Source organism: Amborella trichopoda, chromosome 2, assembly GCF_054954075.1.
Source record: "Amborella trichopoda isolate Santa Cruz 75 chromosome 2, AtrichopodaSantaCruz75HAP2 v2.0, whole genome shotgun sequence".
In the NCBI taxonomy this organism is placed as follows: domain Eukaryota; kingdom Viridiplantae; phylum Streptophyta; class Magnoliopsida; order Amborellales; family Amborellaceae; genus Amborella; species Amborella trichopoda.
In genome coordinates, this window is record NC_142337.1 from 16,712,648 (window position 1) to 16,856,826 (window position 144,179).

Below are 144,179 nucleotides of genomic sequence, written 5' to 3' on the forward strand. Positions count from 1 at the left end.
TCATGACATGGCAAAAAACATGAGAAGACGTGCGACTTTAGATTTAAGGTTCGGCCCGTTTCTCTGTGTTTTCATCAATTTATTCGTTGTAGAATGACGAACATGTTGCCACGATAGTTTTGCATAAAGAATGGCTCAATTTTATGCCCAGACGACCGTTTTTCAAATTGAGAAACTTTGGCCAGAGTTTCGATTCCAATAACCAAAATTTACCACTGTTCATCCCTGATTTTTGACTAATCGGGTCATCCATCACGCGCAAGGTTCGAACTAAAGGAAGATCTCGACCTTGTGGTCGTAACGAATCTAATCTTACATCGATCTGACATGCGACCACCATGATGCAGCCGTTTGTTCGAGGGGACGTGCTGTTGAAAATTTGCTGCTACTTTTGAAACTTTTTGGCAAACTTCTCTCTTCGATTTCTCTCGACTCGGGTCGACGAGACGAACATGCTCCTAAAATTTTGTCTCGATCCGACCCAGGATGAGGAAGATACGACCTTGAAAAGTTTGCTCCCGAGATGGTGTAGCACAGTTTCCATTAATGAAAATTGGTTCACTGATGGTGCACCGTAACAGTGTACTACCTACCCATATTATGTAATTTGGCCATAACTTGCTCCAAAAGAGTATGAATGCGTCGAAAATTGGTACCCGGGGGTTTGTTATGGTCTGGAGATCATTTGACGCTCCGGTTATGGAGTTGTAGTTCGGGGTCTATTTTTAGCATGATAGAGGCAAAATTTTACAAAACTGTTTTGTCATCTGCATTGTCTTAAACTTGTCGGATTTCGACGAATCTTAGCAGGTGTTCTTAGGAGACCCTTATCCATATTTTGACACGTTCTTGGGCTATTCTAAGACTGTCGAAAATTTCACTTCTGGATTAGGGCTTATTGTCCTACGGCTCCCGTAGTCCACCAGTGTTCTTGTACATGTGGTCTCAGGTCACGAACCGCTCTCTCCTTATTCACATCGGGGATACTAGTGTTGAAAAATACCCTCAAACAGCTTGCCTCATTGAATGTTGTGCTTCGAGAGAAGCGAGAAGGACAACATGAAGAACAAAAAATTGTCCTTCGACTTTAGTTTTCTTCCTGGCCATCGAAGATGAACGTCGAAGGGATACTCATGCAAAGTTGCTTCTCAGAGGGGTAACCAAGGTGATCAGATGACTGGGGGCCTTGTTTAAGGGCTTGTAGACCTAGACGTGGAGACTTTAGGGGGGAGAAGAGACTTGAGCTATTGATGGGGGACATCTCATTGAATGCCCATGGTCCATGTCAGGAACTCTTTGAGGGATGATTTTAAAGTCTACACCCTGGTTGGATGTATTGCTACTGATGGGGAACATCTCATGGAATGCCCATCATCCAAGTCAGGAGCTCTTCTTGGGTTCCAACAGTGGGGGGCTTTTCCTAAGGGCTTGTAGCCCCAGTTGGTCAGAATCCAGGCTTGTCTGGCAGTCGAGTGCCTTGCTTAAGGGCTTTCTTCCCAATCAGTCAGGGTTTCTGTGTCTTCTGGTGGGGGACATCTCATGGAATGCCCGTCCTCCATGTCAGGGGCCTTTGTTTTACTGCCGGTGGGGGACATCTCGTGGAATGCCCATCCACCATGTCGGGAGCTTGCTTGGCTGCTGGTGGGGGACATCTCATTTAATGCCCATCATCAACATCAAGAGCTTTTCTTTGGATAGAGAGCCAAAGAGCCCTTGGTGGGCGTTGTTTGCTGCTACACCAGGTTTGATTTTGAGAAGCAGGGTACATTTGTGGGGCCCATCCTGACCAGTCCATTTGGGGGCTTTTTATTAGCCTGTCTAGAATGTCTGGCCCGGTCAGAGAGGGATTTTGGTGAGGCAGCCTTGAAAGGGCTCTACCCTGGTTGTTGTAGGCAGTTGTTGGCCTAGTTTGACAGTTTCTTACCTTTGAAAGCATCTTTGACGTGTCGTCGTGACTTTCTTGTTTTTGTTTGACTTCTTGAGAATGGGGTCTTTTAGCATGGAACCCTGACCTGTCGTCTCGGTGATTCTTTTGACTTCTGGATCCTTTCATGAATGGACTTAGACCGTCGAGTTTTTCTTGTAGCTCTTGGCTTTTTGTCCCAATAATAGGGCATTCTGCTACAGAGGATTGTCGTTGAAATATTGGCCAAAGCCACTATGGAGGCGAGTGTTGCATCAACTTGCTTATTTGTCTGAGTGCCCTTTTGGGTTTAAAATCGGACTGGGGTGGAGACGGTTTTCACCAACCTCCTTTTTTATTGGGCTCTTTTGCCCATGACCTGACAGCCATGTCTGCCCTTTTTCCATTTTTTCTCACGATGCCCTTTCAGGTTTTCACCGTGCCCGGTTTTTATTTTACGGAACACTCTGACTCATGGTTTTGTGACCATGCCCGTTTGTCATTTTTACCCATGGCGTTCCCCTTTCGGGTTTACACCATGCCCATTTTTTTTTGGGGGCAACTTTAAGGTCATGCCTCCGGGATCTGCGCTATGATTTAAGGTCATATAGTCTTGACCATTTTGCAAAGCAGTTTAACGTCATACGGTCATGACATACGCTACAATTTAAGGTCATATAACTTGGACCATGATGGCGATGGATGATGGACTGTGGAGGCCATAGGGTGAGTATGGTGGTGGCTTGACACACTTGGAGGAGATGGCACGAGACCGTCTATGTATGATGGTTGGTGTTTTGTGTGAACGATGGATAAGGGGTGTGTTTGTGTCGACGATGGATAAGGGGTGGCTCACTAACTGTTGGTGAGTATGGATGATGAAATGGCTCACCAGGGCCTCACTCAGGAGGGGGAGATTGACTCATTGGGAAAACAATGAAGGTAGAGCATGCGCAAGCTGATTAGGTGCCTCGATCTCGCCCTCCGGGTTAGGATGACTTGGTGGTATGGCTCTTGATTCGAGATAGAATTAGATCTTGAGATCGCTTTCTCGGAAGCTGTGTCAAGGAAACGCAGACAGGAATACCAACCGGTGAGAGAGGAATTTGGATCGTGAGGCAGGACTCACCTTGCGTGGGTCCGTGACACACTCGGGCTGCTCGCGTGGGTGCCCTCTTAGATCACATGGAATGCCCCTTAGCATGTGTCCAGTTCAGAATCGCCTCCCTTGTCTTGTTTCTTCTTTCCTTTAATCACACACACACACACTTTAGAATACAGACAAGTGGGTCAGGAGACCCCACCTTGTCTTTTGAATGAATGCACACAAGTGTGTACATTCGAGGGGAATATGAGGGAACGATGCCATTACGTCCATATCAATTGAACAGCCTTCCGATGTCTTCTTAACAAGGGACCTATAACATTATTTCCTTGGTGGAAGGACTGGGAAAGGGTTAAGATGAAGAAGGGACTTTAGAGAGAAGGGATTTTTAGAGAGAAGAGAAAGAAAAAGGAAGGGACAGAGAGAGAAAAAGAGAGGAAGGCTCGTTTGGCTTTCACCCAGCTCTTCAAATAGAGAAAAAAAAAAGTAGAGAGAGAAAAGAGCGATGAAGGCTGGTTTGTTTTTCCCTCAGATCCTTCAAAAAGATGAAGAAGAAAAGGGATGAGAGAATATAAAGGTTAGCTTAGCTCTCGTTAAACCTTCCAAGAGGGAGAAGAGATGAAACGAATAAGTTAAGAGAACAGAGAAGAAGAAAGAAGAGGAAGAGAATAGAAAGAGAGAGAAGTTTGGCACGGAAGCACAAGGCTGGCACGGCGGCTGGTCTAACGTAGCAGCTAGACAGACATGGTGACTAGACCAGCACGACGGCTAAACTGCTTAGCGGTAAGGCTGGCACAATGACAAGACTTGGCACATCGGTAAGACTGGCATGGCAGAACAAGGCAGGCACGACGACTGGTCTAGCATGACAACTAGACGGGTACAGTGACTAGACCTGCACGACGGCTAAACTGCTCGATGACAAGACTGGCACAATGGAACAAGGCTCAGCTTGCGCTTCGATCAAGTAAGCAAAAGGGAGAAAGAGGAGAGGAGAGAGAAAGAAGAAGAGGGGAGAGAAATGTCGTGCACGACGGTGTATCGCACTGTTCCCAACAGAGAGAGGGAAGAGAGAAGAGACGTTATGCACTATGGTGTACCCTGCCATGCCAAACACAGAGAGAGTGCCAGATGGCGAGAGAAAAGAGAGAGAAAGATTACGCATGGCGGTGTACCCTGTCGTGCCAAACAGAGAGAGAAAAGAGAGAAAGAGTGTGCACAACGGTCTACCTCGTCGTGCCATATAGAGAGAGAAAGAGTGCGCATAGTGGTGCACCCCGCCATGTCAGATAGAGAGCGAAAAGAGAGAGAAAGAGTGTGCATGGCAGTGTACCCCATTGTGCCAGACAAAAAGAGAAGAGATAGAAAGAGTTGTTCGCGCTAGTGTACCCAGACGGTGCCAAACAGAGAGAGAAAGAGTGTGCATGGTGGTGTACCCGTCGTGCTAGACAGAGAGAGAAAAGAGATAGAAAGAGTGTGCACAGTGGTGTACCCGTCGGGCCAAACAAAGAAAGAAGAGAGAGAAAGAGTTGTGCACGATGGTGTACCTCACTATGTCAGACAGAGAGAGAAAGAGTGCGCACGACGGTGTACCCTGTCGTGCCAGACATAGAGAGAAAAGAGAGAGAAAGAGTGTGCACGGTGGTGTTCCCCCTGCCATTCTTAGGAAGAAAAGAGAGAGAAATAGCACGTACTGCAGTATACCCCACCGTGCCAGACAGAGTGAGAAGAGAGAGAAAGAGGGAAGAAAAATAAAGAGGACGAAAAAGAGAAAAAGGAAAGAAGAAGAGAGAGAAATGAAAGAAGAAGAGAGAGAAAGGAAAGAAGCAGAGAGAGAAATGAAAAAAAAAAAGAGAGAAAGGAAAGAAGCAGAGAGAGATAGGAAAGAAGAAATGAAGGAAAGGAAAGAACTAGAGAGAGAAAGGAAAGAAGAAAAAGACAAGGAAAAGAAGAAGAGAGAGAAAGAAAAGAAGGAGAGTGAGAAAGGAAAGAAGCAGAGAGAAAAAGAAAAGAAAAAAAGAGAGAAAGGAAAGAAGCAGAGAGAGACAAGAAAGAAGAAAAGAGAGAAAGGAAAGAAGCAGAGAGAAAGGAAAGAAGGAAAAGAAGAAGAGAAAAAGGAAAGAAGAAGAGAGAGAAAGGAAAGAAGCAGAGAGAGAGAGGAAAGAAGTAGAGAGAAAGAAAAGAGAGAAAGAAGAGAGAGAAGGAAGAGAGAAAAGAGAAAGAAAGAAAAGAGAGAAAGAATAGAAAGAAGGAAGAGAGAGAAGAAAGAAGAGATAATAATAAGAGAAGATGAAAGAAGAGAGAGAAAGAGAAGAGGAGCGGAGAGAGAATTACCTTTAACGCCCAAGGGTACTCACCTAGATCTTCTCTCTCCCCCTATCTCTCTAAACCGAGACCTAAAAACTTAAACAAAAGGCCCAAATTTTATTGATCGAGGAAGCCCCCTTTACATGAGCACATTACGTGCTTATATAGATTTTAAGTCCAAACATGGGTGGATGATCAAATTCTAAACTAATTGTGAAAAAATAGAAATTAAAAGAATTAAAAAAATTAAGAAATTAGGGACAAAATGATGATTTTACCACTTACCCACAAATCCTAAAATTCCAATTAAGTCTTTGTCATGGCCATGCAACCTTTGTGATTTTCCAGAATCCATTCGGGGTCCTTTCGATCTTCATCCGGCCAAAAGATTATTCTTTTCTTGATCGACTTGGGAAGATAGTCATTTTGATACCCATTTCGAGCCATGGAACGGATTGTACAGCCACAATCATGACATGGCAAAACACGATAAAATGTGCCACTTTATATTTAAGGTTCGACTGGTTTCTCAATGTGTTTTGCAAATTTCTTCATTATAGTGTGACGAGCATGTTGCCACGATCATTTTGTAAAAAGAACGGCTTGATTTGGTGTCTGAATGACTGTTTTCTACATTGGGAAGTTTTTACCGGAATTTGGATCCAGTGGCCGAAATTTACCTCTTGTTCATCCCTGATTTTGGAAGTATCCGACCGTCCATCACCCGCGAGGTTCGACCTAGAGGAAGCTCTCGACCTTCTGGACATAACGGGACTGATTTTGAGTTGATCCAACATGCGAGCGCCGTGATTTGGGCATTCGATCGAGGGGACGTGCTGCTGAAAATTTTTTGCTACTTTGGGAACTTTATTGCAAACTTCTCTCTTCAATTTATCTTGGCTCGAGCTGTGACATCGCTCGTGGCACATATCAAATCGACAGGGTCAACAAGACGAACACGCTCTCAAATTTTGGGATCCTTCCGACACGGGATGAGAAAGATATAACCATGAAAAATTTGCCCCCGAAATAGTAAAGTACGGTTTCCATTAATAGAAACTGGTTATCTGAGGGTGCATCGTAACATTGTACGACCTACCCATTTTAGGTAATTTGGCCATAACTTGCTCCATAAGCGTCCGAATGTGCTAAAAATTGGTACTTTGAGATTTTCAAACGTTTTAAATCCAACGGTGATGATCCGAAGTTCTTTTGATGCTCTGATTGTGGTTTTGTAATTCAGGGTCTATTTTCAACATGATAAAGGTGAAATTTCCCAAAACTGTTTTGTCGTCCGCACTACCTTAAACTCGTCGGATTGGAACGAAACTTGGCAGGCCTTCTTAGGAGACCCTTAGTCACATTTCTGTGTGTTTTCGAGCTATTAAGAGACTGTCAAAAATTTCACTGTTGGATCAGGGCTTATTGTCATACGGCTCCCGTAGTCCACAAGTGTTCTGGTACCTACGGACCTAGGTTGTGAACTGCTCCCTCCTTATTCGCATCAGGGATACAAGTGTTGAAAAATACGCTCAAACAGCTTGCCCTGCCAAATGTTGTGCTTCGAGAGAAGCGAGAGGACAACATTCATAATCAAAATTGTCCTTCGACTTTAGTTTTCTTCCTGACCACTGAATCGCACGAATACCGAAGGGATACTCATGTGAAGATGCTTTCCAAAGGGGTAACCAAGGTGCTCAGACTGCTGAGGACCTTGATTAAACGTTTGTAGACCCAATATGGAGACTTTTGGGGGGAGAATAGACGTTGAGGGACCCCTGTTGGACATATAGGATACTTTTAAAGTCCTCACCTTTGTTGGACATACAGAATGCTTTTAAAGTCCTCACATTTGTTAGACGTACGGGATGCTTTTAAAGTCCGCACCTTTGCAGGACATATAGGATGCTTTTAAAGTCCTCATCTTTGTTGGACGTACAGGATGCTTTTAAAGTCCTCACCTTTGTTGGACGTACATGATGCTTTTAAAGTCCTCACCTTTGTTGGACGTACATGATACTTTTAAAGTCCTCACCTTTGTTGGACTTATATGATGCTTTTAAAGTCTTCACCTTTGTTGGATGTACAAGATGCTTTTAAAGTCCTCACCTTTGTTGGATGTACAAGATGCTTTTAAATTCCTCACCTTCGTTGAACATACATGATGCTTTTAAAGTCCTCACCTTCGTTTGATGTATAGGATGCTTTTAAAGTCCTCACCTTTGTTGGACGTACATGATGCTTTTAAAGTCCTCACATTTGTTGGACGTACAGGATGCTTTTAAAGTATTCACCTTTGTTGAACGTGATGCTTTTAAAATCTTCACCTTTGTTGGATGTACATGATGCTTTTAAAGTTTTCACCTTTGTTGGACATACAGAATGCTTTTAAAGTCCTCACCTTTGTTGGACGTATTTAAGGAACGCTTGATAAGAATAAAAAAAGAGAGACAAATGCTAGTTTTTCTTTCACCTAGCTCTTTAGAAAGTACAGAGAGAAAAAAAAAAAAAAAAGAGAGGAAGGCTAGTTTGTTTTTCACCTACCTCTTCAGAGAGAAAGAAGAAGGTAGAGAGAGAAAAAAGGAACGAAGGCTAGTTTGGCTTTCACCTAGGTCTTCAGAGAAGAAGGTAGAGAGATAAAAAAAGGAACGAAGGCTAGTTTGGCTTTCACCTAGCTCTTCAGAGAGAAAGAAGAATGTAGAGAGAGAAAAAAGAGACGAAGGCTAGTTTGGCTTTCACTTAACGCTTCAGAGATAAAGGAGGATTATTGAGAGATGATTTTAAAGCCCTCACCCCGTTGGACATATGGCAGAATGATTTTAATGTCTACACCCTATTGAACATATGGGTGGTGTTGTTTGCTACTACATCAAGTTTGCTTGAACTGGTTTGACAGTTTCTTGCCTATGAAGGATCTTGGTTTTGGGTCCAGATAAAAGAGTATCCTGCTACCGAGAACTTTTCCTCTGAAGCCGCCTGCGGAGGCCAACGCTGCATCAACCTGCTTATTGGTCCGAGCGCCCTTTTGGGTTTTCACTCAGACTGGGGAAAGAGGTGTCATAAAGACAGTTTTCACCAACTTCTTTTTATTAGGATCTTTTACCAATGACCTGACTGTCATGTTTGCCCTTTTTCCAATTTTTCTCATGATGCCTTTTCCGGCTTTCACCATGCCCGGTTTTATTTTACGGAACACTCTTACTCATGGTTTCATGACCATGCTCGTCCATCATTTTTACTCATGTCGTTCCCCTTTCGGTTTTACACCATGCCCGTTTTTTGTGGGGCGAGTGTCATGACGCCACTCCCTGACCGCTACCACTCTCGTCAAAGGGTGGCAAGGTATGGGCTACTCAAGACAGAGTGGCTTGTTGCTTTGATAAAGCAGTAACTCCAGTAAACCAAGAAAGTAAAGATACTCTATACAAAAAAGCACAAGATCTAGGTAAAATAAAATTGAAACTTATATTATTACATAAATAACTTGGAGTAATATAATTTTTCAAGACACCAAAGGCCTGGGTACACAACATCTAACTTCAACATAAACAGAAACATGGCCCACAACCACTAGACACATACAAGTAAAAGATCTCCTCGGTAGGTACGAGCCTTCGTCAACCAGATTGATCACCCTACCGACTGTGCTTGACCTGCAGCTTCTACTCTACAGGGATGGAAAAAGAGGAATGAGCTATAAATCCCAATAAGAATATCTAGTTGTTATGCATCAGTGATATATCCATTCAGGCATCATGAGTAATTTTTTGACTATAAGCAATTATAGTGGAAAAAGCATTCAATTTAGCAATCTTATCAATATAATCATCACAGATGGCATATTGAACATCATGACTATCATATAATCAATATAATTATCATCATTCACATTCACACATCCAATCATTAACCACTCAATCCTTAGATTCACCTATTCCCTAAATAGAAGCCCTATTAATCAGGCCAATCCAAATCCCATTGTTTAGGACTTCTACCATCACTCGAGAAAGAGGATAATGACAATGAGTATCCTACTCGATAATGCCCTCACACTTACACACAGTGTCCCCAGTGTGCTTTGGGGCTTTGATATACATTTGCCTTGCAAGGCATGATTTATTATTTACTTCTTATAATACACTAAATTTCGAGGGGCATGACCCATCCATTACACTTTCCACCTAATTCCCCTCCTATCCTATAGGGAGTTAACAAACATTGTCGACCTTACTCTCTTAGCAAGTTACATCATACCACCATGGGTAACCCGTGCATGGTGTCACTGAATCACTTCATTATTATCAATCACAAAAGAGGGTCATGCTTGTAGCATGCCTTCATATCACTCTTCACTTAGCATTCATTCTTTGGCACTCAGGCCTTTCACATTGCCAACACATAGAATTTCATTGCATAGCATTCATTATATGGCACTTCAACATATGAATATTACATGGTACTCACTAATTGACATTCACACTCATGTCATGATACTCGCTACATAGTATGCACATTCACTATTTAGAAATCACATAACATTCACTAAATAGCATTCACATCCCTTGTATTTACTGTATAGCATTCACATTCACCAATTAAATATCACATAACATTTACTAAATAGAATTTCATTCACTGCATAGCATTCATATTCACTAATTGAATATCATATAACATTCACTAAATAGCATTCATACTTGAGCATGCACAATTTCTGGAAAGTTTTGTCAATAGCGACCTAATCCCCTTAAAATGGGCGTAGCTTTCAATCTAGGGGTTTTCACGAAAGTCTTTACATGTAATTTTGAGTTTTCCCATAAACCTTTCAAATGGTGGTGATTTGGAAGAAAAATGATCTCTTTTGGTCAGTCAAAATTGATGGCAACAGTGACATCAGTTCCGCGTTTCCATAATAGCCACCCACAGTGACATGTCTTCACATTTAATCATGTAACTGTCAAATTAAGAAGAATTTCAAAAAGTGCTCAACATGTGATTTTTAGCTTACTCATAACTCTTTAAAATGACTATAGTTTGGAAGTAAATGAGCATCATTTGGTTGTTTAAAATGCATGACTACATGAACATCAATTCTGCAATTTATTAAAACTGTCCACAATGACTTATTTACCTAATTGAGAGTATAACTTCTCATTCATGAAGAATTTTAATATGGTTTTAACATGAATATATATGGTTCAAATGGCAGTAATTTGGAGGTATTTTGACACTTATTGGTTGGCCAAAAGTTCGGTGAAAAGTAGGTGATAGTGGCTGGAATTTCTATTCTTTGTCAATAATAACATATTCACACATTATGGATTGTAAATCCTAAAATATGAATAATTTCAAGATAGTACAAGAAGTAAAATTATATTAGACAAGTATATCTTTCATTCAAGACTGATTTGGGTCCATTTGGCCACCATTTGGCCACTGAACAATTCGATACAAAAACACCCACAATTCTTGAAAATTTCATTTCCCAATTCATTCCCCAATTTTACTACCTACTAAAGCATAAATAATGTCTTTCAAGCCAAATTATGATATTCAGTCAAAACCTTCTTCAACTTAACTAAATTCATAGAAGGATTTTACAAACAATTTCACAATTAACATAGGCTAACCAAGCATGGATTCTAACACTTAATTTCCAAGATTTCAGGCTTACTCTTGCACATCCATACACATGTTCCTACATTCTACTCTTCTACACCTCATGTTTGAATAAAATTAGTAATACATAGCTTCTTAATCCACCTACTTGATGAGAAACGGTGCTCCCAACTCCTTCTTACACCGTCTCCTCAAGCTTCCACAGTGAGCTCTAATGGAGTAGTGGGTAGAGAACTTAAGAGTTTACCCTAGAGAGAGAGAGAGAGTACACCTAACACCTCATAAAGGAGGTGTCAAATTTTAATGACATGGGCTTGCTTAGATGCCACGCCACTTAATGAGAGGTAAAAGTAAGAGAAAAAGATGGTGGACTGAATGTTCATTTTATAAAGATAAACCCTCAATTATTATGCAATGATATATTAACAAGGGTGCGACCATTTTTTAGGACTAACTTATTGAACAATAATATCATATTATTTATTGTTAATTAATATTTATATTAATAATATAAAATTATTAATATAAAAATTTGGGTCGTTACAGCGAGTTTAAGGTCATGCCTCGAGGACTTGGGCTATGATTTAAGGTCATATAGCCTTGACCATTGTGTGAAGCAGTTTAACGTCATGCAGTCAAGACGTGCGCTACAGTTCAAGGTCATATAACTTGAACCATGATGGTGATGGATGACGGTCTGTGAAGGCCATAGAGTGAGTATGGTGGTGGCTTGACTTATTTGGGGGAGATGGCACGAGGACGTCTATGTGGTGTTTTGTGTGGAAGATGGATAATGGGTGGCCCACTAACTGTCGATGAGTATGGATGATGGAATGGCTCACCAAGGATTCATAAGCATGGGCCCGACTCACTGGGGAATGTTATGAGTTTATGAAGGGCAATGGAGATGGACTCACTAAGGTTGCAGTGAAGGTGGTATGCATGTGCAGACAGGCTGGCTAAGGGAGGCATGTGTGGAAGGGCATGCAGAGGGCGTGCGCGTAGTGGAGGGTGCGCACGTGTATGGAGGCATATTTAAGGTCATGCCATTAGGACTTGGGCTACGATTTAGGGTCATATAGCCTTGACCATTGTGTAAAGCAGTTTAATGTCATGCGACCAGGACATGCATTACAATTTAGGGTCGTGCAACTGGACCGTCGTGCAAAGCAGTTTAACGTCATGCGACTTCACCATTGTGCTACAGTTTAAGGTCATGCAACTAGGACGTGCGCTACAGTTTAAGGTCATGCAACTTGACCATTGAGCAAAGCAGTTTAACGTCATGCGATCAGGATGTGCACTATAGTTTAAGGTCATGCAATTGGACCGTGGTGCAAAGCAGTTTAACATCATATGGCTAGGATGTACGCTACAGTTTAAGGTCATACAATTGGACCATGGTACAAAGCAATTTAATGTCATACGGCTAGGACGTGCGCTACAGTTTAAGATCATGCAAATGGACCGTTGTTCAAGTCGCCATATATGTGGGTAGTTTTGTAAGGAGTGGACTCACTGGGGATGTGCAGTGGATGAGACTGGATGGTGAATGAGCCCGTGGATGGTGGTCTAGCTCACTAGGAATGCAAATGGATGGGACCATCTATAGGTAGTGGGTTCAAACGAGGAACGTGGCCCAGTGAGGGATGGTAAGCGAGAGCAAACTCACTGGGGATTAGGGAGTGAATGTGACTCCCTAGTGATTACAATGGGTCGACTCATGTGATGAGAAGCATGAATATGACTCTAGTAGGGATGGGAAGGTGATGAGGGTCAGTCCTTGCCATTACACACATGAACGAGCCGGTTAGGGAAGGCATGCGTGGAGGTGTATGCAAAAGGTGTGGGCTCAGAGGTAGGAGGGTTGCGCTTGATAGTACAGGGGTTGCGTTCGACAGGAGCATGCTCGAGGCCGCATCGCAGTCTTCGCACTAGGCGGTGCAAACACCCCTTGGCAGCAGCATGTGGTGAGGGGCGTGCGCTGTGGCAGAGTGGGCATGACAGTCTTCATGATCGACAGTACGCACACAGCATATTAGCAAGGGACACAATCGGTGATAGCATATGGCAAGGGACATGTTTGAGGTCGTGCCTCCGAGACTGTAAGTCATGGGTAGTACCTTTTTAGGTGTCATCCGTTGATAGGAGGCATTGCCTTCTCCCCATCAGGATGGGCCAATATGTGACCTCCATTTACAGATACCTTCTTGATTATGAAAGGGCCTTCCCACTTTGGTTCGAACTTCCCCTTGTGTCGCCCATGCATCACAATAGGTCGTTTTACTGCTAGGACCAAGTCACCACGAGTGAATGAACGAACTTTGACTGACTTGTCAAAAGCTCTTTTCATCCTCCCCTGATGGAGTTCAAGGTTCTGCTTGGCTTGAAGCCTCTTCTCATCAAGTGCGTCTAACTCTTGGTAGCGCAATTTAACATGTTCATCCTTTGTCATACCATGGTGTACAGCGATGCGAAGCGAAGGAAGTCAGATTTCAAGGGGTAATACCGCTTCGCTCCCATAAACTAAAGAATAGGGAGTAGAATTGGTGGCACTTCGGGTGGTGGTGCAATAACCCCATAAATCCTCAAGAAGCTTCTCATGTCAATTTTATCCTCGTTTCTTACGTCGATTTTCTCATAACACTGTCAAACTATTGGCCCAAGGGTGGTCCATAGTAGAGTACTTCCCCTCGAAGCCAAATTGGTTAACCAAGTGGTCGATGTGTTGGTTTTCTGAACTAGGACCGTTATCTAATGTGATCAGGTCTGACACACCGAATTGGTAAATGATGTGATGTCGTACGAAGCTGGTTACCGATTCCCCGAGGACATGTTTGAGAGGGATAGCTTCAGCCCATTTGGAGAAATAATCCATAGTAGCTAAGATAAAGGTATGGCCCAACGCTGAGGGAGGGTCAATGGGTCCGACAATGTCCATACCACATTGTGAGAAGGGCCATGACATTACCGGAGGATGCAGAGGCTCTGGTGGTTGATGAAAGAGTTTTGAATGTATTTGACATACTTAGCACCTTTTGGAATAAGTCAACGAATCTACGACCATCAATGGCCAGTAATATCCCAACCTACGTATCAGTTCGTAGAGCTTAGGACCGGACTGATGAAGGCCACAGATCCCGGCATGCACTTCCTCCAGTACTTGCTTCGCCCCTTTTGTGTCGATGCATCGAAGGAGGATACCATCAAAGGATTGTCGAAAGAGAGCATCTCCACCAAGAAGAGTGTATTTGGTAGACATTCTTCGTATATTGTTGCGCTCGATGCGATCATAGGGTAGTTGATTGTGTTTAACAAAGTTGATTATGGGTTCCCTCTAGTTTTCAACCTGCGCAATCTCGACGCATATTGGGTCAAAGATCTCCCCCTCTTGTTTTTTGGACTTAGCGCCATGAACATGTTTTTCCTCTCATTCAGCTTCGAGTGCATTCTTGGTAGCAAGGATTGCCTCGAATGGGTAAGGAGGAAATTCTGAGAAAAGACTCCTTTCATCATCTTCATCCAACTATTTAACTAGCTCGATGTGTCTGCACTCTGTTACCGAAATAGGCATGGGTTCCTTCGAAGAGACTTAGATTGTAGCACCGAGCTTGGCAAGGGCATCAGCCTGGGAATTCAGCCTTCCGGGGATGTTCCCTAAGGAAAGATCCTCAATATTCACCATCAAGGTCTTAACAATGTCATGATAAGGCTCGAGGTTGTCTTTTCTCACATCATAAATTCCTTTAAGTTGTCGTATCACCAACTCGAAATTATCGAAAATAGCTAGTCTTTCCAATTCCAGGTTCAAGGCAATTTCAAGTCTTATTATGAGCGCTTGATATTCAGCCTCATTGTGTGAGCCAGTCATTGCGAGAGAGAAAGACAAGGGTATGACGCCATCTTAAGGGGTCAAAACACCACACCAGCTCCACGTCATTCAAACTGAAAGGCCCCATCAAAATACATCTTCCAATCATATGTTGACTCAGTGCAAAACACTTCTTCATCGGGGAGGTCGCTCGACAGGGGAGATTCTACCGATAAGGTGTGTGTTTCCAAGAAATCTGCCAGGTCTTGGCCCTTAACAGCCTTTTACGGCACATACGTGATGTTGAACTCCATTAGTAATAGAGACTATTTAGCTAAGCACCCTGATAGACAAGGGCATGTCATGAAGAACTTGATGGGGTCAGCTCTTGAAATAAGCTGCACCTCTTGACCGAGCAAGTAATGATGAAGCTTCTGGACTGCGAAGATCAATGCCAATCACATCTTCTCGATTGGCAGGTAATTCTTTTCAGCCCCTTACATCCTGCAGTTGAGGTAGTACAACACGATTTCTTTCCCTTCCTCATTGTTCTTTGCCAGGAGCACACCAAGCGACTAGTCAAGGACAGTTACGTACAGAATGAGTGGCCTTCTTAACACTGGCATGTAGAGTACCAGGGGGTTTAGTAAATACTCTTTAATATCATCTAAAGCTGCCTGATATGCCTCATCCCATATGAAAAGAGTGTCCTTCTTCAATAGATGTGAAAAAGGCTTGCCACGACCTAAGAGATTGGAAATGAATCTTCGATTATAAGCAAGATGGCCCTGAAGAGACCAGAGTTCTCGGAGTGTCGTTGGTGATGGAATTTCTCTAATTGCCTTGATCTTGATAAGCTCGATTTCTAATCCTCGATATCTGACAATGAACCCTAAGAATTTCCCTGAACGTACACCAAAGGCGCATTTCAAGGGGTTCATCTTGAGCTGATGAAGGCGAAGCCCCTCAAACACTTGCTCAAGGTCATGCATGTGAACATCCTACTTTTTGGATTTCACCACCAAATCATCTACGTAACACTCCACCTCTTTGTGCAACATGTCTTTGAAAATGGTGGTCACTGCTCTCTGATACATCGCTCATGCATTCTTCAATCTGAATGGCATCATCATGTAACAAAAGACCCATTTAAGAGTCAAGAAGGCAGTGGCCTCTTCATCTTCTGATGCCATCCGTATCTGATTGTACCCTAAATATCCATCCATAAGGGAGATGATTTAGCAAAGGGCAGTGGAATCGATAAGCATTTCGATAAATGGCAATGGGAAGATGTCCTTTGGACAAGGAGCATTTAAGTTACCAAAATCAATGTCGACTCTGATTTATCCGTTCTTCTTTTTAACTAACACAACATCGGTGAGCCATTTCATCTCTTCTTATTGTTGGGTCAAGTTTTGAGAGAGACAGGAAGGAGAGAGAAAATTTTAGGTCGGTATCTTTAAGCTAAGGTAAATCTTTTTCTCTCTCTTCTCTTCTTCCCTCTCTTCTTCTCTCTCCTCTTCTCTTTTTTCTTCTTCATCTGAGTTTTTCTCAAAGGCTACGCACGGCAGTGGCAGTGTCGTGCATGTCCATTTCTTTTTTACCCCCCCTCCTATGGTTTCACAGGTCGTGCATGACGATGGCAGCGTCATGCGTGAGCTTCTTTCTCCCTCTCTTCATTCGTCTTTATCCCTCAGCGAGGTTCGCAGACGGCACTGCTTATTGCCGTCTGCAGGCATATCCTTAGCGTCTCGAGTAAGCACAAGATGGCGATGCCTATTGCCACTCGCAAGGGTGTCACCCTGTTGCGTGCCTATCACAGATGGTGATGTCTATCGCCGCCCGTGAAGGGTCACGGCAATGCCTACCGCCGTCCGCAGGCTTCTTCCAAGCACTCGGTGCCTATCGCCGTCCTCAACCTTCTCTTGCACCTCAAGACTATCGTCGTGTGCTTCACGAGAAGCTATCATCGTGTGCTTCACGAGAAGTTATCGCAATGCACCTTACCAGAAGCTATAGTCGCCTGCAAGGGATGTGTTGCCTTCTCGTGTATCCAACGGCGATGCCTATCCCCATTCGCAGGCTTCTCTTGTGTCCCACGCCTAACATCATGCACTTCATGAGAAGTTTTCGCCATGCACCTCACCAGAAGCTATCGCTGCCCGCAAGGGATGTGCTGCCATCTCGTGTTACCAACGGCGATGCCTATAGCCGCCCGCAAAGGGATGTGCTGCATTCTCGTGTTACCAACAGTGAGGCCTAATCCTGTATGAATTTCGCTGCCTACCCCTTTTGCCGTGAGCAATAGTGTCCAGCACCATTCAGGGGCCACGACACTGTTATTTTGTGGCTGTGGGTGGTGATGCTTAATGCCGTCAGGACCCTCCCTCTTCACCATCTCACCCCTTCTCTTCTTCTCTTTTCTCATCATTCTCACTTGACTGAAGGGTAGACTCAGTCTAGCACCGTCATAACGATCTGGTTGTCGAGCAGTATTACCGTCGTGCTGGTCCTAAGTACCATGCCCGTCTTGCTGCCACACTAGATTAGGATAGTCTTGTCGGCCTTGGTTTCGAGTAGTACTACCATCGTGTTGGTCTAAGTTACCGTACCCATCTTGCTACCACTCCCAGCAGGTCATTGTACTGATCCAGCTATCATGTTAGTCTTGTCCCCTTTTCAAGCCATCTTCTATTTTCTCTCTTTATTCAAACTCTCTTCTTCATCACCCTAACTTCTCATGAATGTGCATTGCCCAAAGACAAGGGTGGGTCCTTCGGCCCACTTGTCTTGCAAGTTAACCATGATAGTGTTGTACAGAAAACCAGGAGATTGCAGGTTAAGGGAGGAGATTCTGAACCAGCTGAAGCAGTTGGGGGGCTTTCTAATTTGATCTAAGAAAGCGCCTATGCTAGTCAGCCCGAGTAAGTCACAGACACAGGTGAGGTTGATCCCCACCTCACGTTCAAAATTCCTCTCTCACCAATTGGGCACCTGCCCTTGTTCTGTGAACAAGGTTCCCAACAGAGCCGTCTCAAGTCTCGGGTCTTCCAAACCTGAGACACGTGTCACCCGATCACCTAGATCCAAGGAGGCGAGATTGAGGCACCTAACCAGTGAGATGCTTTAGCTGCCCTAAATGCCTTCTTGAGGCTATCGAGTTGTATTTGCCCCTACTGGATTAAAGCCTTGATGTGATCTTTAAGAGTGAAGCAATCGTGAACAGGGTGCCCCAACATTCTATGATAAGCGCAGTAATACTTGTGGGTGGCAAAATCAGCATCTTCTAACATTTTATCTCAGGCAAGGTGATCATTTGTTGCTCTATTAACATTCAGAGTAAGGTTGGAACACACTCCTTATCGAAGCTATAGACTTTCTTTTTCTACTCTGCCTTGTAGTCTTTTCCGTAGAGGTTCTTGATGTGGAGGCACCTTATTGTAGGGCTGAGGTTTTTGTTAGCTTGCCTGAGGTGTTCCCTGATCATTTGTAGGGTTCACTCCCTTGGAGTAATCTAGAGTCTGAGGTGAGGCCTTCTTGGGATCTAATACAGTGACAACAACACTGATCATTCCATTCTATTGATTGCCTCGAGAATTGGGATGAACATTATCAAAGCTTCGATTGTTTCCCCCATTTTATGATGCCATGATGCTTAAGGAGGCTCTCTATCCAAACTGCTTTGGAGATCAGGTCCGATATAGAAGTCGGGTTTGAAACCTCGACATGCAGGGAAATCTCCAGTCACATGTTGCGCACACATGTTTGGACTGCTTCAATTTTAAGCATGGGAGTAGTTTGGTACACAGCCATACCTCTCCATCTTGCAATGAATTGATCAATCGGCTCATCCCTGGGTCAATGTGAGAAGCTCAATAGTCTGGACTTCTCTTTCAACTTCATAGAAGCGCTTGTAGAACAATTGCTCCATTTCTTCCCAGGTTTGCACTGAGTTCGGGGGGAGTCGAGCATACCACTTGAATGCTGGCCCATCAAGAGTTTCGACAAACTGATGGAGAAGAAGCCTCCCATCAGCTCTTTTGTGAAGTCCAAAGGTAGGGCCGGTCTGAAGAGGGTACTGTAAGAGAGTACTCTTAGGGAAGGCCTTTGAGTACCAGGTCTTGAGGGGTTCGATCGGAGGAGAAGGGACGAACGGGGGAGGAGACAGCTTGCCAATGACCTTTCGGTAGGGAGCTTGGACTCTTTTGTGGGGGTGGCACGTGTGTACCACTTGCAAAATGGTTTTGGGTGACCTGGTGGTTGACTCGGGCTCGAGCAGTAGGTTCTGGCCTTAGGAGACTGAATACCACGAGCACGTGTTTATGAGGGATTGGCCTTATGACCACCCCTCACAAAGTGAACAGGTATCTATTGGGAGGGATGATGAGGGGGCCGTCTCTCGTGTACTCGGGTAAACACTGCAACAGGGCTGCCTCGAGAAGTGCGATGCATATGCAAGAGGTATATAGGGTCAGGTCCAAGAAGATCCAAACCCGGACAGTGGTTTGAGGTAGCCTGAGGGTTGCCCCGAGGTATAGCTTGAGTGGATGGACCACGAGCTCTGGTGCGTGTGTGGGAGGTGGGGGCCTTAGTACCTCCTCCTCTATTTGTCGAGCCTCTTGTCATAGGGGCCTGACATGATAGAGAGTGGGGGTGGCCTTACGGCGACCGGCGGGAGCACTGACAGCTGGACTGCTATGTGTAAGAAAGGAAGGGAAGGCCTTTTGGCTGGCCAGAGCAATGGGACCGGCAATTGATTTACCAGTAGCAGGGTGCATGTGGTGTGAAGTGGCTAGTGCACCACCCATGCAAGGTGCATTGGTTGGGGGTCCACCAAGGCTAGGAGATGGGGAGTGAGGAACCTTAAGATCCCTCCTCACACCAATCCAGATTAGGACCTAAGAGCGTGACACGGGGTCAACAATTAGAAGGAAGGTCGGGAACGAGGTTCGTTGAACCTGTTCCCGAAGCAGATTCATGAGTGCAAGGTTCAGAAAATCCCCGACTCGAATGAAGGAGTTGACTAATGCCGAAGTCATGTGTGTGTTATGATAAAGTAGAAGCGAGAAGAAAGGAAGCCAAGAGAGAACGAACGACGATGGGGTAGCGCATCCTCAGTGGAGTCCCCAAGCTGGTTAGGTACCTCGATCTCGCCCTCCGGGCTGGGATGACCTGGTGGCATGGCTCCATGTTCGAGATAGACTCGAAACTTGAAATCGCTCTCTCGGGAACCACGTAAAGGAGATGCGGGCAAAAATACCAACGGGTGAGTGAGGAATATGGATAGCATGATGGGATTCACCTCGCATGGATCTATGACACACTCGGGCTGCTCTCGATTGGGCGCCCTCTTAGATCATGTGGAATGCCCCCTAGCCTATGGCCAGTTTGGAATCGCCTCTTTTGACCTGTTTCTTCTTTCCTTTAATTACACACACACATTAGAATACAAACAAGTGGGTCAGGAGACCCCATCTTGTCTTTTGAATGAATGCACACAAGCGTGTACATTCTAGGGGAAAATGAGGGAACGATGTTATTAGGTCAATGTCAATTGAACAGACTTTCGGCATCTTCTTTTAAGGGACCTATAACATCATTCCTTAGCGGAAGGACGAAAGAAAAGGGGATAAGACTTTAGAGAGAAGGTATTTTTAAAGAGAAGAAAAAGAAAAAGGAGGGTACAGAGAGAGAAAAAGAGATGGTTTGCTTTCACCCAGCTCTTCAAAGAGAGAGAAAAAAAGTAGAGAGAGAAAAAGGCTGGTTTGTTTTTCACCCAGATCCTTCAAAAAGAAGAAGAAGAAGGCTGACACAGCGGCAGGTTTGGCGCTGTAGCTAGACAAGTACAGTGACCATACCGACACGAGGGCTAAACTGCTCGGTGGAAAAATTGACACAATGGAACAAGGCTCAGCATGCCCTCCTGTCAAGCAAGCAAAGGGGTGAAAGAGGAGAGGAGAGAGAAATAAGAAGAGCGAAGAGAGAAATGTCATGCATGGCGGGGACCTGTCGTGCCAGACAAAGAGAGGGAAGAGAGAAGAGAAGTTGCCCGTGATGGTGTACCCCGCCATGCCAGACAGATAGAGAGAAGAGAGAGTGCGCATGGCGATGTACCCCATCGTGCTAGACAGAGAGACGCATGGTGGTTTAACCCGCCGTGCTAGACAGAGAGACAAAGAGTGTGCACAGCAATGTACCCCGTCGTGCCAGATAAAGAGAGAAAAGAGAGAGAAAGACTGTGAACAATGGTGTAACCCACCATGTCAAACTGAGATAGAAAGGGTGTGCACGATAGTGTATCTTACCGTGCCAAACAGAGAGAGAAAGAGTGCACATGGTGGTGTACCCTGCCATGCCAGATAAAGAGAGAAATAGTTACGCACAGTGATGTACCCCGTCGTGCCAGACAGAGAGAGAAAGAGTGTGCATGATAGTGTACCCCGTCGTGCCAGACAGAGAGAGAAAAGATAGAGAAAGAGTGCTCACATCAGTGTACCCCATCATACTAGACAGAGAGAGAAAGAGTTGTGCACAGTGATGTACCTTACCTTGCCAAACAGAGAGAGAAGGAGTGTGCATGGCGGTGTACCCCATCTTGTCAAACAGAGAGAGAAAGAGTCCAGATGGTGATGTACCCCGTCATGCCAGATAGAGGGAGAAAGGAGAGAGAAATAACGTGCACGACAGTATACCCCACTGTGCCAGACAGAGAGTGAGAAGAGAGAGAAAGAGGGAAGAAGAAGAGAGAGAGAAGAAAAAGAGAGAAAGGAAAGAAGAAGAGAGAGAAAGGAAAGAAGCAAAGAGAAAATTGAAAGAAGAAAAGAGAGAAAGGAAAGAAGCAGAGAGAGAATGGAAAGAAGTAGAGAGAGAAAGGAAATAAGAAAAGAGAAAAGGAAAAGGCAAAGACAGAGAAAGGAAAGAAGAAGAGAGAGAAAGGAAATATGCAAAGAGAGAAAGGAGAGAAGCAGAGAGAGAGGAAAGAAGCAAAGAGAAAGAAGAGAGAGAAGGAAGGGAGAGAAGAGAGAAAGAAAAGAGAGAAAGAATATAAAGAAGGAAGAGAGAGAAGAGAGAAGAAAGAAGGGAAGAAGAAAGATGAGAGAGAAAGAAGAGATGGAAAGAAGAGAAGAAGAAAGTAGAGAAAGTTACCTTTAAGGCTCAAGGGTACTCACCTAGATCTTCTCTCTCCTCTCTCTCTCTAAACCATGACCCAAAAACTTAAACAAAAAGCCCAAATTTTATTGATCGAGGAAGCCCCCATTACATAAGCACATTACGTGCTTATATCCCTTTTGGTAGTTCGATGGGAAGGGAAGCAAGTCGATTAATGCGGGGTAACATTTTTGGTAAAGAGTTGTCTCTCGTGTCCCAAGGATCTGTTTGTTTCGCAGGCTGTAGTTGACCATAGCATCAATATCAACCTGTGTAACCGGATGACGGAGAGCTTGGGATGATGTTAGAGGATAACCATACGTCGATGGTGGAGGGGGTTGCCTAAGGAGTCTATCTTTGGAGTGGGGTAGCTGTGGCGAATTGACCCCATGGTGGGAAGAGTTTGTTGGAGGCCTGACGATTTCTACCTGGTCAAGCCTCTCCCCCATTCGATTGACGGCTTCCTCAAGTTGAGCGAGGCGATCTTGAGGCTCATCATTGGTTTCATTAACAACCATGACTTCAACCCTTTCCTCAGGAAATGATGCATCAAGCATGACATGGACTTTATGTTGCCAAGCGACTCGGTCAGGGAGGCCAGTCAAAAGGCGTTGGGGGTGTCCCAACTGAGCTTAGGCTCTTATGATGGACCAGGTCATCATCAGTTCGCGACGATCTTGGAACCATGGATTCTTATGGCTAGGGTCATCTCCCACGACTTGAATCACCATGCATTGTTCTCCTTTTCTTGTTTTAGACTCCATTACGATTTGCAAGGGTAGAAGGGGTTTTTGTTTATGGAGGTCTCTCAGGTTTCTCCCTTTGGATAAACTGCACACCTTTCTTGTGATTGATTCTCATATTTCAGTATAACGTCTCCCAGAACTGAAATTAGGAATGGGATCGCAGATGGCTGGCTCTTCTTAGGGAAGCCAAAGCTACCTCTATCAGTAGAGGCAGGGAATAGGGACTTGAGAGGGCCGGTTCTACGACTTCTTTGGGTGGCAATGATTCAACCAAGAAGGATGGGGTAGACTAAACCTTTTTTACCATTGGAGTTCTGCCTCGAGCTCATTTCTAAGGGCCAATAGTCATGTGGGGTTGTTGAGGGAACTGAAAGAGGGTACTCGATGGAAACGTCTTCGAGTACTAGGTGGCTAATGGTTTTGGTTGGACAAGCAAGGCACACGAAGGGTTGAACACGTGCCAATGGCCTTTAACCTTCGAGGCGGCCTGAGGGTCACGTGCATGTGCATGGTTTACAGAAGGTTTTCGGGTGACTTGGGGGTTAACGGTTCAACTTCAAGAATGTTGTCCCTACGAGCTGTTGTGCATGATGAGGTAGCCTTGTGGCCACCCCCATGGGATATATAGATATGTGCGAGTGGGGCCGACATGGGAGTCGTTGCCCATGTGCTCGTGGAGGCATGGCTTTGGTGCCACCCAGAGCAGGGGGAGACAGATGCAGCATGCTTACGAGGCAACCTTTGGGTTGCCTGCGTGTGCGAGGTTGGGTCCCAAAAGACCTCGCCTATGATGATGTACCCGGGGAACCTTGGGGCTGCCCCGGGATGTGGACTTGATGGCTGAGCCGCTAGCCATTGAAGGTGGGTGAGAGGGAGCGGCTTTAAAGCCTACCTTTAATGTCAAACCACCAAAAGTGACGGCTCATAGTAACTGAGAGTGGGGGGTGGACTTATGGCAACTCGCAGAGCCAATGGCAAGCTTCCTGCAAATTGTGGAAGATAGAGGGGTGGCCTTTCAGCTGCCCCTAGCAGAAGTACTGGCAAGTGACTTGCCAGTAGCTGGGTGAATGCTGTGAGAGGTAGATGTAGTACCACCGATGGAAGTAGCATTAACGAGATGCTCGTTGATGCGGGTAAATAGAGAAGAATGGATTTGGAGGTCCCTCCTTACCCTAAGTCGGGTGAACTCGGGAGCGCGAATTCTGATCGACGCTCAAGAGGAAGGTGGGGAACGAGGTTTGCAGAACTTCGCCCCCAGAGGACAGGCTCACGAGTGTGGGGATAATGAAATTGCCAACTCGGATGTAGGGATTGAACAATCCCGAAGTCATGTGTATGTGTGCTAGTGCGGAATGCTTGGCAAGCACACTAAACCGACGATGGGGTAGCATATCCCCAGTGGAGTCACCAAGATGGTTGAGCATCGATCTCGTTGGGTAACACGGGGACCCGGATTTGGGTCCGGCTCGAGATCGCACTCTTAGGACCGTGGTGCGTGGGATCCACGTGAGGATAGATTCCAACAAGTGAGAGAGGATTGTATGGTGTGAGGCGCGACTTACCTCATAGTGGGTCTGTGACACGCTCAGGCGTTTCGCTTAGGCACCCTCTTAGATCAAGATGGAAATCCCCTAGCTTGAGGCTGGTTCGACTTTAGCCTCCTTGCTTACACTCTGCGACTCTTAAACACACGCATAAGGTTGCCAGACAAGTGGGTCAAAAGACCCTTACTTGTCGTTAAAGGGATATGTAAAACAAAAAAAGGGGGCGAAGCGAGACAGTTTATGAATAAACAAATAAATAGGGGGTATAGCATGGGGGTTTTATGAGAGAAGGAGAGGACGAGAGAGAGGGGAGGAAGGTAAGAACGAGAGCGAGTAGAATAGAGAGAAAGGTGAGGAGAGAAGAGAAGAAGAGAAAGAGAAGGGGGGAGAGAGAGAGAGAGAGAGGAGAGAGAAGGGGAGAAGAGAAAGAAGAGAGGGGGAGAGAAGGAGAGAAGATAAAGAAGAGAAGGGGAGAAAAAGAGAGACAAGAGAGAGAAAGAGAGAGAAGGAGAGAAGAGAGAGCGGGCTGGCGGCTTAGCTGCCGATCCAGTTGACCGTGAGAGAACGAGAGGAAAAGAGAAGAGGGGAGAGAAGGAAGGAGAGAGGAGAAGGAGAGAGAAGAGAAGAGAGAATAGAAAGAAGAGGAGAGGAGAATAAGAGAGAGAGAGGAGGAGAGAAGAGAAAGAAGAAGAGAGGAGAAGGAGGGTGAGAGAGAAGGAGAGAAGAGAGAAGAGGGAGAAAGAAAAGGAGACATGGAAATAGAGAGAAAAAGAGAGAAAGAGAGAAGAATGGGTCGGCAGCCTAGCCATCGATCTGATTGAGGAGAGAGAAGAGAGGAGAAGGAGAGAGAAAAAAGAGTAAAAGAGAAAGAAATGGGGAAGAGAAGAAGAGATAAAAGAAGGAGAGAAGAGAAGAGAAGAGAGAGAAGAAAGAGAGAAGGAGAGAACAGAAAAGAGAAAGAATAGAGAGAGAGAGAAAGAGAGGGAAAGAGAAAGAAGGAGAAAGAGAGAGAAAGAGATAGAAAGAAAGAAAAATATGAGAGAGAAAGAGAGAAGGAAAGAAGAGAGAGCGGGCCGACGGCTTAGCCGTCGGTTTGATTGACCGTGAGAGAGTGAGGGGGAGAAATAGAGAAAGGGGAGGAGAGAAGAGAAGGGGAGAGAGAGGAGAGATAAAAGATGAGAGAGAAGATGAGAGGAGAATAAGAGAGAGGAGAAGAGAGAAAAGAAAGAATATGAGAGGAGTAAAAGAGAGAGAAGAGATCAAAGAGCGAGGAAGAAAAGGAGAGAGAAGAGAGAGAAAGCAAAGACGGGTCGATGTCTTAGCCGTCGATCCGATTGGTCGAGAGAAGAGAGAGAAAGCAAAGACGGGTCGACATCTTAGCCGCCGATCCTGTTGGTCGTGAGGGAAAGGGAGAGACAGAGAGAAAGAAGATGAGAGAAGTGGGAGAGACAAAGAGAAAGAAGAGGAGAGAAGTGGGAGAGACAGAGAGAAAGAAGAGGAGAGAAGTGGGAGAGAGAAAGAGAAAGAGAAGGGAGGAAAAAGAGAGAGAGAAAGAGAAAGGGAGAAGGAGAAGGCGTGTCGGAGGCTTAGCCGTCGGCCTAGTGGATCGTGAAGAAGCCGCTTGGTCGTGAGGGAAAGGGAGAGACAGAGAGAAAGAAGTGAAGAGAAGTGGAAGAGAGAAAGAGAAAGTGAAGAGAGGAGAAAGAGAGAGAGAAAGAAAAAGGGAGAAGGAGAAGGCGTGCCGGAGGCTTAGCCGTCGGCCCGGTGGATCGTGAAGAAAGAGTGAGAGAGAGAGAGACGGAAAGAGAAGGGAGGAGAAAGGGAGATAGAGAGAAATAGAAAGAAGAAAAAGAGAGAAACAAAGTAGAGGAGAGAGAAAGAGAGAGAAGGAGAGAAGAGAGAGCGGGTCGACGGCTTAGCCGTCGGTCCAATAAAATTTGAGAGAGTGAGGGGGAGAGAGAGGAGAGAAGAGAGGGAGAGAAAAAAAAGAAGAGAGAGAAAGAGAGGAAAAGAGAAGGGAGGAAAAAGAGAAAAAAGAAAGAAAGAGAATGAGAGAAGAGAGAGCGGGCCGGTGGTTTAGCCGTTGGTCTAGTTGACCGTGAGAGAGAAAGGGGGAGAGAGAGGAGAGAAGATAGGAGAGAAGAAAAGAGAGAAAAAAAGGAAAGAGAAAAGAAGGAAGAAGAGAAAGAAGAGGAGGGGAGAAGAGAGAGAGGAGAAGAGAGAGAGGAGAAGAGAGAGAAAGAGAGAGGGAGAGAGAAGAGAGGAGAGAGAAAGAAAAGGAGAGAGAAGAGAGGAGAAAGGGACAAAGCAAAGACAGGCCGACGGCTTAGCCGCTGGTCCGGTTGGTCGTAAGGGAGAAGAGAGACAAAGAGAAAGAAGAGGAGAGAAGAGGGAGAGAGAAGGAGAAAGAAGAAAGAGAGAAAGAGAAATGGAGAAGGTGGGCATGCGACTTAGCCGTCGGTCTGGTTGACCATGAGAAAGCGAGAGGGACAGAGAGGAGAGAAAGGAGGAGAGAGAAGGAGAAAAAGAGAAGAGAGAGATAGAGAGAGGAGATGAAAGAGAGAGGTGGAGAGAGAAAGGAAGATGAAGAGAGAGAAAATAAGAGAGAGAAGAAGAAAGAGAAGAGAGTAGGAAGGGAGAGAAGGAAAGAGAAGGGAGAGAGAGAGTGAAGGTGGGCTGGCCCGGTTGATCGTGAAGAAAGTGTGAGAGAGAAGGAGAGAATGGAGAGAAGAGAGGAGAAAGAAGAGTGAGAAAAAGAGAAGAAGAGAGGAGAAAGGAAAAGAGGGAGAAGAGAGAGAAAGAGAGAAGAAGAGAGAGGAGAGAGAGAAAAAGGGAAAGAGAGAGGGAGAAGAGGGAAAGAGAGAGGAAGAGAGAGAAAGAGAGGAAGAGAAGGCAGACCAGTGGCTTAGCCGCCTACCCGGTTGGTCGTGAGGAGACGAAGCCCTTGACCTTGCGGTCACAACAGACTCACTTTCAAGTCGATCTGTTCTCGGGGCTTCATGATGTGGCCATTTGATTGAAGGGGTCTTCTTCTTCCAAAAATCTGTAGCACATGAGTTTTCTTAAGTGACTTCTCTCTAAGATTTCTCGTCTTGGGTCGTGTCATAAGTCGTGCCATATATCAAAACGTGTACGCCGATGAGACAAAAATCCTCATGAAATTTGAGTTTGATTCAACTTAAGATAAAGAAGTTATGACCCTTCAAAAGTGATCTCGAAATCACATTACACTGGTTCCATTTATAGAAACTGGTTCACCGATGGTGTACCAGAATAGTGCGTAACCCACTCTTTTTGGGTAAGTTGGCCACATAATGGTCCAAAAGTGTCTGAATGAGATGAAATTTGATATTTGGGGGTTTTCGGATCGTCTAAATCCAATGAGAGTAGTCTGGTGCTCATATGAAGCTCCGGTGATAGGGATGTAATTATAGGGTTCATTTTCAGCATGTTAGAGGTCGAATCTAAAAACTGATTTTATCTCTGATCTGCATTAACGTCGTCAAATTGTGACGAAACTAGTGGGTATTCTTAGGGAGTCATGGGCTACCTCCATATGTGCTTTGGGACCAATCTATTGTCTTTAGAAAATGTGCTCCAGATCAAGGTTTATTTCAACAGTGCTTTCGTGATCCACGTGCATTTTGGTACCTGTGGGCCGAGGTCACGATTAGCTTCCTCCTTATTCGCCCCAAGGATACAAGTGTTGAAAACTTCCTTAAAACAACCACCAATAACTTCTGAAGACCCCTTCATTTGAGACTGAATTAGCGGTTTATTCAACCTGTCCCCTGGATTTTGATATTGAAAACACTTGCTAGGACCTTTCACCTTAGCAGTTCCATCCTAAATAGGTTTTCTACGCTTTAAATCATCTAAGGATATTGATTCATCATTCTTCTGATTGGAACCTTCATCAACCCTGTAAGTACACTTGCCCTCCAAAGAGAAAACATTTGAGCCCTCAATAGCCCCATCTACCTCTTCATGCACACAACTACACACACCCGAGGGTGAGGCATTCGAAGGTGCAGGATCACCCACGACATTACCACTTTTTTCATTAGTAGTTGGCTCAATGGCTTCTAAAACCTCAATCTGCAGGTCACACAAACTGGAAGCCATAACAACTGCATAACCATTTATTTGCTCTTTAGGCAAGCCTATGAGAGCATCGTCAACACACATTAAATTTGATTCCACACCATTCATTCGTCCATCACACACGCTCGAATGATCCCCTGAAGCCGGATCCCCCAGCTCTAAAGCATTCACAACATTTGCATATTTGTCATCAGCTAAGACCTGAAAGGTATTAGGAACAATAACCGCTTCCTTTTTTTATAAATCATTTGTGTTCTACCCTTTACAACTTTCTACCCTTCCTCTCCCGTGGATAACACAATAACTGCTCCACTGTCATTTCTTGCCTTTCTCTCAACATTTTTTACCTTTGAGTCTTTCACAGCAAAAGATGTTCGGCATGAATCTGACTTATGACCAGTTCACTTGGTATAAAGTCGTATATAATCTTTTGACAATACTCCTTAAGCATGATATCAAACCACACCTCCGTTAAACATGTTCTGTCCACATCCATTGCCACACAAATCCTTGGCTCCACCCACGATCGCAATTTTGTAGTTTTGTCCATAAATGTAGGGTTCCCTACACTTGATGCAATATGAAAGAGAATTCCTGACTCTCAAAAAATAAGAAGAAGATTTGGCAGTTTGATCCAATCTAGGACAGTCTATCGTGTGCGTCTAAAAGGTTGAACAGATGGGTCCCATTCTTGAATAACCAAGCACTTTTGTTTTACAAGCCAAGCACTTTTCTCCCACTTTTCAAAGCAAGATTTTACTAACTCCTGTTCAATTCTCATGTAAGATTTGCCATCGATGGTTTTTGTAGGAGTAATATCCATATTTTCAAACTAACAAACACTATTTTCAATCCCTTTTTCTCTAAAAAGAAGATCCATGGGTTTACCTGAATCCCAGCATTTAGGGGTTATAACAGATCCCTTCTATTCTTATGATAAGAAATCAGAGGGGGAAACTCCTCATTATCTCTATTATTAGTGCCTTGAACATTATCAAATATTATATTAAAATTCCTAGAGTCAGTACCCTTACCTTTGTCTTTCGCACTCAATAATAAAGGAGCATAAAAAACATGACCCTCCCTCACATCCTTGCTGACAGAAGAACTAGAAGATTCACCCAAGGACATAAGCCCCTTGCCTCTGCCACTAGCTCCATTGATACCATCATTAGGCCCGAATATAAAATTGATTGCAACTCCTTCAGAAAGCTCATGGAGAGACACAAGAGCACTCTTTGATTGACCATCTTTACCATGCTCCTCATCACGGTATTCAGCCACAATTTTCTCGAGGAGTTGCTCTCTAAGAGCTGCACCTAATTCCTTACCAAGAGTTTTAACAGTGGAAAATTTGTCTATGCGATCTCCACCTTTGTGAATGAGATTTGTATAACTTTCCCTAAGAAATTCATTGACGTCCTTATGAATAGAATGCTGATACCCAAAGAAAGATCCTGATGAGCCAATACACGCTTATCTTGATCACCCAACGAAAGATCCGAGCCAACACACCCTCATCGTGATCACCCAATTCCCAGCCCAAATTTGACTCATGCGCACCTTTAGCACCAGAGGTGCTGCTATTAGAGGAGCCATCAAGCATCATATATCGTGCGAGGTAGCCTTCAATCAATGAAGCTAGCAACTTGGATGATGTGGCAGCAGCAGTGTCTTTAGAACTAATGTAGTCCACCATACCAACCACACCATGACCACCGTCCATAGCTTGATTGCCCTTGTTTCCATCATGTGCAACTTGGTAACCATCTCCATACTCACCACCAGCTTCACAAGGGACTCCCAAACCACCAACTGGAACCATCTTCACGCTCCCATCCTTGAGGCCAAGTCCACCAGTAGGAAAAAAAACCTTCACAACCAAAATTGGTTATGACAAAAAAACCAGGCCCATAAACGAGCCTTTCCTTATCACTGCCTGATCCCAGTGAAGAAGGAACTCCACTGAGATTTGCGCACCTAGAACCATGGCCACAGCTGTCAGCAGATCCACGAAGAGCCTGGTTACCCTTGTTACCATCATAAACAACTTGATAGCCATAACCATGTCCACCTCCGTTAGATCCTAGAGAAGAGGAAGCCAGCACATTAGTCTTAGGATCTGGTGGTTTCCCATCCATGAGAAGTACCTCCTCATAGCTAAGGCTGTCATTATCATCCATACGGAGATCGCAAGATCTCACTGCCATGGCTGCAATGAGCACAAACCTTCAATCATACGAAACCTAACAGAGCCTACCTCATTCCTCATTTTCTGTCACTCCCACTCACTTTAGAATTGATGCAATTATCTTCCTCATTTGGTTCTAAACCATTTTTAACCAAAGTTTCATGGAACTTTATAAACCATCTCCCTGAAGCTTGTCTCAAACCATGTAAAGATTTAACAAGCTTATACTCATGTTTTTATTTCCCCTTTACTATGTAATCATGGGGTTGTATCATATAAATCTTATCTTCTAAATCCCCATTAAGGAATGTGGTTTTGACATCCATGTGGTGAAGCTCAAGGTGTAAATGGGCGATTATCGTACGAAGGATTCTAATGGATCCCATTTTGGCAACCTGTGAGAAATTATCTTGAGAATGAATCCCATCTGTTTGAGTGAAACCCTTAGCTACCAATCTAGCCTTATACTTCTCTAATTGCCCTTCCGAGTTTAGTTTCTTTTTGAAAACCCACTTACTCTATGAGGAGGTAATGACACAAGCTCCTACACTCGGTTTCTCTCCATGGATTTCATTTTCATTATCCATGGCTTCCTTCCATTGTTTTCTTTTCGGGTAATTAATGGCTTCTTGTTATGTATCGTATTCATGGTCGGGTCACGACAAATTCTTTCATAAAGCTCACCAAGGTATATGAAAAGTTTAGGCGTTCTCATTTTTTGAACTTCTTCTAGGTAGATTCAAGGGTGTAGGGTTTTGCTCAACTTGTTTGTTCTTCTTCCTTTCGTAAAGATCTACTTGCTTATGACTCATCCTTCCTTCAAAAAATTTATCCTCAATGAAATATGCATCACAACTTTCGATCACATTGCCATTGGGCAAATCATAAAACTAGTCTCTTTTCCCATGTGAGGGATAACCAATGAAGACACGTTTGATGGTTTTGAGCTCAAGTTTAGTTCTATTTTGAGAGGGAATCAAAATATGGGCTAAACAACTCCAAACTTTGAGGTGCTTAATAGAAGTTGGATGCCCCATATACATTTGGAAAGGCGTTGATGCCACCGCCTTAGTCGGAGTCTGGTTAAGGACATAAGTCACGGTGAAAACTGCTTCATCCCAAAATTCAAATGCGACTTTGGCAGTTCCCATCATGCTCCTAACCATTTCAATTAAAGTCCTATTCTTTCTTTCCGCAACCCATTTTGCTCAGAGGAATATGGCATGGTGGTTTGGTGTATGATGCCATTTTAGGTACAAAACTCATGAAAGGCATGGGATATATATTCACCTCCCCAGTCTGACCTAAGGATCTTAATTTTGGTTCCAATTTGGTTTTCTACCTCGGCCTTATATTCCATAAACTTGCCTAGAGCTTCACTTTTGAATTGAAGAAGGTAAGTGTGACCATACTGGGAATGATTATCAATGAAGGTAATTATGTGGTCTTGTTTCCTTTGGAAGGCACACTCATGGGATCACAAATATCAATGTGTACTAATTTTAATAGGTTAATAGTCCTTTCAACCTTGTTATGAGATTTCTTAATGATTTTGCCTTGTATGCAAGCCTCACAACTCACCTTCTTTCAACCTTCTATATCTTATAAGCTTTTCCATCATTGATTTGTTTGTCATAGCCTTAAGTGTCATGATAGAAAATCATTCACATGATCTGAGACATAAGCAAATTTACTTTTTATTTTCATTTGACAAAGCCTATTGTGGTTTTTTTTTACAAAAACAAGTTCACAATTCACACTTCCCTCATTGACAAACACCTTGTTCTCCTTGAAAACAAACGCAAAACTCGTACTACTCATCTTGGAAACCAAGATCAAATTCTTTCTTATACCTAGAGTATAGTCTTGAGGACAACAACCTCTCCATTCACAAGATCAAGCAAAAAGTCCCCACATCCTAGGACTTTCTCCTTTTGGCTCTGGTTGTCTTGCTATTTTGACTTACCAGAGCTCGGCATAGCCTACCAATGGCATTGGTGGCTATGGCAATTTCATGTAGAACTTTTATGTCGGTTGGCTCGTATCTCGAGATGTAAGTTGTCTTGGCCTATATTGAACATCGGATATGGTCGAATTCAGAGTAGCGCCAGCATATTTGCCAATACTGTCGAAATTGTCTGCTTCTTGATTGCCTCCAAACTGGTGGTTCTTGGTTCTGATCTGCCTTATTTGATCTTTGATGGCATTCTTTGGTGCTTCAAGCTTTGCCAAACTGATCTGATGTATAAGGTATTTGTTCATGGTCGGTCGTGGTTGGGTTGGGATTGGTTCAAGTTTCGAGATGGTCTTCCCAGAGGATTTTGACCTTTCATCGTTTCCTCAATCAGGATTGGGGTGTCTACATCTATCGACATGTTTTATGAGGCCATTCAACTATTTTACTTGCAAGATCTTATTTTTACAAAGATATGTGACCTCAATAATTATCTATATTTCTTAATTAACGAAGAAAGATTCATAAAATCATCTTCTACTTCTTCGTTCTCTTTAATGATAAGGTGGACGAATTAGCATAAAAAGGCCACATCGTTAGTTTTATTTTTATTGTTTTTCTTATATGTTTTCGTTAATTTTTAACTTTCAAACCTTTTTTTTTATTTCTCTATACCTAGGCGTTTGTAATACATTATTCTCGTGCAGATATTATTGTTCAATTTGTTAAGCTCAACAACCATTTTTTTTATTTCTCTATACCTATGCGCCTTTTATTTAATTTTTAAAATTTGATTAGTTGGAGTGTTTGTAGAAAAAATTTTAGAGTGAGTTTATATTTGAGAAAGGTTCATTTACAAGTTTTTGTTCACAAATTATTTTTTTACGACATTTTCTTTAAGGTAATAGATTTGATATATTATGATGCCTAATACTTTTTTTGTAATCCACCTAAAATAATTAAAGAAAATTATCTAGTTTTTAGTAGAAATGCAAATAATAATACAGAGTACTTTTAATTTTTAATGTCATAATTTAATTTTAAGGGGTACCAAATTTATATTTAACAATATCTCAAAATACCAAAACCTCTTTATCTCATATTTTCAAATTTTAGTTTATGAATTTGCTCATTTTAAATATTTGAAAAAAAATTATGATGTCCTAACTATAAGAAAGTAGGAAAATAACTTTGATTTTTTTAATGGATTTTTAAGAATTTACAATTTCGAGTGCAAAATGTTATGCATCAAAAAATAGTTTATGACTAATTTTTAATTACACATATTTAAAGCTATCTCAAATAAGTTTTCATTTTCCAATATTTTAAAACATTCCTTTCTAATTTAGGTATTCAAAATACAAAATTACTTTTAAAATCTTTCCAATTTTCAATTTCTATTTTCCATGCTTTAAATTTCATCAATGTCTCATTAACCTGTTTTTTTAGGACATTTAGAATATTATAATTGAAATTTCTTGTTTAGAAGAAATTATAAACTTGAAAATAGTTTATGACCTTTTTCGAAACTTCTTAAAATAATTCTTGAATATTCCACAAAAATTATGCATACTTTTCTACACAAGTAACTTGTGAGAAACTCGTTATAATTATATTTTTTTTTTCAATTATTAAAAGAGCTTTATACTTTTGAAATTTATTGTCTTTTTAACATTTAGCAATAACCGATTTTATATTTATTTGTTAAAATAAATATTTATTCTGATTTTTTAAAATTTAAATAAATTAGTTGCCTCTTCACTAACAATAGAATAACAACATTGATACATTTTCTTATTATATTCTATATTTTTCATTTTCAATTTGGAATGCCTTTTAAATTTCAGTTATGAATTTTTTTTTAATAAATGTAGAGAATAAAAAAAAGGTTATTTTTCATCAAAAGTTTTATTATTAAAAATAATCAGTTTGGAATGCCTTTTAAAATTCAATTATGACTTATTTTATTTTTAATAATTTTAGAGAATAAAAAAAAGGGCTATTTTTCATCAAAATTTTTATTCTTAAAATTAATCTGTTTTGAATGCCTTTTAAATTTCATTTATGACTTATTTTATTTTTTAATAAATTTAGAGAATAAAAGAACAAGGTTATTTTTCATCAAACGCTTTATTCTTAAAAATAATATGTTCCCCCTATAACATAGAAGTTCTATCCTCCCCCTACCATCCAGCCATTCATTTTTTATCAAGAGAGCCACTCACCATTTGATCTTGATCCAATGTCTCAAAGTATTTTATTTTTAAATTTTTTAATATAATTTTTCTGAATATGAAATTTGGTGTGTGCCATCTTCTCATTGGGGTACACCTATAAAAAATATTAACAATAATTTTTCGATAAAAAATAACGATGAAAATACCCTTTGAAATTTTTAGGGGTATCTTGATCATTTTATTTTATTGAAAATATTTTTTTTATATTTTTCGTTAGTGCGAGTTTAATAGATGAATGAAAGTCCAAAATTTGGTGTCAAAACAGTTTATAGAAAAAATATTAAAAATAAAACAATGTAAAGACATGACATTGTGATTGGCTCAATCTTAGCCCTCCATTCAAAAATGGACGTTTGGATAAGGGGAGGATAGAACTTCTATGTTGTAGGAGGAACATAGAAAGCTTAACTTCTATGTTGTAGGGGGAACATAGAAAGCTTTCCCTTTCCAAATTTCGCACAAAAATTTGTGCATTGCTCTAGAGAAGTATATAGACTTCATACATCAGTTAGGAGATATAAAACTGTATTTTATTTTTCTTTCTATTGATAAATGAAATAAATTGAATTTTTTTTAATTAATTTGTAGGCTTCTAAAAAGTTGTTTGGAATTACATTCCAAAAATTTAAATATAGTAATGTCAAATCTTTAAAGGAAAATATGTTGTATTTTCTATCAAAAATATTTTGAAAGTATTTTATATTCTTAAATTTCTAAATTTAAATAGTTTTCAAAATTTTAAAATATTTAATTATCTTGAATTCTGAATTTTAGTAATTTATGTCCCTACATTCTGAATTTCATATCTTAAGTTCTAGATTTCAAATACTTTATATTTATGTTAATTTCTGTATACTTTTTTGCATTTTTGAAATTTTATAAAATTTAATTTTTTTCATATTACTAAATTTCTATCATTTAAAATTAATTTATAATCAATTTTCATATTGTTATAATAAATTATGAAGTACTTAAAAAAATATGATTATTTTTTTAGAGAAAAAGAAACTTGGCAACCACATGTTGTTAATACGCGTTGGCAAACTCCACGTTGTATTTTATGATTGGAATGTAGTTTATGACTAATTCTTTAAATTTTAAATGTTAACTTTTCATATTTTAGAATTTATATCTAATATATACTCCTTTAGGTAAATAGAATAGAAAATAAAATTAAAATACCATATGACACTCTCACATAAAGTGGGATATAAAATATAGAGCAATATGCAGCAAAGGAAAAAGTTTATCTAAGGTCACAATCTTTTTTTCTTCTTTTGATTTTGTTTTTGTTTTTTTTGTTTTTGTTTTTTCTTGTTTTTTTGTTTTTGTTTTTGTTTTTGTTATTTTTTTTTGTCTTTTTGACAACATTATTTAGCTTTCTTAACCTCATGGAGAATTACAAGATAATTACACTAATAATTATCATTTATAATGAAATTCAGTTGCTCCACCCCTAAACGTGCTGAACAATGTGCCAAATCATTGGTCTCGCGAAACTGTTAATGAATTGGATATATACCTAGCTTCCATCCAAAAAGTTTTTAACCTCTAAGGGAGGCTGGATTCCTTATACCACCAGTTAGTGATATTGAGGGAGTGTCCTTCAACGATACAAATATCTTCCACGATACAAATATCTGCAATCTGTCTTAGGTATAAAAGTTTTAAGTCCTCAAACCATTGCCCCACGTCTATTCTTGATTTGCAGAGACAACCACATGGACCAGCACATGAAATGATAATAGCCCCATTACAATCTCTAACATGTCCTCCATAACGAGATGGTCGTAACTTCCCTTTGGAACCCTCATGAAAATTCAGTTTTAGAAATACCGATTGAGACAGTTATTGCCAAATAGCTTACGACCAAAGCTTAAGAAAATTTATCTTGATCACATTGGACGTATTTACCATTATATCTACCATGGAAACACCATCTCCCTCTTTGGTTACAAAAAACAATTCCAAACTGTACTTAAGATCTTGTTTTTAATCATGGTAATTCTATAAGCATCCCCTCAAATGTGCTTTTGTTCCTTTCCAGAGAAATCTCCGATAAAATAGCTGCTTGAAAAATATTCCAAATAATCTTACCCACCTTTGGTAATCTATTCACTAGTTGCTGTGAAATATCCTTATGACTCTGAGGCAATACCAAAAGGAGTCCAATCAATCCCACAGCCCACATCCATATAGAGTAAGTGAAGCAGCAGTGGAGGAAAAAGTGCATATCATTTTCTTCATCCGATTTACGTAATAGACACATGATAGGCATAATCTTTCCTCTCTTCCTCAAGTTACCTATTGTCAAAACCCTGCCTTGCATAAGGACCCAAAGAAATGCTTGAACCATATGCAGTATAGTCCATTTCTAGGCCTTATTTAAAGATAATTGCCACCATCTAAAGCGGTAATGAAAGACCAATTTATAAACAAACATAACAGTAAAATACCATCACTTTCTTTTTTCCAAACCAGCTCATCTGCACGCTAAGAGGCATTAACATTTTCCAATTCAATTGAGAGATAATGGAATCCAATAGTATATTGTAAGAGCTACTAATATTCCAAGTACTTTTCAAGTCCTTCCTTTCATAAATCTCATTAACCTTCACTTGATGATGCGTCACCCTTTGAAAGAGCTTTGGGTAGGTGAACTTCAAATGTCTATCGCCCAAAATAGCACCTTGTCACATTTCCCCACCAACCCTCTGGAATAGTTATCAAGAATTTGCTTACAACTCGACATAGCTTTCTATATGAGATTTATGAGATCCTACCTGCAACACTCAGCTGTAGCAGTCTTCTACAACCATATTTTTCTTCCAAGACCCTCTTCCAAAGTTGATATTTGTTAGTAAGAAACCTCCACCACTACTTCAAGAGTAAAGCCTGGTTAATAATCTTCAATTTCCTAAGACCAAGACCTCCTTCCTGCTTTGGAGTACAAATCCTGTCCCAATTCACCAAGAAATAGAACCTTAGACTTTCACAAGTCCAACTTCACAAGAGTTACGTTAATTATACAGTCCCAAGATGATCTTGAAAATCTACTATCTGAAATAGGTGGTCCCAAATATTTGATAAGAAAATGCTCAACTCTGCAACCCAAATGTTGAGCCAAAAGAATAGTCAGATCATCATCACAAGCCACTCCAATGACATGTGTTATAGAAATTTACTTTTAAGCCCATTGCCAGCTCAATGCACCTTAAGAATCTGTGAATTTGTAGGATTTATTCAATGCTAATATCACAAAAGATAAGCATGTCATCCACATATCACAAATGAGTAACCCACAGTTCATTGGCAGCCACATGAAAATCAGAAAGGCGACCTCTAACAATATTACATAGCATCAAACTAAAACTTTTACCCATAAGAGTAAATGAAATGGTGATAGTGGGTTTCCTTGTTTAAATCCTCTTGAGGCTTGAGAGAAGCCTTTAGGGCTATCATTAACAAGGATCGAAAAACAAGCACTATTGAGACACCCATATACCTAATTTTCCACTTGACACCAAACCATATACACTTCATTATCTCCAATAGAATTCCCCATTCAACACGATCGTTGGCCTTCTCCATGCCCAATTTTATAAGATATCTAGGATCTTCCCCTAAAGCGCTAGAGTTAATATACTCTTGAACAATTAAATAATATGCAAGACCATTATATTGCGAATGAAAGCAGCCTGAGGACCAGTAATAACAAATGGTAGAACTTTCTTAATCCTCTCCGTCAAAATTTTGGCAATGATCTTGTACAAATTTGTGAGCAAGCTGATAGACCGAATATCACTGATCCCCACAATACTTATCTGATTAGGAATTAAAGCGATGCATCTAGAGTCAATCGCCTTATCAATAACACGCCTAACCCAGAATTCTTTTACCATATCAAAGACCATACCCTTGACCAAATCCCATAATTTAAGGAAGAACAATAGCTGGAAGCTATCAGGTCATGATAACTTATCACTTGATTGAGAGAAGACCGCTCTTTTCAACTTTTCTTCCATGACCATTACCTCCAATTCCCAAGCTTCCTAACTCTGTTAATGGTTTCGAAGAAACTCCTTCTAAATTAACGCCCCAATGTAACTCAGTTGAAAAAGTATTCTAAAATTCGTTTACAAATTTATTGTCTCAAACCTCTTGATCACCTCCTTTAATCCCATCAAAAGTGTTTTATATATCATTTTTCCTCCTTAAGCATTTGCAATGGCATGAAAGAATTTGATATTGTTATCTCCTTTCTTCAACTATTTCACCCTGGATTTTTGCTTCCAATAAATTTCCTCCGTGATCATGTTTTTTAGTCCATTGTTCCTCCAACAACTCTCTCTCGTGTATCACCTACTCCACAAGTTGCGATCACAACAAAGTTCCATCAAATTTTCTCTTAATATGGAATTGTTTCTCCTTCCTCCACTCTAGTAGTTTATGTTCGATGTTCAACAGTTTTTTGTTGCCAACAACCAGCCCATCCATGGACAATTGTGTTTGCTCACATATTTGTAATAACATTAACTACGTCAACCTCTGTTAGCCATGCAATAAACGGTTTTGGTCCCTTCACTTCCTTATCAGTTTGTAAGATAATTTGGGTAAATCATTAATACTACTCAAAGGGAACTAGACCTCCCAATCACAAGAGACCAGAAATCTATCCAATTTGCTTATAGTTAAACTGTTTGCGCTAATATTAGTCCATGTGAATTGAGTCTCATTAACAGGTAAGTCAATTAACCCCCATTCCATAATGAAATTATTGAACCCTTTCATCATTGAATTTTAAGGCACTGTAGAAGATGTTTCTTCATATGACCGAATGAGCTTAAAATCACCAATCATACACCATGGCAAATTGAGATTTCGAACAACCATAGATAGTTCTTGCAATAAGGACTTCATTGAAGCATAAGGCTCCTCTCTCGGAGAATGAGTGGAGTTTACAAGCCTAACAACGTCTAGGCAATGAGCAAAGCCAGTGGTAGCAATGTCAAAGTATTTGTTTAAGTGGGATTTTTGCTGCCCCTTGCTTATAGTTTGACCTTGCAAAAAAAGCCCCCAATAAATTGGAAGGGCAGCTTTGTCTTTGTGTGTAGCAAAGAAAGCGATGAGCAGGCCTCCATAGCCTTGTCAAAACCCTCGATGTTGAGGGCTTTTTGCTCTTACGAAGCACTCTAAAGAGAGTTTGATATGTAGCCTATGCGGAAGATCAAGCTTGGGGTTTGCTCTTTGCCTCCAATAGCTCTGCTAGGACAAGCTACTACTGGCTTTGCTCGTTGCCTAATTTGGACCATAGATGTTTAGTAAATCCCACCTAAAAAACCCCAATGGATCTTAAAAAACAACTAAAATCATTTCTTTGACAAGGATACCAATACATTGCAAAAAGAAGAGTCCCAAAAATTAACAACATCTATACCATCAAAACCGAAATTCCCCATTCCTCAGGTCCCCCTGATGTTACAAACTGTCAGGCTTGAAAGCTTCCTCTCCTGCCCCAAAACCATGTCTGGGCTATACTTCTTTGAAATAAGTTGCACTTGTTTCTTTTATGCATCTCTCCCAAGCCACACATATTCCAACTAATCATCTTCACTGAATTTAGAGGTTGATTCATGCCTGGCAACGAGGGAGTATCGGTAGACATAGAGCTAGTACTGGAGCTGGAGGCATCTCCTTCTGATTTTGAGATACCATCCCTCAAAATGGCTACACCACCTCCACCCCTAGGTACCCTTCTAGTAGCCACCCTTGCAAATGACCTAGTTGGCTTTGCATATATTTTTTCTTTGCCTTTCGCGTTGGCCTTACGTTGCCCACCTGAGGCTTCTGATTTTTTAGCCACTAAGTAGCAACCCCCTATTGACCTCCGTAATCTTCTTTTCCTCTTCCTCGTTAGCCTTATGAAGCCATTCTTTCATCGCATGGAGCACAACAGATAGAGAAATGTTGAAATCAACCCCCGATGTCTTTAAAGATGTTTTCAACATTAGCATCAAGGAAGAGCTAGCATCTCAGCTACATTCACATCCATGTCTGAGGGAGTGGCAACCAACAGCTGAATGAACTCTGCCATCTCAAGAAGTGGTTCATCCTCCTCCAAAATGTCATTTAGCATATCATTTGCTTCAACAAAGTTTCAAAAGGAAAGACGCAATCCTATTTCCTTCTCACATCAGTATTCCAAAAGTTCCAAAAGGATTGGCTTATTAACACAGAGTAGTAGATATATGAAAGAGGCAATCCTATTACCTTCAAATTTTAGACTCTGCTTGACCTCTTTAAGAAACACTAGATTTACCCCTTCCTCATTAATGTCAAATACTACTTCTATAGTTTTGGTACTTTCCTTATGCAGTCCACTACCAAATCAAATTTCCTAGAAGATTTTGAAAGATCTTCTTGTAAGGACCAAGATTTCCCGGCCTTGGGAAGGCACACGATGGCAGGAGTTTGTGAGGAAACAAGAGGGGCAACACCATTTGAAAGAGAAAGGGGTATCACCATTTAGAGAAAGGGGTACCGTCGTTTGGAGAAGAAAGAGGTGTATCGCCGTTTGGAGAAAGGGGTACCACCGTTTGGAGAGGAGAGTGGGGTATCGCCGTTTGAAGAAAGGGGTACCGCCGTTTGGAGAGGAGAGAGGGGTATCGCCATTTGGAGAAAGGGGTACTGCCGTTTGGAGAAGAGAGAGGAGTATCACTGTTTGGAGAAAGGGGTACCGCCGTTTGGAGAGGAGAGAGGGGTATCACCGTTTGGAAAAAGAGGTACCGTCGTTTGGAGAAGAGAGAGGGGTATCGTCATTTGGAGAAAGGGGTACTGTAGTTTGAAGAGGAGAGATGGGTATTGCCGTTTGGAAGAGAGCAGGGCAACACCGTTCGCAAGAGAGAGGGGCAGTGTTGTTTGGGGCAACGCCATTTGGAAGAGAGAAGGGTAGTGTCGTTTGTGATATTGACATGCATGCAAGCTGCCACACACAGTCGCCACTTGTTCTCATGTTTGCCATTTGTTCAACTGGAGTTGCAACCTAGCCAGCAGTACTTAAGCCTTCCCCTCTCACTCTCACGCCACTTCATTTCTTTCTCATCTCTCTCTCTAAGACAAAATTGGAGAATCTTGTTGGAGCAGACATTGTTGGAGTTAAAGAAGGACTGCAAAAGAAGAGGATTTGAGGGCATCATTGTTGTTTGAGTAAGTGGATTTACTACCCTTTGCACCAAGCTTATAGAAACATGAAATTGAATGCATATAAGTGTGAAAAATGTGATAAGAACAAATGTGTAATAGTGGTTTATATACCATTCTACTGAAATGATGCCTCTGTTGTATGGATACTTGATTTTAAGAATGAATCTATGACTTTCAAGAATCTATGGGAACATGTTTGTGTATGCCTAAATTAAAATGGAGCTGATTTTATGTTGCTACCTACTGTAAATTGGAAGTCATTAGATGCCCTTTGAGGCACTCTCTGTGCACACTGTAAAAAATCCAATAACTTTTGTGTTTTTGTATCAAGTTTTTAAGTAGTTAAACGAGGTCCAAATGACCTCAATCACTGCGCTCTGGCCAACCTAAATTGAGTTTTATGGTATCAAAGATGTTTTCCCTTTACGCATCATCTCAGCCCTTCAAGCTTCCCGCCTGTTGGCCAAAAGATGTGTGGGATACTTGGCTTATGTAGTAGAAAACCAGGATATCCAGTCTAATTTAGAAGAGATACCGGTGGTGAGAGAATATCCAGAGGTCTTCCTTGAAGAGTTGACCTCTCTGCCCCCAATGAGGGGGATCGAGTTTGAGATAGAGGTAGCCTTTGGTACTGCTCTCATTCTAAAGCCCCTTACAAGATGGCCCCAACTGAATTAAAAGAACTGAAAGAGCAATTGCAGGAATTGTTGAATAAAGGGTTTATCCGACCTAGTGTATCACCATAGGGCACCCCTATTTTGTTTGTTAAGAAGAAAGATGGGTCTTTGAGACTATGCATTTATTTTAGACTGCTAATCAGATTATGGTGAAAAATAAGTACCCCTTGCCTCGAATTGATGACTTGTTTTACCAACTTCAAGGGGCTCAGGTATTTTCCAAGATTGACCTCCAATCAGGCTATCATCAGTTGTGGGTTAAGGAAGAGGATGTTTCCAAGAGCGCATTCAAGACCGGGTATGGTCATCACAAATTTCTGGTGATGTCGTTTGGGTTAACCAATGCACCAGCTATCTTTATGGATTTGATGAATCGAGTTTTTAAATTTCTAGTTGACTTCATAGTGGTTTTTATTGATGATAGCCTGGTATATTTGAAGAGTATGAATGAGCATGAACAACATTTAAGAATGGTCCTCCATACCTTAAAGTCTGAAAGGTTGTATGTCAAGCTAAGAAAGAGTGAATTCTGGCTCCCAAGAGTGGCTTTCCTTGGGCATATTGTTTCTAGAGGCGGGGTTGCAGTTGACCCTTGTAAGATTGAGGTTGTGTTTAAGTGGGAAAGACCAACAAATGTAACAGAAATCTGTAGTTTCTTGGAACTGACAGGATACTATAGACGCTTTGTGGAAGGTTTATCAAAGATAACACTTCCCCTGACCCTCCTAACCCATAAGGAAGTAAAGTTTGTATAGTTAGATGACTACGAGAGAAGTTTTCAGGAACTAAAGAAGAGACTGACTACATCCCTGATACTGACCTTGCCTGAGGGAAATAAAGATTTTGTGGTTTATATGGATGTCTCGCTCAAAGGGCTAAGGAGTGTATTGATGCAGTGGGGAAATGTTATAGCTTATGCCTCTAGGAAGTTGAAGCCGTGTGAGCAAAACTATCCCACCCATGATTTGGAATTAGCAGTTGTAGTCTTTGCCCTGAAAATTTGGAGACATTATATGTATGAGACCCAACTTAAAGTGTTTACTGACCGTAAGAGCCTTAAGTACTTATTATCTCAGAAAGAATTGAACATGAGGCAAAGAAGATGGATGGACTTGCTAAATGATTATGACTCTACCATCAACTACCACCCGGGTAAGACCAACGTCCTGGAAGATGCCTTGAGTAGGAAGCTCGTGGTGTCAATAGCTCACATGATGGTTCGACAAATGAAATTACTAGAAGATGCAATATAATGGCACCCAGCTCTGCCCCTTAGTGATGGGATAGGAACAATTTCATGTATAAGAATGAAGCCCCATCTCTTTCAGCAAATCCAAGTAGCACAAAAGAAGGATCCTTAACTTATAAGAATTCTTGAGGAAATAAAATCAGAAGGAAAGGAGGATTTCACTATGGGCAATGATGAAATGTTAAGATTTAAAGGTCATGTATGTGTTCTTAATGACAAGAATGTAAAAAGTGCTATCTTGGAATAAGCTTACCACTCCTCGTAACACGGTGCATCCAGGGAGTACGAAAATGTATCAGGATTTAAAAGGGGTCTTCTGGTGCAATAATATGAAGAGTGTAGTGGCATAGTTTACTTCCAAGAGTTTGACCTGTCAATAAGTAAAGGACGAACATTAAAAACCTGTTGGGCAGTTACAACCCTTACCCATGCCAGAGTGGAAGTGGGAGCACACAACTATAGACTTTGTGTCTGGCCTACCTATATCGGGTACAGGACATGATAGCATTTGGGTCATTGTGGACTGACTAACTAAAGCCGCTCATTTCTTACCATTCCATACTACCTATACCTTGGATAAGCTAGCCCAACTATACATCAAAGAGATAGTAAGACTGCGTGGGGTACCTGTTAGTATTGTGTTCGGCAGGGGCTCTAGATTTACTTTAAGGTTTTGGAACAGTTTGTAGTCGACCTTGGGAACCCAACTCACTTTCAGTACTGCTTTCCACCCTTAGACTGATGGACAGTAGAATGGACTATTCAGACCCTAGAAGATATATTGAGGACCTGTATTACAAATTTTAAACGATACCGGGATAATCATCAGCCTCTGATAGAGTTTGCTTATAACAACAATTTCTAAGCTAGTATCTAGATGACACCTTTTGAAGCCCTGTATGGATCACCCATATGTTGAGATGAGGTCGGTGAAAGGAGACTGTCAAAGATTGTTCAAATAATAATGAAAAAGATTACTTTAATTCGAGAAAGGCTCAAAACAGCTTATAGTCGACTGAAGAGCTATACCGATAATCAAAGAAGAAATCTTGAATTTGGAGTAGGCAATCGAGTATTTCTGAAGGTATCACCAAACAAGGGCATTATGAGGTTTAACAAGAAAGGGAAACTAAGTCCACGATTTATTGGACCCTTTAAAATATTAGAAAAAATTGGAGCTGTAGCATATCAGCTAGCCCTACCACCTGAGTTGGCCAATATTCATAGTGTTTTTCATGTGTCACTATTGAGGAAGCATCAGCCTGACCCATCCCATGTTTTGAAGTATGAACCGATCTCGATCAGGGAAGATTTGACTTATGTTGAAGAGCCAATTGAGATATTGGGTAGGATAGTTTAGGTTTTGTGCAACAAAGAGATTCCCCTGGTCCGGGTTCTATGGCAGTATCATTCACAAGAAGAATCAACATGGGAACGAGATGATGAACTTCGAGAAAAGTACCCCCATCTATTTGATTGACTAGCGATTTTGAGGACAAAATCTTTTTAAAAGGGGAGATGATGTAGGGACCAAGATTTCCCAGCCTTGGGAAGGCACACGACAGCAGGAGTCTGTGACGAAACAAGAGGGGCAACGTTGTTTGAAAGAGAAAGGGGTATCGCCGTTTGGAGAAAGGGGTACTGCCGTTTGGAGAAGAGAGAGGGGCATTGCCATTTGGAGAAAGGGGTACTACCGTTTGGAGAGCAGAGAGGGGTATCACCGTTTGGAGAAAGGGGTACCGCCGTTTGGAGAGGAGAGAGGGGTAACGCCGTTTGGAGAAAAGGGTACCGTCGTTTGGAGAGAAGAGAGGAGTATCGACGTTAGGAGAAAGGGGTACCGTCATTTGAAGAGGAGAGAGGGGTATCGCCATTTGGAGAAAGGGGTCCCGCCGTTTGGAGATGAGAGATGGGTATCACCGTTTGGAGAAAGGGGTACCACCGTTTGGAGAGGAGCGAGGGGTATCGCCGTTTGGAAGAGAGCAAGGCAACACTGTTTGGACCAATGCCATTTGGAAGAGAGAGGAGGCAGCACTGTTTGGGGCAACGCCATTTGGAAGCGAGAGGGGCAGCACCGTTTGTGGTACTGCCATGCATGCAGGCTGCCAGAAACACTCGCCACTTGTCCTCATATTTGACACTTGTCCAACTAGAGTTGCCACCTAGCCAGCAATATTTAAGCCTTCCCCCCTCACTCTCACGCCACTTCATTTCTTCCTCATCTCTCTCTCTAAGACAAAATTGGAGAAGCTTGTTAGAGCAGTCGTTGTTGGACTTAAAGAAGGACTGTAAAAGAGGATTTGAGGGCACCATTGCTGTTTGAGTAAGTGGATTTACTACCCTCTGCACCAAGCTTATAGAAGCATGAAATTGAATGCATATAAGTGTGAAATATGTGATAAGAACAAATGTGTAATATTGGTTTATATATCATTCTACTGAAATGATGCCTCTGTTGTATGGATAGTTGATGTTAAGAATGAATCTATGACTTTCAAGAATCAATGGAAACATGCTTGTGTATACCTAAATTAAAATGAAGCTGATTTTATATTGCTACCTACTGTAAATTGGAAGTCATTAGACGGCCTTTGAGGCACTCTCTGTGCACATTGTAAAAATTTCAAGAACTTTCATGTTTTTATACCAAGCCTTTGAGTAGCCAAACAAGGTCTAAATGACCTCAAATCACTGCCATTAGAAATATATTTGTGTTTACTAAAATGTTCATATTTGAGCCTTGCTCAAACTCTTGATGTATGAAGAATTATGCCTCAAAATATGCACGTAGGTCATTGTTGACAGATTTAATAAATTTTCAGAACTGGTGTCCCTGTTGGTACGAATTTGGCCTAAACCAATTGACTTAGTTTACATCGAAACTAGTGTCATTTGAAAGATCTATGAGTGTGCTTGAAATTACGTGTTGAACACATTCCGAAATTCCTCCTAAATTGAAAGTTGTGCAATTATTTGTGAAGGTATGTCACTGTGGATAGTTTTCAATAAAAACTCAGAACCATCGCTTTCGTTAACACGGATTTTTGAACAACCAAAGGGAGTCCAAAGGCTTTCAAACTACTTTTGTTGGAAAGATACATGTTTAGAATTGAACTTTGGTTTTGGAACTACTTTGAAATACTTTATGAATTGAATGTTACAATAGTGTTAAGTGAGATATGTCACTGTCCTAGGTGTACAACAGAAAACAGCTGGTACACCCCCATTGCTTTAAACTTTTGAAATGCAAACAAGGTCCAATTTCTTTCAAACCACCCCATTTAAAGGATAGGTGTGCCTAGTGTAAAATTGGTTTTGGAACCATCTTCAAATTCTAACAGATTGAAAGTTATGACCCTATTTATGGTCAGACATCACTGCCTGAAATTACAGGAAATGTGAGCAGTGATACTAATATTGTCATTCTGTGATACTGATATTATCATTCTGTCAAACTGATTCTATCATTAAGTGATACGGTTACTATCATATTGTGTAACTGATGCGATGACACTATGAATATGCCACTGTGATATTGATAAGCCGGACTGATATTGACTCTGACCATTACACAATGGGCCACCCATTGGTAGTGGGTAATGTGATACTGTTTTATATTGTGAGATACTGTGGTACTGACCACCATGCAATAGGGCACCCATTGGTGGTTGGATACTGCTCTGTCGACAACTGTTGACTATACCTCGACCCCAATGATAGGACTGGGGTTGGGAAGGGAACCGTGTAATAGGATGGGTCGCTCCCCCCAAATGTTATGGGCACTATGCATTGGAACACCCAGTGGTAGTGTAATGCCCTCTCGCCTAGAGAGCATAAGGAGAGAGTCGTGTCTTGCAAGGCCATTGCCTATTGAAAACCCTAAAGCGTGCTGGGGACATGTGTGTGTGAGGGCATTACGAAATGGGATACCCACTTGTCATTGTCATCTCTCCTGAACGAGGGTAGAGGTTCCATGCTACAGGATTTGCTTGACCTGATCTACCAAACTTCTATTTCAAGAATAGGCTTCTCTAGCTCTCACTGCGTGAACTATTAGTCTTAATGTCTGCTTAAAATGAAATGATTTATGATTTATGCACTACATGTTCCTAATTATTGAACTGTGTTTATTCTTATACTGTGAGAGTATTAAAGAGCATCATAGAGGGAACTTTCTTAATATCTCTGTAAATTAGTGAGCACTGTTAACTACTATCATCGTTTATAGTGTTGAAATGCAAGGGTGTAGATCTGCTTACTGGGCTGTTAGCTCATCCCTTTTTCCCATGATTGTAGAGTGATAGTCTTGATTTGAAGGACGGACAATGGGCTTGCGCACCGACCGTGTGAAGCTTGGAGGTTTGGAGAAAAGATCCTACAGAAGTTTTTCATAAGTAGATGTTTAGTGGCTGCGTCGTTGAGGTGTTTATAGCTTTGTTTTGTGGGCCAGTAGTGCCTTGAACTGATTGTAAAAGCATTTTTTATGAATGAATGTATAAATGGTTATGAATTTTCTTTTTTCTTGAATATTTGTCTTATTTGGATTTTAGTTTTTTTTCATGGTTTGCTTTGATTACGCACTTCTAACACGCGTTGAGCCACTCCCACCTGAGTGACGTTCGCGACCTCCGGTCGCGATCTCGTAATCCAGTAAGGCACTGTAGGGGTCAAGGGGGGGGGGGGGGGGGGGGTGACACTTCTGCCTTCCCAACTACTATGTTCTTGCCTTTTTCAATCAAATCAATGGGAGATATCCTACTTTTAATCACTGTAACTCCCCCTACTAAATCTTCCTTAAGGACCTTACTATCTTTCACAACATTAGAAAGGACATTTAGGTCCCTTGCCCACCCAATAAGACTAGAATTAGAGCTTGAATTAATTAACTTAAATGACACAGAGGTAACATAAGCACATTTTAAGATAATTTTATGTTATCAATATGACAGGCAGCTTTCTCAATCTGTCTTTTTTTAATTGTGATTCAAAAAAAAGAACCTCACACTAGGGACCTTTGTGATTGGTCCACGTTTTCCTCATTTATTTTTCTCTACAGCAGAATTGTCTGAGGTCGCCATTGCTGTCTTTGGTTTCTGAATCTTGTACACTTTGAAATTCTTGGAAGAACCTTTTCCCAATCTTTGATTAACTACAGTCCACTCCTCCTTATCACTATAACTGCTATTGCCCTGGGCCACCACCTTATTGTGGGCCACATGGTCTTTCAAATGATGCCCTTTAACCATCACCTCAACCCAAAACTCATATGAGAAACTCATCTGAGCCAACCTTTAGCCTAATCTTTTTGAGGAAAGGCGCATCATTGCTACTAAGAATCTTGACCCTCACACAAGATAAATCATTGCTTTGAATAAGGTTCCAATCAACTTCTACAATTCATCATAACATTTAGCCACATATTGAAAAACACTAATGTTCTAGGTATATAAAAGGATACCCCAAAACCTTACCCAAGAAATAGATTTAGGAATGAAGGAATTATGTATATTTAGCCTCCATAATTCAAGAGACATAAGTCTACTCCTAACTCTCCAATGGATATGAGATAATACCTTTTCTGCATCAACTTCTGAACCCAGCTAAAACAAGATTCTATTATTGCAAAAAATCTTTACCTTAGGCTCATAAGATAATCTCCATGGCCTCTTTGCCTAGTTCTCAAGCCCAAAAATATCATTTGATGGTGGCAAAAAGAACCTACAACAAGAGCACAACTTTTATTCACCGTTCCTTCATGTACATTCGAGATTTCTATGTTGGAGGGGCTTATCTTAATCATATCTAAGATGCAAATGGAATTATTATTTTTCTGGATTGATTGTTCAAACAGAAGAGAGTGCCTATACAAAACTTGGGGTAATGCAAATGCCATATGCTCCACCGTAACCCAAGGGCCTACAACATCTCCTTCAAGATTAATTCCTCCGATGACCTCCATTTTCTCATCTCTCTCTATGTTAACATTCATCTGATTGAAACATGAGTACTATAGGCACATCTATAAGGTCACAATCTTATACTATTTGCACCAACAAATCCTTTAGAAGAGAGTGTTCCACTGTTGGAGAACCCTCCAAGTGATCATTTGGAGCTCGAGATGTATGGATATGAAGAAAAAAAAAATTCAAATCACACCTACGTAGACCTTCTCATAGAAATACAAAAACATATGACCTACTTCCTACAATCCATCCTAAACCTTGGAGTAGGCTCTGCAAGATCAACAACCATAGTTGCACGGAGCACGATAGATTTCCCCGATACAGTCATTTGGGAAGTCCCTCCGAGGACGACTCCCATGCAATTATTGCGAGAGCTAGAGTCTGCAGCTAAATCATCGTATCCATATACCTGCTTGCAACCTATGCTCCGCCATCAATTCCAAGTTGAGGGACCTAGGGTTTAGCATCCTGATCCAACAACTAACGAAGGGGATAAGTTTTATTGGGAGTTTATATTGGATGCGATTCAACTGGTGGAGACTCTTGGAACAACTAGAGTAAGAAGTCATTTTAAAAACAAGAAATGGACTCAGAGAACGCCATCGAGAGCACAATAGCCCCCCACCATTGTAGCCATAAAGACCACCCAATAGGAGCGGATGCTTAAAGGATTGAATGGGAAAGACGAGTTTCCGACCGGTCGTAGTACGCAGTTGACTGAGGAGCAAAAGGAGGAAACCACCCAAGGAGGGGCTCGCGTCTGATTAGCTAGTTGGTGAGGCAATAGCTTACTAAGGCGATGATCAGTAGCTGGTCCGAGAGGATGATCAGTCACACTGGGATTGAGACACGGCCTAGACTCCTACGGGAGGCAGCAATGTAAATCTCGAAAAAAGAGATTGGTTCAACGGATAGACATGTACCATCTGCTAAACTAGTGCTACTGGGATGGAGCTGTAAGCAACGAATGTCGTTCCCCAGTACCAACATTAACACAAGTAGCATGTACAACTGATAGAACCTGATGTCTCTCACATAGGAATAGTAACAAATTATTGGAAATATCTATTTTCAGGATTTGTAAATATTTATAAAGCTTCTCTATTTATATTATTTTGAAAATATTAAATTTCATATATAAGGATAAAAATAGATTTTAAATCTAATAATAAAGTTTTCGACACGAAAATACACCTCGAATCAAATTTTTAGAAGTCTGCCTTATTGTTCCCTTATAAAAGGGTGACTTGTAAAAACCTCACCCATGATAATAAAAGGGAAAAGTTTCTATACTTCTTCTACAGCATAGAAGATCTATGCTTCTTCTTCCATCCAGCCGTTTAATTTTGATCTAGAGAGCCATTCACCGTTTGATCTTTTATCCGACTTCTCAAAGTATTTTATTTTTAGTTTGTTTTATACAAATTGTATGAATATGAAAGTTGGTACGTGCTATTTTCTCATTGGGACGTACCTATGAAAAATATTAAAAATATTTTTTCGATAAAATATAATGACCAAAACATCTCTTGAAACTTTCAAGGATATTTTGGTTATTTTATTTTATTGAAAATATGTTTTTGATATTTTCGCTAGTGCGAGTTTAATAGAAGATTGGACGTCCAAAATTTGGTGTGAAAATAATTTATAGAAAACAAAATAAAAATAAAATAGAGTAAAAACGTGACATTTTGATTGGGGCAATCTAAACCCTCCATACAGAATGGAAGGTTGGATAAGGGGAAGTATATGAGTTTTATGTTGGAAGGCCAGCATAGAAAGCTTGGCCATAATAAAAATGAGATTTCTTCGTAAAGTGAGTTTTCTTCATAATTTTTCCCAACCAAAAACACTAAGTGCTAAAATGGAGAACGATTCAGTAACTATATGCTAAAATGCAGAGCCGGTCAGTAACTGTTCGGCAAGAGCCGTTGAAAATGGAGACAAATCGTTTCTCTTACAATTTGTAGATATGGAAATTTTTTATCGGGGCTATCTAGATCCCGTTTTAGATGAAGTGCACGGGGTTTGAAAATTGAAACCCCATTTCTCTTTTTAGTTACTTATTCTTCTTCAACTGTTGATTGGGGATTTCAATAAGAGAGCAAGCAGAGATTACCAGGTTCAGTACATCTTCACTTTCTTTGTGTAACTTCCTCTGTCATTTCTTATTCTATGTTATTCTATTTTTTTCTTTGGTTTTTTTGGTATACATTGGTGCTGGATTGAAGATTGGTGGTGTTTTAGGTTTTCAAAGAAGTTGCCTTACTAGGTTTTGGGGACCGAACAGAAACCCTAGAATGGGATTTTGGTGTGGATTGAGGTTGAATTGCTTTAGCTAAGGAGTCTTTTAAGACTATGAGTTTTCCCTTTGGCTTGTTTTCTTGATTTTATCGACCTGGTTGCGTTATTGTATATTCTATGCAGCAGTCATTGTTATTCACTTTGAGGTCCTTTTAATTTAAATTTGGTTACAATGGAAGAGTAATGGTGGTTAAATATAATTTGTGTTTTTTTTTTTTTTTTTTATTTCCGGTTATAACATGCAAACTCCATGGATTCTTCTTCAAAAAAAAAAAAAAAACTCCATGGTACTGTAATGGCATTCCTAGGGGACGTACATATTTAAACCAGATGCTCACTGCCACTACTGGCTGGTTGTGTGATTTGGGACTATTGAAATTTCAACAACTCTCTGGTAATTAATACTTAGTGAGACCTGTTTTTAGTTAAATTGCATCCTTGAAAATCTGTGGAGTGAAATTCTTGATCAACAATGGGAGGCTGAAGTTGTTGAATCAAAGTAATGTTAGGTACCTAACCAATACACCCCAAATCCCTTGGGTGATCGAAATGGGGAAAGTTGGGCCCTTAAACCACCTAGGATTGTAACATATCACCACCACGCTCCGTAGCTGACGTCCTTGGCAGCTCTCACTCTATGGTGGCTCTCAACTCTGTGGCGGCTTTCACTCTGATTCAGGTAGACCTTTCCATAGGTAGCCCTTTCCATAGGTAGCCCTTTCCTAGGGCGACATCCTCAGCGCGGCTCTCACTCTATGGTGGCTTTCACTTTTTCAGGTAGCCCTTTCTATAGGTAGCCCTTTCCACAGGTAGCTCTTTCCTAGGATTTGAACCTGGGTCACAATGGTTGCTCTGATACCAAATGTTAGTTACCTGACCAATATACCTCAAAACCCTTGAGTGATGGAAACGCCAAAAGTTACGCCCTTAAACCACTTAGGATCATAACAAGTAAATGAAGGTATCTCATAGCAACGGAAGACTTTAATGTTTCAATTAAATTTATTGTATTTCCTCCTTTTTTGGTTGTCTACAGTATATTTATTTTGAGTGTATGTTTAATTCGTAGAAGAAAATTTCGTTGGTTCCTTAGGTAAGAATCTTGCTGTTTGTCAAATAGGTTTTTTGCTCAAACTAGGCTCTGCAATTGAAACCTTTTATGTAATCATGGTGCCATGTACAGGCCAAACATGGAAAATGCAGTTACCAATAAATCTCTCATCTACAGTTTACCAGTTCAGAATATGGGGGAAGGATACTTTGATTTTGTCAAATACGTTTTTTGCTCTAACTAGGCTCTGCAATTGAAACCTTTTATGTAATCATGGTGCCATGTACAGGCCAAACATGGAAAATGCAGTTACCAATAAATCTATCATCTACAGTTTACCAGTTCAGAATAACGGGGAAGGATACTTTGATTCATCAAAACTATCATGGTCCCAGATATCAGAAAGAGGAAAGGTAGTAGATGTTGCAGTCATTCCTTTCGATAGAGTTGATGATTTTGTTAATGGTGAATCAAGGCACAAGAAATGCCCCACTAATTTTTTCAGGAGAAGCACCCGAAAGAAGAATACGAAAATGGGCAAAGGGATCGATATTACGTAAGTCCAAATGTTACATACTTACTCAATTGTCAAATCCTCTAATGCTTTACATGGTTTTTATGATCATGGAGCATAAATAATATTTGGCATGCATAGTCCTCAACTCATATTTATTATTGTGTGATTGCATTTTTAGTTACATGTGTTCATATGGGCGTAAGGACTATAGACCTCAGAGCACTGAACAAGAACTGGATGCTCATAGTGATGCACAAGTTCAAAAGAATGTTAGGTCTGAATCAAATGTTCGGAAGCGGAGGAGACTGGGACGAAAAAGAGGGTGTCTGTGCACTTTCACTATTTCCCAATTGCCTGACAGCCATATGAATGCTGTTATCAAATACAGGGAAAGAAGACATGTGGATAAAAATGGATGGCCTTGTCATGGTCCCGATGACCCTACAACACGCGAGGGCTACTTCCTTTGATATTATATAGATAGCAAAAACCCATCTTTCTCTTTATGATCCACCATGTTACAAGTATATATGAGCTCTCATATGGAAGTGTGGAGAAACTTTGAATTCTACTGTAGAGCCCACCAGAATGGTCAGGGTATCCTGTATTTAAAAGCTTCGCAAACTGAATTAGCTTTGTGGTGTACAGGCACTCAGTCGATGAAGGTTTTGAATTTGGAACTTTGTTTCTTGTTCCTCATAGTCTTGTCAGTGTTTGGTTTTTGCCAAATTGGAATGTAAACGGGAGACATTTTGAACTTTTTATTCAGGGATCATGTCACTATGAAGCTGTCAAAGACACTGATGTTAAAGTTGTGTCAGATGACTTGAGCTTGTACATTTCTTTGATGATGTTTTTAGTTTTTAACCCAAATGGCTGCAAGTCTCTAGTTCAGTCCTTTGACCATAAGTTGATTCGTTCTATATTTCATTTTCTTTGTCTTTAACACTGGATTTGATGATGTAACTGTGTTTTTTGTATGGATACTTCTCCTGTATTGAGTGTTTTATCATTTGTTTGGATTATCATCCCCTGATCTGGGGATTAAATGGAACATGGCTTTTAGAAATATGTCAACCAATCGATATTTTTATGTAATGGTAGGAATTGTATTATATTCAAGAATATGCATAACGGATAATATTTTCTCTGACTGATAATTATAATGGACAAATCTTTTGATTTTGTTTTTTTTGAACTTTGATACCAGGCCATAAATACACAGACATACACACATACAGAGGGAGGGAGGGATGGAGGGAGGGAAAGAGGGATGGAGGAGGAGGGAGGGAAGATGGGAGGAGGGTTGGGAGTGGAGGGAAGGTGGGGCAGGGGGTGGGTGGGGAGGAGGGAGGTAGTCATATGGTTAAATACGGGGAGGGAGGGAGGAAGTCATATGGTTAACCCTGCACAAAAGCATCCAAAATTTGCATTAATCCCCGAAAGCCAGCAAAGGCATGATCTTCCAGGTTCTTGAATCCCATGTTTCACATTTCTTTGCTACTTCTTGGGTCAATAAAAATATCTTCATCTTTGTGATCCTTAGAATCAAAATTTTTGCTAGATTAGACTTGGATCATAGTGATCCAGGTCAATGCTAGCTACCTCTGTTCAATAAAATATCAGTAAAAGAAAGACCTGGATTATTGTGTGAATCAAGTTTCCTGTCCTTATGGAAAGTCTATGAATTTAGATCGATAACTTGAATATCATCAGCGATCATTGTTCCATTTGAGCATCAGATCTTAGAGCGTACACCTGGTTTGGCAATTTTGTTAAGTGCAGCAATACATCATCGCCACCTTGTTTTCTTGGCTCTCCTCTAATTTCCGTACCATTCATCATTTATCTCGCCCATGATGGATGACTGGGTTTGGCCTGGGCCGGCTCAGCTTAGGTCCAATCCCACCATGTAAATGGGCTGCTTTGGCCCAGCCTGGTCCAATAACAAATCCGGCCTTTCTGGTTGATCCCGGTCTGAACCATGACAGCCAAGTTTGGACCACGCCTGAATTTTTGGGGCCATGTCAGGATGGCTTTGATCTTTATACATAAAAAAACTAGTTGTATATACTACGGTATTCTGTTTATAGCCATTAGTTGAGTGGTGCCATCGTAGTGATTAGTAACCTGGTTTTGAGGGTTCATTTCCAATCCCAACCCTAGCATCACATTGAATGACCTAACTGCTCTGTCAAAATCAATTATGAGAGGACATTGTGGTAATTTGTACATGTTGTATTAATTAGAATATAATGTATATAATATAATAACTAAAAATGGCCTGGTCCGACTTGCGCAAGCTACTCAGGCCCAAGGGACTGAGCAACTAAGGCCTGAGGCTGGGAATCTTGGCCCGGGGCCTACCCGACAAACCTGAGCACCAAAGCCCAGCCTGAATCGGGCTGGAGGGAACTGACCCTACCCTAGTTAGTAGGGTCTTTCTGTCCTCCTATTGCAGTCAGGTGCACTAATTTTTAATCGACTGTTGAAAATGCCACCATCTGAGTTCCAGCCATATGATTTTCATCATCACAAGATAACAATGTTACCTGACAAATGCTACGAGATTGTGACATTAAAGATTTTCAATCTGACCCACTAAGTAGGTACTAGTCTTGAAGTCCTTTGAGTTGGAGGTCCCAATGTTTGAGACCAGTTCAAACGTTCTCTAAGCTGAACTTCTATATGATCACTACTTTGAGCGATATCCAATACCCATCTATGAATTGCCAATCTTATTTGAATGTAATCCCCAAGGAGTGTCAGATCCAAATATCCTTATCAGGTGACTCTACTGGAGTCACCTGATAAGGACTTCTCAGCATTTCAATTGTTAAATGTAGGATAGGCTCCTACAATGATGTCGCAACACTTGGCCTACACCACATCAGCTAAAGGTACTAGCCATCATGTCCTTAGTGTTTGGATACTGGGCAGGAGAGGGAGAGACTATATCACATATAGGTGTACTTTTGGGTTAGAAGTGGCTTAGTTATCAGAAGGTCCTGGACAGTGGGAGTTTGATGTAGCATGAACACTGAATAGTGAATAATCTTTCCATTCGTCCAAGAGCACAGATTATTGTACAACATTGCAAATTCAAATAGGGAAACCAAGTAGGTAAATTACTCCAATGAATTATGTTGTCAAAAATTTCTTGAGACTATCAGCCTTTGTGCTGCCTGTAGTTGATGCGGTAGCTTCGCTTGATGTCATTGTTCCCATGCACAAAAAGTTCCAGGTCGGCGCTTGGAATCGTGCCCACTACGTCCTAGAGTTGAGCTTGAGAAAAATTCTTTCTGAAGTGGTGGTTCCGCAAAGGATGCCCTTATATAAAGAAATTTATTGTCCTTTTCACCCCATATGAACAGTTGACTGGCAGTGAATTAAACAGACAAATTTGGAATTTCCTTTTTTAGTAAAATGTCCTATAAAGCTATGTTCTGATTTATGCTGGTGAGTCATTGATTCTTGATCCTTTGTCATGATTCTGTCAAAATCATTGCTCCTCCAAAATTATGCTTGCAAATGACGTGGAGTTCTTGTGCTCCATGTCATTCTTCCAGTAATTGTATTTGGTTTGTAGTATTTCTTGATTTTGAGGTCTTGGATGTTGTTTCTGATATTTATTTCGTAGACATATTTCTTAATCATCATTTATTGGATATGGTTACTGGATATGTTCATTTAGCTATGCATTCTTCGAGTCATGTTAGGTATTTCAATATGCATAAATTAATAAATTATGGATATAGATTTATTAATATGGATTCAACTTGGATGGGTGATGTTCGATTTGTTCATGGATTTCCAATTTTCCATGTCAATGTAGTGTTAAATATCCATGTGAATATAGTTTCAGATATTCATGTTACTTATTGCGGGTTGTTACTGTTTCAACATGCATATCAAGCCACGGTTAAGGTGGTGCATGCAAGCATCCAGATAGATAAGAACCTTGTAGTGTATACGACCCTTAGCTTGAAGGTTAAGGATGGGCAACAAAGGGGTGGCAACTTGGACCGTACCGGGCCGGACCTTACTATGTTTCAGATGGACCTAGACCCAACTTGGACCCAGGTTGGGTCCAAGTCATTTCGACCCCGCCCGACCCGATCAGACCTGACCTGCTGGATCCAAATCTCAGACCCAGATGCGGACCTGGACCCGGACCCTAACCCGGAACCAAACCCGGACCCGGACCTGGACCTAGCCCCGGACCCAATCCTAGAAAATTTTTATATAAATGAAAAAAACCTCAAAATTATAGGGCCGACCGGAAGAAGGAAACTCGGGATGAATTCAATCATTTCCTAATTTAGTCAAAAGAATTTGTTATTTCTCATTGGAGATTGAAGTGTTTTATATACTTACCGGAGCAAAAAATAAATAAAACTTTTGCTACTTGAGATGGGTGTGATATCCACGTTCTACTTGAAATGGTTTAATAGGGCTGTAGAAGTAAATCCTCACCTCAAAACTCATCTTGATACTAAACCAGATCAAGCCCGGGATCTTATTGGAAATGGGAAGATGTAGGATAGGCGGCCAACCTCTTGGAAAGAGCAATGTGCACGCCTACTAAGCGAAACTTTCTTAAAGAGCTTGGGTTGGTTCCTTTTCAGTGCCCGACATGCCCTTAAGTAAATGTTGGGGCAAGGCACGCCCAAGGATTGTACTTGTAGTTTGGTGTTAGAAAATCTTCAAATCGATCATTTCGACCTTGACTATTATAGCTGCAAAAAAAAATCCTCACCTTGATACTAAACTAGATCGAGCCCGAGACCTTGATATTAAACTAGATCGAGCCCGAGATCTTATTGGAAATGGGAAGATGTAGGATAGGCGGCCAACCTCTTGGAAAGAGCGATGTGCATGCCTACTAAGCAAAACTTTCTTAAAGAGCTTGGGTTGGTTCCTTTTCGGTACCCAACAGGCCCTTAATTAGATGTTGGGGCAAGGCATGCCCAAAGATTGTAGTTCTGGTGTTGGAAAACTTTCAAATCGATCATTTCGACCTTGTCCATTATAGTTGCAGAAAAAAATCCTCACCTTGATACTAAATCAGATCAAGCCCGGGAACTTATTGGAAATGAGAAGATCAAGGATAGGCGGCCAATCTCCTGGAAAGAGCAATGTGCATGCCTACCAAGCAAAACTTTCTTGAAGAGCTTGGGTTGGTTCCTTTTCGGCACCCGACCTGCCCTTACTTAGATGTTGGGGAATGGCACGCCCAAGGATTACAGTTTTGGTGTTGGAAAATCTTGAAATCGATCATTTTGGCCTTGACTATTTTGGTTGCAAAAAAAATACTCACCTTGATACTAAACCAAATCGAGCCTGGGATCTTATTGCAAATGGGAAGATCTAGGATATGCAGCCAACCTCCTGGAAAGAGCGATGTGCATGCCTACTAGCCAAAACTTTCTTGAAGAGCTTGGGTTGGCTCCTTTTCAGTGCCCGATCTGCCTTTAATTTGATGTTGGGGCAAGGCATGCCAAAGGATTACAGTTTTGGTGTTGGAAAACCTTCAAATTGATCATTTCGGCCTTGATTATTATGGTTGCAAAAAAACAAAAAGGATCTCAAGCCTTCAAAATAACGTATATTGTAACACCTATCTAGATTATCCAATTCACTCTAAAAATAAGTGTTCATGGATTTGCAAGATCTATACAATTTTCTTATCTTGAAATTTCATAGTCGATGTTGGAAATTGATTTTAAAGCCACCATAGAGATTTCTGATGCCCCAACTACTCTTCAGATGAGGATTTGAGATGAGATTTTGCTTTGCTTTTTTATAAAGCCTATATGTGCCCTAGGCAGGCATGTTCCTAGACTGGCTGAAGGTGGGGCCTAGGCACCCAAGGTGCCCGCCTAATTCCACCCTCATTTTTTAAAAAATGGAAGGCCACCTTGAAAATAAAAATAAAAAGTTAAGGCCTAATCAAGGCTTTTCTCTCTTTCTCAATTTGTTCTCTGTACATATTAGAAGCACATCAAGTACATAGCCTCTAAGGTTCGATGGGAGGCTTCTCTCTCTCATACACGGACCCACTGCTCTCTCTACATGTCATAAGAAGAAAAAGAAGAAGATGATTTTCTAGGTATTCGATGTGAGGCCTCTCTCTCTCTCACGGACTCATTGTGTGTGTGAGAAGGAAAAGAAGATGGTCGCCAGGTTTCGAGACCTTGCTTACCCCACACAAGGACCCTTGTGCTTATCTCTCTATATATAAGATACGAAAAAAAAAGAAGATAACCTTTAAGTGTTCATGTGAGGCTACACACACAAACACGTCGCACACACACAATATATGCCCTTCCCACCCCCTAACACCTTAGGGCCGCCTAGGTATCTGAGAGCCTGTGTAAGCAGCCACCCGACCGCCTTGGTAGTCAGGACCCTTAGGCAGCCACCTCCGACTTCTTTATCAATGTTTGTCAAATTATTGTAAGGGATCGTACACTATAAGACCGTTCGTTTTTTATACAAGGAGGTCAAAATCACTCGTGGTCATCATGTGTGAAATCTAACATCTTAAAATGTATCGCAATATTTGAAAAAATTTTATTTTTGGACTTTGTGCTCAGTCAATGACTCACCTCCAATCATCCAATTTCACATCTGACGACAGGTAATGATTATGACTTCTTTATACCAAAAGTAAATGATCTTAATTTTATACATTTTCTCATTATAATTGTAATTATTTTCATGGAAAGGGAAATATGATATTAAGTAATTTTTATTTCTTATTGATAATTATGTTAACTTCATGAGGAAATAATTTGAATTTAAAAATGATTAGCTATAATGTACATTAGTGGTTGGGGTACATTAGATTTGTGCTTTCTATAAATTCTTTCATTTTATTTATTATTATTATTATTGTTATTATTATTATTATTGTTATTATTGTTATTATTGTTATTATTGTTATTATTGTTATTATTATTATTATTGTTATTATTGTTATTGTTGTTATTGTTATTATTATTGCTATTATTATTATTATTATTATTATTATTATTATTATTATTATTATTATTATTATTATTATTATTATTATTATTATTATTATTATTATTATTATTATTATTATTATTATTATTATTATTATTATTATTATTATTATTATTATTATTATTATTATTATTATTATTATTATTATTATTGTTATTGTTGTTATTATTATTATTATTATTATTATTATTATTATTATTATTATTATTATTATTATTATTATTATTATTATTATTATTATTATTATTATTATTATTATTATTATTATTGTTGTTATTATTATTGTTATTATTATTGTTATTATTATTGTTATTATTATTATTATTATTATTATTATTATTATTATTATTATTATTATTATTATTATTATTATTATTATTATTATTATTATTCTTATTATTGTTATTATTATTATTATTATTATTAACATTATTATTATTAATATTATTGTTATTATTATTATTATTATTATTATTATTATTATTATTATTATTATTATTATTATTGTTATTATTATTATTTTTTATTATTATTTTTATTATTTTTATTATTAATATTGTTATTATTATTATTGTTATTTTTATTAATATTGTTATTATTAATAATAATAATAATAATAATATTATTATTATTATTATTATTATTATTATTATTATTATTATTATTATTTTTATTATTTTTATTTTTATTATTTTTTATTTTTAAAAAATTTTGTGGTAATGCAGATTGAGTGGGCGTGATGTCTGTTAGCAATGTATTTTTGGCTAGATGTTTTCTCATGACAAATTTCACTCTTTGGAGTAGGTTTAAAAACTAGATCGAGGACCAAGATGGGCCACCTAAAAATCCATATTAATTGGTGGATTGGCGATCCAGATCAAAGAATCGGCTGAATCAGCAAGTTCCGGCCCAAAACAAATTTTTTTTAAATCACTAAAAATAGTGTTTTTTGAGTTTCCAAAACATTAAGGGTAGTGCATTATGTATTTTTATTATTTTACAAAAATATGTGAATATTGGAACATTGTTTTTTTGCCTGGATGTCTGTTTACTAATCATTCATATTACTAAAAAAAGAGCTTACAATCATCATGAATACGTAGTTCAAAATGAAGCATACAACAATCAAAATATAACCTAATAGCAAAACAAAAAGTGGCATCATTCTTCCTCTTCATCGTGTTATCTCATTGAATTGTCTCGACATTTCATTGAGCCGATCCATGTACGCTTCAGAATCCTCGATCCTGATTTGACTATACCTGCATTCCCTACGGTTAGAGAAATGCTCTTTTCCTAGCCCAAAGTCCCTACAGCTTATCCACCCCTTGTCATGACCCCCTCTCTCTTGCACACCCCTCACATTCTTGCTCGCACCCACCCTCTTGTTACTGCATCTTGGGTACGTACATCCTGGTTGGGATTAAGGTTGCCTCATAATCATAATATCTCTTATTTCCTCCTATACCCCATTCTTACTCTCCTTCAACAGGAGCAACACCATCTACATCTCCAACAAATTGCTCAAATGTCGGTGGGGAAACTGCTTCTGCTTCTCCTCCTCCCCGCTCATCAACATCTTCTTCTTCACATTCCTCACCAATTGCCTCGGGGAATGATCTCTTATGCAACACTTGAAGGTACTTTAGTTCCGCTCACATCTAGTACTTGAACATATATTGGAGAGCGCCTTGATTGCTATCCTCTTTAAGCGATGTACGTCTCCACCATGACACTCAGCTGAAATGAGAGGTAAAGTACATCGTAAGAACGTGCCAAAATATTATTGTAGACACCGCATTTTAAAACTGGTAAATTATGTGATATTCCTAAACCCTTATGACCATACTATCCTAGTCAACCCCCAGACCATAGACCACTATAGTCCATACTGACTGCCTTGTAATCCAGAATCCTGAAGAAAGCCCTGTTTTAATAAAGAAATCTTTAAAAATAGCAAAAGACCTCATTTTGATGTAAATTTTGGCAGGCAGCATCATAAGAGCCCATAGATAACCTCAGAACTGGAAATTTTCCATTTTGGGCAGTTTTGGTTTGGGCGACACTACTAGTGTCGCCTAGCCTAGCATCGCCCAGCCCATACTGATCCAAATTGGCTGATTTTTGGCAAGTAGCATCTTGACAGCCATTAGATCCCTCAAGAACTGGAAATTTGCCATTTTGGATAGTTGTGGTCTGGGCGACGCCAATAGCGTCGCCTAGCCCAAACTAATCCAAATTGGCTGATTTTTGGTAAGCAGCATCCCGACGATCCCAAAATCACCTTAGACTGGAACCTGTCGATTTTGAGCAGATTTGGTCTGGGCGACGCTTCTAGTGTCGCCCAGACCCGACTACCCCAAATTAGCAGTTTTCGCATCCCAATCATTTTTAGCCAGGTTCAAGGAACCAGGACCATTTTGGTCTGAGCGATGCTCCCAATGTCGCCCAAGCCTTGGACCACCAAAACGGCAGTCCAGGCTGGGAAATCTTCTAGTTAGGGTATGTTACCCATTCCAGATGATTTTTAGCTTATAAAATGTCATTTCAAAGCTTTTAAACCCTATAGACCTTTTAGACTCTTGAGACCCTTTAGAGTCTAGAGACTCTTTAGACTTTGGAGATTCTAGAGACCTTTTAGACTTGATTAGCTCTTCTGCCCAACAAAAACTTAGATATTATGAGACCTAAAAGCCTAGACTTAGGAAAACCTTAGCTTTAGACCCCTTACAACCCTTAGATCAAGAAATCCATCCAACTAAGCCAAGGCCTGGTCAAAACCCGAAGAAGGACAAAGAGGGGGACACGGCATAAACTCAGCCGGTCCTGATAAGGGCGAGGCCTCGAACCCTCGGGAGTCCCGAGCCAACTGGTCCGGTCTAATACATTTTTAATCTTTATTGTGTTTCTTCTATATTTTGTTTATTTTATTAGAATTCAATTAGTTTTATTATTTTTTTATATGGTATTTCGGCTCAATGCTGGCTTTGTCACTAATCATAGAGCAGATCTTCTTGACCTCATATCATAATTTGAATGTCCCACTCTCTATCACATTTTAAAAAATCAGTTTGTGGTGTTCAGATTTGAGGGATCTTCCTCTGGAGATCTCTCTGATTTGCATCGTAAACAGTTTGGCACCCATTGTGGGGTAGTTCGAGCTTGATCCAAACCTCGAAATACATGTTTTTGTTTATTGTTTCTCACTATTTTTTTGGTCCAAAATAGTCCCAGGTTTAGCTGTAACTAGAACTCAGGGTTTTTGCGGCTGCGAAACTCTGTCTGTCTTGGGCGACACTCCTTGTGTCGCCCAGGTGACATTCCTTGTGTCACCCAGGCCCAGGCGACGCTCCCTATGTCACCCAGGCGATGCTCCCTATGTCGCCCAAGCGATACTACCTGTTTCGCCCAGAATCAGAGGTCCCGAAAAAATCTCAGGTCCCCACAGCCCTATGCCAAGACCTTTTCTCTTACTGCTCACCAATTTTGAGGCCAAAATAAAAATTTTTAAAATACAAAATAAAATATTTTGCTTGCAGTAAGTCTTTCTTATTTCTGTTTTCTGAATTTCATTTTATTTTAATTAATTTTGTTAAAAACCATGATTTCCCTGCTTTATCATGCTTAGTTTAACCCCGTTTCATTAAAATAAAGAAAAAAAATTATTTTGAGGGTTGCCTGCACCCTCCTCGAACTGCAACCGGATCAAGTCACCCTTGACTTGGGTTGCACTCGACCAGGCACGGACTATGCTTGGTTTCACTATTTTGACTGAATACCTGCTCAAGGGTTGCTTACCCTACGCTTGAACTGTACCTTTGGGCCCGTCTAGACTCCGACTCAAAGCACACTTCACTCGGCATGATTTGTGCCAAGTGCCCAACATTTTTTTCTTGTTGTTTGCTATTTTCTTTTCACTTGCATGCTTCTTTACACACTCTTATGCACAACGGACTGAGGAAGCCTGGGAAACCAACAAAAATTTTCGAACACCCCCAAAACCAGGCATTAACTGTCATGAGGGGAACCTAGCATTGAGAGCTGAGGCAGTTGGGATTCGCTTAACTTTAACTGTGAGCGGCCCTCCGTAATCCTTAGCCTCAAAGCAACTGCACACATAGTAGGACCCGATTGATTCCTTTAATAAGTGACCACGACCTACGTGGGGACCTACTCAGCCTAGCCGCATTTCAATAGTTAAGAACCCACTCAGACCGAGCCTACTCATTGTCTAGGGCAAAAGTTTCCAAGTGGTTTGTTTGCTTATTACAATTGATTAGTCTTAGATCTAAGTCCGGGTCCACTTCTGGTACGAGCTGAAACCTTTTGGGTCCAAGTCCAGGCTTGTGCCCAGCCTAGCTCAGGTCCGAACCAGGTTCACACCTAGGTTCGAGCCTAAGCCCCATTTTGGTCCAAGCCAAGGCTCGTACCTAAACCAACCTTGATCCAGTCCGGGTCAACACCCAGTCTGATAACCAATCCTTCTAGGTCCAACCCCAGGCTTGTGCCCAGCCTAGCCCAGATCCGAACCAAGTTCGCGCCCAGGTCCAAACCTAAGCCGCCCCTCTCTGTCCAAGCCAAGACTCGTACCCATCTAGTATAGATCTCAATCTAGGTCCTATCTTAGGTCTAAGTATAGAGTTGCCTCTGGAACTAGACTAGGTTCATCTTAGCTCAAGGTTCAAACTGAAACCCATCGAGTCTAGCGAGATTCATCCTGTCTAGTCCTAGCTTAGGTCTTAGTTTAGGGTTTCGCCCCTATAACTAGACTAGGTTCTATCCTAAGCCGTCGAGTCTAGATCTCACCCCAAGTCTAGATTCAAGAACCGAGTCAAAGAGAGTCACCATGTCGGTTACCGAAGGTGACTATGATGATTATTCTACAGCCGACTCCAAACCTAGTCTCCCAAAACCTAGAGACTAGTATGCCGCAACCCCATGGGATTGTGACCAGAACTCGGGTCCGTCCATTTTTTGATGCCCAAGTTGTCAATTAGAGGCAGAGTCTCAAGGATCAGCTCCTAATCCTGAGATCTGTGTGGCCCGAAAAGCTAGCTCCGCTCGAAAGATTTTGAATAGTCAAGGGGTTTGACCTGGGGTTGTCCTACAAGGGCTTTTAGGCAACCAAAGTAGGAATCGTGTCACAACCCCACCCCCTACCCCCTGCCGCACACGCCAGAGGACGATAAGGTGAGGGACCGCGACCACATGTAGCGAATGCCACTCAGGTAAGAGTGCGTTCAACGCTTTGAAAAAATGGAAATCAAAGCCAACCACAAAATAAAAACTAATCTAACAAAACACAACGTGCATGACCCACAAAATACTAGACAATCCAAGTCCCAAAATTTCATAAGGTAGATCCAAAATATTACAAAAGAGTCCAAGGCACAAAGGTCCAATAACAATACATAGTTCCAATACATGTGGACTATATGGCCAAACTGTCATCTATCACATGCAATTGAAAAGAGGCTTCCACAAGAAGTACGAGACTCCAACCGCTAGCCGTGATCACCAAATCATCCGTCCACAACCCGTGGCTATCACTGTACATAGATGAAAGTTAAAGAGATGAGTTGTAAAGCCCATAAGTAGATCACGGTGCCATGCTTTCCTGTCTATGAATATCTTCTCACAACAATGCTCAAGGTGCTATGTCATTCTTATAAAACATGAGTCATGTGTCCTAGTCATATTTATCAGTGTGTCGTGCATGATTCATAGTGAAGCAATAACAAATTAGATCAATCATATATGATATGAAGCAGAGGTCAATCAAATCATTCAATCATACAAATCTTAGCAAATCAATATATTAAGGTAAGCATCAACAATTACCAACTAACTCACTCCCTAATTTGTCTACTCCCGAAATAGAAGCCTTATCCATCAAGCCAAGCCAATCCCATTGCTTAGGACTTCTACCATCACTCAGGAAAAAAAACAATGACAAATGGATGACCCATTTTGTAATGCCTTCACATACGCACACAGTCGCCAGCGCACTTTGGGGCTTTGGATAGGCTCGTGGACTTACAAGACACGACCCTCTCTTTGTATCTCCGCTAGAGGGCATCACACTACCAAAGGGGTCCCAATGGATAATTCCCACATATATCTTGGGGGGCACGACCCTCCCAAATTCACATCCTAGCTCCCTTCCTATCATCGGGAGTCAGGGAAATATCTCATCATGTGGTAAGTCTATGCTCACACATCATTACTCATCGTGTGGCAAGTCCATGCTCACACATCATTACTCATCGTGTGGCAAGTCCATGCTCACACATTATTTCTCATAATGTATTCATATCATAACAGATAATATTTTAATATCATGGATTCATATCATGGCTGAGCAAAGCATGCAAAGGAATCACATAGCACTTATCACATAGCTGACCACACGGGTCTTATCACATATCACATAGCACATCACGTAGCACATCACGTATACATATCATAACAAAAAATGTATCACATCATGTACACATATCATAACAGAAAATGTATCACATCATGTACACATATCATAACAGAGCATGTCATAATATCATGCATTCGTATCATAGCTAAGCATATCTCGTATTCATGCATTCATTTCATAACAAGGAATGCATTCATTTCTGTTCACATCATACTATATAGCAATGTTATAGATATTACAACATTGTTTTTTTGGCTTTCCAATATGAACACAGTTCACCTTCAAAGGCATATCATGGGATTCAAAAATCATTTGGACTTGAGACTACTTTTATAACAATCTAGGCTCATATAAACACAACTTTCATGAAGGGGGTAACTCCAAATGTTGGGTTAAAGTTTGCCAAACTATTTGATGTTCTCGAGCAAAGTTCCTGTTTTTATAGCAGAAAATCCAAGATGACATACCCATAAGAAAACATACATAACATTCAAACCACATGGAATTTAATCATGCTTTAAAAACTATTTTCAAAATATATTTATTTATATTTCATTTAGAAGTGGTTTGACCTCATTCTGATACATTTTGGTTAGTAAAAAGCTCAACACAAAAATACATAAAATCACTGGAATTTTATTTCACAAATCTGACATGCTTAAGAAAATGGTAAATAAATTTTAAACCATAAGAGATATTAATAAGAGGTCTTTTCCATGATAAAATAGACTCATTGAGCTACGTTTCCACAAAATTTCATGATCTTAAGAGATATATAGGATACTCAAACAGTTTCTCAAACTGGAGCCACAGTTTTGGAAAAGAGAGCATACTCTAGCAGAATTTTAGTAACATCCACCCGCACCCATTTTCTCACTCATACATATACTTGAATGTCATACTTTGATAAGCTAAGAAAACATGCATCAATCTAAAGCATGAAAATATGGAAACCAATTCCACGTACATTACTAAATGAAACTCCAAATTTCTCTACAAGTTTCACCTCAAATACCAAGCTCCACAAGGATGGGTTCTCAAAGCTCAAAGTCTTAAGGCAAGAGGGGGAGAACGTGGGTGAGAGAGGGCAGTGAGTAGAGAGAGAGAGAACAAACCCCATGGATGGGTGTGAAGGGGGGTATAAGTAAGCTTAGGGGGTGGCAGCATGCAATTGCTACATGGCATCCAAGAGGGCATGCATGAGGAGAGAGAGAAGGGCAAGCATGAGAAACGTCATCATGGGATGGAAGCATGTAATTGACAAGTGGCATGCAAGAGGAGAGAGAGAAGGGCAAGCATGGGAGACATCATGATTGTGGGGGCAGCATGCATGTGCCACATGGCACACATGCATGGAGAGAGAGGAAGAACATGAGAGAGAGAAGGATCTCCCTAGACTACCACACACCACCTGCACCCAGTGGCACGCTCATCGGCCCGCACCCTCAACGAGCGTCCAGTTATCCGCGCTCGCCAGCACACTCATTTATCCATGCATAAGAGTGTCATGTCCACTCGTGCGCTCATCGCGCGTACTCGCCCATTTGCGCTTGTTAGTGCATACATCTGCCTGCGCTCAACTGCGCCCAAAAGCATGCTCACCTCCGCCCGTTCTCTTCACAGACTCGTCCTCTCGCTCATGCGCTCTAACTCCCATCCACCCACGCACATTCACCTGCCTGTGCTTAGTCGCATACTGATTCGCCAACGCTCTCAAAAGTGTCTATGCACCAGCTCTTTTGTGCCAACGACTTGCCGACACACTTCGAAAAAGTTCTGGTCCTTACAAGTCAAGTGAGGCAAGAATTTTACGTAGTGTTAAATGCTCATTCCCATAACTCGAACCAAGATAACCTCGAGGTACGGCGGTCTCGAAATCAAGACCCACCTAGGTCTAAGGGATCTGACCAGGCCTCAAGTCATCATAGCACCGCTCATGATAACCTGAATGTCATGCGAAACAGAGGTATCGATCTAAATCGACCCCTAGATGATGTAGGTGTCCAAGCTGCCCTTCAAAGTTTAGTTGACCGGGGCTATACTATTCATGCCCCAGCACATGGGTCAATTCCGAACCAGTTTAGTAATATAGGGCAACCCCTAGGACAACCGAGTCAACATATACTTCAATCGGTCCTAGTAATCCATCCGATCCAACAGACTGTGCAATTTCCGTAGCTTGTGGTAACACCTATGGGACAATACGTCCCTCAGGCCTAGGTATACCAAACCCCGGTGACTGCGGCTCATCGGCCTCAGGTCCATACGGACCAATACATACCCTAAGCCTTGAATCATCAGTCTACACTTGGGAAGCCGCCAACCGACGGGCCTACTGTCATGTCTAATGCCCAAGACGAAGGTACCATGAAAGCAATGCAAGGCATGCTTGTAAGAATGGGCTTTCATGAAGTTTTACCCCCGAAGGCCTATGTTCATGAGACCCTCGGAGGCATGGAGGACCTACCCTTCGGATTCGTCATCCCATAATTTTGAAACAAGTTCAACAGGAAGAGCGATCCAGATACCCATGTTAATGCATGCCTCCTCTCTGTTCGAGCTTTGCGAGAAATGCCAAATCAATTGAAGGCCATAATTTTGCAAACATTGTCTGGCAAGGCTCTGAACTAGCATCGAAGAATGATGTGTACTCAACCGCACATCACTCCAGATGAAATATTCAATCTATTTGTCTCTCACTACCCTGGATCGACACCAAGGCCTCTCTCCCTAGGAAAACTCAGTACAACAAAACAAAATCCAGGAGAATTCTTTGAGGATTTCATCAATCGATTCCACGAGGCGGGGATGCAAGTCATTGAATGTCCACTCACAGACCCGGCCAAGATCTCCATGGCCTTAGAAAGTACCGCTCTGGAATACATGACCTTCTTGAGCCATGGTCTTATCCCCAACTCTTTCGACTCCATGATAGCACTCCACAAAAGGGTTAGAGGAACACCTCTTAGCACTAGACCGGAGAATAAATCCATGACCACTCCCCAAAACAAGATTAATAAGAACAACAATAACAACAACAACAACAACAAGGGGAATACTTCTAGTCAAATTAATGAAATTGTCATTAACGAGCCGGCTCGAGGTTTAGCTGCTCGGCGCAACTATCAGACCAAAACCAGAGGGGTCGGCTTAGACCCAACGCTCAAAATAATAACCAAAGGTGAGATGATAATTTCACTCCTCTCAAAGAGCCATTAGAAAAAGTGCTTGAATTACTCCTGTCCAAAGATATGGTTTACCTCTCAGCACCATCCGAGCCACCATTCCAAGTTACGGACAAGAGAAAATGGTGCAAATGGCACCGAAATCATGCACACGACACCCAAAACTGCTATCATTTGAAACAGGTTATTCAAGGGTTGATCGATAGGGGGGTCATTACTGTCCCACCGAAAAATCAGTTTGTTGAAGTGGCTAATCAAAAGATGGGTATCTTTACAAATCCTCTTCTTGAAAATACGGTCACAACGGCCGAAAGGACGAAAGCACAAGACAACCCAAAAGGGAATGTTGTCATTCACATGATTGAGAATGGAGATCAAGAAGAAGACCCGGCTCAATTCATATTCCCTTGCGGTCACCACCCCCAAGAATCCCAAGAGGACCTATTGGATCTTCAAAAAGGAACCCCTTCACCTCAAAGCCTCGACAACCCACCTAAGTGGGACCAATATGATGAGGATGATATATTAGAAATTGATGTAGTCTGAATCAATGAGAAGGGATCATCCTCCAATCAGGCGGCCAACACCCCAAAGTTCCCCATTACGGCGGATCCTATCGAACTTAAGACAAGTGCAGTAGACTCCTTGACCCGAAGAGGCCGAGTTTTCAAGCTCATCTGATTGATGACGAATACCCTCAAGGAGAGAATATAATGAACCTCTGAACCCTAGCAGCCGACGAATACCATGAATTATGAACCCCACAAAGAATCCCAAAGATTCGCAACCACCTACAATCTACCGGCTCACCTCGAGAAGATCCAAGCTTAAATCTCCATCTTGGAGCTTCTTAATAACCCATCGGCGCATAGGGCCAAGATTGAGAAAGTCCTTGCCGAGACTCACATCCTGAGAAACACACAACCGGATGTGTTAGGCATAATGATCAATCAGTTGATGACACCAACGTCGATCGTGTTCACGGACAACGACATCTCGATTAGCTTCAACTGCTTTCACGTCCAATTAGTGCACATTGTTTGACGCCATTTTCCATCACTTGTATCCTCGGTGCGAATAGGGAGAGAGCAGATCACGACCTAGATCCGCAAGTACCAAAATGCTTGTAAACGACAAAAGCCATAGGACAATCTGAAGTGAAAATTCCAACAATCTCAAAATGGCCCTAGAATGTGCAAGAACATGGCTAAGGGTCTCCTAAGAACACCTACCAAGTTTCATCGCAATTCGACGAGTTTTGGGTAGTGCAGACATCAAAATAGTTTCAAGAAATCTTGCCTCTATCATGCTAATAATGGGCTTTGGACTAAAACACAATTATTAGAGCATCAGATGGTCTCCAGAACATCGCAATTGGATTCAGAATGGTCGAAAACCCTTGGTTACCAATTTTTAGTGTGTTTTGATGTGTCTGAAGAAAGTGCAGGTCAAATTATCTAAAATGGGTAGGTTGTACACTATTACGGTGCGCCCTCGGCTAACCAGTTTTCATTAATGGAAACTGTGCATCACCAATTCAGGGGCAAACTTCACAAGGTCATATCTTCTTCATCTGAGATCAGATCGAATTCAAATTTTGGGAGCACGTTCGTCTTGTCGACATGGTCGATTTGATATGTGGCACGCATGGTGACATGGTCCGAGCCTGGAGAAATCAAAGAGAGAAGTTCATTGGAAAAACCCAAAAGTTTTTCCACGTGTCTCGCCGATCAAACTCCCATATCGCAGTGCTCGCTCGTCAGATCGACCTCAAACCAAACTCATTATAAGCACGAGATCAGAGGCTTCATCTGAGCCAAACATCGCATGTGATGGACGGTCGAAATCGACGCATAATGAATCCGAAGTTATTGCAATTCTGGCCATCGGAATCCAAACTCCGGTCAAAGTTTCCCAATTTAGAAAACGATCAGTCGGGCATCAAATCGAGCTATTCTTTTTGCAGTAGGATCGTGGCAACTTTCTCGTTACGTTACAATGAAGAAATCAACGAAAAAACACCAACAAAAGGGCTGAATCTTAAGAGTAAGATTGCACGTTTTTTTATGTTTTTGCCACATCATGATCATGGCTCGAAACTCAGATCCACAGTCCGAAATTATTACCACAATGATCGTCTTCTCGAGTTCATCAAGAAAATAATAATCTTTCGATCGTATGGTGACCAAAAAAGCCCCGAATAAGCCATAGAAAGTTCACACAATTGAACGACCATAATATGGACTGATTTGAAATTACTCAAGTTGTTGGTGCAGGAGCAAAATCGTTATTTTTCCCCCTTTTTTTAGATTTTCTTTAGTTTTTTTATTACCTAATTACCATCAATTAGGTCAAGTTTTAGTCATCCACTCATGTTTGGGCCCCACTTCTATGTAAAGAACGTATCATCTCATTGTAAAGGACCCCCTTTTTAGATGAATAAAAAATTTATTTTTGCTTGAGTGTTGGGTCACAGATGGGAGAGAGAGGGAGGAGAGAGAAAATTCAGACGGGTACCCCTAGGTAATTTTTCTCACCTCTTCTTTCTCTCTTCTCTCTTGCTTCTTTCTCTCTCTTCTGTCTCTCTCTTCTTTCTCTCTTCTCTCTCTTCCTTTTCTCTCTCCTCTCTTGCTCCCTCTCTTCTTTCTCTCTCTTCTGTCTCTCTCTCCCTCTCTCTTCTCTCTCTTCTTGCTCTCTTTTTTACCTTTATCTTCTTTCTCTCTCTTTCTTCTTTCCCTCCTCTGTCACTCACGGTAGTGCTCACTATTGAGTGCGATCTTCTTCATCTCTCTTCTCCTCTTTCTTTCTCTCTCATCTCTTTCTCTCTCCTTTCTGTCTCTCTTTCTTTTTCTCTTTTTTCTCTCTCTTCTTTCTCTCTCTTCTCTCCCTCTACTGTCTCCCTCTCCTTGCTCTCTTCTCTCTTCCTTCTCTCTCTCCTCTCTTGCTCCCTCTCTTCTTTTTTTCTTTTATGTCTCTCTCTTCTTTCTCTCTTCTGTCTCTCCCTCTCTCTTCTTTCTCTCTCTTCTTTCTCTCTCTTCTTTCTCTCTCTTTTTTCTAGCTCTTTCTTCTTTCCCTCCTTTGTCACGTATGATAGTGCTCACTGTTGAGCGTGATCTTCTTCGTCTCTCTTCTCCTCTTTTTTTTTCTCTCTCTTCTTTCTCTCTTCTCTCTCTTATTTCTCTCTCTTCCTTCTTTCCCTCCTCTATTACGCATGATAGTACTCGCTATCGAGCGTGATCTTCTTCTTCTCTCTCTTCTTTCTTTTCCTCCCTTCTCGCTCCCCTCTTTCTTTCTCTCTCTTCTCCTCTCTCTTTCTCTCTATTCTTTCTCTCTTTTTCTCTCTCTCTTTTCTTTTCCTCCTATGTCACGCACGACAGTGCTCACTGCCGAGCGTGATCTTCTTCTTTTCTCTACTCCTATCTCTTTCTCTCTCTTCTCCTCTCTCTTATTTCTCACTCTTCTTTCTTTTCCTCCTCTGTCACGCATGGCAGTGCTCACTGTCGAGCGCGATCTTCTTCTTCTCTCTTCTCCTCTTTTTTTCTCTCTTCTCTCTCCTTCCTGTCTCGCACGGTAGTGAGTGCTACCGAGTGCAACCCTCTCTTTCTTCTCTCTCCTTTCTGTCTTGCACAATAGTAAGTGCTGCCAAGCTTGACCTTCTCCTTCTTCCCTCGCCTTTCTATCTCGCACGGCAGGGAGTACTGCCGAGCGCGACTCTCTTTTTCTTCCCTCTCCTTATTGTTTTGCACGATAGTGAATGTTGTCGAGTGTGACTCCCTCCTTTTTTTTTTTCCTTCTTTTCTATGCACGACAGTGCAGGTCACCAAATATGATTTCTCCTTCTCCCCTTTTATTGTTTGATTAGAGAGTAAGCATGAGCCTTGTGCAGCTATGTCAGTCCCGACATCGAGCAGCATAGCTGTCGTGTCGGTCTAGTTATCGAGCCCAACTAACTGCCATGTCAAATTAGCCATTGCATCAGACCAACCACCATGGTAGTCTCATTGACGAGTAGCCTAGCCATTGTGCCGGTCAAGTTATCGAACCCGTTTATCTGTTGTACTTGACTAACCTCTATGACGGTCATGTCATTGTGTCAGCTTAGTCATCTGATTAAACTTTTTTCCCTTCTTTTCTCCTTCACTCATCTGCTTTCTTATATCATTCTCAGTTCTTGTTTTATTATTGTAAAATATGTATCAAGGGTCCTTTGTCAAGGAGACGTTGGAAGGCTGTCGAATTGATAGAACCCGATCATGTCATTTTCTGTTTTTCTTTGAGTACACATGCCTGTTTGCGAGCACCCTATGACAAGGTGGAGTCTTTAGACCAGCTTGTCTTGTAATATAATGTGTGTGTGTGTGTGTGATTGCAGGAAAAGAAGAAATAGGCCAAAAGAGGCGATTTCGACCCAGTCATAAACTTGGGGGGCATTCCAACGTGATCTAAGAGGGTGCTCACTTGAGTTAGCCCAAGTGAGTCACGGACCTAGGTTAGGTAAGTCCCACTTCACACCTTAATTCCTTTCTCACCGGTTGGTAATCCTGCCTGTGTCCTCCCGACACGGCTCACTAGAGAGCAGTCTCAGGTCTCAGGTCCACGTCGAACCAGAAGCCAAGCCACCAAATCACCCCGACATGAGGGCGAGATCGAGGCATCGAACCAGCTTAGCGACTCCACTGGGGACACACTACCCCATAGTCGGATCGTCCTTATTTAACTTGCCTTTCTTCTGTTTCCTGTTCATTTTACACACACATGTCTTCGGGTATACGTAACCCTTTCATCCAAGTCGAGGGCTTTCTGATCTCTACACTAGTGAGGCCGCTTCGAGAATAGGTTCTACGAACGTCAATCCCGACCTTTCTTCTGAGCGTTGACCTTGTGTCACGCTCCTAGGATTTGACCTGGATTAGTGCGAGGAGGGATCGATAAGTCCCTCGCTCCCCATTTCCTAGCCTTGGTCCACCAAAGCACCTTGCATGGGTGGCTCGCTTGCCACCGCACACAGCATGCACCTTGCTACTTGCAAGTCACTTGCCGGTCCTACTGCTCGGGGTAGCCGAAAGGTAACCCCTTCCCCTCCTACTCATGGCATTCTACCTGCCAATGCTCTGTGGGTCGCCGTGAGGCCAGCTCCCATGTTCTATCACATCGGGCTCCTATAACTAGAGGCTCGACACATGGTGGAGGAGGTCTTAAAGCCGCCACCCCCCACACACGCATCAGAGCTCACAGTTCACCCACTCAAGACGGACTTCGGGGCAACCCCCCTTAGGCTGCATCGAATCACTGTTCGAGCTCAGGTCCTCTTAGACCTAGCCCTGTATACTTGATGCATACATACCGCACTACTAAGGGCAGTCCTCTAATTGCGTTTAGCCGAGTACATGAGAGACGACCTTCTCGGCCCTCTCAAAACATGTCTGCTCACTCTGTGAGGGTTGGTCACAAAGCCACGCGCTCACAAACACATGCTCGCAATCTTCGGCCTCCTAAAGCCTGACCCATTGCTTGAGCCCGGGTTGACTCTCAAGTTACTCAGAACCCTTCTAAAAGTGGTACACATGCCGTACCCACAGACAACTCCAAGCTCACGACCGAAGGGTCACTGGCAGTTAACTCCTCCCCTGTTTGTCTCTTCTCCTCTTGACGAATTGCTCAAGATCTGGTACTCAAAGAACTTCCCCAAGAGTGCCATCTTGAGATACCCTCTTCAGATCAGCCCTATCTTCGGTGCCCACAAAAGAGCTCGGGGCAAAGCCCCCTTGGGTGATGAGGTTTTCCATTCCCTGTCTATCCCCAAGCCAAGACCAAAATCCGAGCTGACTTCTATCTCTGGCTCACATTCCCTGCCACATCTCATGGAGACAGCTCAATCATGTTCGAAGAAAGCGGACCTGTCACAATCACGAGACCAGTCTCAGTTCTGGAGGGAAGTACACCAGAGCTTGAGAGCTAAACATGATTGAGGCCTGCGGAATGGTCCCAAGAGGAGAAGCCAAGATGCATAGGGTAAGCAAGCCTACTGACCCTTTTGTCTAGAATCCCTTTTATCCACTATAGGCTCCGACAGAGATGGAGGAAGCTTGCATGATTGTTAATGTCGTAGGAGACGGCCCAATCGTACAGTCCCTGCGGTCCCAAGACCGTCGTGAACCGGTCCTGACTAGGTCAGCGTACAAGGCTCAAGCTCAGTCGGGGCATGCTGAGCCCTTACTGACCGACTTGCCACACCCAGTCCGACGTTTGCGTAGGACCCCAATGGCACAAGTGATCAATCCTCCGATGGAAATTGTTAGCGTAATGGTTGTTGATGAGCCCACTGACGATCAAGAATACCGTATGAATCAATTCGAGGACATGATTCGTAAGATGATGGAGAAGATTGATCTGATGGAGAGTACCCGACTTCCTGGGAACTCAGCACATCAGGAAGCCACTTCTCCTCATCTATCTAATCCAGTCCCGAGGCAGTCATCTCCTGCCCATGACTATTCCTCCTCTCCACAAATCTCTCAAATCGACATTGATGCCATGGTCACTCGTAGCTTGCAAGGCAAATAGATCTCGAGCATCAAAGCTTCAACTTTTTATCAGAAGCCCTACTCAGCTTATATCGACTAGCTCCCGTTTTCCCCAAATTATCAAAAAGGGAAACTTCCGCTCTTCAACAGCACGAGTTCGCCTCATCAGCACATTGCCCACTTTTACTCTACATGTCAAGAGCTGATGGGAGGCTTCTTCTTCGTCAGTTCGTTGAAACCTTTGATGCGTCAGCACTCAAGTGGTATGCAAGACTTCCTTTGAATTCAATGCAAACCTGGGAAGAAATGGTGTAGTTGTTTTACAAACTCTTATATGAGGCTGAAAGGGAAGTCCAAACTATTGAGCTTCTCATGATGACCTGAGTCGGTCAATCAGTTCATTGCGAGATGGAGAGATCTAGATGTGCATCACTCTCCTCCCATGCCAGAAATCGATGCAATCCAAGCATGCGTGCGCAACATGCTGTCGGAAATCTCCTTGCGTGTTTAGGCGTCAAACCCATCCTCTATATCGGATCTGATTTTTAAAGCGGTTCGGATAGAGAGTCTATTTTAACATCATGGCAAGCTTCAAACTCCAGCATCAAGTGGAGAAAACAATAGGGGTTCAAATAATAGTCGCAACAATTCTTGGTGCAGTCAACAAAAAGGTATGATCAGCGCTGCTGTCACTATGTCAGATCCCAAGAAGACTTCACCTCAAACCCTGGACTTCTCTAAGGGGGTGAGCCCTGGAAATACTCAGGGGACACCTCAAGCAGGTCAGAAAACGCAGTCTTACAATAAGGTTCCTCCACCTCGGAATCTCTATGGAAAGGATTATTGGGAGAAGCAAAATAAGGTGTACAGTTTCAATAAGAAGTGGACCCCACTCTACGTCGAATGTTGATTGAACAACAGATGATTACCTTGCTTGAGGTGAAGAGGCCAGAAGATGCTGATTTTGCCACCCATAATAGATATTGCGCATATCATAGAATGTTGGAGCATCATATTCAGGACTGCGTCACCCTCAAAGACCACTTTGAGGCTTTAATTCAAAAGGGGTAGATACAGCTCGATAGCCTTAAGAAGCCATTTGGGGCACTTGAGGCATCTCATATGGTGACAGTTCAAGAAGAGGTTGAGCAAGTATATCGGCTTGATGAGCTACCATCAGACCTTCTTTAGGCACTATTTTGCATTATGCTCCAATTTGGAGTCATCACACCAAAGCCGCCAAGACAGCCTAGGCGCCTTGCTCGAGCGACTGAGAACCTCTGGTGTCCATATCACCAGATTTGAGGTCATAAATTAGGATGGTGTTTTAGCTTTCAAGCTATAATGTCAGAGAAAGTACGAGATGGACGCTCTACCCTCTCTATCTTAGAAGATCATGTTCAACCCACTGAACTGTCAACACACGAAGTAGACCAGAAACAAATTCCCTATGATGACACGCTGCCCGAACCTTCTGACTTTGACGAGCCCTCAACGTCCCAGCCATGGCAGGTCTATCGAGGACGAAGCAGGATGAAGTCCATGAAGAGGGAAGGTATTCGCCAAGCAAGGCCGTCCCCTGAGCCTCGGGAACCTGGTCTGTCTGCACCTGCTCTCAAGAATGGTAGAAGGAGACGAGCACCAAGTGTTGCTAGCCGAAAGAGGAAACTCCCTCAACCCCAGATTGAGGTCGAGTTCCTCGAGCCTCGTCCTCCTCTGCCAACTCTACAAGACTTCTTCCCTAAGTCAGTGACTGCCACTGGCCAAGGCCCACAATCCTGTTAAGAAGATACTCCAAAGTCTTCCTCATCCCAGGCTCCCACCACGTCTGATAAGGGTGACAATATTAAAAGCACCCCTCAGTGGTCCAAGTAGGATGAAGACCTAAAAGATTCCCTGTACATGTCCAATTCTGGTGATGACGCTAAAAGCTACCCAGATCCGTCCAATATGAGTGACGACCTTAAAAGTTCTCCATGTCCCCGACTAGTTTAGCCCTTCTCTGTCTGCTAACATGTCTCCTACAGGTTCAACACGCGAATGCCTAGACTTTGAGGCTCTTGACGAAGAGCTGAATAGTTACAACACTAGCTGACGACATCGGAAGAAGCTGAAAAAGACGATGGTGCAAGCAACCGGCTTCCTGTCAGTCGCTGATGCCTTGGCGTCTAGAACTAATGCAAAGCCGCTTTCCACTATCGAAAAGCTCATCAAACAATACAGGAATCTCAAGGTCAAGGAACCCCAATGTCCCCTTGAGCCCAACTTCGAACGACGGCTGAGGAAGTTTAGAGAATCAAGAGGGCAAAGCTCTCATTCTCATGAGGCATGCCTCATGGTGCAGATCTCAGAAGCCATGACTAACTGCTAACCCAATCAGTCTCAGGTTGGGCAAGAAGTTACAGCCACCTGTGCAAAAATCGAGGCTCTTAAAGTACCCTGGTCCGCCACTCATCCCTTACCCTAACACACAGTCAAACTGTATGACCTTAAACTATAGTGCACGCCCTGATCGCATGACGTTAAACTGCTTTGGCCAGGTCCTAGAGGCATGACCTTAAACATGCCTTACAAAAAAAAAAAAAAAAGGGCATGGTGTAAACCTGAAAAGGAGAATGCCATGAGTAAAAATGATGGATGGGCATGGTTACAAAACCATGAGTAAGAGTGTTCCGTAAATAAAAATCGGACACGGTAAAAATTTGAAAGGGCATCGTGAGTAAAAATGAAAAGAAAGACAAACATGGCCGTCAGGTCATGGGTAAAAGAGTCTAAATAAAAAGGAGGTTGGTGAAAACCGTCTCTACGGCACCACTTCCCCCTGTCCAAGCAAAAACCAGAAAGGGCGCTCGGACCAATAAACAGGTTGATGCAGTGTCCACCACCATAAGCTGCTTCAGCCAGCATCTCAAGAAAAAAGTCCTCGGTAGTAGAAAACAATGCCACCAACAAGTCCAATGAGGGTGAAAACTTTAAAAGCATCTTATACGTCCGACATGAGTGAGGACTTAAAACACATCCCTTAAAAGTCTCCATGTGTGGGGTAAGCCAAAAAAACCCTCAACCGTCTAGAAGCACCTTGGTCACCCCTACAGGAAGCAGCTTTGCACGAGTATCCCTTTGACGTTCGTGCGATCTGGTGACCAGGAAGAAAACTGAAGTCGGAAGAACAATTTTGTTCTGAATGTTGTACTTCTTGCTTTTCTCAAAGCACAACATTTGGCGGGGCAAGCTGTTTGAGGTCATTTTCCATCACTTGTATCTCCGGTACAAATTAAGAGAGATCAGTTCGTGACTTAAGTCTGCAAGTACAAAAATGCATGTAGACTACGGAAGCCGTAGGACAATAAACACTGATCTAAAATGAAAATTCCAACAGTCTCATAATGGCCCAAGAATTTACAAGAACGTGGCTAAGGGTCTCCTAAGAAGACTTGCCAAGGTTCGTTGCAATCCGACGAGTTTCGAGTAGTGCAGACGTCAAAACAGTTTCGAGAAATCCTACCTCAATCATGCTAAAAATGGGCTTTGAACTACAACACCATTATTGGAATGTCAGATGGTCTCCAAACCATCACCATTGGATTTAGAACAGTCGAAAATCCCTGGGTACCAATTTTTGGTGCATTTGGACGTGTCTGGAGAAAGTTATAGCCATATTACCCAAAATGGTTAGGCTGTACACTATTACGGTGCACCGGCTAACCAATTTCCATTAATGGAAACTGTGTTTCACCAATTCGGGGGAAAACTTCACAAGGTCATATCTTCTTTATCTCGGGTTAGACCGAGTCTAAATTTTGGGAGCACGTCTATCTCGTTGATATAGTCAATTTGATATGTGGCACACACGGTGACATGGCCCAAGCCGAAAAAATAGAAGAGAAACGTTCGTCGGAAAAACCCAAAAGTTGCAGGGAAATTCCAGCCACGTGTCTCACCGATGAAACTACCATATTGCAGCGCTCATGCGTTGGATCAACCTCAAACCAGACGCATTACGAGCACGAGGTCAGAGGCTTCATCTGAGCCAAACCTCGCACGAGATGGACGGTCTGGTTCGACGCATGATGAGTCCAAAGTTGCTGCAATTGCAGCCAACGGAAGCCACACTCCGACCAGAGTTTTCCAATTTGGAAAACAATTATCCGGGCAACAAATCGAGCTATTCTTTTTGCAGAACGATCTAGAAACTTGTTCGTTACGCTACAATGAAGAAATCAGGGAAAAAACACTGAGAAACGGGCTGAATCTTAAAAGTAAGATTGCACGTTTTTCCATGTTTTTGCCACATCATGATCATGGCCCGAAACTCAAATCCACGGCCCGAAATTGGTACTAAGATGATCGTCTTCACGAATTCATCAAGAAAAAAATAATCTTTCGACTGATGGTGACCGAAAAAATGCCAAATCAACCATAGAAAGTTTACACAATTGAACGGCCATGACAGTGACTGATTTGGAATTACTCAGATTGTTGGTGCAGGGGCAAAATCATCATTTTGCCCCATTTTCTTAGATTTTCTTTAATTATTTTAATGCCTAATTACCATCAATTAGGTCAAGTTTTAATCATTCACCCATGTTTGGGCCTCACTTCTATATAAAGAAAGTATCGTCTCATTGTAAAGGACCCCCTTTTTTGATGAATAAAAGATTTCTTTTTGCTTGAGTGTTGGGTCACGGCTAGGAGAGAGAGGGAGGAGAGAGAAAATTCAAACAGGTACTCTTAAAGTAATTTTCTCTTTCCTCTTCTTTTTCTCTTCTCTCTCCTCTTTCTCTCGTCTTTCTCTCGCTTCTTTGTCTTCCTTCTCTTTCCTCTCTTGCTCTCTCTCTTCTTTCTCTCTTATGACTCTCTCTTCTTTCTCTCTCTTCTCTCTCCCTCTCTCTTCTCTCTCCCTCTCTTTGCTCTCTCTTCTTTTTCTCTCTTTTGTCTCTCTCTTCTTTCTCTCTCTTATTTCTCTCTTTCTTCTTTCCCTTTATCACGCATGGCAGTGCTCACTGTCGAGCGCGATCTTCTTCATCTCTCTTCTCCTCTTTCTTTCTCGCTCTTTCTCTCTCCTCTCTTTCTCTCTCTCATTTCTTTCTCACTCAGCAAAAAAACTTTTCTTAGGCGACACTACCCATGTCATCCAACAAACAAAAACAAAATTTCTTGGGAGCACTACATGTGCCGCCCAGTCAAAAAAAAAAAAAAATCTTGGGCAGCACTGCCTGTGCTCCCCAGCCGAAAAAAAAGAAAAGAATTTTGGGTGACACTACCAGAGTCGCCCAACCAAAAAAAAAAAACAAAATCTTAGGCTTGCCCAGCCAAAAACAAATCTTGAGCGACACTACTTGTGCCGCCCAACCAAAAAAAAACAAAATCTTGGGCGACACTGTCAGAGTCGCCCTGCCAAAAAAAAAAAAAGTCTTTGGCAACACTACTTGAGTCGCCCATGTTTGAGGGTATTTTTCAAGACATGTATTCTCGATGTGAAGAAGAAGAGAGCAGTTCGCGACCTAGGTCTACAGGTACCATAACACCTGTGGACTACGGGAGCCGTATGATAGTAAGCCTTAATCCATAAGTGAAATTTTTGACAGGCTCAGAATGGCCTGAAAATGTGCAGAAACATGGCTAAGGGTCTCCTAAGAAGGTCTGCCAAGTTCGTCACAATGCGACGAGTTTAAGGCAATGCGTATGTTAAAACAATTTTGGGAAATTCTACCTCTATCATGCTAAAAATGGACCCTGAACTACTATACCATAATCGAAGCGTCAAATGATTTCCAAAGCATCGTAGTTGGATTCAGAACATTTGAAAACCCCAGTTATCAATTTTTAGTACATTCAGACGCTTCTGGAGCACATTATGACCAAATTACCTAAAATGGGTGGGTCGTGCACTATTACGATGCGCAATCAGAGAATCAGTTTCCATTAATGGAAACTGTGCTTCAACATTTTGGGGGCAAACTTTTTATGGTCATATCTTCCTCATCGCAGGTCGGATCGACCCTAAATTTTGGGAGCATGTTCGTATTGCCGACCCAGTTATTTTGATATGTTGCACGCTTGATGACACGGCTTGAGCCGAGAGAAGTTTGCCGAAAAGTTTTAAAAGCAGCAGGAAATTTCCAGCAGCATGTCCCCTCGATTGAACGCCGCTCGCATGTCAAATCGACGCAAAATCAGACCCGTTACGACCACAAGGTCGAGAGCTTTCTCCGGGTCGAAGTTTGCATGTGATGGATGGTCGGATTCGTCAGAAATCAAGGATGAACAAAGGCAAATTCCAGCCATCGGAATCCAAATTTCGGTTTCCAATTTGGAAAACGGTCTTCTGGGCACCAAATCGCACCGTTCCTTTTACAAAACGATCGTGGCAACATGCTCGTCACGCTACAACAAAGAAATCAGCAGAAAACACTAAGAAAGGGGCCGAACCCTAAATCTAAATTTTCACGTTTTCCCGTGTTTTTGCCATGTCATGATCGTGGCCCAAAAGTCCGATCTATGGCTCGAAATGAGTATCAAAATGATTGTCTTCTCAAGTCAATAAGAAAAGAATAATCTTTTGGCCGAATGAAGACCAAAAGGGCCCCGAACAGACTTTGAAAAATTGCAAAGGTTGCATGGCCATGACAGGGAGTTAATTAGAATTTCAAGTTTTGCGGGTAAGGGGCAAAATCATCAGTTTGTCTCTAATTTTTTAATTTTATTTAATTCATTTAATTCTTATTTTTCCACAATTAGGTTTGAATTTGATCATCCACCTTCAATGGTACGAGCTAGCCTCATCAGCATATTGCGCACTTTATGTCAGCATGTCAAGAAGGGCCTCGGATGGCAAACTCCTTCTCTGTCAATTTGTGGAAACTCTAGAGGGGTCGGCATTCAAGTGGTATGATCATCTCCCTCCAAACTCTGTTCACATATGGGAGGAGATGGAGCATCTCTTTTATAAGAATTTCTATGAGGTTGAGAGGGAAGTGCAACTCATATAATTACTTACCATGACCCAAGGTCTAGACTAGCCCGTTGATTAGTTTATTATCAAATGGAAGGATCTAGCTGCTTACCAAAGCAACCCTATGCCATAAATCGACGCGGTACAGACCTGTGTCTGTAATATGCGGCCTAAAATCTCATTGCATGTTGAAGCCTCAAACACCACTACCAGTTCAGAACTGATATCTAAGGCAGTCCAGATCAAAAGCTTGTTTAAGCATCACGAGGGAACCATGTCACGAATCACGGATAGAGGAGCTAATCGGTATGCTAGTAATAATCGCACCAACCCACAGGGCAGTCAGCAAAAGGGCACGGTTAGTGCAGCAGTCACTGTCTCCACTGCCAAACAGGAAGCTGACCAGACCCCTCTTCAGACCTTAGATATTTCGCGGGGCTTGTTGCCTTCAAATACTCAACAGACCCTTCAGCAAGGGTAGCAGCAGCCACAATCCTATAATAGGGTGCCACCACCCGAAGGCCTCTATCGAAAGGACTACTGGGAAGAAAAGAGGAATAAAGTCTATAGCTTTGATCAGGAGTGGGTCCCAACACTCCTCTGGATGTTGTTGAAACATGGGATGATTATCCTTCCTGAAGCAAAAAGGTCAGACGAAGTCGAACTGGTAAATAACAAGAGGTATTGTGCATATCACCGGATGTTAGGGCACCCTGTCCAAGATTGCTTCACTCTCAAAGACCATATCGAGGCATTGATTCAGAAAGGGCAAATACAGTTGGATAGCCTCAAAAAGGTGTTTGGTACCACTGAGGCCTCCCACATGGTCGTTATTCAAGAAGAAGAACAAGATCAAGGGGTGCATCTCGATGAGCTGCCACTCGACCTTCTTCCCACAATATTCACTATGATGGTACATAAGGGAATTATTTCCCCCCATCCATCGCGGTAGCCCGAGCACATAGTTCAAGGGACTGAGGATCTTTGGTGCCCATACCATCAAATCGTGGGCCACGGCATATTTCAGGGCTTTGGCTTCCGAGCCTTGATAGAAGAGAAGATAAAAAGGCGACGAATTGCTGTGGAAGTCTTAATCCTCAGTCAGGATACGCATGTTCAAGAGCCAGACCCGACGAAACGGAAGGTCACTCAAGAACAACCTTCACGAGAAAGTGCACCTATTGAGTCCCCTGACTCTAATGAGCCCTCTACTTCACAGCCCTGGCAAATTTACAGGGGACAAAGTAGGATGAAGTTCATGAAGAAGGAGGCAATTCGTCAAGCAAACATGGTGCCTAGACCCTGCATGCCCCTCCAGCCTGTTAATGTCAATAAGAAAGGGAAAGATAGGTGAGTCACGCGAATAAGAAAGGGAAAGATAGGTGAGTCACGCGAGTCACTCGCCGAAGGAGAAGGATACCACAACTCCCTGTTGGAGCCGTATTCCCCCCACCTATCCCGCCTCTACCAACTTTCTAGGACTTCCTCCCTGAAATGGTCACATCATCCAGCAATGACCATGCTCTAGGTTTGCACATCGAAATTACCCTAGGGGGAACAACTACCCATGTCTCTACTCATACGTCCAATAAAGGTGAGGACTTAAAAAGCAACCCTCAATGGTCTAAGCAAGGTAAAGACCTTAAAGATCCCTTGCACACGTCCGATAAAGGTAAGGACTTAAAAAGCACCCCTCAACAATCCAAGCAGGGTAAATACCTTAAAGATCCCATGTACACGTCCAACAAGTGTTATGACATTAAAAGATCCTCGATCACGTCCGATGAGAGTGAAGACGTTGAAAACCTCTTTGATTCCAATACAAGTGATGACCCTAAAAGCTACCTGGCCCTGTCCAACTTGAGTGATGACCCTAAAATCTCTCTCCCTTCTTCTATCCTCGATTCTTCAAGCCCTTCTTCTCTCATCATGTCTCTCTCAGAAGTTACTCTAGATTGCCCAGACTTTGAGGGTCTTGATGAAGATTTAAGATTTGTAATATCAGTAAGTGGCATCACAAGCAGTTAAAGAAGATGGTAACACAAGTAGCCAGATTCTCAACGGTTGCTAATGCATTAGCCTCCAGATCAGAGAAGAAGCCCCTCCCCACTCCTGACGAGCTGATTGAGCGATATCGAATTCCAAGACCCAAAACGTCTCGATGGCCCCCTGAGCCTGACCTAGAGCAGCAATGGAGAGATAGAAAGGGCAGAGCTACTTTCTCATGAAGCATGCCATATGGTGCAAGTCACAGAGGGAATAGTCAATGACAATCAAATCAATTTGAGATATGGGAAGACACTCGAGCCACTCGTGTAAAAACCGAAACAACCAAGACTCTTGAAATACCCTGGTTTGCCACTGATATCTTACCCAAATGCTCCAACCAATCCACCATCCCTCCCCAAATACCCTAGTCCACCATTAGTTCCATACCCGAACCCATCCCTGACATTCCTCTTAAACCCTCAACCTTCTCATACTACACCAACCCCACTTCCATCACCACCTGCCCCGGCTATGCCATCAAACCAGCCTACATCCATTCCCACCAGCCCATCTGACCAATCGACACCCACCTCGGCTGTGCAGTCAAGCCAACCTGCCCAACCCCTCCTGGCTGCACAATCTAGCCAATCCACTCCTACTCAATCTACCCCGGCTGTGCAGTTAAACCAGCCCGCACCCACAAAAAACCCTCCTAAACCCGTTCCACAAAGGCCAGTGGCGAACCCCAAAGCCCATGAACCAGATGATGACAAAGTCAAGTATGATGTGGTTGGACACTTAAGAAGACTCCCTACATTATTCAGTGTCTATGACGCTCTCATGTTATCAAGAGACTATCACATGGCTCTCATACAAGCTCTTTCTCATCCTGAAGTATACGAGATCGAGGTTAAATGGATCAAAGTAAACCCGACAATCCTTAACAACTGCATGACCGTCACTTTCTCTGATGACGACCATCAATTGGGTGGGAAATTCCACAATCGCCCCCTCTTCGTGACTGACGAGTTGCATGCCCATCCTATCAGCCTGATAATGCTCTATGGAGGTTTTGTAGTAAACCTCATCCCGAGAAGAGTTCTCACTCGCATAGGGTTGGGCCCCGAAGATCTCACGCCAATGACCCTAATAGTTCAGGGGTTTAATTAGTCTGGAGAGAAGCTTGCACTATTCGTCTTCGTCTTAAAATCAGTGATTTGAATGATTACGCCCAATGCCATGTGATCGAGACATATACCTCCTATAACGTCTTGCTTGGTGATCCCCGGATGCATGATCAAGGGTTGGTGCCATCTACGCTGCATCAGTGTTTCAAATACAACCGGGATGGGAGACAATATACGGTTATGTCGATAAAAGACCTTTTCCCATAGCTGAGATTCATTATACGGATGCAAATAATACTTTGGCAAACCAGAGTCACCTCAAGAGACTGTGACGGCTGCAAAAGCCAATACCATGAAGAAGACGGAGGGTTCCTCCCATGATGATACAGAAGATATGGGTAGAACGCTCCTTGGCATGTTCCAAGAGGAAGCGAGGAATGGAAAGATACTCCCTTTGACTTCAATTCATGCGAATGTTTCCTGCTCCCCCTTTGAGGAACCACCCGGACACTGTGAGGGACAAACCTCATCCCTTATTCTCCCGATTCCAAAATCGCACATAGTGACAATGAAACCAGAACCTGCTGCAAAGCATGATGAGGTCGTGGACATTAACACTCTGGCACCAAGGGTCACTTACACGCTAGATTGCCAAAAAGTCTTGCATATATCCATTCCCCTCTTAAAGGCAGAAGCATTAAGGCAGACCATTGAAGCCAGCTAAGCCGACCGCAAGATCTTGTGCATCCCAGCCTCTTTAAAGGGGGAGGACATCACTTACCTTAAGGTCCACTTACATGTGTGATTCTAAAAACGTTTTGCATATTCCAGATTCCTTGATTCACCCAATTACAATTGGGGCTCCATCATCACCGGCTCAGGTTCCTAGTAACACCCCTCTCCCTGAGCTCGACCACTTAGATCAGGCCACCATTGCTGATCTAAGGAAGCAAACTCAAGAGCTCCTTGGCCAACTAGAAGTCATCAGAAAAGGGAAGACTAAGATGGAAGAGGTCCCTCTGAAATTTACAGCCTCAAAGCCATTATTAGGGTTCATTTCGGAGACCCAAAATCCTAAAGTCCTTGGGGTCATTAAATATCCACCCTATAAAGATGCTAAGGTGCTGCCGGAATGGGGCCTCTATAGCCACCAAGCCCATCAAATCAGGAGGAAGATGAATTATGAGCCCATGACCAATCAAGGACTAAAAGATGGCAAAGGGATGATTGCCCCATTCAAAGTCGTTGAAGTAGTTGTTGCCCAGTACGACACAAGAAAGGGAGTCAGGTATACCTGCACTTCTCACTCCTCTGCCAAGCAACATGAGGCTTGTCATACAATCAGTATAGTGGCCCTTCCCGATTCATCACTGCCATCTTCTGAACTCTCACGCCCATCACCTCCACCTTTTGGATCTTCCCTCTCTCGGCCAGATCCTCGTCAAACTATACACACTGCCATTACGGTCTCGGAGGCCCGACCCTAAACATGCCCTTAGGTCTTAGTGTACGACCCTAAAAGCACACTACCACCACAGTCCCGGTGGCATGACCCTAAAAGTCACCTCCTTAAAAGGCAGACATGATGAAAACCTGAAAGGGCATCATGGGTAAGAAGGTCAAAATAAAAGAAAGAAAAAATGATGGGGCATGGTAGTACCATCAGCTATCGTGAGTAAAAGACGTCAAAAATAAATAAAAAATTGGGCACAATGACGACCAGAGAGGGCATCGTGAGTAAAAATGAGGAACTGGCAGATATGGTGTAAAAACCACGGGCAAAAGCGCCACAAAAAAAATCTCTCACGGGGTTTTCCAAAAACTAGAAATCGCGCATACCCTAAGGGCTTGAACAAAAACCCAAAAGGGCATTTAAATCAAAGGCCCATGGCGGGCGGACGTATCCACAAAAGGGGATCACGATAGTCTGCAAAAGCAGCAACCAACGGCAAAAGGATACAAACCACAAGAACAAGAGAAGGCAGATTAAAGCATAAAACAAAAGGTGGTATTTCATTCCATGTATTCTATCAAGGTCCATGTACAAGTATGGGCAAAAAGCAGTAAAAGAAGGGTGAGAAAAAGAGCATCCTCAAAATGGGTTGACGACCTTGTTAATTTTTTCTCTTGCTATCTCAGAGTTCGCGATAGCCTGCTGTGCACGTTCCTTGAGATTAGTCACTGCTTGGGCAGCCTGTGACATAGAACTAGTCTCGGACTCGATGGTGCGACCGAACCCCTCCAGCTCATCTGATAAAACCTGGCTTTCTGCTCTCCACCGGTTGACCTCTCTCTCCAGCTCATTATACTCTTCCAACATCCCGCCTTCAAAGCCCTGATTTTTGTCAAATGGGTCGTCCCTTGCTTACTCAAGGTGGACTTTTGAGCTATCAAAGCGGCCTTCCTCTTAATGCATGCATTTACTTGCTTGCGATGATGCACAAGCAAGGCCTCCGACGAGGCCAGTTGTGCTCCTTGTAGCTCGCTCTCCTCTGACTACTCTCTTAAAGCCTCTGCTCGCCAACTCTCCAGCTCACATATGAGATTGTCAAAATGAGCAAAGGCTTCCTTCTCACAGTCTAAAGCACTCAGAGCCGCAGTACAATTGCGAAGGTTAACAATTTCAGGACCAATCTCCGCAAGGTACCGTCCCTTTAATGATTGGAGACTCGATCGTAGCATGCCCATGACCATGGCAGACTTTGTGCTAGAAGGCGGATTGATCGTGGGCAAACTTGGGGCCGAAGTCACTTCAACCGAAGCGACAAAGGTAAAAGCGGCAGCCATCTCTGGGGGCACATCAATAGGGCCCACACTAAAAGATCCTTCTAGCTCCAAACGAGACTTGACGTTTGATGACACAAAAATTAGAGCCTCAGTTACATCAGTTGCATCAGAATGAGGAGCCACCACAGGTTGCTCGAACACCATAATGACATCAAGGTCTTCCCCTAGGATAACGTCCACGACCCCACTGGTGGCCACGCTAGCTGTACAAGTCGTCTCCATCACTAGAGGAGGGTTGCTCTCCTTGGGACAAGAAGTCAAGTCAAAGCTAACCGTCCTGGAGGATGCAGGTGCAATTGGCATCAACTCTCGCACTGATTGCACTAATGAAGGAGTGCCCTCCGACACAGAAGGAGCACTAATAAGATGAAAGTCTCCCATAACAGCTGGGGTCACAACTCCAATCTCAGAAGAGGCTGGGTGAGGGGAACTAACCACAGGTTGAGACACAAAAGGTAATTTGGTCATCCTGTCACTCTTTCGCTTAAGAGAAGGCTATTGTGCAGACTCAGACTCAGAGACATCCGAGGTCACCGACTTCTTCCTCTTCTTCTTCTCTCTTTGGGGTGGCGTAAGCCTCTCTATAGCGTGGCCATACCAAAAGCCAGCATCGGGCATTGAATGAGGACCATTGCCAATAAGGGCATTGTAATCCTGAGTTAGATGTCCCTCTCGACCACCAACCTTTCAGCTTTGTCTCCATTCAAAGATAGAACAGAGATTGTCGAAGAGGGTCCCTGTACTTTCTTTGAGAGCAAGGACCTGAGGTGATTCCTCATCCACTATCATCGTCCAGGGCAGGGCACCCCAAGCTGCCCCCAATCCCTGGGGTACTACAGCTCGAAAAGTTTCTCAAATGTTGGCGGCACAAATTTCTTCCCTTGTTTGGTGTCATGACGTCAGCTGCTGTTCTCCCCCTTCCAAGGGTGGTCCACCTACCAATACCAATTGTTGGTGATCCTCCACCAATGCCAGTGAGCTTTCATGGCCTAGCCTACCCTGCCATAGTGAGGGACGACAAACTTGTTCACCTTTGTGAACTCGAGGCATGTCGCCCAAGCTGTTCTCACATGCACCGCCTACCACGACTCACGGTAGGTACCCAAGTCATCCCTCTTCCTCTTGGAAACCTCCTTCCCATAACACTTATCAAATAAGATAGGGAATGGGCATCCCTGATTTAGCCCATGCTGATGGGCAAAGCGATGAGGATAATATGCTTCGAGCTTAGAACCAAACGTCGTTCTAAAGGGCAGGATGCCTTCCCTTATGCCCAAAAGAAACATCAACTCAGAGATGCCGATAGAGGCACCATCCAGCTCTCGACCCAGCTGGTCCACAAGAGTAGGATCAGTGCAGCACCTATGGGAAACAGGTTACAAAGGTGAAGACGAAGTCACCACCAAATAACCTACGTGCATGGCCAGGGGTATGGAATGTAGCCTTTTGCCCCACGATATTCACAAGTTGGGGCATACAGTTCCAACCAAGGCAGTGTTAGTTGCGTACGTGCTTGCGAAATAAGCGGAGAGCCAGCCAAACACATAACGGGCTGGGAATGTTGTCTTGAAAGTCCCAAGGAAAGCCTCTCCTCCCTCCAAACCAGGTCCATCTCCCCCTCTAAAAGGGTTCCCCAGAGAAATTGCTGCCCCCAGGCCATAATAGATATTGCACAAGACCGGCTGTGCAAGGGCATATTGACGCCCACACGCCATGTCCCAAGTTGCGAAGAAGCAGCCTGGCCGGATCATGTCACTTGACCCAGGGAGGGAAAACTTGCAGATGAAGAAGGCCAAGTAGGCAGCGAGGTATATGCCATCTTTCATGGACTGGCGTACAAAAGTGACACGAATAACCTCCACCTTTTCCGTGCATTTTCCACCCAGAATGCAACACTCCAGTTCGGTGGCATCAGGGTGCTCCCCGTAAAAGAATCTTACCTAGCAGGAAAAACTCACTTGACCATCACTGGCCTGTGTGCTAAGGAGCTGGTAAATCTCGAACATCTCCCAAAGGTTGGGAGGAGGGGCTTCACCTCCCGGTATCCCACCAAAGATGACAGAGTTGTGAGGAACAAACTCGTCATACATGGCCCCCATCAACGACAGGCCCCCAACGAAGTGCAGGTCTAAGAAGGAGATCCCTCCCTCACTATGACCAAAGAGCCATGTTGTTAACATGGCTCCAAGTCTCTAAAAGTGCTCTCATGGTGTTTGGGCAACTGTCAAAGTACTCGACAGAGCTCTGTATGGCCGTGCGCAAGGATGAAAGGTTGAGGATGTCCTTGTAGATGTGTAGCACTCGAAAGGTCCAAGGGGTGTAACCTCTTAGGAACTTATGCTCCCCTTGCATGTGAAGCCCATGAGGAGACCAAACCAACCCCATGTTTTGGCATCTGCTTCCTAAGAGTGGGGAGATCCTCACTAGAGGCTAGATCGTAGTGCAGGAAATGAAATAATGGAATCCCTCTCTTGGACTATAGATTCGCCATCATCAGTCTCACAAACATGGAAGCGAGCAGTCTCGCTAGCGAAGGTGACACTTAGAGGCTACTCCATAGTACAAGTAGGTTCTGTGAGCCATATGAGCTCTCCTCTGACTAGACTAACACCTGTAAAGGTGTCAGTCTCAAGTTCGCCCAATTTAGGAAGATTCTTGCCCTTGGGCATGTCATCTAAAAATGCATGAGGAGAGAGGTCAGGGGCACACAAAAATCAGGAAAAAACAAAAGAAATGAAGAAACAGGACCTGAAAAAATTCGACGGCATCTCCCCTGTAAATCGGACTTCTAACAAAAAGGTGCCCAAAGGAGTTAAAGTGCCCCAGAGGATGCTCAGGGAACTGAACTGTGGGACGTACCCAAGCCAGACGGACCCCAGCAGAGCCCCCTTCCATTTAAGTGAAATTCATGTGCAAATGCTCAAAAAGGCATCAAAAGTGCTTAGAAAGCATTAAAAGTGCCCAAAAGGTGGGAACAGCGCTCTAAGAGCATAAACAAATGCTTAAAAAGGAACTTGAAATGCTTCAAGTGCATTTAAAATACTTGAAAGTGCTTAAAATGCTTGAAAAGCACTTAAAATGCTCGAAGAGTGCTTAAAATGCTTGAAAAGCACTTAAAATACTCGAAGAGTGCCTAAAATAATTGAAAGGCACTTAGAATGCTCAAAAGTGCTTAAAATACTTCAGAATGCTCAAAAGCTGCTGAAGATGCTTAAAAGGCGCCAAAAGTGCTAATTAAGTGATTAAAAGTGCATCAAGATATGCAAGAAGGCTTTCTTTTAAGCGCTAAAAAAAATGGGGCATTTAACTATGTTAAATTAAGCACTAGGGGCACATGGAAGGAAAAAGAGCATGGAAGGGAGAGGGATTCACGGAACTCCTTGGTGCCGGAAGCCCTGGCCATCTGCGCGAAGATAAGGGCCTGCTTCAAAGCTCCCTGACCACCTACACCCCACCTTTCTTGCTCTCCCAATTTCCCTCTCTAAATTTTTGAAACGAGTAAGAATCACTCAAAAGGGGACCACCTCCACCTTGTTATACCCCACTTCATAAAGGTCCTCTTTCCCCTTTCCATTACTGCCCCTCACAAATCTTGCATTCCATTCACGTCCATGAATGCCTCCGCATCATTTCCAATAAAGAAGGAGGGTGTTTTAGGAAGGCCAATGAGCAAAAAGACCTCACTGCCCTCGGATCCCTTTTTTGAAAACAAAATAGCTCAGGGGCAAAACGGTCAACAAGGGGTCAAAAGGTATCTGAATCACGCGAAATCAGCGTCGGGACATGCAAAAAATTTATCAAGCAGGGAGGGTCACATCCGCTGCCCAAAAAGGGTCTTCGGGTTGAGCCTCCGAGCCCATTTAGGGCACGACGGATCCCATTTTGTCTCTCCTCTTCTCTTCTCACGCAATGGGCTGGGCTGGGCCACCTGTCCCGAGCCCGGGATCTTGCCCTTCAAGCTGCCGAGTGAACTCCTCCCCTTCGCCGTAGTGGGTTGGGTTAGGTGGCCTACCTCGAGCCCAAGCCCAAGATCTCACCCTTCAAGCCACCACCACACGATCTTCCCCTTCTCTGCAGTGGGCCGGGCTGGGCCACCAAGCCCAAGCCTAGGCCCGTAATCTCCACCCCTCCTCCATACGTGCCACCATCATGCGCACATGCCGCTTTCACCGTAGTGGGCCGAGCTGGGCCACCAAGCCCAAGCTTATGCCCGAAATCTTCATCTCTCACGCGCACATGCCACATTTTCCGTAGAGGGCCGGGCTGGGCCACCAAGCCCAAGCCTATGCTCGAAATCTTGCCCCTCTTCCACGCGTGCCCCCATCACGTGCACATGCCACCTTTGCCGCAATGGGCCGGTCTGGGCCTCCTGTTCGGTGCCCAAGCTCGGAATTACCGCCTCTCTCATGCAACTCACGCGTGCATGCTCCTCTCCTCACACGGCATGTCGGGCTGGGCCTCTTCCATGTTCTCGAGCCAGGGGCCTCCCCTTCTTCCACTTGCATCTCTGCACGTACATTCCCCTCGTTGCTATAGACCGGGCATGGCCTTCTTCCTCGAGCTAGAGCCCGACAACCTCCTTTCTCTCACTCTTGCACACTTCCCTTTTTCACGGATTGAGCTGAGCTCCAACTCAAAATCTCAATCCCACATATCCCCTATGTGCTCCTCACTCATGCGTGCCGCCACTCCAACTATCCCCAGTGAGTCGCATCACACACCACTAGCCATTCCCAATAGGTCACACCACCTCACCACTCACCATCCCCAGTGAGTCACGTCATCTATGCCTTCCACTTCTAATGAGTCATACATTCCATCACCACCCCCTTCATCTCTCATAAAAGCCCACTCCATTCCCTAGTTGGTCAAGCCACCCCAAACCCATCTTCCCTCTCAAAACCATTGTTCACCACCATGCCCACCATCAAACCACCTTCACCTCACCATTCCCTTCATCATGGCTGAAATTAGCCATCTCCTTGTAAACCACCCTCATTACTCAGAAGCTCGTTCCAACCCCCGGTAAGAAGCACCTTCCATTGCAACTTCATTCGTCGTCCACAAAAGTCTCCTACCATTATCCCTAGTGAGTCGCACATCCCGCCATTGACCCTTCATCATGCATGAAGACTCACTCCATTCCCCAGTGAATCGTACCTTCCATCACCATTCCATTCATCTCTCATAAAAACTTGCTCCACTTACCAGTGAGTAAAACCACCCCGAACTCACTCTGATCCTCGGTGAACCCTTACCATGTTTGAGCCTCATTTTAAAATACAATGAGCGCTACCACCCCAATTACCCATCTTCATCTTGAAAACCATTGTTCACTTTCATCATCATCCAACACCAATTCCATTTATTTATATGTAATAATAAACAAATATGAGGGGACATGGTCATGAAACCATGGGTAAAAGTGCACAAAGAAAAAAAGGACATAGTGAAAACCCGAAAGAGCGCCATGAGTAAAATTGGCAGACGGGCACGTGTTGAAAAACTTGAGGGAAGAGATGGACCCACTCCTAGGATTAGGGGCAGTGTCTTGAGACTATCGATCGCAAAGATCAGCCTTTTACCAGAATTTTGAGAACTCTGTAAATTTCTATGTCCCTCTCCATGGCCATGAAACTCTTCTTAAAGAGGGATGGAGGATATCGTTCTCCAACGTTCGGCTTCCTCCTAAAATCTCTGAGAAAACGTGGCCCTGTAATCTTGAGAAGTGGGTGGTTACTTTCTAGCCATTAGATAACGACACTTTCTCTCTTTAAGAAGCCTTCTTTTTTTAATGATAAGCATTAAATTATAAGAAAGAGAAATATTGCACGTTTAAAGGCCCCTTAGCCACACACACGTACCAACATCTCCCACTTGGCCATGAGAGCCAGATATATTGAAATATCATAAAGTCTTTACCACTTAATGAATTTAACATTTATGTACATATTTTTGTCATGAGGCTTTCACGCAAGTGCAGTTATACATCTCATAATAAAAAAATATCTAAAATCATATCATGGTTTTTCACGCTAAAGCGGTTTTTTCTCTCATGACTAAGACATCAAAAAATATCCCATTTGGGGGTTCCTGACTTAAATATTTATAAGTCTCATCAAAGCTACATGTTTTGATAATATTTATACACTCACTCCCTTTGTTAAAGGGTCTGCAATCATATCTGAAGATGGCAAATACCTTACAGTTATTTCATTCTTTCCAATAATATCATAAATATAATGATAATCAATTTCAATGTGCTTACCCTTGGAACTATAAGTTTCATTTCTAATTAATGAAATAGCAGCCTCATTATCACACAAAATTTTGACAGGTCCATCGGCTATATTCTGCTTCAAATCATTTATGAAACATTTAATCCAGACGGCATAAGTTGTAGCAATGGTACAAATAATATACTCAGCCTCCATAATATACCGAGCTACACAACCTTGTTTCTTACTTGACCAAGAAACACATCCACCTCCAAAGAGGAATACAATTCCTGAAGTTGATTTTCTATCATCTGGGTCTATTGTAAAATCTGCATCAGAGTACCCAGTAACCTCTAAGTTGTCAGCTTGAAAGCACAACTTGTAATTTTTAGTTTTCTGAATATATCTGAGTATCTTTTTTACAGCTTGCCAATGAGTCATCCTAGGATTATTCGGAAATCTACTTACAAGGTCATATACATGACTCAAATCAAGTCTTGTACACAACATGGCATAATTTATGCATCCTACAGCTTGAGCATATGGAATTCTTTCCATTTCAGCTTTGTCACTATCATTTAATGGACACAATTTCTTTGATAATTTCAAGCCTTTACAAACAGATGTATCAATGGGCTTTTTAAATAATTTTCTTGAGATAAAAATAGAAGTCTTGAACTTCTAACTCTTGTTATCTTAATGCCCAATACATATGAGGCTTCTCCCATATCTTTTATCTCAAAATGGGAACTTAGTCATTATTTTATATGGTTAATCATACCAATATCATTACTGGCTATTAAAATATCATCCACATATACTGACAATATAACAAAATTGCTCCTACTATTCCAAACATATACACAATGGTCTAACCTATTGGCTATATAACACATTTCAGTGATTGCATTATGAAAAGTAAAGTACTATTGCATGGAAGACTGTTTTAGACTATATAAAGATTTCTTAAGTTTATATATTTTGTCTTCTTGGCCTTTAATTACATATCCCTCTAGTAGTTTCATGTATATATCTTCTTTTAATTCTCCATTTAAGAAAGCTATTTTGACATCCATCTAAAATAATTTTAAATCATAATATGCAACTAATGCAAGGATGATCCTAATAGATGAAAATTTTGCTACTAAAGAATAAGTTTCTACATAATATATGCCCTCCCTTTGGGTAAATCCTTTAGCTACCAACCTAGCTTTATATTTATCAATGGATCCATTTGCATTAAGCTTTTTTTTTAGGACCCATTTGCAACCGATGGCTTTTCTAACTTTAGGGAGGTCAACCAACTCTCAGAGTTGATTTCTTTTAATATAATTAAGTTCATCATCCATGGCTTGAGTCCACTCGGCTGAGTCATGTGAGCTAATAGCTTCATTGTAGCTACGAGGTTCATCTATTGTATCCTCACTTATTGAAAAGTAATTATCTTCATTCATAAATACAAAAATTCTTCTAAAGTCGTAGGTGAGGCTCTAGTTCTTTTAAGCCTATCTGGTATACTTGATTCAATTAAATCATTCTCATCAAATGTAGAGGGAGTCTGAGAAACAGGATCTTCCAGACCCTTATCTTTATCAATTTCATGTAAGTCAATAGGCTTATTTAAAATATTTTCATCATCTATATTTTCTAAGAAATGAGCATCACGACTCTCTACTAATGATCTAGAATCATGGTTATAGAATCTATACCCTTTAGAATTTTCTGAATAGCCCATAAAAGAGCATTTTATAGTTTTACTTTGTAATTTATCTCTATTTTATAGTGGTATACGTACATGTGCCCAAGAACCCCAAACTTTCAAGATAGTAAGGTCAGGTTTCCTACCTATCGATAATTCATATGAGGTCAAGTCTATAGATTTAGTTGGAACACGATTAATGATATATATTGCAGTGTTGAGAGCCTCACCTCAAAAATGAGGTGATAAATTTGAATGGCTCATCATGGACCTAACCATGTCTATTAGAGTTCTATTTTTCCTTTCAGCTACACCATTTTGTTGTAGTGTATGTGGCATAGTTGTTTGGTGAATTATACCATGCTCTTTATAAAATTCAGAAAATAAGGCGAAGCAATATTCACCTCCCCTATTTGTTTGAAGAATTTTAATATGTCTACCTAACTAATTTTCTACCTCAACTTTATATTCTTTAAATGTTTCTAATACATCTGATTTCTTACTAATTAGGTATACATATCCATAATGTGAATAATCGTCTATAAATGTTATGAAATATTTCATACGTCTATGTGTTTTCACATTTAATAGGCCAAATATATCAAAGTGAACAATACTAAATAGTTCACTAGACATTTTCCCTTTAAGGAAAGGGCTCTTAGTTCATTTACCAGAAATACATAGCTCGCATGTTTTGAACACATTTTCTCCTACATTGGGGAGTAAGCCTCTTTTAAACATTTGATTCATTTTGTCTTTATTTATATGTCCTAATCTTAAGTGCCATAAATATAGATCATCCATACACATAAAAGCATCAAAAGAAGCATCAATATAACCAGAAAATGATGAACTTTCATTAATATTCAGTTGGTACAAATTATCAACTTTAGTACCGTACACCAAATCTCTAGAATGCTTCTCAATGGTAACCCGACCAGACCTGAACTTTATTTCATAACCCTTATCGTCTAGCCTTGGGACAGAAATCAAATTGCACCTCATATTGGGTCTATACAATGTATCAGTCAATAAGAGATTTGTTCCTCCTATTAAACACAGCTTGAAAGTACCAACACCTAGTATATTGCAGTAGGTGTTATTTCCCATATAAATCCGCTGGTTACCGGTTGCAATCTCTTTCAATTCTGTGAATTCATCCTTGGTCCTCAAGACATGTCGAGTGGAGGCTGAGTCGACCCACCAATTCCTCAAGTCATGATCGGCAACTATTGATTCTATGACTACACAAATCAAGTCCTTTCTCTTATTTTGATTATTTCGAACATGGTTGTTATTTTGGTTCCTATTTTTATTTTTCAGTCTAGGACAATTAAACTTGATGTGCCCAATTTTCTTAAAATAAAACAGGTCTTCTCAACCTTATTCTTTAAAATTTCTCCTCATTCCTTTATACCTATTATTTTTTTGATAATTGAAAAGTTTCTTGAGGATCTGAGAAGATGAACTTTGGGCAAAGTGGAACTCATTTGACTTCTTCATCATTCTTCTCTCAACTTCAATACTAAGATGCATGGGAAGATTTAACATAGTTATCCCTTGTGCAGAACGGTTCAATGCAATTACAACAGACTCCTAAGATGGAGGGAGACTGTTGAGGATAATAGGCACTTGCATGCGATCGGGTACTGGATTCCCAGTTGTAGCAAGGTCCTTTGCGAGCATTATCATTTTATTGACATGTTCGGTCAGTGAGTCTATTTCTTTCATTCTGCAAGAATTGTATTTTTCTAACAACAATTATATATGGGTCTCAGAAGTGGTCCCATACTTTTCAGATAGGGTGCCTATCATACTTTGAGCTGGGTGTACTCTAATTAAATCATCTTCTATAAAGCTCAACATAGTAGTCCTAGCTACTTTGTCACCTTCTAACCATTTTTCAAGTCACCTTCTAGCTTGACCATTGGCATTAGGCTCTAAAACTGGTAATTTTGTTTCTAGGACATAATCTACCCTATCTTGAAAAAGAATATATCCAATTTTTCTTTTCCACATAGAAAAATTGGTCCCATTGAGTTTTTTAAGTTTGAACAATTCTGATATGACTAGCCTATATGTCATTTTTAAATTTTTAGATAATACTTAAAAGTTCAAAAACAAATTTAATTGTGTTTAAGAAAAGATTGTCTGCTAGCTAAATCAATAAGTTTGCCAACTCTCAATGAGCTGCAACTTCAAAGAAAAATTTTCTCGAACAGTTTATGTTCGCACTGCTATGATGCAACAAAAAATTAATAAAGTAAGGAAACAACTACTTTTATGTCAAATCTTGCATAAGAATAATTTTCATAAATATCTAAATATATCTTAGCATAAGATAGAGAGTCTACAATGATATTTGATATTTTTCAACAAAAAATATGACATTGCATAATCACAAAAAAAAAAAAAAAAAAATCACAAAATCAAGATCATGAAATTTTTTAACTTAAAGAGACCAAAGCATAGGATAATTATGCAATGCAGTGATAATTATTAAGCAAATAAAATATGTTGAAAATCCCTAATTTATAGGTCAAAAAAAAAAAAAGAACATGCAATTGATCTGTAAGCCTTTACTCCAATAGGATTGGCGCGTGCATAATAAGATTCAATAAAAAAAAAAAAATATGCACTAATTTTCATCAACAAAAAGATGGAAGAAAGAAGATACAAGCCGCCTGATTTTCAGCAGTCCATGGTCAGTAAAAAAGTATATAACAATATGCAAATTTAGATGCCCAGCTACCCTGCATAGAGTAGAAGAAAATTTTTTTTTTTCTTTTTTAGGGACAGTCTTTGCAAATTACTATTATTATTATTATTATTAATTTTATCAGAAAATAGAGAGAAGAATTATTTGTCTTATTTTTTGTTACTTGACCATGGGCTCAAGTATGTACTGCATCAGCAACTTGGTCTTATAGAGAGAGAAAATAACTACATAACTTGTTCCTACTTTAGAGAGAGAACCTAATATTGAGGCGTAGAGAGAGAACCTAATATTGAGGCATATGCTAAATCAAGATAACTCTTCTGCAACAACCTTAAACTTATTTTCTCTCTCTCCCTATTCTTTTGATGATTCTTCTGGCGTCTCTATCTCTTTAACTTTTCTCTACAAAAGATTAAACAGATGACTAATCATGTAAGCCAAACACAATCTAGAGAGAGAAAGTATGGCACAAGAATTTATGGAGAGAAAATATTCCAGAACCAACGATACCAGTAAAAATAAACACTGAATCGCGAATGAGGAGCAGTAAATTACGAGGGAGAAATTCATAAAAAACAAATAAATAAATTCTGACTATTAAATTTAAGGTTAGAAAAAATTTGCAGCAAGATATACGTGAATGACAAAGCACAATATCAAAGTTACTGTAAATTAAACTCAAGCAAAAAAATAAGATATAAAATACCAAAAAAAATTGGGACCTGTAGGTTATGAGCCCACCACGCTTCCACAACCTGCTCGGATACCAATGTTGAAAACTTGAGAGAAGAGATGGACCCACTCCTAGAATTAGGGGTAGTGTTTTGAGACTATCGATCGCAAAGATTAGGCTTTTACCAGAATTGTGAGAACTCTGTAAATTTCTGTGTCCCTCTCCATGGCCATGAAAACCTTCTTAAAGAGGGCTGGAGGAGGTCGTTCTCCAATGTTCGGCTTCCTCCTGAAATCTTTGAGAAAACGTGGCCCTGTAATTTTGGGAAGTGGGTGGTTACTTTCTAGTTGTTAGATAACGACACTTTCTCTCTCTAAGAAGCCTCCCTTTTTTAGTGATAAGTACTAAATTATAAGAGAGAGGAATATTGCACGTTTAAGGGCCCCACGGCCACACACACGTACCAACAGTATGGTCATCAAACCATAAGTAAGAGTGTTCTGCAAAGAAAAAGCCGTGCACGGTGAAAACCTGAAAGGGCACCGTGAGTAAAAATAAAAAGGAAGGTGGACGTGACCATGAAGTCACGGGTAAAAGCTCCCAATAAAAAGGAAATTGGTGAAAACCGTTCCACGGCGCCGCTTCCCCCTCCGTTTAGATGAAAACCCGAAAGGGCATCTGAACCAATGAGCAAGTTGATGCAGCAGTCGCCTTCACAGGCGGCGTCAACCAGCAATCCAGACAAGAAAGCCTGGTAGTTTGGGAACCGATTCCCCCATAATAGGGTACCCTGCTACAAGGAAAAAAAAAAAGAGCTTAAGAAAATTCCAACAGTCTGGATCTATCCATGAGAAGAACCCAAAGTCAGAAAAATCAACAAGACAGTCAGCCAGAACTCCAAGCTAAAAGAGTTCATTTCCAAGAAGTCACCAAAAACAAGAAAGTCATGCCGACAAGTCGAGGATGCTCCCAAAAGGCAATTGACTATCAAGCCAAACCAATACCTCCACTGACATCCAAGGTAGCAGTCTCCCTAAGGTTCCCAGTTGTTGATGGTTTAGACTTTCGAGATGGCCAAAAAAAAGCCCCTGACTAGACCCTCGTCAAAACCTCTACCTATCGATGGTCCAGAGTTTTTTGGATGGCCAACAAAAAGCCCCTGACTGGATCCAGTAGACTGGGGCCCAAAGAGGCACCCCACCTGTCAAACAAACTCCAAACCCTGGCACAGCAGTTCATACGTCCCATTAAGGGCCCCTCGACTGTCTATCCAAAACACAAACATCTCCTGAAGCGGGAAGAAAGCCCTTAAGCAAGGCCCCCGCCAAAAGATTAAAAAAGAAACCATCTCCTAAAGTGGGAAGGAAGCCCTTAAGCAAGGCCCCCACTAGAAGTTCAAAAAAAAAAAAAAGGAATATATGACTGATTGGGAAGGAAGCCCTTAAGCAAGGCCCCTGGTTGTCAGACAAACATCAATTCTGACTAATTGGGTCTACAAGACCTTAAGCAAGGCCCCCAGTTGTTGGAACTAAAAATAAAGGACTCTTGAAGTGGGAATAAAACCCTTAAGCAAGGCCCCCGCCAGTAGCTCACGTCTCTTCTCCTCCAAAGTCTTGACGCCACTAGGTTTACAAGCCCTTCAACAAGGTCCCCCAGTCATCTAAGCACCTCGATCATCGCCTAGGGAAGAAGCTTGACAAGACTTGTCCTTTGTCGGTCGTGCTGATGCCGATGGCCGAGAAGAAAAACAAAAGTCGAATGATCGATTTTGATTCTGAATGTTTTCCTTCTCACTTCTCTCGAAGCACAACATTCAGTGAGGCAAGTTGTTTTAAGTTATTTTTCAACACTTGTTTTCCCGAGGCGAATAAGGAGGAAGCCAATCATGACCGAGGCCCATAGGTACCAAAATACATGTGGGTCACTGAAGCACTATTGAAATAAACCCTGATCTAGAGTACATTTTTGAAAGACAATAGATTGTTCCCAAAAAGCATGTGGAGGTAGCCCATGACTCCCTAAGAATACCCGCCAAGTTTTGTCATGATATGACGACATTAAGGCGGATCAGAGACAAAATTAGTTTTCAGATTCGGCCTCTAAAAAAGTGAAAATGTACCCTATAACTACAGCCCTATCGTCGAAACTTGATATGAAACCAGACCTCTCCCATTGGAATCAGAATGCCCAAAAACCCCTAAATATCGAATTTCAGCTCATTCAAACACTAATGGACCATTATGTGGCCAACTCACCTAAAAAGAGTGGGTTATGCACTATTCTGGTACACCCTCAGTGAACCAGTTTCCATAGACGAAAACTGTGTAATGTGATTTCGAGATCACCTTTGAAGGGTAATAACTTCTTCATCTTAATCCAGATCAAGCTCAAATTTCACGAGGATCTTCGTCTCGTCGGCATGCACATTTTGATATATGGCACGACTCATGACGCGACCCGAGACGAGAGAAATCTTAGAGAGAAGTTGCTTAAACAAACTCATGTGTTGCATATTTTTGGAAGAATAAGATCCCTTCAATTAAATGGCCACATCATGAATCCCCAATAACGGATCGGCTTGAAAGTGGGTCTGTTGCAACCATGCAGTCAAGGGCTTCGATTCAAGCTAAGCATCATGCATGATGAATGGCCAAAAGGGTTGTATTTTAAGGTAGCAAAAGCGGCATTTTTCGGTGACCAGAATCCAATTTTCGACAAGTTCCCCAATTCGGCAAGTCGCGATTCAGACAACAAATTGAGCCATTCTCGTTGCCAAACGATCCTAACGACTTCTTCATCGTTCCACAATAAAAAGATCGATAAAAAATGACGAAGAACGACCAAGATCCGAGATCTAAGATTGCACATTTCTAATCTTTTCATGAATTTTGCTGAGAACTCAATGCTTCGATTCGAGGATCAAAAGATATGTCAAAACAATCGCCTCGCCGTGACCATCACGTTCGCGGCATTCTTTTCACCGAAAAGTTGCCGAAAGGACTCGATGAGCCTCGAATGATCATCATGGTTCATGCCCACTTTTTGGGGACCATCTTGTCATTTTGAAGATTGTGGGTAGGGACAAAATGGTTATTTTGTCCCAAAAATGGGATTCAAATTTAATTCATGAAAATTGTATTTTCTAGCAATTTCAGTTATTTTGAGCGTCCACCCTTGTTTCAAAGGGAGCTCTATACAAGCATTTGCAACCCTAAGTTCAAAAGAGGGAAATTAATGAGATTTGGCCCCCTAAGCTTAAGGATTTAATTTGAGTTTTCCCTTAGTTTGCAATACTTTTCTCTACCCCTGTCCATCCAAAGAGAGGAGAGAGAAAAAAATTTCAATAAGCCACTACCCCTAGAACTTCTCACTCCTCACTTGGAATCTCTCATTTCTCACTTGGGACTCTCCACTCCCGACCTAGCCACCGGTCCGGTTCAAGAATCCGACTAGGTAATATCTTTCTCTTTCCCTCTCTTTCTCTCTCCTCTTTCTCTCTCTTCTCTTTCTCTCTCTTCTCTTTTCCTCTTTTTCTTTTATCTCCATTCTCCTTCCCCCTCTCCTCACGGCCAACCGGGTCAGCAGCTAAGCCGCGGGCCTGCCTTCTCTTCCCCCTTTCCCTCTCTTCCTATCTCTTTCCCTCTTTCCTCTCTCTCTCTTTCCTTTTTTGTCTCTCTCCTCCTCTCTCTTCTTCTTTCTTTCTCTCTTCTCTCTCCTTCCCTTTCTCCTCTGTTCTTCTCTTTCTCTCTCTTTCTCTTCTTTCTTCTCTCTTCTCACTCTTTCTCTCTCTTCTTTCTTCTCTCTTCTCACTCTTTCTCTCTCTTCTCTCATTCTCTCTCTCTTTCTTCATGGCCAACTGGGTCGATGGCTAAGCCGTTGACCCGCCTTCTCTTTCTCCCTTTCTCTCTCTCTCCTCCCTTCTCTTTCCTTCCCTCTTTCTTCCTCCTCTCTTCTCTTTCCTCTACTCTCTCTCTTATTTTCTCTCTTCCTCTTCCTTTCTCTGTCCCTCCTCTCTCTTTCTTTTCTTCTCTCTCCCTCCTCTCTCTTTCTTTTCTTCTCTCTCCCTCCTCTCTCTTCCTTCTCTTCTCTCTCTCCCTCTCTCTTTCTCCTCTCTTCTCTTTTTCTCATTCTCCTCTCTCCTCCCTTCTCTCCTCTCTCTCCCTCTCGCTCTCTCATGGTCAACCGGATCGAAAGCTAAGCTATCGACTTGCCCTCTCTTCTCCCTTTTTTTCTCTCTCTCTCTTTATTCTTTCTCTTTCTCTCTCCCTCTTCTCACCTCTTCTTTCTCTTTGTCTATCCCTCTCCCTCACAACCAATCGGACTGACGGCTAAGCCATCGGCCCATCTTTGCTTTGTCCATTTCTCCTCTCTTCTCTCTCATTTTCTCCCTCTCTCTTCTTTCTCTTCTCTTTCTCCCTCTCTCTCTTTCTCTTTCCTTCTCTTTTCCTCTCACTCTCTCTCTTCTTCTCCCCTCCTCTTTTTTCTATTCTCTCTTCTTTTATCTTTCATTTTTCTCTCTCCTTTTTTCTCTCCTCTCTCTCCTGCTCGCTCTCTCATGGTCAACTGGACCGATGGCTAAGCCATTGGCCCGCTCCCTCTTCTCTCCTTTTTTGTTTATATTTCTCCCTCCTCTTCTTTCTTTCTCTTTCTCTTTCTTCTTTCTCTTCTCTTCTTTCTCCTCCCTTCTCTTTTCGTCTCTTTCTCTCCCTCTCGTCTTCTTTTTCTCTCCCTCTTCTCTCCTCTCTCCCCTCACTCTCTCATGGTCCACCAGATAGGTGGCTAAGCAACCAACCCGCTCTCTCCTCTTCTTTCTTTCTCTTTCTCTTTCTTCTCTCTCTTTCTCTCTCTTTCTCCTCCCTTCTCTTTCCCTCTCTTTCTCTCTCTTCTCTCCTTCTCTCTCACTCTTTTTTCACAGCCAACCAGGCTAGCATGCCCACCATCGCTTTCTACCTTTGTCTTTATCTCTTTCTCCTCCCTTCTCTTTCTCTTTCTCTCTCCCTCTTCTCTCCTCTTCTTTCTCTCTATCTCTCCCTCTCCCTCATGACCAACCAAAGCGGTGGCTAAGTCATCGGCCAGTCTTTGCTTTCTCTTTCTCTTTCTCTTTCTCTTCTCTCTCCTTTTCTTCCTCTCTCTTCAGTCTCTTCTCTCTCTTCCTCTCCTCTCCTCTTCATTCTCTTATATCTTCTCTCTTCTTCTCCTCTCATCTTCTGTCTCTTCTCGTTTCTATCCTCCCTCTCCCCTTTTCTTCTCTCATCTCGTTTCTCTTTATTTCTCACCCTCACTCTCTCACGGTCAATCGGTCCGACGGCTATGCCGCTGGCTCGCTCTCTCTTCTCTCCTTCTCTCTCTTTCTCTCTCCTCTTCTCTTATGCCTTCGTGAAGAGGGATATGTCACAGTTAGCAGAATTCATAAATTGACCTCTGGTGGCACAAGCTTTTGACCAACCAAATGACGTCTAAATGCTTTCAAACTACCCCCATTTGAAAGACATATATGTCTAGTATAAAATTGGATTCGGAAGCATGTCAAGATTTTCTATGATTTGGAAACGGTGTTCATTGTTTTAGAGCAATGTCTCTGTTATGGATGTAAAAAATTTCAGAATCTTTCCATTTTGTTGTAACGGTTAATTAGTCGACCAAAATGCCCCTTATTTAGCCCCAAATCAGTTCTAAATGAAAGATCATCAAATACTTGACTAAGTATAAGTATGATGTGAAATGGAATGTACTCATGAAATCATTCACTATGCATGGTTGAAAGTAGTTATGCTTATGAAATAGTGAATGCTACTGCTTGTAATCCAATGAATGCTTATGAGGCATGTTTATGAAAGACATGTATGCCAATGAGTGAGTGAGTGCTTATAGAATATGCCTGACTCAGATGGAGCAGACTACGAATATAATAGATCATCCAATTGTAGTATGTGATGACGGGATAACTGCATGTGATAAGTGCAATTGATAAGTGCATGTGATAAGTGTTATGTGAAAATGAATGTGCATGATGTTGAGACATGTTTTGTTATGATGTGTGACATGTTGTGACTGATTGGCATGGTTTGAACATATTCCATGACCATACTAAGATATGTGATACTGTGATATGTGATTAACTGGCATGCTTTGAGCGTATTGCATGACCATATTGTGATATGTGATATTGTGATATGTGACTGATTGGCATGCTTTGAGCATATTGTATGACCATACCGTGACATGAGACTGATTGGCATGCTTTGAGCATATTACATGACCATATTGTGATATGTGACTGATTGGCATGCTTTGAACATATTGCATCACCATACTGTGATATGTGACTTGTCGGCATACTTTGAGCGTATTGCACTGCCGACTCATGACCTCTTCGGCTCGCCCAATGATGATAGGACGGGAGTCTGATAGATGATGATAGACGGTCGCTCCCCCATTCATAGTGATTGACACCCTAACGGTGTGATGCTCCTAGACAATGTGGCGTAGAAAGTAGTGTATTGCAAGGCCATCGCCTATCGAAAACCGCAGGGCGCGTTAGGGACTGTGTGTGTGTGTGTGTGAAGACATTACAAAGTGGGATACCCACTTGTTATTGTCTTCCCTCTTGAATGATGGTAGAGGCCATAAGCAATGAGATTGGCTTGGCCTAATAAACGGGGCCTCTACTTCGGGACTAGGTGTACTCGTTGGTGTTGAATTGATTTAAATTTATGGCTTAGTGAGTCGTTATGACACTTGTGCTGATAAGACTTGATAGACTGGTGCTTTAAAATGATGCTTGTGTTGTTATTATTACTCATCTTCGAAATGAATTGCTCATGACTCCTTGCTAGATATTGTAGTGAAACACGGCATCTGATTCTACTTACTAGGCTTTATAGCTCATTTATTTACTATCTATCCTTACAGAGTAGAAGTTGTAGGTCAAGAACAGTCTGTTGAGTGATCATTCTGGTAGCTGAAAACCTGCACCTGTCGAGGAGACTTTTTTATTGTATGTGTTTGATGGTCGTGGGCCATGTTCTAGTTTTTGTTGGAGCTATGTATTTTGTATATGGCCCTTTGGTGCCTTGAACGATTGTAATACTCTAAGTTGGTATATATATATATATATATATATAAGTTTCAGTTTTAATTTTCCCAGATCTTGCATGTTTGTGTTTAGAGCTTTTTCTTTATTTTCGTGGTTTGCTTTGATTACCGCTTTTCTAAAGCGATGAGCGCACTCCGACCTGAGTGGCATTCGTTACCTCTGGATCACGTACCCGCACTCTGTCGCCCTCCAGCGAGAACAGCAGGGGGACAGAGGGTGGGGTCATGATAGTTATAGAGAGAGAGAGAGAGAGCTACTATCGTGTGTGTTATCGTCGAGGGTGTTTATGTTGTGAGTGTTTGGCCATGTGGCTCATGTAAGCGTGCATGTATACTACTTGTAAATAATTGTCAGCCACTTGGACACCATGTTCATGACAGTTGTTACCCTTGTTGACACTTGCCTTGTGTTTGCTGCCCCCTCTCCTTTCTTGCTTATAAATGCTCCTCCACGTTTTTACCCTTGACCCTTTGAGCCCCAAGCTTGAGACCCACCCTTGAAGACTTAACCTTGGAGAGAAGCTGAGTGGGGGACTTAGAACCTTGCTGCATGTGAGTAGATTCATATCCATACTTTTATGTTTTGTGATGGATGTTTTCGGTTAGTTCATTCAAGAATGAAATCCAAGTAAAGTTATGAGTGTGTGATTGAAGACATGAACATGAATGTGTAATGCATGAAGTTCAAGATGGATTTTTGGGGAAAATCTTCTAATGTCTGTGACTGTATATTGTAAAACTTATGCTAGAAGGGGGCCTGTTTTCTAGGAAAATGGGGCCTTCATTGCATGCCAATTTGGGTAACTAAATTCTTCTAGTTGGCCTTGAAAATTGGTGAGATGTTAATTAAGTAAGTATAATTTAAGTATAATTCAGGATGAAAAGGGTTTTACGTGGTTATTCTCCATAAATTGGAGGGTATTAAGTGCTCTTTGTACTATGCCATGTTTATACTATGAAATTCCAGAGAAAAATGCATGTTTTTTAAACGAAATTTTGACCGACCAAATGACATCCAAATACCTTAAAATCATAGCCAATTAAAAGATACATTTGTCAAGTATGTTGTTCATGTTTAAACATTGTTCAAATTCTTTATAAAGGAGAAGTTATACCTCAATTTGTGCAAGCATGTCACTGATAGCAGATTCCACTGGTTTTCACAATACCTCTATTGTCACGAGTTTTGACTAATTAAAAGGAGCCCAAATGCTCCCAAATCACTGCCAATTGAAAGATCTGTGTGTGTACTAAAATTTGCATGTTGAAATTATTTTGAATTTCCTTTTAGATTGAAAATTATGCCTTTGTGAAGAGGGATACGTTACTGTTAGCAGAATTCAGAAATTGACCTCTGGTGGCACAAGCATTTGGCCAACCAAATGAAGTCCAAATGTTTTCAAACTACCCCCATTTGAAAGATGCGTGTCTAGTATAAAATTGGTTTTGGAAGCATGTCAAGATTTTTCATGATTTGGAAACAGTGTTCATTTTTTTAGAGCAATGTCACTATTATGATGTAGAAAATTCCAGATTCTTTCAATTTTGTTGTCATGGTTAATTAGTCGACCAAAATTCCCCTGTTTTAGCCCCAAATCAGCTCTAAATGAAAGATCAGTGGATACTTGGCTAAGTATAAGTATGATTGAAATAAGACATACCTATGATCTGAAATGGAATGTACTCATGAAATCATTCACTATGCATGGTTGAAATCAGTTATGCTTATGAAATAGTGAATGCTACTTCTTGTAAAACAGCGAATGCTTATGAAGCATGTTTATGAAAGACATGTATGCTAATGAGTGAGTGAGTGCATATTGAATATGCCTGAATCAGATGTAGTAGACTACGAATATGATAGATAATTCAAATGTAGTAAGTGATGACATGATAAGTGCATGTGATAAGTGCAATTGATAAGTGCATGTGATAAGTGTTATGTGAAAATGAATGTGCATGATGTTGAGACATGCTTTATTGTGATGTGCGTTCTGTTGTGAGTGATTGGCATGCTTTTAGCGTATTTACAGGACCATACTGAGATATGTGATACTGTGATATGTGATTGACCGGCATGCTTTGAACGTATTGCATGACCATATTGTGATATGTGATATTGTGATATGTGATTGATTAGCATGCTTTGAGCGTATTGCATAACCATATCGTGATATGAGATTGATTAGCATACTTTGAGCATATTGCATGACCATACTATGATATGTGACTTATTAGCATGCTTTGAGCGTATTGCATGACCATATTGTGATATGTGACTTGTCGACTTGCTTTGAGAGTATTGTATTGCCGACTCGTAACCTCTCCGGCTCGCCCAATGCTAGGATGGGAGTCGAGTAGATGATGATGGGTGGTCGCTCCCCCATTCATAGTGATTGACACCCTGATGGTGTGATGCTCCTAGCCAAGGTGGCGTAGGGAGTAGTGTTGTGCAAGGTCATCTCCTATCAAAAACCCCAAAGCACGTTGGGGACTGTGTGTGCACATGTGTGAAGACATTACGAAGTGGGATACCTATGTGTCATTGTCTTCCCTCCTGAGTGATGGTAGAGGTCGTAAGCAATGGGATTGGCTTGGCCTGATGAATAGGGCCTCTACTTTGGGAGTAGGTGAACTAGAGAGTGAGTTGGGTAATATAGTTGTTGATGTTGAATGGATTTAAATTTATAGCTTCGTGATTCGTTATGACACTTGTGCTGATAAGACTTGATAGATTGGTGCTTTAAAATGATGCATGTGTTATTATTATTTCTCCTCTTCGAATTGAATTACTCATGACTCCTTGCTGGATATAGTAGTGAGACATGGCATCTGATTCTACTTTTTGAACTTTATAACTCACTCTTTTACTTTCTATCCTTGTAGAGTAGAAGTTGCAAGTCAAGAACAGCCGGTTGGGTGATCGTTCTGGTAGCTAAAGACCTGCACCTGCCGAGGAGACTTTTTGTTTGTATGTGTTTGATGGTCGTGGGCCATGTTCTAGTTTGTGTTGGAGCTATGTATTTGGTATCTAGGCTGTTGGTGCCTTGAACGATTGTAATATTCTAAGTTGGTATATATATATATATATATATATATATATATATATATATATATATATATATATATATGGGAAAATATGGGATTAGCCCACTAGCTCATAAAAACATATGAGCCCAACGGCCCAGATTGAATCTGGGCCGATCTGACAATCATGGATGTCCGTTAGTGCTTAAAATTTAAAAAAAAAAAATTCAAATCACTTGAAATTTTAGGTATGTGTTCTTCTCATCAAGACGCACCTAATAAAAATATAAAAAAATTTATTCGTGAAATAAAAATGACTTAAATGCCTCCTGAATCGTTTCGGGGGTATTTTGTTAAGCTTATTTCGTATAAAATATTTTTTTGATATTTTTCAAATATTCATCTATTTTTTATGAACACGTGCCTAAAATTTCAAATGATTTGGACTTGTAAAAAAAAACACTAAAATTCAAACACTACTAGACATCCGTGATTGTCAGATCGGCCAAGAATCAATCTGAGATGTTGAGCTCATATGTTCATATGAGCTAGTAGGCTAAAGGCTAATCCCATGTTTTCTCATATATATATATATATATATATATATATGTTTCAATTTTAATTTGCCCAGAACTTGCATGTTTTTTTTTAGAGTTTTTCTTTATTTTCGTGGTTTACTTTGATTACCGCTTTTCTAAAGCGATGAGCGCACTCCGACTTGAGTGGCATTCGTTACTTCTGGATCACGAACCCGCACTCTATCGCCCTCCGACAAGAATGACAGGGGGGCAGAGGGTGGGGTTGTGACAGTGCGTGGGGTGCACGTGCGAACAGGTACCAACTAGTGAGAGAGGATTGTGGGTATGAGGCGGGACTTACCTCACGGTGGGTCTATGACACGCTCGGGCATTTCTCTTGGGCACCCACATAGATCATGATGGAAAGCCAGCCTGAGGCTGGTTCAGCTTTAGTCTCCTTGCTTACACTCTGCGACTAATAAACACACACACATAAGGTTGCCAAACAAGTGGGTCAAAAGCCCCTGACTTGTCTTTAGAGGGATATGTAAAAAACTAAAATGGGGCGATGTGAGATTGTTTATGAATAAACAAATAAATAAACATGATAGAGTATTTGTGGTGGAAGGTATAACGTGGGGGTTTTATGCGAGAAGGAGAGGACGAGAGAGAGGGGAGGAAGGTAAGAACGGGAGCACGTAGGATAGAGATAAAGGTGAGGAGAGAAGAGAAGAAGAGAAAAAGAAGGAAAGAAAGAGAAGGGAGGGGAAGAGAAAGAGAGAAGAGATAGAGGAGAGAAGAGAAAGCGGGTCGGCGGTTAGCTGTCGATCCAGTTGACCGTGAGAGAATGAGAGGGAGAGAGGAGAGAGAAGAGAAAAGGAAGGAGAGAGGAGAAGAGAGATTACAAAGAAGAGGAGGGGAGAAGAAGAGAGAGAGGAGGAGAGATAATAGAAAGAAGAGGAGAGAGGGAAAGAGAGAAGAGAGCGTGGGCCAAGGACTTAGCCGTCGGTCCGATTGAGGGGTAGAAGGAAGGAGAAGGAGAAAGAGAAAAGAGAAAAAGAAAAGATGTAGAAAAGGTGAAGAGAAGAAGAGAGATAGAAGAGAAGAGAAGAGAGAGAAGAACAGAAGGAGAGAAAGGAGAAGAGAAAGAAGAGGGATTGAGAAGAAGAGGGAGAAAGAAAGAGAGGGAAAGAGAAGGATGAAGAAAGAGAGAGAGACTCACGAAATGTTCATTGGTTGTACTCTTTCCCTTGACTACCTGAGAGTAAGGGGACGTTCAGCCCATGCCCTAATCCCGTACCAAAACAAAACTAAGCTTCAACCTAAAACTGTGAAATCCATATTCAAGGGCTACCCTAATTATGGTAAGGGGTATCGATTCTGCAACCTTTAAACTGGGATTCTTATTGAAAGTCGTTATACTCATTTATTCAAGGAAGAATTCCTTGAAGCAAGATTGAGTCACAAACAAGCCGACCTCTTTAGGAGGCGAGAGACAAGGGTATGCGTCGAGAACCTGAACCTGAAACCTCCAATCCAATTGAACCTAAACCTCCATCTTCAAATCATTTTGAACCTAAACTTGAACTAAGAACAAGTAATTGAACCACTAGACCACCTCTATACATTTAAACCTTGAGGAAAATTTGAATAATATTTTGGAATGTATGAAAAGGCTTATGCATAAAATAAGAAAGGATAATATTATGATATATTAATTTCATATTTGAATTAATTGATGGGAAAATGGTTTAAGAAGTAGGGGATAATAGTCTAGCACCTTCCATAGGATGTTGATAGCCTGTCTATGGAATGAATCGCTCATATCTCTCACCCCACAAGTCACCCATGATCAATGGTGCATATTTAATTTCAAATGAGTGGCAAGCCAAAGAAAATACTAAGAAACTCTAATCCTTTTCAAGCACTATAAAAATAGAATGATACTACCCAAATCTCTACACCTTGAAATTTCTTCTCTCTCTCTCTCTCTCTCTCTCTCTCTCTCTCTCTCTCTCTCTCACAACCTACCAAAGGGGCACACCCCACTTACAACATCTCTTTCTCTCCATTAGAAACTTTCTCTCTCTCTTGAAAGCCCTAAGGAGGGCGCGCCCTACTTTCTCTCTCTCCTCCTATGTTTTCTCTCTCATCGTGTATCATGATCTCTTTTGGGGTTTTGACTATAGGGTTGTAGTAGAAAAGAGAAACATATCTCTCAACCTAGGTTGCTAAAGAGATTCACCGAAGGGTTTGAGAATTTGTGATTAAGGGGTTCATGTTCCATTGGTGTGGCTTGTCCAAAGTTGCTTTCTCAGTTGAGATTGAAGGTTGTCATTAGATCATACGCCATCAGAAAATGGTGACTCGGTGTAGAGTGTAAGAAGCCCGGTTGAGGTAATCTCTGGTACCCTCTTTTGTTTCTTACTTATTTGTTTTATTGTTTTCTTCATTCCTAAGTATAGGTTGTGTCTTTTCTTTTTTAATGAAAAATGTGGTTATGAATGGCTTCAAGTTCTTGAGATTCTATTGTATGCTTTTTTTATTATTATTTGAAGTTATTATATTGTAAAAGTACTACTTGTGAGTGATCTATACCGTGAAGTAAAAAGTATTGAAAAGAAAGAAAAATTATTATTATATACTTCGGCTAGATCACACGAGTCCTTCTTTCATATTTCTTCACTTGATTTGAGTTTTGGATCTCTTCAAATCCTTCTATGATTTATATCAATAGATGTTTGGCTTCCCACTTGATTAGATGATGAATTTACCAGATTTTATAATGTCATCGCATTTCACCCAAGAAATATAGCTAAGACCTAAGGCCGTAAACCAAGTGCCCGAGAGCTCCGATTGGCTTCTCATGGTCATGGTGCATACACTTGAGCATATGTATATAAAGATCATATTATGATGTTATTTTTTAAGTCTATTTATGTAAAATTTTGCTTTGTAAGTTTGAGTGGTACTGAAAGTTTAAGAGCATACTACTCATGTACAGCTTGATGATTTACACTCATGGTTTATTTTATCCTTGTAAGAGACTCTAATTGAATTACATCCTCTCTCTTTAGTGTATTTGGATGCTATTAGCTCACTGTTATTATGATCTTGCTGTAATTTGAAATTTCGAGTTGTAATTTCAAGTGTATTGTAAGATTTTCAAGTATATAGCTTGTAGTTTGCCTATCTTTTGATTCAAGTCAAGAGCATCGGTTTCTACACACTCACAAAATAATCATTCTATATTGTGTAGAAATATTATAGCTTTTGAAAGTTAAGGCAGTTTCAGAGTTTTTTTTTTAGCATCGATGTGGTTCAAATTCTAATGAAGAGTCCAACTTATATTAGAGTTAAGATTTACTAATGTTTATGCTAAATTTTAGCTTATACATAGAGGTCGGTATGGTTTTTTTTTCTTTTGCTACAAATTTTTGAGATGGTTTTCTTTTATCAAAGAGATGCTAGAAACTAGGCAATTGGCATGTAAGCTTTCCCCTTTTACTTTCAACCAATTTATTAGAATTTTTTTAGTCTTCCCTTTGTTCATTTTGCATTGTCATATCTGAAAAGAAACGGGGGGATGGAGGAACAAAATTTCCCAAAGCCAACCTAAATGGGCTTTCGAGTCCATGTACAAAATTCATATGAGCAAGTGTTTTTGTCATTCTTAACCACCTGAGAAAGCCCAATGGGCTTTTGAAAAAAGTGATACGGTGGCCAGAGAACTATTATAATATCCGGGGACAAAAACTCTTATGACACTGTTAACCGCATCGAATAGCCATAACCACAGCCAAAGGTCATGGAGCCCATAAAACAAGGCTAACATACGGCCATTAAAATGTTAAGAAGGCATGCCACACTTTAGAAAGGCCTGCACTAAAAGTCAAGGACATGTAATCTCTAACATAGAGACCACGAATATGATAAAATAAATAAATTTTAAAAATTAAAAATAATAATTTTAATAATAAAACATTTGGCCCGTTAGTTTCCATTGTTTTTAGATGGAATACCTACTTGCATCTATTTTTAAGATGGATGCTTTACACTTTCGGGATCGCATGAGTAGAAATGCGGTCCAGCCCGCATGTGTAGATATGTGGTCCATCCCGCATGAAACAAATTTCCTTATACATATACTTGCCCATGTGGGATTGAAAGTCATAAAATGCCTAAATAGAAAATTGCCAAACAATGTATTCATACCATATAGTTGTTTTGAAACACCCTTTCCGAAAAATCATATTAGCAGGTGAGAAACTTTTGAAACCTGCACACTTAAAATAGCTCGGTCAAAATAAATAAATGTTTTTCCTTCATTCATGAATAATTCTATGTCTAATAGACTTGTTAGGATGTTCAAACTGGGCCTTATCTTGCACTCTAGCAATTATATCAAACTTTTGGTTGTTAAAATTCAAAGCGCATACTTCTTTAACTATTTAGTATTTCTTTCTACATAATCTACAATTCCAAGGATTTAGATTGAAAGGGTTGGATCCATCAGGCAAATCCCGATGCGGCGGAAACACAACAACACATAGATTGGATAGAGATTACATACTTTTTTTCCGATTCCAATTTCCCTCATGCGGTTGTTGGGATCTTTCGCTTCCTTTTATATGTGGTCCCTCCGAGTCAAAAGTTCGATGCCCACAGCCTCAAGCTAACTTTTAATTATGAGAACTAAAAGTACAATATACACAACATAAATCCGAAACCTGTGATGGACAGCCCAAGAGTTCTTGACTCACCATTATGGGTTTTTTTTTTTTTTCTAGGGCTTCTGCAGAGAGCAACTAGGATGAGAGGGGGGATTCCCTTTTCCCTTCTCTCAACTAGAAACGAGTCAAGCAATACCATGGACGTCATCTATTTTAACCACTAAGAATATTAAAAAATCCATGGAGGACCCTATAAAACACAAAGGGCGGACTCCAAATCCAACCTAAGGGGTTTCAAAGGACTGATGCTTAATTTGGAGAATCACTACCACACAATATCTTGAGAATTATCTTTCAAAGTAACACCTGTTTTAATCTTAGAACTTGCTTTCAAACACACATTTTTCCTAGTCCCACCCACATATAAAAATATTACGTCAAATACCTTGTTGTTGGTATTCCAAGGAGCCTATTAATATTAATACTCAAACTAGACATCAATATGTCAAAATTAGTTATGATTGCAAATAGCGTTTTAAAGCCTGGAGCCCACTCATTGTACCAATCAGATTGGCCAGCTCAGTTGAATCTGTGAAATATGTATGGGGCGATTCCAGGGGTAGACACAGAACGCCACCCACCGAATCCAATTGAGATCAATGATCCCCTGCGTTCATTGCATGATTTTAACCCTGATTGCAATCATTGCCTGGTAATGATAATGCGCAAATGTGTGTAAAAGACTTGGCTGTTGGCAAACACATTACGCTCTCTATAGATCTGTAGTTATGCTGTCACAAAGTAGCTACCCGATCGCAAATAAATGTATGAGAAACAAATTCACGAGAGATGCAAGAGGTTTTGGAAGCCGTCAATGACCAAATTACAGACGCATCGGCCATGTGATATGTAATTTTGATATGCAGGAAATGCTCACCTGTGAAAGTCATGACAAAGCTGTTACCCACCCTTGCTGATAACATAGAAGGATCAAAAGATGACGCCTAATGGAGGAGTCCACAAATTTGTGGGGGACATTCATTGAAGTTCCGTGGACCCAACGTTGTAGTGGGCTATTTGCGACAAACCAATCAAGAGACAAACATGAAGAAAATTTCAATTGCTAATGAGGTTTATCTGATCTCCATTGACCACTCTAAACTTAAATCTCCATCAGAAAACACCGCTGCTTTTCTTACTTGGCATGAGGCACATTCATGGTAATTCTGATGGCCATCACTTGAGCTTTTACAAACCATTTACGCATGGATTCCCAATGCATTCCAGACAGAGTCATTATTGATAGGGGTCACCCCAGAAATAAACAAGTCTCAAGCATTCTTTTCATCAATAGATTTCTTTTGGAAAATAGCAGAAGTTTCTAAAAACATGAACTGCTTCTTCAAAAAAGCATACAAGTTAACTGAGGACCAGCAAATGATTTGTATCATGTTATAACCCATTCCACAAATACATCACAATGATGGAACGCTTAAAGAAGTGCCGTAGTACATCATGAACCATGAATGTTTTTAAGAGCCCATTTGACTCACCTGCAAGTCTTTATTGATGAAGGGAAAACAGGCTTTTTAATTTCTTTTTTCTTTTTTTTCTTCCAGTGCTATAGATATTTCTTTTTCTTTTTCTTTTTCTTTTTTCTTTTTTTCTTCCAGTGCTATAGATATGTCCTTTGACAAGTAGGGTTCCCAAAGTCCATGTACAAGTCTAGGAGCCGACCAAGGTGGGCCATTCTTCATTCCCAATAGGGCGGAGGGGCAGAGAGCTATATCACAAAAAATTGGTATGCCCTAACAGTGATGAGTCATTTTGACCAGTGATGAACTTTTAAGAACAATTCAGAAGGCAACTATATCTCCTTAATTATCAAAACATATTGGCGCCACAAAAAGCTAACAACTAAAATCCATCCATACATTTAGAAACCTCATATAGCCTTCTTGTCACATTATTCATTGGACATCCCTCATTCGGATCCAATCAAGGAACAGAGTTTCATATAACAATTACAACATAGTTATGGAGCCAGACCATCAAAACTGGATTACTGAGTAAACAACAGCCAGAAACTGTCATGAAATTCTACTAAATAATGCTTAATGAGAGAGCACCATGAAGAATGGGGGAGAAAAGGAATAAAATTAGAAAATACAATAAAAATAGCAGCTCGAGTTGAGCGACTTAAATAGCAAGGCATGGAGTAGTAATAGCAGCACATGCATGCAACCATCACCCCTTCGTGACGAGAAGCAAAGAAAGGGATGGAGTGCAGAGTAGGGACTCAAAGAGGGCGTGTTCGGCGGCCAGATGCTCGGCCACAAAGCAGAGCATTTCGAGGAATGGGGTACTCATCTCTCCATGAATTTACAGGGGAATACACACGCAAATAGAACTGTTGGCCTAAATATTGTCGTGGCCAATTCTCTGATCTCAAGTTCCACATACCCACATTGTCCAGTGCCACATAAATGGCTGTCCATGACTTGGGATACACCTGCTCACATCAAATTATAGTAAAACAATCACATTTACTCCAGGCCTAGTTAGGCTGACAGATGCCAAACACACACAGATGTTACAGTTAGGCATTACTCAGTTTTCTTTTTTATAATTATAACTCAAAGTTTCCACAAGAGCATTTTCGGGGGAATCAACAAGCTTTTTATTCATAGGAAGGATAATCATGTCATTCTTAAGCATTTGGAAAAGTAAATATGAACTTTCAAAAAAATGAAACATAGTGAATGAAGGAACATCCATCAATCTCCCACCCCCAAGATTCATCGTCAATAGACAAACCAAGAATTAGTCCCACATTTCACCTGGGGACTTCTTATACATGTGAAACTCATTAGGAAGTGGGCTGCACAAAATCGGAAATCCCTACTACATCACCAATTAAAAAGTTTCTCGAAAAAAATTACTTTTATCAAAATAATTGATATATGCCATTATGCACTGTTTTTATATAAAAAGCAGGAAAGAAAGATCCCTAACCTGGGTGGTGCAACGGGCAACTGTGTCACGCAGGTTATAATTTTGCCTGCTTGCTTGTGTCCACTGCCCTCCATCCATTCTGAACAAACTCCAATTGGTACCAATTAATAAAAGAAGAAAGCGATACACACACACACAAAAAGCAAAATTTAAAAATACAACTTACAAAGCATTTTTTTAGCCCAATAAATATAGTCCATCCATTTTAGTGCGATGCTTAGATCTAGGCGTTAAAAGGATCTTTTTCCTTTCCAAATATTTTGGATAGTGTTCCTAACATTAGATTAACAGTGTTAAAAAAAAAAAAAAAAAATTGATTTTGAATTTATCAAGATTTAAAAAAACATATTGATGACACAAATCAGTCACACCCATACCCATGTCGGATTGGGGGAATCGGTGGATCAGATCGGAAGAATCGGCAGAATCGCTAATTCTTGTTTCAAATTTTTTTAAAAAAAAATTCAAGAAAAAAATGTTTATTCTTTTTCACTTGACTTGTGAAGAATCGGTGAGAATCAATGAAGAATCTGTCGGACTCGTTGAAGGAATCGGCGGTTCCACAAAAAAATCGACGATTTTACCATTTGGAACCGCCCAAATCCCTTTTTTTGGCCTAATCCGGAGTGTCTTGGGCAATTCCCCATCCGTATCCGGTTCCGGATCAGGTCACCGATTTTTTAAACCTTGGAATTTATAAAGGCTCAGATCTTGAAATTCACCAAATGGACAGTCTAAGTTTTTTTAGGGAACTTATTTTGACCATATATATGATGAAAATTGAATTTTATTTTTTTGGGATTGATTATTGGGATGAAGAAAGTGCGTGCAAAATTAGGGATCATACAAATTCCATAAACATGGCTTTCAAGAAATATAGTTTTATTATATCATAATGACATAGTGACAAGAAATCATCTATCCATATATATATATATATATATATATATACATATATATAATTTTTATATAGAGGCTCTAAACAATCAAATTAGGGCGCACCTCAAAAATTTCACTAAAAGAGGTTGTTTTCACTCAAGATGCATGGACATGAGAAATAAATGGATTTCAAGTTTTAAAAAATAGCGCATCTTGTAGTGCATTTTTTCTTTTGTCTTCTAAGAATGTTGAACCTTAATCTTGTAATGCATTTTTGGATTGTCAATTGTCAAGATTTCCAAGTTTTCATAAATCTGCTCGATCTACACTATTTTTGAAGATTTAAATCTTATAATTAGAGATAAAAATATACTTTAAGGCTATCATAAAGATTTCCAATATTGAAGCCACATTTCTTGACACTATTTGAAGGTGCGTTTATATATATATATATATATATATATATATATATATATATATATATATATATATATATATATATAGAGAGAGAGAGAGAGAGAGAGAGAGAGAGAGAGAGAAAGAGAGAGCTTAGGATCTCACCCCACAACAAAGAAGGAATAGCCATCAAGATGCCATGACTGCACTACATCTTCTTGGTTGACAAACACAATCTCAACATAAGCTCGGAAGTCAGCTGCCATTACAGAAGTTTGGAGGTAGCCACCACTGCCCGATGGTCTATCAGGGATGCTATTAAGGCTGAAAACACCCTGAATCTTGTAAAAGTCAGCAAGCTTCAATGGGGTATCAGCGGGGATAAAGGAAACACTGTTAACTGCAAATCTTTGCTTGCCATTGATGATGTTGGCCGAGTTAGACAAGATGATTGTTCGTGTAGTGTTGATTAAACCATAGTGGTAGGAGCCCTGAGGGTTTGGTCTTGGCCCACTTGCTGTCAGGTTCCATCTGGTTCAAGGTAAGAGGAAGAGAATAAGACTGAAATGCTTATACTTGAATGCCACAAGAGAGAAGGGAAGAAGAAGAAAGTGGAGTGACATCAATTTTTGCCGCACAAAAGAAACCATTATTTAGAAACACTCAAATAGCTATCTATGTCATCAAAAAAGTGGTCACATCCCATTTTAAAATCAGTAGCATAGATTACCCAATGTGTCCCCATTCACCATATGTCTTTCTGACCTATGGAGGGAATCTATATCTTTCCTATGGCTGGAAGAAGGATAGTTCAATGGATGGACTTCAAAGAGAGAAAACAAGCAAAAGAAAGAATATAGAGTTTGAAAAGTTTAACTGCTCCTCATGTTAGAAAAAATAGGATACCTCATGTTAGAAACAGATAGAATAGTAGTTATATCTCTTTTTCAATACCATACGCTGCCTGCAATAGAGAAGAACAATAAAACCCATCTTCACCACCCCTTGTCTCTTGTTTAGGGATGTTCGGGAGAGAATCTGATAAACCATTCCATTTACAAAAAGATGAAAGCCACCATGGACAGGACTGAAATGCTCAAATGAGAATTCTTCCAGAAATACAGGGTAAAAGTAGAGAAAAATCAAGAAAATTCAATTATTGAGACTCCAACCAAGGTACTACTTGAAAAACTGAAAAAGAATACGAACAAGCAGAAATTAGAACTACTTCAGCAGCTCCTCATCTCATTAGCCAAAAGAAATGTATATCCCCATTCCAAAACCATCCCCATCTCTAAGAACAGGACACATTATGGTCGTTTATCCATTGGCATATTTTCCCTATATCTAGATAAAGGGTGAATCTCATAAGAACAGGCAGGTGGTCATACCGAATTGAGCGTGCCTGATTGAGAGACCAGTCAATCTGGATGGTTGGTCCACCAGGAGGAGGGCCAGAGACCTGGCCTTGAGAGTTACTATAGTGAAGGATAGAAGTGCTGGTGAGGACAGGGTTGGTGAAGCGAGTGGAGACAACAATGTAGTAGTCCTGTCCTGGTTGGTCAGCAGTCACCAGAACAGAGTAGGACTGACCTAAGTGAACATCAAGAGAGGAGTAAGTGTTCTGAAGTGTGTGAGATCCTTCAACCTCTACGAGTTTCATCTTGTGACCTTGAATTCTGAAGTTGAATGAGGTTGTAAGGCCCACATTTGATATCCGAAATCTGTAAGTTTTGCCTGCAAAAACCCAACTTCAACTTTGTTAGTTTTGATACATGGTTTGAGCATATTTATATTTGTTTAAGTGAAGGCAAAAAACAAAGAAGAAGAAGAAGAAGAAGAAGAAGAAGAAGAAGAATGAACTAGATGTTCTAGAATTTTGGACCTTTGAGAGGTTTGAGACCCAAAATTTTGATTTTAAAATCGGCACAAGAGAATAAGTCATAGATTTCTTTTTACAATCTAGAATGATACTTCTCATTTGGAAATTCCTTTTCTTCTTCCATTGTACTCTTATTTGCTGGCAGAGCAGAAGAATCGCTGAAACAGTTGATTTGTTTGTCTTGTAGGCTTTCAAATACCTAAAAGCTACAAGCAGTTCTTCATCATACATAACCTGGCCTGACCAAAATCATACATCTCACATTTCTCAAAATTTGAAACAGTATGTATTTGTGAAATTTTGATTATTCATGAGAAGTAGCAATTTCCATAGCCGGGTAGATAAAAAAAAAGACAGCTATTTTTAATGTACAAATTTTTAGGAGTCATAGAATATGCTTCTTAATACAGTCGGATCTTTAATTTACATTAGTTTTTCCTTTGTACAATGTTGAAGTGTCCCCCAAATTCAAATTTGCCAATTTTTCGTGATAAATCAAAAAAAATGTGTAAAGCCCACACTACCTTGATCTACAGTGAAGACAAGAGCATTTGGTCCGCGGCCATTGATGAGAATACCATCAGGGAAAGGAAGACTGTGCCCACCATCCAGAGTTGCCTTCAAATCCTGAGCCAAATGTTTAAAGACCCACAGTCATTCTAAGCACTGCAAAAGCCAGAACCTTCCTACAAAAAGGAAAATATTTCCTTTTCATTTCTATTGAAAAACGAGAACAGAATTTGGCAGCATGGGTCAAGGGTGGATCCCCAAAGAGTGTATGCCTATCACATTTTACCACTGATTCAAATGCATTTAAGAAAGGAAAATAAATAAATAAATAATTTAAAAAAAAAAAAAAAGAAGAAGAGAGAGAGACCCAAAGTTTATTTGTTTTTAACTAATTCAACATACAGCAAGGAATCATTTATGGGGAACAATAAAAAATTGGGCCCAAACCGACTGGTTTTGAATCCCAACCTCACCAACAAATAACCATTAGATTTATTAAGGGGTTGGAAACCATTAACCCAAGCTTCTTAAATTACAAAAGATAAAAGGAAAAAAAATGCAAATTATATAACGCTAATGGTTATGAATCTATAGACATTCTCTTCCCATTAAGTTTCAAAACTCAAAAGTACATATATCATGGTTTAAAAATACGGTTAGGTGAACAGGATCGCTCCTCTTGAAAACCGTTCCAAAACAGCAGATCAGTGATCCGGACTAATGAACTGGTGAACAAAAATAAAAAAATAGAATAGAAAGCTGAAAAATAATATTGAAAAATAAAGTGAGACCGGTAGAGAACCGCCATAACCTGCCAGTCCATAGGGGAACTGGCCATTTCCCGATACTTAGCGGCATCAGATCAGTCAGTTTGATCCAAATCTCTAATTGTTTAAAATTCCTTCTACATATAATTATGCAAGAATTGTCAGATTACCATAAAAATTATTTCTTTGAACGATATTTCATTAAGCGTTTGTTTTATGATATTGCGCAGTAAGCCCTTTTAACTAATTTTGGTTGCGATCAATTGACAATGAATTGTGGGCGTGCCAATAGATCTGAATAAATTGAGGTACAAGTTTTCAATGCCAAAATACCCCATAACCATGATGGTGCAGGGGCATCTAAACATAAGCTGAATTTATAAACTATTGTGACTGACCAAAAAAAGGTGAAGCGAGTTCAGGACAATCCGATTATTTGGAATGAGTATGTTTTGGGTGGAGTATTTAAAAACCGGGATCAGGGAGGCGGATGGTTAACATACACATCCATATTGGATTATTAAATTGATGATCTAGACTAAGATTGGATTAACATGAATATATGATCCAAAAAATTATTTAAAATTAAAATAAAATACAAATTAAAATAGCAATTTGCGGATGAAATTTTAAAGGGGAACTAAGGAAAACAAGTTCTAAAAAGAAAAGAACCATATATAGAATGGGGGATTGAGCAAGGATCCATACCATCTTGAAACCAATTTGCTCCCAAATGATTTCCATCAAGATCAGCAATCCGTACTGGAAATCGTTGGGTTAAACACTAGTAAAAACCAATTTTTTTAAAAAAACTTGCCTCGGGTCTTGAAGTTGGCCTATGGTGAGTAACTCGATTAAGTTCAAGTGGACTCAGGCTGAGAAGTTTAAAAAATAAAATAAAATTGTTCAAACATAAAATAAAATAAAATGTAAAAGTGAAATAAAACATAAGGCAACATAAAAATCCAAAAACAAAATTAATAATATATATTTATATATATATATAGAAAAGCATTTCTTAACCTCTATAGACGAAAATGAACATTGATTTCACGTATGTTCATCACCATCCAAAATTCATCGCATTGTTACACTTGTCCGATAATGTTTCATTTTTTATTTCTTTTTATAAATCGAAATAACTTGAAATTTGAAACGTGTGTAAATCTTAATAAGACGCACTTAATAAAAAAATGAAAAAACTATTTTGTTAAATATAAATTAACCAAAATACCCCCTATAATTTTTTAAGGGTATTTTGATCAATTTATATTTTACGAATTATTTTTATATATTTTTATTAAATTCTTTTATTTTATTTTTTACGAATTATTTTTATATATTTTTATTAGATTCTCTTATTTTTTATGATGACTCGCTCCAAATTTTAAATCATTTCGATTTATAAAAAAATAAATAAAAATTGAAACACTACCGGACAACTGTGACCGTGCGATGAACGTTGAACAATGAACTGTGACCGTACGGTGAACGTTGGATAGTGATGAGCATAAACAAAATCACTATTCATTTTCGCCTATAAGTGTTGCACAGTATTTTCAAATATATATATATATCATTGATTTAAAAAAAATTGGCTAATAATTAATCACACTTAAAAATAAAATAAAATAAAAGATAGACATTATAACAAGAAAAACTCACAAATCTGTAAAAAAAAAAAATATCCCAATTGAACACAACTTTTAAACATTGATTTCACACTAATCGACTTTTATAATTTTCATTATTTTAGGTGGCCCGAGTTGAGCCCCAGCAGAATAAAGAGCCAAGCCCGAGCAACGATGCAAACTCAACTAGTAAAAAAAATGCGTGAGATGAGCAATCTCCACAAGTTCATTACATAATCAATCCTAACGTGCAGCTGGCAACGGGCCCCAATGAATCTCACGAATCGGAAGCATCTGGGCCGTTAATTGTCAGCTTTGGGATAGCACATGCCAAAACAAAATTGAAATTCCACGTCGTGTCAAGCTATGTCACGTGCGACGATCAGGGAGAATAAAACAGAGATGCACTCACGGAAATAGAATTGGCGTAGAGAGAAAGAGAGAGAAGCGGTGAAAAATATTAAGAGGTGAGAGAGGTGGAACGGCAAGCATTCAAAAAAAAAAAAAAAATTGAAATGAAAAAAAGTCAATATTTTTCTTGTGGAGGATTAGGCTACGACACAGAGAAGGAAATGCTTTGTGCATTAATGCAGAAGCAGTTGTGCATTTAGTGGGAGTGAGATCATAACACAGGCATAGAGAGTGAGAGAGTTTACAGAGTGGTTGGCCTTGAACCAGTCACCGGCGAGGACGGTGAAATCTCCGGCGGGTGGAGGGAACGGGACCGGAATGAGGGGTCGGCTAAGAACTCTGATCCCTCCGAACCCACCGGCAGCCTTGTGAAAGGCAAGGGAAGGGAAATAGAAGTAACTTCCAATCTGATCCTTTGCCTGCAAATTGTATGTGAAGTTTCCACCAGGTGGGATGGGGCAGTTGGTACCATAAACCCCATCTTGCCATGAATTCCTCCTTTGCTGTATCCCATTCCTAATCCAAAAAATTTCAAATATCCTCATTATTACCAATAAATAAATAAATCTCACCTAAAATCCATATAGTTCGTCACTACTTACTCATTCATTGTGCCCTATTGTTACCAGAGACCAGATCTAAAAGTTTCATTTGATTTCTGCAAGGGGATCTCTTTCAATTTTGGCAGATGATTTAGATTTTTTTCCAGGATTTCAAGCACTTTTTTGGAGTCCAAAAAAAGTTTTACCGTGTGATTTATAACGAGTTACTGTTTAATTTATCTTCCACTTACAGTGGAGCAAAATAATACTAATCATCATCTTTTTTTTCTTTTTTTTTTTTTTCAATTAATTGAGATCGGTTACATAAATTCTAATTTTCATGCTCTATTTCCAATTAATTGAAATCTCTCCCAATTTTCCATTCTACTCCATTAAAAATCATATTGGCGGTTGAGGCCACAAATCCCCATATGGCCTGATTAGCCTAACCTCGGTCAAGCCTAAAGCCTAGTAGACAAAATGTAGCCCAAGGGCCGGGCCTGATCCATGGCAACCTTAAACTTAATTTATGTAAAATCAAATCAAGTTGTTCTGATGTAGAAAGAATATATCAAAATAAAAAATAAAGTTCAAATATTAAAAATATTATACTTTGCACCACTGGGATTTTAGATCTGCACAGTTCTGAAGGCTAATATTTAAGTTCAACAAATCCTTAATTTTCTTAATGTGAATTACAAACAATATGCAATATTCCCATGAATGTGGTTTTAGTGACTTAAAATAATGACAATTACAGGCACATTTTCACTTTTAAACTTCATAACGCGGGCGCGAAGACCAAAGTAAACGCGTAAGATGACCAACAAAAAGGACCTTACAAATATCATGTCATTTTCTAAATGCCTAAACTACCCTTCACTTGTCAAAAAACAACCACCATTCTCTTCCTATCCATTCCACCGAGGGAGGGAATCCTTACTTTCAGTTTAAAGCTTAGAGAGAGAAAGAGGAGGAGAAGAAGAGAAGTTTCAGATTCTAGAGAGAGAGAGCCTCTTTTCATGGTTAAAAACTAGATTCGAAAGGGAGGGAGCTATTTTCATGGTTAAAAAACTGGATACAGGGTGAAATTCAGAATTGCAGAGAAAGTAAGAGAGGGAGAAATTGGTTGAAAAGACGTAGTTCTAGAGAAGATAGTAAAAAATAGAGAACCAGAAAAAACACTAGAGATAGAAAGTGACAGAAAGAGGGAAAGAGAGAGAGCAGACCAGGAGAGGAGGAAAGGCTCAGTTAAGTTGTTGAAGACGTTGATGACGAGGTTGTCGTTTGTTACGGCCTCAATCTGAGGTCCCGGAAACTGCCCATTTATCAGAATCCCCTGCAACAAAACAAACAAGAAGTTCATCAGGCAAGATCCGACGGTCCAGGACATCCTACATTGTACCAATTCAGATCTAAACCGACCACTTCTCTGTGAAAACATCTTCCCCGTCACTTCTTCGCCCCTGTAAACCAGAGATCTAGAGAGAGAGAGTTACCTGCTGCTTTACACCGAGGGGATAAATGTCCCCCCAAGTCACTTGCCACGTAAAAAACCTATACGGATCATCGCCATTGACGGGGAAAAGAAAAGCAAGAGAGAGGAATGCGGCCAAGAAGAAGGAGAAAGAAGAGGCTCGCAGTCCCATTCTCTGTTCCCTGAATCAAAACATACTTTCCCACTCAGAACAACATTCTGCAGAGTTAGAGAGAGAAAGGGAAAGAGAGGGACAATGACGTTTTGCTACCTGGAATCTTTTGTGGGGTGACTTTTGCTCTGTCAATAGCGGTCTTGTGTCGCGGTTTTGGCGATCTATGGCGCCATTAGAGTTGCAGAGAGCAGCTTTAAAATGGAGAGGATTGAAAAAGTCGGTGGTTTATTTTTCTATTTCCCCTCCTGCCTCTTCTCTCTCTCTGCAATGTAGAGAGAGAAAGCAAGGTATTCTGGTTAGATTGAATTTGGGGGGAGTTGTTTCTCTGCGGGCCTTTTTGTAAGCACTGGCGGCCACTGGTACGAGTGTCAGTGGCGAGTTAAGGGCTAGCTGGCCATTCAAGTTTTTCTCACTGCAATGACCGATCTACCCTCCTAAATCTCCAAAACAATAAAAATAATTTTTTTGAAAATAAAGTTTATTTAGGGTCCATGCCCTAGTAGATCAAATTAAGGCCACATCCAAAATTTCAGTAGAAGATATTGTTTTGATGCCAAAATATCTTTAAATTGATCATCTCGACAATAAGAGAAAAAAAATTGGATTTATGTATGACACGAGAAAAAAAAGTGGATTTACATATGACACGAGAAAAAAAAATTGGATTTACGTTTGACACGAGAAAAAAATTTGGATTTACGTACGATACGAACAAAAAATTGGATTCCAAGTCTTGAAAATAGTATACCTTATAATGCAGTTTTTTACTACAATTTTTACGGTTTTATAGATCTACACAATCTATATGATTTTTAAAGCTTTAAATTTATAATTAAATATACAAATATATTTTAAGGCTATTAGACTGATTTTCATAATTGAAACCATATTACTCGCACTATTCGAAGGTGGCTTACTTTTGATTGTTTAAGTCTCGGCTCCATACAAACCGTACCCATGCTAAAAAGAAGCAAGAGATGAAATGACTATTTTGCCACTGATGTTATATATTGTGACGGAGGAAGGCCTGGACGTGCACGTGCTCCACTGGGATCTTCCAAAGGACGGATTGACCTTATATTTCTAGCTGTTCGCATTTCGCAACTTTATTAGTTTTTTTTATTTTTTTACATTTCGACGAAAGTAACCTTTACAATTTTCGTGAGGTTTCTATAATCAACGCGCACATTAAAATTTTATCATAATATATAATTTTATTGTAAATAATTATTTTCATATCTAATTTCAAAATTTTAAATTTTAAAAATAATTAAAATCAAATAGATCTATAAATATATGAAAATCTTAAAAATGAACCGTCTAAATAATGTGTTTCAGGTTGCACTATTTTTTTAAACTCAAAATTTTTTTTTTTGTATTCAGATTAGAAAGTTTTTTTAACATTAAAACAATATTTTGGACATATTTATAGGTGGGTATGTGATTATACATTTTTAAGGTTGCAATCTTATATAAACCTTTCTCAAATTAAATTAATTTACGTATAAAATGTGGTAATTTGTTTTATAAAAGAAATTTAAAAAGCCCAACATGTGGCGAAATCTTGACCGTTCATGCACACACTTATTAATGCCGTGGGATTTGCGGCGAAAAGCTGACATCCCTCGTTCACATGGCCCCACAATGGAGAACAAATCTACTGCTAAAAAAAATTTCCTTATTCGTTGAGTAAATAATATTATATATTTGAGTAGCTACCACTTTGAAATGGTTTAAAAAAACATATAATTGATTCGTATTGTCCACTTCAAAAATCGCGTTTGATAAGTGAATCGGCAATTCATATAAGAGATTTGGCTTGTTTCAGCCTCAAAATACTTTCAAACAATTACTATAATTTTTGAAAAATTTAATTTTGTTTGGTTTTTAAAATAAAATAATGGCAATTATCTTATAAATTTTAAAAAAAAAGTTTATATAAAATTGCAACGTTAAAATGTATAACTATAGATGCACCTCAAAAATCTACAGAAAAAATTGTTTTAATATTGAAAAACCTTCTTATTGATCATCTATATATCAAGATATATGAATATGATAAGAGAATGATCCTATAGGACCCTCGCCCACCTACGTGTGTAAGACCCCAAAGGATCACTATTAAATTTGGCATGGATCTATAGAAAAGTCAAGTCCCACACTCATATGATAACTTTTTTAGATATCTGTATCAACTTTAAAGATGATCCTTTGGAGTCTTACATATATGGGTCGGGGAGAGTCCTATAAGATCATTATTCATATGAAAAATAAAAAGATTTTGAGACTCATATATAGTGCATCTTACAACATATTATCTAGACTGTCCATTTTCAAATATTTATTTAAAATTTTATAATTAAATATAAAAATATATATTTGAGATAAACCTATAAATATTTTACATCAAAATTAGATGTTATGAAAAATTTTGAAGGTGCTCTTTAATTGGATTGTTTAAGATTGCAATTTTATGGAAACCACGCCCTTTTATAGAAGAGATTGTTAGTAGAGAGAGATAATGTTAGTGAAATTAATTGTTTATAAGAATAGAGAGAGATGTCAAAGGGGAGATAGAGATTGTTAGTAGAGGAGGTTGTGGAGAGAGAGACGCCAATGGGGTGGGTGAGGGAGAGAGAGACCCAAAGTTACCATATGAAAATTTTGGGCCCAAAGTTTGTTTTATTGTGGGCACACTTATCAGCACATGTAGTGGATGATTAGTTGGTAAGGTCCACATGAAGGTGATGTTATTTTTTTAAACAAAAAACAAGGTGTGGGCTAGTACCCTTTTGTTTTAAAAAAAAAATAAAAAATATATTTAAAAAAATGAAAAAATATACTTACTAAAGTTTCTCATTCAAACCCGTTCGGATCATAATCACTCAATTTTGTTAGAAATCTCATTGGTTCAAGGGGAAACCCAGCAGATTGGCGGGAACCGAATTCTTGAATTTTCAAGCCTTACTATGGTCTAAATATTTGCTTATTAAAAGGAAGGGTCTATTTATTTTGGGGTAAATAAGTGGGAGAAGAAAGAGAGGGCGCTCTAGACTTTTCCTGGTCTTTCGTGCGAGCAGAGATTTAACTGCAAGTCGCTTTCAACAAAGCGCACTTGTTTGGTAAGAAATTAACAGAAACTTTTTTATTTTCTAAAATTTAAAAGTAGTTTTATATATTGGGAAAGTATACAATATGACAAATTACTATTTGATATAAAGATCATGACCAATGAATGTGAAATTGAGTGGCTGCAATTATTCTATTGACTAAATTAAAATTCAAAATAAATTTTCTCGAACTTTATGACTCATCCAAACTATCAAAATTTACATCAAATAGGTGTAAGATTTGTAACCACTTTATGTCAAAAGTAAATGGTCTCATTGTATACAATCCTTTATATATTTTATATGTTAGACTTAAATCCTATCTAATAGTAAATATGATATTATAATTTTATTTTTTATCCCATACATCGGATTTAACTCAAAATTGAGAGTCAATATTCCTCGCTATCTCACATTTTGTTAATAGAATATCCCTATAATTTAAAATGTAGGGGGGTATTTGGATCCTTTTTTTTTCTTAAATCAATTGTAAATTCTAATATTTTTTACAATTGCATTATAGTGAGAAGTGTAGACGTCTAAATTTGATCTTAGTCAAATATATAATAATAAAATAAATTAAAATAATATATATTATAAAAAACTGGAGATGTAAAATATTAAATATATTTGGCTATTTTTAAATTTCAAAAATCAAAGAGGATTTTTATGTTAGTTTCCCTAAAATTAATCATAGACTAGCTTGTGATTTTGAATTAGCCATCCTAAAATTATTGAACTATAGCTACTTTTACATACAAAGTTTAGGGCCCCGTTGGAATGAGCACGTTATTATTGATAACTAGCTACTTCAAGAAATTTAATTTTAAACATAAAAAAACTGTGTTTACTTTATTAAGAGTAATTAACTAAGAATTACATTTTATTTGACAGAAATAGCTGGAATTTATTAAAAAGGGTAAATACTTCAATAATAATATATAATACAAGATGAATACCAAGCCAATAAGAAGTATTATTGCATAGAATATATTAATTTTAGATAATAATATATAATACAAGATGAATACCAAGCCAATAAGAAGTATTACTGCATAGAATATATTAATTTTAGATAAGTCAATATACTCTTGATGAAATCAATTGAGAAGTCACGTATGCGTTAAAACTTCTATCAAACAAGGTTTAAGTTTACATATCAAAGTAAGGCGCGTCTCTAAAATCTTGCTAAAAGATGTAATTTGGGTGTCCAAAACCATTCTGATAGTCAAAAAACTATTATCCACCTCACAAATTCAAGAAAAAAAATATGTTTTTATCTCTAGATATAAAATTTAAAGCTCCAAAAATATTGTAGATTGAGCGTAGCTTCAAACATTAAAATGTTTAGAAATTAGACGGTCTAGATAAAGTGTTACAAGATGTACAATTTTTTTAACTTAAAATCTTTTTTTTTTTATATCCATATCAAAATAATCAATTATGGGTTTTTTCAACTTTAGTACAACCTTTTCGGGTCAATTTTCGAGGTGCGCCATACTTATGCAGTATAAGGCTTACAAGTTACATAAAATAATTTCCATTAAAGAATGGACACGGTTTTTATGAGTCCATATAGAAGTGAGTCCCGTCTTTAAAATCTATTTTCAAGAGGATTTCGGGATCCAAGTTTTTAGGACATATAATCTCTAATATGGAGATTATGAATATAAAAAAAAAATTTAAAAATAAAAAAAATAATTTTATGAATAAAACATTTGGACCTTTTGTTTCAACTGTTTTTAGATGGACCACCTTTTTCCATCTATTTTTAAAATGGATGCTTTTTACATGGGGGAGACGCAAATATAGAAATATGTCCCCTAACTCATGGAACAATTTTCTTTAAAGAATATAACCAAAATAAACTCACCTTCCAATATTACATTCATGGCCCAGTCGATGTTTGCAAGATGGTGGGCTATGGGAATGGGGTTGAAGTCATGGTGATAGCACTATTTGTGCCCTAGTTTGCAAGATGGTGGGCTATGAGAATGGGGTTGAAGTCATGGTGGTAGCACTATTTGTGCCCCAATTAAAGTCCAGGCTTCTATTCTCACATAAGACATTAAAAAACCACTAATGATTAAATTACCAAAAAAAAAAAAAATGGTATGTTTCCCAAAAATAGGTGCGTCCCATGGAAAAGCTGTTATGATTCACCCACCTCGAATACAAAACAAAAAAAAAATGTAATGCATTGCGGCCAATTCCAAAATTCCTTGCACCGGCCACCAACATTTCGGGTTTGAACCAAATGAATGACCGATTCCAAATTTGAGACACTCACGAAGATACTTCTTTCCTATTCAATGCGGGCATTCGTCTTTACATGAAATTAGCATTGATGCTGAGCGGTGAGATGGATGTGTTGGAAACCGGTGAGACACACCATTTGCGTGGGAAATTTAATGATTTAAAAAATTGATCGGTGGCTTTGATCGGTACCTCAAAAATCGGTTCAGATCAGTGAAGTGGCAGACAATATGGGAAAAATAGTGAACCAACAACTAAACATGTAAAAAAACTGTGAACCGGCCAAAAATCGAGCTGGATCGATAAATTGGTAATCTGGATTGTTGTTTTACGGTAGATAATCACTATTTACTGTGCAAAACTGTCGATTCCCTTCTAGATTTGACTGCTCTCCTATTTACATACAAAATTAAAATATGGTAATCGATTCCCATATCAGACAATTCTAATAAACGAGCTTAGCGTATTTAGTGATTGTTTAGCAACGCTAGATCCTAGACTCAATTTCTACTCAAGATAAGAGTCATCTCCCCACTGAGTAAACATAATTTCGAAAAAAAAAAGCCGAGGCTTAATTGATGAGCGCTTGACCATTAGCAACGGTGCATATAAGCTCAATTCCTACCCAAGCGATAATCCGACGGTTGTTACATCACTAGGAAAAATAGAATTCTTAGAGCACTTTTGGTCATGATGGTGGGATGAGGATGTCATTTGTGAACACAAAAGGGCTCTTTTCTTTTTCCCACTTCAATGAATTGTAGAGGAGAGAGAGAGAGAGAGAGAGGAGAATGTATGGGAGGGGGTGTAGGTTTAATTTTTAGAGAGAGAAAGAGAGAGGAAGGAGAGAAAATCTAGGGGCAAGTTGGGGCCCCGCGAACGTGGGGTTCCGAGCCATGTTACTCTTATCAACTTTGAACGCGTTACAACTGGCAGGGAAACCTAAACTCCAAATCCAAAAACGCGGATTTACGACAAAAAAAACAGTGCGTGTTTGGTCAAAAGCTTTTGCCGACACTGCTTCCTCATTTCGGCGCCCCGAGTGCTTCAAAAGCCCTCGTTATTCTCTTTTTCATGCCCTCCTTAACCAACCGAAAAGTTCATATCAGGAGATTACACCTTGAGTCTAGCAACCTTTTTAAAATCGGATCAGTCATCTTAAAATCTGTGTTGGATCACTAGATCGATGATTTGGATAGGAAAATCATTTGGATCTGTTGATTTTGTTCTTAAATTTTTTTTTAAAATCACTAATTTCTTTAAAGTTTAGTTTTTTATATTTCCAAAGAAGTGGTGGTTTTACATTGTCATTTTTCATTAGTTTTTAAAAAAATGTGTAAATACTGAAAACATATCTAATGTTTGAGTGTATTCATTACATTCATTTCGCACTCAACAATTATTGGTCCTTTTGTAGAAGAAATATCTTATTGAATAAAAATAAAACAATGTACTCTATAAATAGTTCCCAGTGAATCTCCTTGTTTATTCTATTATTTTGATTTTGTTATTCTCCTTTTAATTCTTTATGAACATTGATGAGCCATGCCCATTTTATTTATGTTTTACAACAAAAAACTTTTTAGCTTTCTAGAAAAAAATATTTTTTTTTAATTTTTTTTAGAAACAATTAATCTCTTTAATTATAAGTCCTTTTATATCTATAAGCATTCTTAAACTCGAAGGCATATCCTCCTAACAACTAAATTCAGAAAACAAAAATAATAAATAAAACATTTTAAAGCACTATATATGAAGGGAAAGTATAAAATGAGACAATTTACTTTTGGTACAAGGTAGTCGCATTTATGTTGACCATTGGATGTGAAATTGGGTGGCTGCAATTATTCGATTGACTAAGCTCAAACTTCAAAAGAATTTTTTTTGAATTTTATGATACGTCCAAACTATCAAATTTCACATCGTATAATTGTAAGTAATTGTGACTACCTTGTATCAGAGATAAATGGTCTTATTATACACAATCCCATATATAAATGCATAAAAATTTGACGTAATTGTTAATTAGACTCCAAGACATAACCTCTAAGGCCCCTTTTATATCTATAAAGTTGACGTCTGTCCTAATTAGTCTCCAAGGCATAACTTCCGAGGCTACTTTTATATCAATGGGTGTGGTTTGTACAGAGCCTGGGCTCTAAACAATTAGTATCGAGAAATGTGGTTTCAACACCGATAATCTTTGTGATAGCCTTAAATATATTTTCATCTTTATTTATAAAGTTTAAAGTTTCAAAAATGGTGTAGATCGATAGATCTATAAAAACATAAAAATCTTGAAAATTGATGGTCAAAAAATGCATTACAAAATACACTATTTCCAAAACTTGAAATCAATTGGTTTCTCATGTTTATATATCTTGATGTCGAGATGATAAATTTGAGGATATTTGGGCATCAAAACAATCTCGTTTAGTAAAATTTTTGAGGTAGGCTCAAACGTGATTGTTTGGAGCCTCGGCTCTATATAAACTTTTCCTTGTATCTAAAATATCCAAGGCATAACCTTCTAGGTATCTTATAGCTATTTTTATAGCTATAAGCCAAGGAATTGTCCAACATAGAAAAAAGTACGGGAGCAAAAGCCTATAAAATGACCTAAGCCGACTGCCCCATTAATGGTGTGTCATGAGGAAGTCAAATATCACATCTCACAAGAGAGGTTTGATATTCATAGTTTGGAGAACTAAACATGAGAAATTTGGTGGGCCACAACTTTTTTTTAATTGAAAAAGTTGGAGCAATTCCGATCCGGACATTGATTTTAGTCCTGGAATGTAGAATTAAAAGTTGGAGCAATTCCGATTCGGACACTGATTTTAGTCTTGGAATGTAGAATTAAGGTGCACCGCTAAGATCATTCTAAAATGGAAAATTGTTTCATGCGGGCTGGACTGCATGATTACATATGAGGTCCAAAAAGTGTTAATCATCCATCTTAAAGATGGATGCAAGTAGGCGTTTCATTTAAAACAATGAAAACTAACGATCCAAATGTTTTTTTACGAGAAAATATTAATTTTAGTTTTTAAAATTTATTTATTTTTTCATATTCATTATCCCCATGTTAGATTTATTAATAGGCTTGCATCTCTACATATGAGGGCTTGGCCGCATAGAAACCGGGTCCTTCTAAAATATTGTTATGATGTTGGAAAAATATGTTCAAGTCTTGGAATGTAGAATTAAGGTGCACCACTAAGATCATTCTAAAATATTGCTATGATGTAATTAAGGTGCACCACTAAGATCAGTCTAAAATATTGTTATGATGTTGGAAAAACATCTACAAGTCTTGGAATGTAGAATTAAGGTGCATCGCTAAGATCATTCTAAAATATTGTTATGATGTTGGAAAAATATCTGATTCATAATCTCGATGTCTAGATGTATAGATATAAAGAAAAAAGAGACTTCAAGTATTAAAAATAATAAATCTTGCAACACATTATCTAGACCGCCCATTGTCAAAGTTTTTTGTATGCTTATATAACTGCAATTTTTGAGTTAAAAATTTATAATTAGAGATAAAAATAGTTTCTCTCACCATCCTAATAATTTTCGACACCAAAATTGCATCTCATAAAAAATTTGGAGGGGCACCTTAATTTGGTTGTTTGTGGTTGCAACCTTATGCAAACTACACCCATTAACTAATTATAATCTAGTTAATACTATTGAAGTAAGGTGAACTACAAAAATCCAAAAGAAAAGAGTATTTTAAAGTTGGAAAAATCCTCTAACTGATTATCTCGACCTCGAGTTGTATAGATATAAAGAAAAAAAAAAATTTCAATACTTAACAATAGTTCATCTTATAACAAGTTTCCATACCGTATATTTTCAAGATTTTCAAGTGCTCATAGATTTGCTCGATTTGCATTTGTTTTTGAAGTTTTAAATTTCGTTAAACATATATTTTCAGGCCATTAGAAAGTATTTGACAATGAACTGCATCTTCCACAAAATTTAGAGGTGCGCTTTACTTGTATAGTCTAAGGTGGGAACCTTATACAAACTACGGCCCTAGTTAAATAGACATAACTGGTAGGGTAGAGAGTATAGCATGATCCATGTGAATATATAAAGTTTATGGTCAAATATGTCTTCGTCGTGCAATGAATGGTTGGAGTCTGATTGAGAGAATGGGACCCATGGGAGATCCCAATCACTTTCCATCACCACTCATCTATTAATTTGGTGGTGTTGACACTCGTGACCTGAGAAAAGTCTATGGCTATGACATGAGAACAATGATCATATTTTAGACGGGCATTGTATACTACGAGACCATTTTATTTTTTGAACAAGGAGGTCACATTCATTTTTAGCCATTGAATGTAAGATCTGATAAATGAAAGTGTGTTACAACAATGAGAAATTTTATTTTTGAAAATTTTGCCTAAATAATGACACATATTCAACCATTTAATTTCAATCTAATAGTCAATGATGATTGTGATCTTCTTATATCAAATGTAAATAGTCTCATTGTATACATTTCCTTCTAAATATTCTTAATAACATTTATAGGGAAGGTGTTAAGCATGGGAAATATCACAAATAGCGTCCTCGATACTTTGTTTAATTGGATGGATGTTCATAAAGATTGTTTTGGAATTTTTAAGGTGGATCTCGTTATCAATTTGGATGGTGTGGTTAAGTTGGGAGTTGTTTCTTGTAGTGTAAATTGTAGATGGCTTCCTCGTCCTCAGGATGCAGTGACGTTAAATTTCAATGGCAATTCATCGGTAATCCTGGGCTAGCTGGAGTGGGTTGTGTTTTTAAAAACCATAAGGGTATTTTGATGTTGTTTTTCTCGGGTCCTTGTGGCTCCCTAATAGCAAATGAGGCTGAGGTGCATGCGTTGTTACAAGGGCTGACGTTCTTTATTGAGTTTAGTTTGAGGAGTATTTTGATTGCGGAAGGAGATTCACTTAATGTGATTAGATGGTTTCATAGAGAGCAGTTAGTGCCTTGGAAGTTGAGATTGTATCGAAGCAGGTAATGGATATTTTTAAGTCACTGCATTTCATTACGTTTTGCGAGAGGCCAATTCTGAAGCTGATAGTTTGGCTAAAAGTGAGGCTTCTCTTCGATGTGAAGGTTAATTTCGGATCGATGTAATTTTCTAAGTCCTCGTCTTTTTGTAATTTTGAAATATTAATAAATAAAATAACATTTGTAAAAAAGAGAGAGGATGTTAATCTCATGATATATCGTGATGAGAATTCTCTGATAGATATCTTAATACTCTCATTATCATATCAATCCAATTGTTTGACTCTACTTGTACGTGGGACCTCACAGTGCAAGGTTTGTTCCCCAAAGATGGTCCTTGAAGCAAAATCTGCTTGTTTTTTACCTCCCCAACATTTAACCAAAAATATACTTAGTTTTTTACCATTTGATGAATTTGGAGGTGCAATTGCTTGAGTACTTAACTCCTAGGTCAAATTGTTGGTTGTTAGACACGAAGGGCGAGTTTGTATATTGTGAAAGCATTTTTTGGGGGCTTAGAGAAAGTTTGTTCACAATAGGCTGCGATCGATTACTTTTTTTACAATTTTTTAGGAAAATTCCAGTTGTTGAGTTTTTTGAAAATTGGGATGAAAGTATTGAAAATTGGGATGAAAGTAAAAATTGGTAGCTTGAAAGCTGGAGACCTTGTTTACTAACCCGCGGTATCTGTATTTTCGCATGTTTGTTATTAGCAAAACTGGAAACAGCTTGTCTTAGCCGTTTGTTACGTATTTCAATGGTTAGATGTTGAAATATTTTGAGCAAGATTTTTTTATTACAATCCATCTAACACATTACTTATAAAATGTACGATGCAAATTGTCGTCATGAGTACACCAGTCACACCAGTACCCAAAAAACATTAGTATATAGACGAGTGAGAGAGAGGACAAATTGATAACACATACAAATACACTAATACTTGCAATGCGTTTGATATGCATTACACTTTATTGAGCTCCTTAGAGATGTCACCGAGAACATCATTTCCTTCTTCATCTCTTGTGTGCAATGAGATGGTTCTCTTGACTTGTCTAAGTACCCGGTGTTGAAAAGCTATATCTGCTCTAAAGCTCTGGTATATCCTCATTCGGATGTAGTTGTACAAGATACGAGTGATATTTACAATATTGACATGTGTGAAAGTTAGATATTGAAACTTGAGGCCTTAAAATGGGGAACCTCATTTTCCAAATCCCAAAAATGTGTTCCACGATATTTTTTTTTTTTTTAAATGATGAATGTTGATGATTCAACAACTCTTCCTGCATCCTCAGGGATCTCTTTTTCTGGGTCTGACTAAGGTGGTATCGTGGACGATGATGTTGGGGTAACGAACCCATATGTATTGGAGTACCTTGCATCCTCTTTCTTACACGTAGTATGACCAATATATCAATGCCTTTGTCATATGTAATTTCTAATGAATAATAGCTCAACCATTTTTACCTTGAGGCACGATTAATGGGTGCATGTCCCTCTCAATTTCATCATATAGAACTATAGAATCTATATCAAAACCTTTACAACCTCTGGTACATATTGGAAGCACATGTTGAAGTTAACCATAACTAAAACATTATGAGGTAGCTCACCTTTCCTATTACAATTTCGCTTTTGCAAAGAGATGCGGACCCAAGCATGATTGTGTGTCATGTCCACCGCTCCTAACAAGACAATCCCTAGTTAGCAATTATAAATAAGGGAAATATCTCCATACTCTTTATTTTTAAGTTTCATTTCACAATAGACTCAAGGTTTTAAAAAATATAGTGGGGCATAAAAATTGTAGATTTTATTTTTTCTAACCTCTAAACTAATTTAAACCTATTTTTTTAGGCCAAACAAATCTAAAAAAACATGCCTTTTATAAAAGCCATCCTCCAAAATTTCTTTCTCTTCCTCTCTCTCCCCGCACCCCTTCTCTCTTTGTCTTTTCCATCTCTCTCCCTCACTCACTCTCTTCCTGCTCTCTCCCTTCACGTTTCCATTACATCTCTGAACTTAGGCAATACCCCTTAAAACACCTAAATTTGGAACTACAAAACCTCAAATCTCAAAAGAAGGTTTTAGCCCATTACACCTCTGATGATAATGGACTTACAGTCGGAGAGATGATCCAAGCCTGTAGCATTTCCTTTACAATTCACATTTTTCTCACATTAGGGTACTGATGTGGTCTCACGTTTATGGGTCCACTACCAGATATAATGGATCTGCTGCTAAATATTGGGGCAGCCTAGCTCAACAAACAAATAGAGAATTCATTGTCAAAGCCTCGTGGACTCACCTCTAATAAGAAACTAACTTGGCATCAAGGGCTGGAATGCTGGTAGTATGTCAGCGGTCCATGCAAAAGCATTGTCTAATCCAACGGAGCCTCCCCCCTTTAGATCTGTTTCAAATCGGCATTCAAAAGGTTGGCGATCACTCCCTTGCAGTTGATATGCTCTTCAGCTGAAGAGGAGACCAAAGGGAAGACGAATCCCACTGCTTTTATTATCAGGTGATTCTTCACCATGCACCAGGAAACCTTGCTCTGATACCAAATTTTAGGATCTTGTAATTCCATCTGATATTACTGTAATATTTGAGAACCATGGTACCTCATATGGAGCTTTTAGCAACAAAATCGCTGTTTTTTTCATGGACCTCATTGATTACGTCCATCTTTTTTAACATAACCGAACCCTATCTACCAAAATCAAGGTACTAAATCAAATATTCAAAGAGAAAAATAAAAGAAAAGAAAAAGAAAAAATCCCAACTCTCCCAATTTTTCTCTCTAGCTGACTCGCTATTCCCAAAAATGAAAGAAGAAAAAAAGCTGTTGGTAAGGGCATAACGGTAAGGATGCTATAACGCATAAGTAACTCGTAAACAACAACAACGAGAACATGGCAAAAAAGCAAAATTTCATAATGAAATTCTCAAATTAGGTCCAAAACTGAGACAAAATTTGTCCCAAAAGGATATGAAATTTTAATGAATCCAGGTGATTTAAATCCATTCAAAATTGCTATAACTCTGTCCTCCATCCAAATCTCTATCATTTTTTTTTTGGCCGGCTGAAATTTGGTCAGAAATTTCAGATTTGCCTCTTTCCAAAATCGACACTAAACTAAAATTATGAACTATATCATGACCAACTATAAATTAAGAAGTACGTGAAAGAGAATGAAGCATAAATATATGCATCTATAAGACTAAGAGTTTTTTCCTTGATGCATTATGTTTACATTTTCCAATAAAATGAGAGAAAGAGGCAGATTTTCAAAATTCTCACCACTTTCAAGAGAAAGTTTTAGCCCATTACCCTCTAACAAAACTCCTTCCAAATCCCTCTCTCCAACAAAGCCACTATTAACTTTCAAACTACAAAACCCCCTCATTCTCCTCAAATCTCCGCTCAAATATCTCTTGCCTAAGTTGCAGAGATGGGGAAGAGGGAGAATGGGAGAACGAGGATGGGGAAGAGGGTTTGCCTATTTTTGGCATTTGCACGGGTTTCAGCAATGCCCATGGCTTCCTCTAGAGAGAGAGAAGGCCTTCATAGAGATGAGAGGTTACCAAGAGGAGAGAAAGAGGTGTTTGGAGAAATACGGGAGGAGAGAGAGAGTGAGAGACATAGGAAAAGAGAGAAAGAGAGAAATTTGATTGGGTTTAGAAATAGTATGTTTTTCTCATATTTGTTTAGGTTAAAAAATAAGTTTAAAATGGCTAGGAGATTAAAAGATACCTTTTGAAACCTTGGCTTTATCATGAAATGAAACTTAAAAATAGAAGATATGGAGATATTTTCCCTATAAATAATACCATCATCACTTGTTTACTCTAAGATGATGTACACAATAAAAAAAATTTCACCTTGAAAAGTTTATGGATGCTTCGAGTTCCTGCTATGAGGATGACACACTTAACCTCACCATAAGGACATAGAAAGCTCGGCAGGTCTTTATTGTTTATAGAAGCCGATGACATATTAAAGGCACTTTCTTGTTGCCATTTTAAAAAATAAACACAAAGTAACACCATATTAAACTATGGATGCAAATTCTATAAGGCATATGCTTTACTAAAAATAAGGGAAGAAAAGAAAGTTTCACCTCGAAACCTCATCCAGAAAGCACTTTGTCCATGGGAAACCTCTATAAGGGCTCTAAAATCAACTTCTAGCCCCAATTATGAAATTTGTAGCTCAAAAAAGGTACTGACCATGCAGATCTGTGAACACTTGAAAACATATAGTCTAAGATAATGTGTTATAATAATATACCATTTTTTGACCTCGTAATTCTAATTTTTTTTCACAACCATAATATTCAAGGTCGAGATGGTCAATTTGAAGGTTTTTAGATGTTATAACTACAATTGAGAGTTTTGAGGTGAGGCTTTATTTATTTTAGTAGGGCTATAACCCCATCGAAACATTTTCTTTAAACTATTCAAGCCAAGTACTACTAATAATGAAACATTTAAACTTTTAGTGCTGTGACTGTGGGAAAAAAGAGGGAAAATGAATTTAAAATGTGAATCAAATGTTCATGATGAAAAATAAATATCAATTAGCCTAGACAATGGGCATAACAAGCTGATTAATTAAATAGATATGAGAAAGTCACAAATACTACTAACTCTAGTTCTTCAAACTCTAGGAAAAGCAATATAACAAACAACAAAGAATAATTGAGTGAAGGGAAACATGAAACTCAAAAGGAAGATATCCTAGTGGTCACAACAAAGACACCAAGTAAATGATGCTGGTTCTTCCATGAAGATCTTTCTAAGCCTTCCCAAAGTTTTGAATCAATGAAGCTTGATAGAGGAGAACAAATAATGCACAAACTGAAAAAGATGATAAGGACCCTACAATTCTGGTCACCAACATAACATGAAAGTCATGAAAAAGGAGTAATCCCAGTAAAGGGCAGCTGAAACATGGCCACTCAAACCATGGGGATCAAAGTTTTGAGTAACCGGCCCGTAGCACTAACGCTGTGACACAGCATACCATAGAGAAATTACCCTTTTCATGAAAATCTATGTCATCGTAATGGATTTTCCTGTACCCTCACGATGGCGTATCTTATAGAGTCGTGTAGATTGAGAGGCTTGTTTCTTATTGAGAAGTGGTTCCCATGGAGATTTTGGGTGGTTTCACCTCTTAGTTAGAGAGAAAGTTAATTTCTCGTTGCTCTTGTGTCTCTATCTGGTATTATCGGAAATAGTTGCAAGAAGTAAAAAGAATGAAGAATGAAGAACGACATGTAGTGTCAGTCAAGAGAGCGGTTTAAAAGGGTTTGGTCGACTGGGTTTTGTCGAGGGTTAGAGAGGTAACTCTATGTCTCAAAATCTATGATGTAACTTTCATTAGTTTACTGAATTTCAGTTCGTCGTGCTCATGAATATAGCCCTTTTGAAGTGAACCATGTAAATCTTTATGTTTTTATGGTATATATTTCATGCGATATTTATCGTATTTTATTTGCCAAAAATCAATCTGTTGGGTTTAGAGCTTATGCGCACAACACCTAAAACCCTATCCTCAATCTTCCTCAATTGTTTTCAAGACCACTCTAACCACCTCTGCATCATCCCAAAACCGCCAAAAAATTCCATTAAGAGCTGTCTTGCATCTGTTTTTCAGTCATATGCACCAAACCAAGTAAGAAAAAAAAACCCAAATATCAATCTCTCTCTCTCTCTCTCTCTACCTCTCGCTTCTTTTTCTTTTCGACCTTTCTATTCTATGGTATTTTTCTCTCCATTACTGAAAACCCAAAATAATGTGTTCTCTCTCTGC

The 144,179-nt window shown here is 40.3% G+C and overlaps 2 protein-coding genes and 2 long non-coding RNA genes across 4 annotated transcripts; 2 read left to right on the plus strand and 2 right to left on the minus strand.

Moving 5' to 3' along the window:
- Nucleotides 1-13,068: 13,068 nt before the first annotated feature.
- LOC148783132 (uncharacterized) lies at nucleotides 13,069-13,389 on the minus strand. The gene has a single exon (XM_088859817.1). It carries the CDS (start codon nucleotides 13,387-13,389, stop codon nucleotides 13,069-13,071), a length of 321 nt encoding a protein of 106 aa, XP_088715943.1.
- Nucleotides 13,390-51,578: 38,189 nt separating this feature from the next.
- LOC18445750 (uncharacterized) lies at nucleotides 51,579-54,504 on the plus strand. Its single transcript, XR_016049312.1, has 4 exons — nucleotides 51,579-51,881; nucleotides 53,404-53,527; nucleotides 53,620-53,670; nucleotides 53,810-54,504. It is a non-coding gene; the product is annotated as an uncharacterized LOC18445750 (long non-coding RNA).
- Nucleotides 54,505-55,006: 502 nt separating this feature from the next.
- On the plus strand, nucleotides 55,007-108,107 carry LOC148783133 (uncharacterized). Its single transcript, XR_016049313.1, has 2 exons — nucleotides 55,007-55,100; nucleotides 107,882-108,107. It is a non-coding gene; the product is annotated as an uncharacterized LOC148783133 (long non-coding RNA).
- A 10,086-nt stretch (nucleotides 108,108-118,193) lies between these two features.
- Nucleotides 118,194-128,276, minus strand: LOC18445747 (protein SKU5 SIMILAR 14). The gene is made up of 9 exons (XM_006855877.4): nucleotides 128,064-128,276; nucleotides 127,815-127,974; nucleotides 127,545-127,654; nucleotides 126,019-126,289; nucleotides 122,979-123,081; nucleotides 121,964-122,309; nucleotides 120,738-121,103; nucleotides 119,298-119,376; nucleotides 118,194-118,794 (listed from the first exon to the last, which is right to left on the minus strand). Exons 2-9 carry the CDS (start codon nucleotides 127,962-127,964, stop codon nucleotides 118,582-118,584), a joined length of 1,638 nt encoding a protein of 545 aa, XP_006855939.1. The 5' UTR covers nucleotides 127,965-127,974; nucleotides 128,064-128,276; the 3' UTR covers nucleotides 118,194-118,581.
- Between the last annotated feature and the right edge of the window lie 15,903 nt (nucleotides 128,277-144,179).

Bases quoted from the DNA above. Each gene is read 5' to 3' on its own strand.
- LOC148783132 (XM_088859817.1), bottom strand. From the start codon at position 13,389: ATGACAAAGGATGAACATGTTAAATTGCGCTACCAAGAGTTAGACGCA.
- LOC18445747 (XM_006855877.4), bottom strand. From the start codon at position 127,964: ATGGGACTGCGAGCCTCTTCTTTCTCCTTCTTCTTGGCCGCATTCCTC. The intron at 127,655-127,814 runs GTAACTCTCTCT...GTTTTGTTGCAG, and splicing joins CCCTCGGTGTAAAGCAGCAG to GGGATTCTGATAAATGGGCA. The intron at 123,082-126,018 runs GTAAACTCTCTC...CATTTGGCTCAG, and splicing joins GGTTCAAGGCCAACCACTCT to GATTTGAAGGCAACTCTGGA.